This window comes from Dendrobates tinctorius, unplaced genomic scaffold (genome assembly GCF_039654945.1).
Source record: "Dendrobates tinctorius isolate UK_male_01 unplaced genomic scaffold, ASM3965494v1 ptg000030l, whole genome shotgun sequence".
NCBI classification, from domain to species: Eukaryota; Metazoa; Chordata; class Amphibia; order Anura; family Dendrobatidae; genus Dendrobates; species Dendrobates tinctorius.
This window is the reverse complement of record NW_027361698.1, coordinates 494,671-638,849: the sequence shown is the minus strand read 5'-3', so window position 1 is coordinate 638,849 and position 144,179 is coordinate 494,671. Positions and strand designations below refer to the sequence as shown.

Below are 144,179 nucleotides of genomic sequence, written 5' to 3'. Positions count from 1 at the left end.
TCAGCTATGGGAGACAAACTGAGAAAAAAAAATCCAGAAAATCATTGTCTGTTTTTTTTTTCATTTTATTTGCATATTATGGTGGAAAATAAGTATTTGGTCAGAAACAAAATTTCATCTCAATACTTTGTGATATATCCTTTGTTGGCAATGACAGAGGTCAAACGTTTTCTGTAAGTCTTCACAAGGTTGCCACACACTGTTGTTGGTATGTTGGCCCATTCCTCCATGCAGATCTCCTCTAGAGCAGTGATGTTTTTGGCTTTTCGCTTGGCAACATGGACTTTCAACTCCCTCCAAAGGTTTTCTATAGGGTTGAGATCTGGAGACTGGCTAGGCCACTCCAGGACCTTGAAATGCTTCTTACGAAGCCACTCCTTCGTTGCCCTGGCGGTGTGCTTTGGATCATTGTCATGTTGAAAGACCCAGCCACGTTTCATCTTCAATGCCCTTGCTGATGGAAGGAGGTTTGCACTCAAAATCTCACGATACATGGCCCCATTCATTCTTTCATGTACCCGGATCAGTCGTCCTGGCCCCTTTGCAGAGAAACAGCCCCAAAGCATGATGTTTCCACCACCATGCTTTACAGTAGGTATGGTGTTTGATGGATGCAACTCAGTATTCTTTTTCCTCCAAACACGACAAGTTGTGTTTCTACCAAACCGTTCCAGTTTGGTTTCATCAGACCATAGGACATTCTCCCAAAACTCCTCTGGATCATCCAAATGCTCTCTAGCAAACTTCAGACGGGCCCGGACATGTACAGGCTTAAGCAGTGGGACACGTCTGGCACTGCAGGATCTGTGTCCATAGTGGCGTAGTGTGTTACTTATGGTAGGCCTTGTTACATTGGTCCCAGTTCTCTGCAGTTCATTCACTAGGTCCCCCCGCGTGGTTCTGGGATTTTTGCTCACCGTTCTTGTGATCATTCTGACCCCACGGGGTGGGATTTTGCGTGGAGCACCAGATCGAGGGAGATTATCAGTGGTCTTGTATGACTTCCATTTTCTAATTATTGCTCCCACAGTTGATTTCTTCACTCCAAGCTGGTTGGCTATTGCAGATTCAGTCTTCCCAGCCTGGTGCAGGGCTACAATTTTGTTTCTGGTGTCCTTTGACAGCTCTTTGGTCTTCACCATAGTGGAGTTTGGAGTCAGACTGTTTGAGGGTGTGCACAGGTGTCTTTTTATACTGATAACAAGTTTAAACAGGTGCCATTACTACAGGTAATGAGTGGAGGAAAGAGGAGACTCTTAAAGAAGTTGTTACAGGTCTGTGAGAGCCAGAAATCTTGATTGCTTGTTTCTGACCAAATACTTATTTTCCACCATAATATGCAAATAAAATGAAAAAAAAACAATGTGATTTTCTGGATTTTTTTTTCTCAGTTTGTCTCCCATAGTTGAGGTCTACCTATGATGTAAATTACAGACGCCTCTCATCTTTTTAAGTGGTGGAACTTGCACTATTGCTGACTGACTAAATACTTTTTTTCCCCACTGTACAACATGCGGGCTAGAGCAGCTTTATATGACAAGGAAACGAATTGCACTGCACTGGCTCAAACTGTACCAATAATGTAAGAATTTTTTTTCAATAAAGCATACTCTCTATTGGTCATGGAGAGGGCAGTATATCTAAAAGAAAAATATGAAGTCATGGCCTCAAAAGAGCTGATGAGGACTAGCCTATGCTTACTGTGCATCCCTTAAGTGTGACTGTCTGTGTACCACTTCTAGAGTCTTTAGCAAGGAACCATGGTGCTGTCTGGTGTTAATAATGGAGTCACAGTAAATTTAAAACTGCGAGGAGGTTGGGAAATGCTCATGTGTCTGACAGTTCTTGCTTCAATGATTCTCCTGGTGTTTTGTGTATTATAACGCACAGTTTGTTATTCTCTATGTATTTTGTAAGAGAATTGGGTAGCATGACTGGGATGGGGAAAAGTGTTGGAGCAGTTTTCTTTAATGCTTTTTTTTTTTTTTCTTATGAAAAATTAATAAAAACACAAGATTTAAAAAAAAAAAAAAAAACACACAATGTTGCTTATAACAACGCTAACTCTCTTATTGAGATCTGAGCAAAGTCAGTTTTTAATAAGGCCGGTTTCACACAGCCTTGACACACTAAGTTTTGGCCTTGAAAAATGAGTGATTTTTTTTTTTTTTTTAAATGCCCCCATTTTGTATTTTGGCAGACTTAATGTTTGACTTATTTTTAAGTATTAAATCTGCTAGAATGAAAAGTAGAAAAAACATTCTAAATATTGCTCTGACTTTTCAAGGCCTAAATTGACAGTTTTTAGATCCTGATATCTGGCCTGACCCGCACTGTCTCCTAACATGAGCAAACTGCTTTATAAATGCCTATTTTAACCTATGCATTGTTTTTTCGTGAATGTGTGACAATGGCTGTAGGGTTATTCCCATCTTCAGTTATCGCTGATTCTGACCGAAACTCACTTAGTCATGTAGATAGTGGGAGCCAACTACTATTTACTATTTCTCATGAATGGTGACCACTTATTGTTTGCAGGTAATTGCTCAAGCTAAAACAAAACAAGACACCATGATGTACCTCAATACTCTGAAATCAGACTTGAATGAAAAGAGAGAAAAAAATATGGAATTGTTGCAAAGGATGCAGAAAATTGCTCCATCTGGTGATTCTAGCATGTTGGAGGAGGAAAACGCACGTTTGCGTGAAAATCTGAAAAATGTTCAGGGGGAATTAAAGGTAAAGTTTTTCTAATCACTCTTAAAGAAAAGTCTTACCTGGGCCATGCTTGTGCTAGCCTTTACTGGACAGCGTATGGGTTAAGGGCCCGTCACACTAAACTATGTCCCAGCGATCCCACCAACGATCCGACATGATGGGATCGCTGGGACATCGTTGGACAGCCCCAGCGATCAGGACCAGCGACGCTGATTTCTAATGTAAACGACGGGTATCCAGGAGCGTTGCTGATCGCTGGTCTCTCTCGCTGCCACACGCAGCGATGCGCGCTGGGCAGCGGGAGACCAGCAATAGAAAAACTGCCCAGGCCGCTCGAGCACGATCAGCTATAACCGGCAGGGGGGCCGGTCGCTGATCCCCGTCACACACAGCGATCTCGCTGGCGAGATCGCAGATGTGTCACAAAATCAGAGATCTCGCTAGCGAGATCGCTTAGTGTGACAGGGCCTTTACATATGTCATCAATGGTTAGTTTCTTCAGGTGTCCTGACCCTACAGCATAGATGGCCTCAACACTCAAGGATTGTTTAGGTGCAATCGAAATATTAGTGAACCATTATGCTAATCCATTTGTTATACAGAATAGTTGTATACTGGACATTTATTAGTCTCTCCCACCCCTAATAGAAGCTACATTTTAATTTGCTTTTTTTCTTCGGACATGCAATAATTCACAAAGGTAAAACCTAAATGATGTGGATTTTGTAGGAGCATGGAATTCTAGGTAGTAGTGCAAAAAGAAAACGCAACAGATGTCAGTGTTCTGAGCAACATCCTTTAGGGTTTGCTCACACGTTAATTTTTTTTCTTGTTTTAGCACATCTCTTCAGCATCAAGTATGAGCTCAACATGTAGGAATACATGCACTTGCATGCCTTGGCATGCTATAAATGAGGTTATTAATGGTTGTCTGAGAAATGTTATGCCAAGATCCGCTGCTGCCAGCTCCTATTGCATTGCCAACCTATGACATCCCAAATGTGCTAGATAGGGTACAAGTCCTGAGACACTGTAGGCCATGGTAGTATGATCAGGCCATTCAAGCTGCTCAAAGCAACACAAGCAACATATGGCCTGGCTTTGTCATTTTGGAAAATTTGCTGTGCCACTGGTTCCATGGTTGACCTGTTCTGTACTGCAAGTGAAATTAGACATCCTATACCAATCTTATGGCAGCAAACCATGTCTACCCGAACAATCAGGAGGCTTTTGCACGACACTGGGCTACGAGCCATAAGGCCAGCTACAGTACAGATGTTCCATTGGCCTTATGTCACTGCTCTCAAAAGCTGTCATGAAGCAGAGCAAGATGGCATTGCAGGCTGCAATGTATGTCGATCCTTCAGCGATGAGTCCTGCTTTTGCCTTGGACACAGTGAAAACCAGTGATAACCAGAAATGAGTCAAGAGACTACATGATCTATGCCATGAAGATGCAATGATTTCCACAATTCCATGACTTTACCTTCTTAGTGTTGCAATTTTAATGTTGAGTGTAGGTAGCAGGTAGTCATCCCCACATTTGAGCTGTCTGTAAAGTTACCATAATTTGTACTAAATTAGTACCAATGACACATGAAGATACTTTTCATATGGCTACTTCTATAAAGTTCCTAAGTGAGTTTCCATTGTATTCACGCTTCCCCATTCTAATGCAGATGAAGTGGTAGATCTAATTAACCGCTAATGTGATGAACTTGTATTTGTAGAACTGCATTATTATTGCAATAATCTTAATTCTGCTCACATGCCTGTATCAGGAATCATAGGGGCTTTGCATTGCGAGTGGTTCTGTTACAGTGAATAATTTAGAGGCTTTTTGAACTAAATCCTGCCTGTCAACATTTGTGGGTGCCCTAGAGATAATTGTCTTAATTGGGGTTTTACAGAAAATGCAATGCCGGATCCAGGACTTGGAAAAGCAGCTGAGTGCTGTTGAATCAGATGCAAAACAAAAAGAACAAAAGGCGTTACTGCTTGAAGACAAGCTACGTGCCAGTTTCGCCGAGTCGGAGCTTTCAGAGATGCAGGTTAAGGTGAAAGAAAAAGAGAAGCTTCTCCATGCAGCACAGAAGGAAATACAGATTCTCGAGGTAGTATCCACATTATCTTAATAGCTGCTAAATTAACCATTTCGGAATGTATCTTAATAGCTGCTTCATTAACTATTTCTTAGCTGTATTGTTTGAGGCACAAATAGTTCCAAGATTGTGCTTGTATAAAAAGCAGAATACCTAGTTTTCCTTTAGAAGTTGTCCACTACTTTAAAATTGACGACATTATCACTAGGATAGGCTATCAATGTCTGCTCAGTGGAGGTGCGACACCCATCACTGGCAGCGGCCAAAAGTACACAATTTACAAAGCTTCTCCGTCTACTGATGGTGTCCGCGGCCAGGTAGTGTACATCCACACCCTTATTCAAATCAATAGGGAGCGGAATTGCAGTACTTGGCTGCAGACACTATCAGTAGACTGAGCAGCTACCTAACTGACCGCTTCCTGGTGCTGGTGGCGCCCAGAACAGTTGATCACCGAGGGTGCTGGGTGTCGGACTCCACCATTCAGACATTGAAAACCTATCCTAAGGATAAGTCATTAGTGTTAAAGTAGTGGATAACCTCTTTAACAAAAAGAAGTCCTTGTGTGCAGCGGGTTGGCATGATATCAGCGTACACACTGTGTAGTGTAGCAAAAGGCTGCAGGGAGAATAAAATGTCATGTTATCCTTGAAGCCGCACTTCCAGTTAGACTAATGCACATTTAGAAAATGCTGTTTACCTGCAGCATATAGTGCTAATCTGCTGGTAAATACAATAGGTTGTTTTTTTCAGGTACCCTTTATTTTTGCTTCATCTGTCTTTAGATATCTGAGAAAAGTTAATTTACAATTGTGGGTGTTTTTCCATAAGGAAAAGATCTCCAAAGGTGCAGCACCATACAAAGATGAAATGGAAAACCTCAAATCCCGACTCGTATGGGTGGAGATGGACAGGGTGAAATTTTCAAAATCTGCAGAACAGCAGTAAGTAGATTGAAACATTTTGATTTGTTCTTTGTACATATTTACTTTTATTAAATACCCTTTCGCTTTCAATAACTAAATGTGTGTATGCGCCCTCTAGAATATCCTCTTTAAAAGCTTCTGTTGAAGACAAAGAAACGCGCTTACGAAAGCTGAAAGAAGAGCTTAGACGAACCCAAAAAGACACCGATTCTTCCAGTATGTAGACAGAGCTTAACGCTTATTGTGGACTTGGCTTTATAATGCCTGAAAAGAGTGCAAGACTCTAACAAATGTTTTTCCCTCAGTTTGTTCTACCAGTTCAAGTTCCCCTCAATACCCTCTGACATGTGGGGGTGGAAGTGGCATTGTGCAGAGCACGGCTATGCTTATGCTTCAGTCACAAAATGCTACATTAAAGAGAGAAATTGGACAGTACAAGAAAAAAGTCCATCAGCTTTCAAGGTATGGCTGCTATGTCTCATGCTCCTTAATCTACCTGGTAAAAGTCTGGTTGGAGTTGGGGGACAACTTCTCCAACCATAGATCAGGAGTGTGTTTCCAAAATGCAAAAAATATTTCTCCTTCGTCTCATTGGGGGACACAGAGACTGTGGGTGTGTGCTACTGCCGTTTGGAGGCTGACACTAGGCATGCAAAAAACAAGTTAGCTCCTCCTCCGCCGCATACACCCTCGCCCCGATAGTGGGCGGAAACCAGTTTTTTGCTTAGTGTCTTATGGAGGCACACGCAGTCTGGATCTCTCCAGACTAATTTTTTTCTAGTTTACCATGAAGATGTGACAGGGGCGACGGATCCTATAGAAAGGGTCCGATCTCCCCAAACCAACAACGGGCGAGCACGCGTTGAGTATCGCCTCCGCGTATCCTTTCCCGCACCGAGGGACATATCTGGGACTTTTCCCCAGACATCTATTTTTTTCCTTGTTTTTTGTTTTATGAAGATAAGACAGGGGCAACGCATCCTATTGAAAGGATCCGATTTCCCCAAACCAGCAACGGGCGACCACGTGCGATTATCCCTCCACGTTTCCTCTCCCGCGACGTGGGACATTAGGCCAGACTTAGCCCTGTCCACCCCTAGGTATTGAAACCATGGGCTTGCACAGAGGCACAAGACTAGTCTGTGCGGCCCCCATGACTCCACCAACGCATGACGGCGGTGCTGCATGGCGGCAGACGGTCCCTCTCCTTGCCCCGGCAAGGCGGTCGGAGATAGGGTGCCTGCACCATCTTAAACAGAGTACCTCAGGTATGTGCTGGAGCGAGTGGAGGGCCCTGGGCAGCATTTTCGGAAAGGCACGCTTTCCCCTCCCCCCACCCTTCCACCCTTCCCTCCGCTCCTCTAACCTGCTTCGCCTCCCTCCGGGTATTGGCGCGGCCGGGAGACTGTGGGGAGCTGAAGCCGGATGGCCGAGGTAGAGGGGTAGAGATCGGTCTGCCGGCGTGCCAGGTGGGCGGACCGGCTCTAATTTAGCCCGCGGCTTCGGCCTGGGACGCGGGCGGAAGCGCCGCACTGGGCGCATGTCTTCCCCGGCGCCGCCCCCCGTCGTCAGGCATGGGGAGGCGGGCGGCCGGGGTAGCGGTCAGGCGGACCGCTTCTAAATTTAGCCCGCGGCTTCGGCCTGGGCCGCGTGCGGAAGCGCCGCCCTGGGCGCACGTCATTTCCGGCGCCGCCCCCCGTCAGCCGGACATGGGGAGGCGGGCGGCCGGGGTAGCAGTCGGGCGGACCGCTTCTAAATTTAGCCTGCGGCTTCGGCCTGGGCCGCGGGCGGAAGCGCCGCCCTACGCGTGACTTCATTTCCGGCGCCGCCCCCCATCTCCAGGGCAGGCGCCGGATTAAATTGAGGCCACGGCGGCAGGGTAGGCCGCGATCACAGAGAAATCGCAGCCTACCAGGAGTGAGGCAACTGAAGCACCGGGAGAGACGCGCAGGAGCGGGTAAGTGCGACCCCGTCCCGGAGCCACACTAGGGCACTACACAGTACCCTTCTCCGCCTACCCCCCCCCCCCCAAACCTTTAAGGGATTTTTTGTGTGTGGGCCGACGCCAGCAGTATGTCTGGGAAAGGAAAAACGCACACGTTCCTTTATGCCGCATGCGTTTCCTGTGGGGTGATGTTCCCACGAGCGCAAACTATTAAGTTATGTGAAACCTGCGACTCCGAACGCGCCCAGGAGCCCTCCCCTGCGACAGAGCCCAGGGGTCTGGATCCCCCAGAATGGGCGTTATCACTCTCTCGGTCCATGGTTTCGCTCACGAAGGCGATTGAGACCCTTCAGGCCCCGGATAGGGGTAGAGATGACGGCTCGCCTGTTTGGGAGGGGTCACCCACCTCACGAGCCTCCGGCCTGCAGGGGCCGCACACTCTCTAGGCAGGCGCACAGGAAAAGAGCCCGTACGGCGTCTCCTGGCCCCTCCGGTGCCTCAGCATCCGTGAGTGCGGCATCTCGCTCACCGTCACCATTTTCTGGGAGCGAGCAGAGTTCAGGTGATGACTGGGAAGAGTCCTTGGACCTGGATACCCCGGGGTACCGGGAGACGGTAGACAGTCTTATTGAAGCAGTCAATCAGACTCTGGGTATTGACGATGATGTCTCCCTAACTACAGGTCATAAGGTATCCTTTAAGAAGACCAGGAGACCACATAGAGTATTTAGCACTCATCCTGAGTTCGAGGATATAGTGCAGCGGCATAGGGAACGTCCAGACAAACGTTTTTCAGGACAAAAAACGCTGGAAACGAGATATCCGTTCGCAACTTTGTAAAAAATGGGCGGAATCTCCGGTAGTGGATCCCCCAGTGTCACGCCTAGCTTCAAGGTCCTTGTTGTCAGTACCTAGCGGTTCTTCCATTAAGGACCCCACGGATCGACTCATAGAAGGTTTAGCTCGCTCGGTGTATGAAGCATCGGGATTAGCGCTCTTTCCTTCTTTTGCGGCAACATGGGTAGCCAAAGCCATGGTCAGATTCTTTAAACAAGGTCCTACAGGATAGAGATTTGCCGTCGGAAGTGGCGGAGATAGCAAGTCAGATCGCGATGGCGGGTGACTATTTAATGCATACTTGGATGCGGCTAATGGCGCGGCTGTAGCGGCAGCAAATGCAGTCGCCATTAGGAGAGCCTTGTGGTTAAGGTTATGGCGAGCTGATTCTATTTCTAAGAAGTCTTTGACTTCCCTGCCTTTTCAGGGTAATCGGCTATTTGGGGAGAAATTAGACAAGCTCATTTCAGATGCTACAGGGGGAAAAAGCAGCTTCCTTCCACAGCAAAGGATTAGGCCGCCTTTTCGTCAACCTTAAGCGCGCTTTCGAGCATTTCGCACCCCCGGGTGGATGGCAGCGGCCAGTACCTCCACCCCAGCTCGCTATAACCAAGACAAGGAGCGTCAGGTCACGTATAGAACCAACCCGCTGGGTAGGATGCGGGGCCGCCCGCCCAGATCAAGGGGGGCCAGGTCCCAGAAGCCCTCAGCGAAATGACTCGAGGCATCCAGTACCCGAGGACAGCAGAGTAGGCGGACGTCTGCGCAGGTTCTGCCGCGTCTGGGTCGCGGTGGCGCGCGACGCATGGGTGGCAGAATTAGTGTGTTCCGGGTACAAAATAGAGTTTGTCAAAGATCCGCCAAGACGATTTTTTCTTTCCCGGCTTCCCAAAACGGAATCCCGGGCAGAGGCATTGCTAGGGGCCATCGAGGTGTTGCGGCACAACGGGGTCATTGTCCCTGTACCAGAGTGCGAGAAGACCCAAGGATTTTATTCCAATCTGTTCGCAGTCCCCAAGAAGGACGGAACAGTAAGGCCGGTTCTGGACTTAAAGCTCCTGAACAGGTTTATCAGGGTCAGGCGTTTTCGCATGGAATCTCTCCGGTCGGTCATATCGTCCATGGAGCACGGAGAATATTTGGCCTCGATCGATGTCCAGGATGCCTACCTGCACATCCCTATTTTTCCCCCACATCAAAGGTTCCTTCGGTTTGCAATCGAGGGCCAGCATTTTCAGTTTGTGGCCCTACCTTTCGGGTTGGCCACGGCCCCCAGGATATTCACGAAAGTGATGGCGGTCGTCATGGCCGTTCTACATTCTCGGGGCATAGTGGTTTTGCCGTACTTAGACGACCTCTTAGTAAAGGGGCCGTCCTTTCGGGCATGCGAAGAGAATGTGAGCATCACAGTGGATACCCTATCTCGCCTAGGATGGTTGATCAATGGGAAGAAATCTTCCCTTACCCCAGCTCAGAGGATTTTATTCCTGGAGATGATTTTCGACACTTCCCGAGGGTTGGTAATTCTCCCTCAGGACAAGGCTCGGGCACTCCGGCAGGGAGTCCGAAGTCTTCAACAACCGGGCCCTCACACTATCCGGTTCGGGATGAGGGTTCTAGGAAGGATGGTGGCGGCGATGGAAGCAATTCCGTTTGCTCAATTTCATCTCCGTCCCCTGCAGCATGCTCTCTTAGCGGCTTGGGACGGGAGTTCGTTCTCCCTCGATCATCAGTGCAGGTTGCCCTCTCAGGTTCGACGGGCGCTTCAGTGGTGGACACACGACTCCTCTCTTCGTCAGGGGAAGCCTTTTCCCCCAGATCATTGGTTGGTGATCACGACCGATGCAAGTCTTTTCGGCTGGGGGGCAATCTTCCGGCATCACACGGCCCAGGGGCAATGGTCGCCTCAGGACGCTCGTCTGCCGATCAACCTGTTGGAGATTCGAGCGGTGCGGTTGGCGCTGCAGCGTTTTCAGCACTTGCTAGCAGGACGCCCAGTCCGAGTTCAGTCAGACAACGCCACGGCAGTGGCGTACGTGAATCACCAGGGAGGCACGCGCAGCAGGGCAACCATGCGCGAGATAGAGCATGTGCTCTGTTGGGCCGAGAGGCACTACTCGGTAATCTCAGCAGTTCACATACCAGGTGTGGAAAATTGGGCAGCAGATTTCCTAAGCCGACAGGGCGTCGCGGCCGGGGAATGGTCCCTTCACCCCGAGGTCTTCCAGCAGATTTGCCAACGGTGGGGGGACTCCAAACGTGGATCTGATGGCGTCCAGGGAGAACGCCAAGGTGAGCACGTTTGTCGCTCGGGCTCAGGACCCGCGAGCGATCGTGGTGGATGCGTTGGTCCTACCATGGAGCCAGTTTCGGCTCCCATACCTGTTTCCCCCACTGCCGCTTCTCCCAAGGGTCATCAGAAAGATCAAGACAGAGGGGGTCCCGGCAATTCTACTGGCCCCAGACTGGCCCCGTCGAGTATGGTACGCGGATCTATTGCAGCTCCTCGCAGACGTGCCTTGGCGTCTACCGGAGCGGCCAGACTTACTGTCTCCGGGGCCGATCTGCCACCCGAACTTAGGGGCCCTGTGTTTGACGGCATGGCCGTTGAATCTTGGATTCTGACCCAGGCGGGATTTGGGCGTGAAGTGGTTGCGACAATGGTTAGCGCCCGGAAGCCGGCCTCGGCGAAAATTTATCATAACACTTGGAAGGTTTTCTTTCATTGGTGTCGAGAACACGGGGTTGCGCCATTATCCTTTTCGATACCCAACATCCTGGCTTTTCTGCTGTCCGGCCTGGATGCAGGGTTGGCGCCAAGTTCCCTTAGGAGGCAGATTTCGGCCTTGTCGGTCCTTTTTCAGCGAAAGATTGCTACCAGGACGTTCATTCAGGGGGTCTCTCATTTGGTGCCCCCCTATATAGCACCCATAGACGCCTGGGACCTTAACCTGGTACTGGGTGTCCTACAGGAAGCCCCGTTTGAACCCTTACAGGAAATTTCATTGTCATATCTCTCCAGGAAGGTTGTATTCTTGGTAGCCCTAACTTCCATTAGGCGGGTCTCGGAGTTAGGAGCATTATCTTGCAGAGCTCCTTTTCTGACTTTTTTTTAAGGATAAAGTAGTCCTTAGACCACCGCCGCCTTTTCTGCCGAAGGTCGTGTCCTCTTTCCATATTAATGAGGACATTGTTCTGCCTTCGTTTTGTCCAGCGCCAGTACACAGAGTGGAAAGGGCGCTCCACTCTTTACATCTGGTAAGAGCTCTCAGGAGGTAAGTGTCAAGGACAGCACCTTTTCGCCAGACGGACTCGTTGTTTGTAATTCCTGAAGGGCGCAGGAAGGGTCTCGCAGCCTCACGGTCAACCATAGCCAGATGGATTCGCCTAACTATTCAGGAGGCTTACCGTATTAGAGGCGCACCGATTCCAACAGGGATAGGGGCGCACTCTACTCGGGCAGTGGGCGCCTCTTGGGCGCTTCGGCACCAGGCTTCGGCAGAGCAGGTATGCAAAGCAGCAACCTGGTCCAGCCTGCACACTTTTTGTAAGCATTACAATGTGCATACTCAGGCCTCGTCGGATGCGAGCCTGGGCAAGAAAATTCTCCAAGCAGCAGTGGCACACCTTTAGACAGGAGGGCATGCGGCTTGGATCGGTGAGTTGTCCTCCCACCCAGGGACTGCTTTAGGACGTCCCACAGTCTGTGTCCCCCAATGAGACGAAGGAGAAACATGGATTTTTGTGAGTACTCACCGTAAAATCCTTTTCTCCGAGACGCTCATTGGGGGACACAGCACCCACCCTGATAGCCAGTTGGCTCTTGTTTATTTAATTCTTATTTAATGTAGGGTGGTCCTTTTTCAGACATATGATTTTCTGCATTAAGGCTAATTTTTGGATGTTCTCCTACTGCTTTTGCACTAAACTGGTTTCCGCCCGCTATCGGGGCGAGGGTGTATGCGGCGGAGGAGGAGCTAACTTGTTTTTTGTATGCCTAGTGTCAGCCTCCAGACGGCAGTAGCACACACCCACAGTCTGTGTCCCCCAATGAGCGTCTCGGAGAAAAGGATTTTTCGGTGAGTACTTACAAAAATCCATGTTTCCTCTAAACTGTCCTTAGAACGCATTATTTACAAAGGCAGCGCCATTGAAAGAAGCACTAATATGACTGATATGGTCACACTCCTAATGTGCACTTCCTTCATTTAAACAAGTCTGAAGTTGTTGGCCTTATGTACGGTTTACAGCAAGTGATCCACTAGCTAGAAATAATATCTTCACCAGCAAGCTAGACAAATACTAGAAATTAAAACTAATCTACTTTATTCAAATCAGATTAAAAAGGACTATGTCCATTCATAAAATATGCACATGTACAAAAACACAAACATTAACAAAAAAGAAGAAACCGCTCAAAAAAACGGTAGACCAAACTACAAAAACTCTCCGGTTTACTCTGTCGTAATCCAAGTCATGCACCGACACTCCTTCAGAGTATCCGCTTAGTCTAAATTTGTTTGGAACAAGCACTCTCTTATAGTGCTGAAAATTGTCTATAACAAATCCATTGCTCTTGAATCGATGTGTTACTCCTGCATCACACACATCATCATCACTCACAATGATCTTAGACAAATTTTTGCAATAACAACCTTTTTTGCAATAGCAGCCTAAACAATACAAAATGGCATGGCATACAGTCTGAAAATTTGAAACTTAGGTGTGAATCTATACATTGCTCTTAAATCATGCAAGTTCACCACTTCCACAGACTTTTTAAGTAATATCGTTTGTCATGGAGAGATCTCACCCAAATCTTTTTCAGTAATGGGTTCCTCCATGTAACGCTCCCTTCTCCCTACGCGTTTCACCGTCCAGATCATCAGGGGAGTCTCAGAGTAAAGCTCAATGCCTACATAAGAAAAATGCCATCACTGGGCTGTTCATTTGCTTGCTTTTTATAACATGCACTCCTTAGTGTGTTCCCGCCTCATAAGGGTGGGCGGGTGTATGCCCATGACCACTTCCTGTTTCTGTGTTACTATAGTGACAGGTCCATTACTCATGTATTCCTAGTACCACTTACTGACTCGTTTGCCGTTAGCCCTACCACATATTGATAGTATATGATTGCACAAAAAACGACCTTATAGAGCATATAATCATGCGCGCTCTTTCTCCTTCATTCAGTTTATCGGGTTGCCTGGTAACGCGCTGACGTCACCCTTCTTTTACCTTTTTTTCCGGTGGACATCCCGCGCATGCGCGTTCTTCTATATCAAGTCCGAACCTCTTTACTACGTAAGCGCACATTTCCTCCCATCACTGAGTCACCACCCAGGGATATACCACGCCTGCGCACTCCATACCCAGCCGCTTCTTTACAGGCTCTAACCTCTCAATGCACGCAGTCACTTCCATCACAGGGTTATCACATGGGAGCACTTAATTATATACCCTTAATATACGCTTCTTCTAATAGTTTCTTCTCGTCTGTCAAATGATGTCAATTTTCGTATAAATAAGGTTAGCGTTATTTAACAGAACGATAATACATAGAGGCTTTGGTGTTTTTTAATATTTTTTACCCGATCAATATCGATCTATACACACATATAATTATAATTTACATTTTTTAACATAGTATGGCAAATATCCACCGTCATCTAGTGACAAGTGGCATATACATACTTCAACTTATAGTCACTAGTTCTAACAGAAGTGCTCACTCTCCAATCCTCAAAAAATATATATGGGCATAAATCTTACCCTCATATAGAATATAGGTATTAATAAGTAACAGTCATTTTGGGCATACTTCACATGTTCACCATCCAATTTTACGACCTTTAGATAATAAACTCAAGGTATTCTACTCCATTAAATATTCCTTGAATTTCTCCTTACAACTATCCCAATCGATCACCTAGGACAATGTACAGTACTTGACTCAGACTCGATACATCTACCTTCAGGAAGAAACTTCCTGTCTTCTCTTTATCTCGCTATACTTTATTTTAAAGACTTTGCTCCGCATTTTAGAGAATGAAAAATAACATATATCCTATTAATAAAGTATAACCCCTTTGGTCTCACTCCTGAGTAACCACACTACCCTTTAACCCCTATACAGGGATCTGGTTTTACGTGGGGCACAATGGAGCTCGTCCTCTGGGGCTTGAACCTCATTATATGTGGGAGGATAAATTATAGAAAAGCCGTAAAAGATAGTTGGTCGTTCAGGCCTGTTGGTTGGAGTGTCCTCAACCAGAAAATCCATTTACATTCCTTCTGGAGGATCGCTTTATCCCAATCTCCTCCTCTATGGGGGTAGGGAACTTTCTCAATCCCAGTAAATCGAATTTTACTATAATCACCTTGATGTGTCCTATTGATGTGGTTCGCTATACAGTCATATGTAAAAGTTTGGGCACCCCTATTAATGTTAACCTTTTTTCTTTATAACAATTTTGGTTTTTGCAACAGGTATTTCAGTTTCATATATCTAATAACTGATGGACTCAGTTATATTTCTGGATTCAAATGAGGTTTATTGTACTAACAGAAAATGTGCAATCTGCATTTAAACAAAATTTGACCGGTGCAAAAGTATGGGCACCCTTATCATTTTCTTGATTTGAACACTCCTAACTACTTTTTACTGACTTCCTGAAGCACTAAATTGGTTTTGTAACCTCATTGAGCTTTGAACTTCATAGCTAGGTGTATCCGTGTATCAAATCATGAGAAAAGGTATTTAAAGTGGCCACTTGCAAGTAGTTCTCCTATTTGATTCTCTTATGAAGAGTGGCATCATGGGCTCCTCAAAACAACTCTCAAATGATCTGAAAACAAAGATTATTCAACATAGCTTTTCAGGGGAAGGATACAAAAATTTGTCTCAGAGATTTATCCTGTCAGTTTCCACTGTGAGGAACATAGTAAGGAAATGGAAGAACACAGGTACAGTTCTTGTTAAGCCCAGAAGTGGCAGGCCAAGAAAAATATCAGAAAGGCAGAGAAGAAGAATGGTGAGAACAGTCAAGGACAATCCACAGACCACCTCCAAAGACCTGCAGCATCATCTTGCTGCAGATGGTGTCACAGTGCATCGGTCAACAATACAGCGCACTTTGCACAAGGAGAAGCTGTATGGGAGAGTGATGCGAAAGAAGCCGTTTCTGCAAACACGCCGCAAACAGAGTCGCCTGAGGTATGCAAAAGCACATTTGGACAAGCCAGTTACATTTTGGAAGAAGGTCCTGTGAACTGATGAAACAAAGATTGAGTTGTTTGGTCATACAAAAAGGCGTTATGCATGCGCTGTATTGTTGACCGATGCACAGTGACACCATCTGCAGCAAGATGATGCTGCAGGTCTTTGGAGGTGGTCTGTGGATTGTCCTTGACTGTTCTCACCATTCTTCTTCTCTGCCTTTCTGATATTTTTCTTGGCCTGCCACTTCTGGGCTTAACAAGAACTGTACCTGTGTTCTTCCATTTCCTTACTATGTTCCTCACAGTGGAAACTGACAGGATAAATCTCTGAGACAACTTTTTGTATCCTTCCCCTGAAAAGCTATGTTGAATAATCTTTGTTTTCAGATCATTTGAGAGTTGTTTTGAGGAGCCCATGATGCCACTCTTCATAGGAGAATCAAATAGGAGAACTACTTGCAAGTGGCCACTTGAAATACCTTTTCTCATGATTTGATACACGGATACACCTAGCTATGAAGTTCAAAGCTCAATGAGGTTACAAAACCAATTTAGTGCTTCAGGAAGTCAGTAAAAAGTAGTTAGGAGTGTTCAAATCAAGAAAATGATAAGGGTGCCCATACTTTTGCACCGGTCAAATTTTGTTTAAATGCAGATTGCACATTTTCTGTTAGTACAATAAACCTCATTTGAATCCAGAAATAACTGAGTCCATCAGTTATTAGATATATGAAACTGAAATACCTGTTGCAAAAACCAAAATTGTTATAAAGAAAAAAGGTTAACATTAATAGGGGTGCCCAAACTTTTACATATGACTGTATAGCGAACCACATCAATAGGACACATCAAGGTGATTATAGTAAAATTCAATTTACTGGGATTGAGAAAGTTCCCTACCCCCATAGAGGAGGAGATTGGGATAAAGCGATCCTCCAGAAGGAATGTAAATGGATTTTCTGGTTGAGGACACTCCAACCAACAGGCCTGAACGACCAACTATCTTTTACGGCTTTTCTATAATTTATCCTCCCACATATAATGAGGTTCAAGCCCCAGAGGACGAGCTCCATTGTGCCCCACGTAAAACCAGATCCCTGTATAGGGGTTAAAGGGTAGTGTGGTTACTCAGGAGTGAGACCAAAGGGGTTATACTTTATTAATAGGATATATGTTATTTTTCATTCTCTAAAATGCGGAGCAAAGTCTTTAAAATAAAGTATAGCGAGATAAAGAGAAGACAGGAAGTTTCTTCCTGAAGGTAGATGTATCGAGTCTGAGTCAAGTACTGTACATTGTCCTAGGTGATCGATTGGGATAGTTGTAAGGAGAAATTCAAGGAATATTTAATGGAGTAGAATACCTTGAGTTTATTATCTAAAGGTCGTAAAATTGGATGGTGAACATGTGAAGTATGCCCAAAATGACTGTTACTTATTAATACCTATATTCTATATGAGGGTAAGATTTATGCCCATATATATTTTTTGAGGATTGGAGAGTGAGCACTTCTGTTAGAACTAGTGACTATAAGTTGAAGTATGTATATGCCACTTGTCACTAGATGACGGTGGATATTTGCCATACTATGTTAAAAAATGTAAATTATAATTATATGTGTGTATAGATCGATATTGATCGGGTAAAAAATATTAAAAAACACCAAAGCCTCTATGTATTATCGTTCTGTTAAATAACGCTAACCTTATTTATACGAAAATTGACATCATTTGACAGACGAGAAGAAACTATTAGAAGAAGCGTATATTAAGGGTATATAATTAAGTGCTCCCATGTGATAACCCTGTGATGGAAGTGACTGCGTGCATTGAGAGGTTAGAGCCTGTAAAGAAGCTGCTGGGTATGGAGTGCGCAGGCGTGGTATATCCCTGGGTGGTGACTCAGTGATGGGAGGAAATGTGCGCTTACGTAGTAAAGAGGTTCGGACTTGATATAGAAGAACGCGCATGCGCGGGATGTCCACCGGAAAAAAAGGTAAAAGAAGGGTGACGTCAGCGCGTTACCAGGCAACCCGATAAACTGAATGAAGGAGAAAGAGCGCGCATGATTATATGCTCTATAAGAAGGTCGTTTTTTGTGCAATCATATACTATCAATATGTGGTAGGGCTAACGGCAAACGAGTCAGTAAGTGGTACTAGGAATACATGAGTAATGGACCTGTCACTATAGTAACACAGAAACAGGAAGTGGTCATGGGCATACACCCGCCCACCCTTATGAGGCGGGAACACACTAAGGAGTGCATGTTATAAAAAGCAAGCAAATGAACAGCCCAGTGATGGCATTTTTCTTATGTAGGCATTGAGCTTTACTCTGAGACTCCCCTGATGATCTGGACGGTGAAACGCGTAGGGAGAAGGGAGCGTTACATGGAGGAACCCATTACTGAAAAAGATTTGGGTGAGATCTCTCCATGACATACAATATTACTTAAAAAGTCTGTGGAAGTGGTGAACTTGCATGATTTAAGAGCAATGTATAGATTCACACCTAAGTTTCAAATTTTCAGACTGTATGCCATGCCATTTTGTATTGTTTAGGCTGCTATTGCAAAAAAGGTTGTTATTGCAAAAATTTGTCTAAGATCATTGTGAGTGATGATGATGTGTGTGATGCAGGAGTAACACATCGATTCAAGAGCAATGGATTTGTTATAGACAATTTTAAGCACTATAAGAGAGTGCTTGTTCCAAACAAATTTAGACTAAGCGGATACTCTGAAGGAGTGTCGGTGCATGACTTGGATTACGACACAGAGTAAAGCGGAAAGTTTTTGTAGTTTGGTCTACCGTTTTTTTGAGCGGTTTCTTCTTTTTTGTTAATGTTTGTGTTTTTGTACATGTGCATACCTTATGTACGGTATTTCAAACCCAATGATTTTGGTGGGATTGGCCGACCATCTAATATTTATGGGGTCCTCCAGACTCTCCTTGTATGGCAGTGTCTTACGCCTCTCTTCCTCCTAAATGCATGGACACCTAGCTGAGTTGTGTGGGAGATGTTGGGAGAGAGAGCCAACAATTATCCGATATTTAGACGGAACTCGCAACTTTCCCTGGCAGCAGATGTCAGTGAAGATGAGGACTGGGCATGTTGAATTTCATTTGCCCAATCCTGGCAGATGAATGGTTGTCAGAAGTTCTATAGTAAGATCAGTCTATCTTCCCTTCCTATAGGTAAACGGGGTGTTTTTAGAGTCTCTCTGCTACCAACACCTGTAATTGGACCGCTAAATGACATGCAACCATATTTCCGCAAAACATCCACTTTATTTTGCCACCACCCTGCCCAGTACTTTAAATTAGAGGAGCGAAGGTATATTAGTGTGTTCTAGAAATGGCTGACACAATCTGTTCCTCAGCAGAGCCGTATAAGTGCTGCTTATTCTGCTGCGCTTTCTCTAAAGCGAACAGCTGGGTTTATATTCCAGTATTTGTCTACAGAAAATGGTCGTAAAGTCTTCCTGTGCTCCATTTAGGATTTCTAGGAGAACTGCCAAAGAGGTTTTAAAAAGGCCCATTAATGTGAAATTGAGGTTTTATCGCTCCACCTCAGCATAAAAACAGCTGGCTGATATTTCTTGCCTTTACAACCTGTAGTCTTTAGAGTCTAATTCCGGCTTTGTAGTTAGGGCCTGGTTTTATAAAGGTTTACTCACTGAGAACAGTAGCAAGTTGCAATTTTTGTGGAAACCACAATTTAGATCTTTAAATGTTTCTTTTCTTGGCTACTCTCTCCTTTTACAGGAATATATCCTCTTATGAAGATGAAGTTAAAAAGCTGAAGGAACCATCCCCGGAGACCCCTACTACCCTCCTTAGTTCATTGCATAGTGATGATGTGTGTCATGGCGATATTGACCCTTCTAGAACAACACTAATGTCTCCTCCACGCAAGACCGAGATGCCAAGCAGTCATATAGCTTTCCAGGCCAAAACAGTGATACGAGGAGACAATCCATGTCTTCTAAGTAAGATTGATGTCCACAAACCTCAACCGATGTCTCCAAATAAGATGGAGCGACACAGTGCTCCGGCCACGTCTCCAGATAAAACCAGGTTTTACGGAAAGCGGCCTTTCTCTCCACTGAAGACTGATGGCCCCTTGCTCAGCACTTTAACTGAATCACCCAAAAAAAAACATACATTGCCAGAAAAAGTAGACTCTCCTAAAGAGAAATTCTTTGATGTGAGAACGAAATCTTTACCATACTGCCCAAGCACGTTTTTTGATAACTCCACTCTTGGCACTTTCCCAGGTAATTTGATGTCTGAGCCTGTTATGTCTTTAATCATATGGTTTTATGTACAGTATACGGTCATCTCTTTATACCACTGGGACCCATTAAATGTATTGGCAGATCTAGTCAGAAAGAAGGTTTTTAAATGTGTATAAAAAGTGGTCTGATTGGGCAGTAAGATAAGTATTGGCTTATATAGGCTTCCCTAACGTGACTACAGTGTATTCGCAGCTGACCTGACAATCCATTTTAAACTTTGTACTAAACTTTCCCCAACTTTGGGGCAGCCTAAAAGTGATCACTTTTAAGTATGCTAACTGGCTTTTGATATGGGTATATACGTGCCATATTATGGAAAACTACAGCTTCATTTGGTCACTATAGGGTAGTACAGCAGAGATTGCCTTTTAATACAAGGGAACGTTCTTCATGAAGGGGTTGTACGGTCTCAAAAGAAAAGTCTGCAATCACCCAGCCTCTCGCAATAGAGACTTGAGAGAAGCACAGGGGTCTAATCACTTGTGACCACAGGTATATAACGTGCATGTGTGCAATCACGTGACTGCCCAGCACACAGTTTTTATTTCACCTCTTTGTTGCACAGATATTTGCAAAGTATTTGACACCTAATGAGTTATCAGGTAGGGTTCTCTGTTTTAGTTTGGGGGCATGTTCTTGCACACTAAGATATTATGGGGGCGAGGTGTTTTTCTGCCAAGTTGCTGCCTACTTGTAGTTTGGCCTGTATCATAAATGGGGACAAAGTACACTCCCCAGTGAATCTATCTGATAGTTTGTTAAATGGGTTTTCCCTTGAACAAAGTTAATTTTAATCATTAGATCTTGAAATAATAAGAACTTCCACAAATGGATGTAGTTAAAAAAATGTTCCTGTGCTGAGATAATCTTATAAATGTGTCCCTGCTAATGTACTGTGTGATGGCTGTGTCTGACCGTTCAGGAACATTGTCTGATCATACCACAGCTCCTGGGCAGGGGAGGAAGCTAAGAGTATAGAGACAGGACAGCACGGGATTGCAAATTATTCTTTCTGTGAGATAAAACATTGCAGGAAATGTTTTACCTCTGAAAAAGAATAATCTGTAATCCTGTGCTCTCCTGTCTGTATACTCTTTGCTTCCTCCCCTGCCCAGTAGCTGTGGTATGATCAGACCATGTTCCTGCACGGTCAAACACAGCCATTACACAGTACATTAGCAGGGACACATTTATAAGATTATCTCAGCACAGGAACAAACACATCCAATTGTGCAACCTATTATTACTCTAAGATCTATTAATTAAAATGAACTTTTGTTCCAAGTGAGTGTTAACTCATTAGGTGCCAAATAGTTTGGTCTCTAAAATCTCCCCATTCTGCTCTGCAGTTTGTTTCCAATTCAACATAAAACATTTGGTGAATGGCCTTTCTTTTAGACTAGGGCTATAGGAATCAAAAACAAAACACAAAACAAATATCCTAAAATAAAAGAAAAAATAAATTGCAAAAATTGCATGAAGGTAGTTATAATAATAAGGGTATTTAGTTAACATACCGTATATACTTGTGTATAAGCCGATCCTTGTATAAGCCGACCCCCCCCCCCCCCCCCCTAATTTTGCCACAAAAAAACGAAAAAACTTATTGACTCGCGTAAAAGTCTAGGGTTAAATGGTGGTCCAAGAAGATGCTCCATAGATAACCCCCCCATATGCTGCTGCACAAGGGTTAATGCTGCCCCATAAGATGCTCCATAAATACCCCCCATATGCTGCTGCACAAGGGTTAATGCTGCCCCATAAGATGCTCCATAAATACCTCCCATATGCTGCTGCACAAGGGTTAATGCTGCCCCGTATGATGCTCCATAAATACCCCCATATGCTGCTGCACAAGGGTTAATGCTACTCCATAAGATGCTCCACAAATACCCCCCATATGCAGCTGCACAAGGGTTAATGCTGCCCCATATGATGCTCCATAAATACCCCCCATGTGCTGCTGCTGCTGCAATAAAAAAAAGACATACTCACCTCTGCGTCGCTGGGGGCCAGGTACCGGTGTCCTGAGGCCCTTGCAGTGGCGATATTTATCTGTCCCATCGCCATCCACCGCTGAGTGTTCCGGGTCTCTGCAGTGACAGCAGAGGGTGCACACTGACTATGTCATCGCGCCCTCTGCCGTCACAGCAGGAGGACCCGGAGACAAAGTGGTGCACGGCTTGGAACAGGGACAAGTGAATATCACTCTGCCCCATCATACTCACCCCTCCTGGCGCAAGGTCTTCTCTGCAGTGGCAGCCCCTGCTTCTCCCTCTGCCGTCTGCTTCCTGCATTCAGCTGGTCACGTGGTACCGCTCATTAAATATGCGCATATTTGAGTTTAATGAGCGGTACCACGTGACCGCTGAATGCAGGAAGCAGACGGCAGAGGGAGAAGCAGGGGCTGCAGAGAAGTGCCAGGAGAGGATGAGTATGGTCTGACACCCCCACTCCCCCACCCACCCCCCGGTATATGACTCGTGTATAAGCCGAAAGGGGGACTTTCAGCCAAAAAAATAGGCTGAAAATCTCGTCTTATACACGAGTGTATACTGTAACTTTGATCAAAGTAATGTACAAGCCATCCCGCCACGTCACAGCAACCCTTGTGGGACAGTCCTAACTCTTGTATTTAAAACCTTTCCACTTGTCAAGTGACGTAAATGTGAACAAGGACTGAACCACGAGTAATAGCATAGGCCAGACAGGATGGATTTTCCAACTCAGAAAAAGAGGGCGGTCACACCCTTATATGCACAGAATGCACACTGAACTAAATGAGAAACTAGGTCTGAGCTGAAAAAGTAAATTGTGTATGCAAAATGTAAATGCATATAAACACATGACCTTTAAAGAGAACCACAAACAAATATCCTAAAATAAAAAAGTAAAAAATAAATTGCAAAAATTGCATGAAGGTAGTAGTAATAATAATAAGGGTATTTAGTTAACATAATTTTGATCAAAATAATGTACAAGCCATCCCGCCACGTCACGGCAATCTGTGTAAAGGTCATGTGTTTATATGCATTTACATTTTGCATACACATTAGTTTACTTTTTCAGCTCAGACCCAGTTTCTCAGGGCTATAGGAATACAATTTTATAAATATAAGATGGAGTATGTATCAGATTATATTTAAAAGTGGATTTCCTGCGTCATTGACAGGTCTCTGTATGCCACCTTCAGAAAATAATTCTAGCGAAGAATCTGGTAATGGTTGTCACGTGGTTTACTTGGCACTCTGGCAAGACCTCACCCATGGTGTAACTCTAAGGCTGCATGCACACAGACCCATAGTTTTTTATCCGCATGTTTGTTTTTAAAACTGATCCCTGAGACCAATTCTCATCCGTTTTGCAGATCAGTCTGTGCCATGAAAGTCTCTGGAGATCCATTACAAATAGATGACCTCCTTCATAGTCTTTGTTTTATCCATTTTAACTGATTCTTTGCCGAGAGTCATTGTTGATGGAGAAACTAATACGGATGTGAATGTCGTCTAATAACTAGTCGCCAAATGGAGGACACTGATTAGACCTTTGTAAAAATGTATTTATTTTTTAATTGTAATACTTCTAGTTTGTATTTAACATGAGTAACTGGCTCAGAAAAAAAGGTGTAATTAGGTGTATTACTGGCATGGGTCTGAAATCTCAGTTGTGCTGTACCACCTTGTAGATGTGGATCCAGTGGTTTATGATGCCTTATTGTTTTCCATGTTGCAGAAGGTTTGGTCTTGACATAAGGCAGGTGATCCCACTGCATATTTTGGGTGTATTGTACAGATGGAGTGGCTTTTCTTACACTTTTTGAGCACATGTTACTGAAAATAGGAGCAGTTGGAATAGAGCCAACAATGAATCATTTTGCGCTTTATTGATGTCCCTCTTCTAAATCTTGTTTTGTGGTATTACCTGACGCTTTTCTCCGTCAAACTCTTCAAAATTACATGCTTGTTTCATGAAATTGGTACAAAATCAACAAAGCTCTTTAGTTTTGTTTCTAGCCAGTTTTTACAACTTTTTCAAACGGAGTCACAAATCATGAAAAATCGTTTGTTTTGTTCAAAAGTTTGCACCAAATTGAGCAGTGTCACAGAAACCTCACTCCAGGCAAACACTGAACTTATTTACTGTATGTGTCTAAAATATCTGGATAAGCAAAGCTGTCGAGAAAAATAAAAAGAAAAACTACCAAAACATAAAGCCTATAAAAAGGAACAAATTGTAAGAAAAAAAAAATTGAGCAACAACAATGATGATGAATCAGGGCCAATATCTTGCAAAATATGGAGCTTTAATCATTTTGGACGCATAAATCCATGCCCTGATTCATCAGATCCTTTCCTTTTTTGTCTTGTGGTATTGATTGCTATTTTTGCACCAAATTTGGCAAGATGGCATACTTAATTTAATGAATTCGGTGCAAAATAAAAAAAAAATTGGGCTTTTTTACGGTCTTAAGTAGCATAAAATTCACACACAATTCTTGTATATTCAAAAATGTACCAGGGGAATACTGGAGTGAAATTGAGCCAAATTCGACAAGTCGCAATTGATGAATTGGGCTGAAACATCTGGAATTGCCAGACTCTGCCCACAAAGTGGGAAACACAAAAAAAAAAAACTAGGAGAGCACACACAAAAGAGACTTCAAAAAAGGCGCAAAAATTGGGTGGGAAAAAAAGGTGCAAAATAGAGTTCAATGAAACACAGACACAAAGGTAATGATGACTCGGGGGCCCAAGTGTCTGATAACAGTTCTGTTACAAAGGCAATTGCTTCTTCTATCTGTGAGCTATCCACTACAGGACAACCCCTTAACTGTTAACATGCCCCAAATACCATTAAAAAACATTTGGGCCCCAGTTCATCAAGACCTGCAAGAGGAGATGAGCTGGAGTCAGGCGCTCTTAATTCATGTAGAGATGCATGGCTCTTAACGAATCAGGAGCGTTGGATGAGTGACGTGCAAATTGACATATGGCAACACAAGTCCTATTCCAGTCCCTGATGGTGTAAGATTAGTGGAGTAGTTATTGCCACCACTTGTCATGATTTTGAGTGGGGTCTCCATACCCCTGCTCTAGCTTCTCCTGCTTCTTCAGAGCTAAGCAAAAGTCATAAGTCAAGTTGAGCCAAAACTCTATGCAACTTTTCAGAGCTTTTAACACCAGAATATCAAAGTAATAGTTTGGATGAATCGGGCACAAACTCTCCTCCCACCTTGTGCCGTTCCAGTGATGATGGTGTTGTGTGCTGGAACGTACATCATCACTGGCACTGGAATGGCACCAGTCTGGAAATTTGTTTGGTGTTTTTGGTGTGTGTGTTTTTATTTCTTCTCATTCTGCCAACCTTTATAAGCTGACATGTGTCCCTTTTCTTTTGTAGACACAGATTTTTCTGCTGGAACTACTGCTGATAGTGCCATCAATGAATGGTGGAATAGAACTGGAAAAACTGAAAAACCAAATGACTGTAAAACATCTTGAGCTTCTTTCCAGGAGCCATACCAAGACGTTTAGCCACTGGTTACAACAGATGTTTGGTGCGGACACGTGACGTTTGTGCACCGAAACCTTAATCATGATTTTATTACTATTCATTGCAGAAATTCATAAACCACAAAAAGTAAGTATAAATTGCCAAAATTACAAATTTTATTTAATGCAAAAGCATAACATACGATATTTAATCAAACAGGAAATTGCACAGATAAAACAAGGATACTGCTATCTAAACAGGGAGCCATATTGCACAGTTGCCCAAATTAGCATAAATTAATTGGAATATTTGACAAAGTACTTATATTATACGTCATTGAAGAACATTATAAATATGCTACACTCAGATATCCATAACACCTATTAGGAATATTAAGAGTTTCCACAGTGGAAATAGGCATAGCCAATCAGTAAGTACATATAGATCTTATGCATACAAATTATGCCATTAACTATTAATAAGCGCCTAAACAATAGTGCGTTAAGACATATTCCCAATGTAAGTGTATAAACATAAGGAAATTCCCGAGAAGGGCACTTACATGATTTAAGTATATGGCGCTGGCTTCCCCGTCGCCCCAACGCGCGTTTCGCTTCTTCGTCACGCCTCCTGACGAAGCGAAACGCGCGTTGGGGCGACGGGGAAGCCAGCGCCATATACTTAAATCATGTAAGTGCCCTTCTCGGGAATTTCCTTATGTTTATACACTTACATTGGGAATATGTCTTAACGCACTATTGTTTAGGCGCTTATTAATAGTTAATGGCATAATTTGTATGCATAAGATCTATATGTACTTACTGATTGGCTATGCCTATTTCCACTGTGGAAACTCTTAATATTCCTAATAGGTGTTATGGATATCTGAGTGTAGCATATTTATAATGTTCTTCAATGACGTATAATATAAGTACTTTGTCAAATATTCCAATTAATTTATGCTAATTTGGGCAACTGTGCAATATGGCTCCCTGTTTGGATAGCAGTATCCTTGTTTTATCTGTGCAATTTCCTGTTTGATTAAATATCGTATGTTATGCTTTTGCATTAAATAAAATTTGTAATTTTGGCAATTTATACTCTTTGTTGTTTATGAATTGAATTTTGAGTTTTTGCCTAAATAATTATCTATTGGGTTTTGTTGGTTATCATTGCAGAAATTGTCTTAAATATAGGAACCTGTAAATATATTTTCCACATTGGTAAATATCTATTTTAGCTTTTGTCTGTCTCTTCTGTTGTGATATCAATGTTTAATAAAAAGCAATGTTTGAATGTGGCTCTTCTTTTATTACATTCTGCGTTACAGCACATTATATAAAAAGGAAGACTTCTGAAGAAAAGTCTGCAAGGACTGGAACACCTTTAGCCTGGCAATGTCGTGCGGGGGAACGTTGTGGTGCTCAGTGTAGCGCCATGCCATTGCCAGATGATATATATTTTTATTTTCCCTTCACCCATGACACCACCACCTGAGAGAGGGATCCGCCCCGCCAGGACAGGAACCTACTGAGACATAAGGGGCGGCACCTCTCCCCCGCTTCAGTTGGGTTCCTGTCCTGGAAGGAACCCCACTGTCGGCGGTACCTGTCATGGGCGAAGAAAAGAAGATGGACCCAGCCCCGTCCCGGCGCAGGAAGAACAGGTGTCTCACCTGCAGCGTCGGCCGTCGGGTGCTGGATGCGCAGTCCCCAGGCCCTCCGGGTTCGTGCGGGCGTCAGTGGGATCCCCGGGGTCTGCGGAAAGCCCCCGCCGCATCTCGATCCCCATAGCAGGGGAGAGACGCAGGCTTCTTCTGGCCGCTGACGTCAGTGGCGCGTTGCATGCTGGGTGCGCCGGCTGACGTCAGAGAAGGGCGACGGTATAATGGCGCCGGGTGCGACGCCGGCCGGCTTTCTGAAGCGGGCGGTCGCAGGGGGGAGGGGAGAGACACGCTCACCTGAGCGGAGGCGCGTTATTTAAAAAGAGGAGGAGGCAGCAAACGGCGATGCAACATGGAGTCAGAGCAGGAACGTTCAGCGTCCCTGCCTCCCTCTCAGCCCTCTGGCAGAAAGCATGGAAGCCATTCCAGCAGCAGTCGCCCCAGCCGCAGGTCGGCAGGTGTCTGCACTAGGGGCGCTCTACAACTGCAAATTGGCATCAAATAGGGTGGGTAGACAGATTTATTAAATCCTGCCATAGAGCTAGGCCTATCCCAATACCCCGGATAGCCCCCTGGGATTTAAACCTAGTGCTAGAAGCCCTTACAAAAGATCCGTATGAGCCATTACATCAGCTACCCCTAAAGTTTCTGACCCTAAAAACAATCCTGTTAGTGGCCCTCACGTCAGCCCGCAGGATAAGCCATTTACAGGCTCTCAGTAAATCCACCTTATACGCAAGTCTTTCAGGTTAGGGTAGTGTTAAGAATAGGCCCCGCTTACCTGCCCAAAGTAGCATCAGATTTCCATCGGGGCCAGGAAATTGTCCTTCCATCTTTCTGCGAGAACCCAAAAAATCTGGGGGAGGAAAAATTCCATAATCTGGATGTTAAGAGAGCTCTCGTAGAATAAATATCTATGACTAGCCAGTGGAGGAGGTCCCAGTCCCTATTCATAGCTTTTCAGGGTGCCAGGAAAGGCTATGGGGTTTCAAAAGGGACTATTGCTAGATGGATTAGGGAGGCCATTAGTGTAGCCTATACAGCTAGTGGTATCCCGATTCCTGACGGCATCAAGGCTCATTCCACCAGAGCCGTGGCGACCTCCTGGACCGAAAAAGCAGAGGTATTGATTGAACAGATTTGTAAGGCCGCTACCTGGGCCTCACCTTCAACCTTCTTTTAGCACTGTAGGTTGAATCTATCCTCCTCTGCTGACTTAACCTTCGGTAGAAGGGTGCTGCAAGCAGTGGTCCCTCCCTAAGGTGTTTCGAATCTCCAAAAATCTCTCAGGTGGTGCTGTCATGGGTGAAGGGAAAACCACCATGGTTACTTACCGGTAGCCGGTATTTCCGGAACCCATGACAGCACCCGTATATTCCCCCCCCCTTTTCACCATATGGGTGTGCACAATTAGTAGGGTGTTTTTTTTTTTTTTGAGTGTTGTGGTGTTGGATTAAACATGTAACTAACCGGGAAGTCCTCTCAGTGCTCTGTAACCCAACTGAAGCGGGGGAGAGGTGCCGCCCCTTATGTCTCAGTAGGTTCCTGTCCTGGCGGGGCGGATCCCTCTCTCAGGTGGTGCTGTCATGGGTTCCGGAAAAACCGGCTACCGGTAAGTAACCATGGTGGTTTTTATATACAGCACCAGCAGAAGCTATGAGATTTCAGAAATCTCATGCACACTCTTGCTTTCTATGGGTGAAATAACACTGAAAGAATTGACATTCTGCAGACTTCAAAATTGCTGCAGTTGTCCAATTCGGTCTGGTAAGGGAGAAAGAGAGAAAAAAAAAAAGCACAGCTTTTCCTGAGGTTTTTTGCTGTTTGTTTTGAATAAAACTAACTTTAATAAACCTGTACTGTGGACAAAATGTACATGTAATCCACCACAAGAAACACAGCTAAAAAATGCTGCAATGCAGCAAAACCTGCGTTTTGGACTCAGTGTTTTTATTGCGAAGAGAACATGATCTTAAAGGGAATCTGTCACCCCTTTTTTGAGATATATGATATCATTCAATTGTGTGTCACATAAGGATTCTCTTAGTACTTTTGCTTCCCCCTGACCCCGCACCTTTCATGCATAAATACCTTTTTTATATCGGTTCAGATGTATGTAAATTGCCGTGGTCTGGTCTTATTCACCTGCTCCTCCCTCCCTGTCTTTCTCTATGCATTTCTTTCTTCTTCCTGCGCTCACGTATTGTTTCAGCGCTTTACTTTGCCAAACTGTGGGCAAAGCATATAATTGTTACTGCGCATGCATCGGTGTTTTTCAGCGTGGTCTATGTTCGGCTTCCTCAGCTTCCGGGGTACGCAGGGCTTGGCAGCCGACGTCCAGGAAGTGCGTCCTGCATGTGAAGACTTCCGGGGCATAGACAGCACTGATAAATACCAGCGCATGCACAGTAACTATTTTATGCTTTGCCCACAGTTGGTGAATAAAAGGGGTGACAGATTCCCTTTAAACTGCTCTAACAGTCAGGAGAACCTATAGCAGTCCTGTGAGATGTGCCAGAGGAAAGCATGAGGCTTCTAATCTGAGGCCTGAAGACTTCATGACCTGACTCATTCAGCAGTTTTAGCCAGTCTTCTGGTGTTGGACTTCTTGAAATTTGTACTGAATGCTAATACACTATTCATCAAGAGCAGCAGACAAAACGCCAGTTTTAAAAGGCTTATCCAGTTCTCGGTCTACCCTATCTCATTGCACCAGTAAAATAACATTTATATTCACCGTCGATGCCTTTCCAGCTGTGTGCAGTAGTTCTCAGTGGACATTAGATTACACTGTGTTACAAAGGTTTTGTCCCTCGGACAATTTTGAGTGCTCCTGATAGAATTTTTCATGCTGATTTCAGAAATGACTTCAGATTTGATTTTTTTCCTATCACGTAAGGTATATTCTTGTATATAGAGGGGCAGTTTTTAGAATTATAACAAAATGTTTTGTATCATTTCTCAAAAACCTAATATAATACTTCCTCATGTACAAGAATATAACTACTGTAATAATGCTCCTATGCACAAGATTATAACTACTACAATACTGCTCCTATGTGCAAGAATATAACTAAACGGCTCATAATAGGAAAAATGTAAAAAAAACTCATACCACAAGATATGGCCTTCCCAAAACCTTGTCTGATGAACAAATGCACATGTAGCAGGATGCAGCAGGCCTCCACTAATAAAGGCAAGGAGCTGCACAGGTGCAGTCCACTGATAAAACAACCACCCCACACCTACCAGACCATGGAGGGGTAAGCTGCCTAGTAGAAAAAATGCACATAGATAAAGGCTTGCTTTGGACGCCAGTCACACAGGTAGGTGTGATGCAAAGTGTCTGGCTAGCAACCTATTAATGACGCCCATAGTATGATCAGGTGGGTTGCTCCAGCACTGTAGTATGCAAAACACAGTGACAGACGCCTCAGACCAAGCCAACAGAAAGAGGCCCGGCTACATCCTGCAAAAACTGATATGATAAGTGCAAAAAATTAATGCATACAATGAATACATTAAATGAGGTATTGGTTAATATTTTGGCCAAAATAGATAAAGCCTGCAAGCCACATCAAGGCTCCTCATAATAGTGCAGGTCCCTAACACTAATTTCAAAACAGCTCATAATAGGAATGTTTTGCATACTACAGTGCTGGAGCAACCCGCCTGATAGTACTATGGGCGTCATTAATAGGTTGCAAGCCAGACACTGCATCACACCTACCTGTGTGACTGGTGTCCAAAGCAAGCCTTTATCTATGTGCATTTTTTCTACTAGGCAGCTTACCCCTCCATGGTCTGGTAGGTGTGGGGTGGTGGTTTTATCAGTGGATTGCACCTGTGCTGCTCCTTGCCTTTATTAGTGGAGGCCGGCTGCATCAGTGGTGCTGTTAGAGAGCAGCGAGACATGCAGTTATTGCCTATCAAACAGGCAATCCCTGCATGTTTTGCTGCTGTCAAACAGCAGAGGGGACGCGAACATTGTTTTAGTGCACGCCGAAGACACTCGGTTACCATAACACCTTATCCGAGCGTGTGCTCTCATCACTATTGTTTTTGTGTATTTTTGTGTTTGTTTTTTTCCTCATGGTGAGCTGCAGTTTTTTATTTTAACCATTTTAGATTTCATGTAAAGTTTTGAATGTTTCTTTTTTGAAAATGGTAAAATCATCATTTTTTCCTTCCACATTGCTTTAGTTCCCCGAAGCACCTGAAGGGTTAATAAACTTTTTGAATGTGGTTTTGCGCACCTTGAGGGCTGCAGTTTTTAGAATGGTGTCACTTTGGGGTATTTTCTGTCATATTGACCCCCCCCAAACTCAACTTAAGTATGAAAATATGATGTGGTCCCTAAAATAAAAAATTGTTTTATAAATTTTGTTGGAAAAATTAGAAATCGCTGGTCATCTTTTAATCCTTACAACGTCTTACCAAAAATTGTTTCCAAAATTGTGCTGATGTAAAGTAGACGTGGATAATGTTAACTATTTTATGTGATATGACTCTGATTTAAGGGCACAAAAATTAAGTTTGAAAATTGAAAAATTGAAAAATTTTTGCCAATTTTCCGCTTTGTGTTTTTTTTTTTTTTTTTTTTTTTCATAAATAAACGCAAGTTAGTTACCACTAACATGAAGCACAATATGTCACGAAAAACAATCTTAGAATAAGTGGGATACGTTGAAGCGTTCCAGAATTTTAACCCCATAAAGTGACAGTGGTCAGAATTCTAAAAATTAGCTTGGTCATTAAGTACAAAATTGGCTCTGTCACTAAGGGGTTAATCAATAGATCTTGGAATAATTTTCACAGTTGGATGTGTTTAAAAATGTTTGTGCTGATGGCTATGTTTGTGATATGGTATTCGATGGGAACAATTAGGGCTCCCTCACACGAGTGAATAAATCAGACTGCACTCGGCCCAGTGTTTTGTGCACATCTGCAGTTATGGTCTCATGCCGATTCAGCATGCAAAAACAATGGCAACATGCAACAAATGGCTGCGAGAATTGGATCACACACACCCGTACAAGACTAGGAGTGTGTGAGTAACATCACACTGCATCCAAGTCCTGCGGATGCTGGCACTGGAGATGGAGAAATTAAATTCTTTGTCTCCTTCACACCTGTACTTTGATTCTCTCATGCGAGAGCATCGAAGCACAGTAGAGTGACAATCGGCTCAGGCTTGCAACTAGTGTGACTCCAGTCTCAATGTGTGATTAGTGAGGACATGGTGCAGAAATGATGTTTTTCCAAGAGTAGGAGGTGGGTCAGTGGAAGGTTTGAGGGGTGGAGGCAGAGCTGGGGGGTGGACTCTGGGCGGAGTATCAAAGGGGCCCAAAAATGTTGCCAGTATGGGACCCTGTTGTGAATTCCCTTGCTCGAAGTTCTGAGCCGAAGCTCCCTCTGGTGGTTACTGAGAGTAGTGGAGCTGGCCAGGTGGATGGAAGTTCCCCTCCTGATGACAATAATTGGGAACCTGGGATTACTGGCTGGGAGCATATAATTGAGCTGGCTGCTCTTGGAGGTTGCTGGTGATTTCATCCGTGTGCACGTGGAGTTCTTTTGTCCCCTGCCTGATCTGCATGGTTCAGCTAAGTGATTCTTTGCTAATCCTTTGCATCTAATACGGTTGTGTCTTTTTTTGCTTGCTGTTTTGCTGCTAGGGTTCAGCGTGCTCCCTGCTGGGGGCAGCGCTGGGCCCTGCTTCATATGTTGCAGCTTGTTCAGTCCCCTGTTATGTTAGTATCTTTTTGCTTTGCTGCCAGTTTATACCAGAGTGCGGATCTAGGGGGGGTGAGATCGTGTGACCTCAGGTTTTTTGTATATCAGAAGTGTTGGACTTTTTCAGGGTTTTGTGCGTGATTGCAGACAGTGCCTTTTCTGTCCTGTCCTGTCTAGACAGCTTGAGCCCCACCGTTTGCTCAGTCTGTTCTCTGCCTGTGTTTGTGTCTCATCTTGTCTCACCGACAATATATGTTTGGGGGCTGTCTATTCCTTTGGGGATCTGCTCCGGGGAAGTTTAGATTTCAAATTTCTGTCTTTAGGCTGTTAGTCCTCCGGCTGTGACGAAGCGTCTAGGGCAGGGGTGGGGAACCTCTGGCCCCAGGGCCATTTACAGCGCTCGATGACCTTTTATCAGGCCCCCAATCAGATTCTCAGGGCCTGCATTCTTAGGCAGGGAGCTGTATTTTGATTGCCACAAGCTCATTAATTTCTTCTTGCTCTGTTGGCACACACAGTATTCACTACTGAACATTGAAGGGCATGCAATGAAAGATTAAGTCATGAAACCAGTGCCAGAGTCAGGATGTACTTTGTGGGTGGAGTTTGTACAGCCTCCGAAGGATGGTATAAATATCCAAATGGCCTTTGGCAGAAAAAAGATTCCCCACCCCTGGTCTAGGGCATCGTAGTAATGCTCCATGGCTACTGCTAGTTGTGTGGATAGGATCAGGGGTCTGCAATCTGCTTAGTTACCAACCTCTCTGGTCTTCTGGTGGTGTGAAGGGTTAATACTAAAATCAGAGCTTAAGTTTCACTTCTCCATTTCTCTGTAGGTTTCGTTTCTTAACTTTTGTTGCTGTAAGATAAATTTTTATAATTGGCATGGGCTGTCATGAAACCAGACTGTTCTCATCAGGTACAAAGATAAGGGAGGCGGGAGTGTAAAACTCTGAAGAATATGCCATTATACTTTCTATTTGGATACGGACATATATGTAGTTTCCGGTTTTCTTGCAATATTATTGGCTTATAAAGTGAAATGATGCTATTGGTACTTGAGAACCTTGCATAATTAAGCAAAAGTTTATAAAAGATGTGACTAAAATAAAGGGGTTTAGTGATCTGCCTTGATCCTCCCGTACAGAGACCCCAGTCTCCGTGTGGTCATTTGAGTTGCTAGCAACACTGTGGAATAATTTGGAAATCACTGGCTCAACCGTGAAGGGTTAATTTAGCCCTCCCTAAATAGCTACCTTGACAGTGGCGCCCAACGTGGGGCCCCCGAACAGGGACGCCTCTGCCCCCGGAGGACAACAAGACAAAGGACCCTCAGAGCGGACACGGGTGCTGGAAAATTGGGACTGATCATCCACCACAACCACGGTAAGTTGGCAGTTATACTGTTCAGACTGACCATTGGTGTGGTTTTCCTGTGCTTGTTGCTGCAAAGAGGATCTGAGGTTTGTCCCCTGGTGGGGTGATTCATGGGTGGAATCATATAGAGGTGTAGTCCCGTTGGGGGCCCAGTGCTCGAACCGTACCTCATAAGGGATGGACACCCCGGATTGACCAGTGCTTGTGACTCTCTTTATAGTCAAAATATCCTGAAATTCCCGATCATTATTAGTAATTGGGCGTGGTCATGTGATCGAAGATGGGTAGGATACGTAACTCAGGTATAGATAGAGATATATATATATATATATATATTATATATATTCAAACAATGTAAAAAACATATAGCCAGCTCACCATAAAGGAGTTCCTCTTAATGCAATAGTTGGTGTTCACCTTATATTCTGCACGGATCCAGGCAGGGAGTATGCCCCAACAAATAGAAATATAAGAGAATTGGGATCCAGCAAAAAGATGAAAGTTCACCAGAATTATAAAATCTTCTTCTTTATTTATCCATTATATCATATCAAAAATATATGAGGAACTCCAAACAATTGGTAACATTCCAGCAAGGGACTACATGTTTCAGCACTATGTGCCTTCTTCACGGTCCTATTTGAACTGAGCTCCAACACTGACAATATATCCTCCTTTGTGGAACATATTCAAATGACCCTTAATTAAAAGCAGTGAAACAAACCAGTTAAAAACACCTGAGTAGATGGTTGAAACTCAGTTCAAAAATATTGCTAGAAAAATACATATATTGAACATGTTTTATACATAGACCAATGATATAAACATTTGGTAATAAATCAGCAGTGATATGGAATAACTGCCACAAAAAAAAATCTATATATTTTTTATATGATTTAATGGATAAATAAAGAAGATTTTATAATTCTGGTGAACTTTCATCTTTTTGCTGGATCCCAATTCTCTTATATTTCTCTCTCTCTCTCTCTCTCTCTCTCTCTCTCTATCTATCTATCTATCTATATATATATATATATATATATATATATATATATATAAAACCAGAGGTGTCCGGAAAGATAGTCTGAGACGCCCTCCTCCTTTCACTGAGTACCACGAATTTTGGGCAATCCCAGAGGGGGATTATTGACCCGGTGGAACAGAGACTGAAATGGCCGCCAGATCTGTGCACAATTTGTCAGGATGTTTAGCTCTAAAGGAGAGAATTATGTTTCTGTGGAAGAAAAAGAAAAGTTTGGAATTGTGTGAAGGATCAGATACTGTTAGTCTTATGATTCAAAGACGAGGAAAGAAATTTGTCAGGAATGCAGGAAAAATATTTTCGATTCTGGGATTTCCTAAGGGCAGGAGGTTGCAGCCTACGCTATGGGATGAAGGAGTTAAAATAAATAAATAAAATAAAGGGAGATTGACTGATGATGGATTACTTAAAGGCGCTGAGGAATTCCGTGGCTTGGCACATGAATTGTATAATGAAGGTTATGTGGAAGTTGAACAGCAAGTGAATTCTGGTTGTTTTTATTGCTATGTGGAAAACGGAAAATTGTCTAAGGCTAGTTTCACACTTGCTTTTTTTTGCAGCGCGTTTTTCCCGCAAAAAAACGCATTAAAAAAACGCATACAAATGCATACAAACGCTGCGTTTTTTTCCAGCATTTTAATGCGCATGCAGGAAAAAAACGCAGCGTTTTTGCGCGTTTGTATGCGTTTTTTGTGCGTTTGCGTTTTTTTACAGATTTTGGAAAAACCCCACAAAAAAGAAAAAACAACCATTCAACAACACACAAGACCAATGGGACTTCATTGTGGGTGTGGTATGTTAATATATATACACCCTGTCTACAGTATTCTTCACATTTGCTTGATTCTTCTCGTGACCATGGATCTGCGCTGGAAGAGTTTTCACTTCAACTTGGATTTGGACATCGCGATGGCTCAGGCGTATGCAGTTGCTTGCCATGAACAAAGGAAGAGAGAGAGGCAGCGAAGACGGCGGCGTATGTGGATACATCCGATTGTTGAACTCCGGGAGAGCCGTGGGGCATACCATACCCTCTACAGCGAGCTCCAGTCAAACCCGGAGAAATTTACAGATTATATCCGGATGTCCCACGAAAGTTTCATGGATTTGCTTGCTCGTGTCCAACAATCCATCCGGAGACAGGACACACAGCTCCGTCGTGCGATTCCTCCTGAGGAACGGCTACTGGTGACATTACGGTATGTTTTAAAAACAAAGGGGTGTGGTCTGATGTTTTTTTTTGTAAATTTAGTATTCAAAACCTTGGGTAATTAGTTTTCGTGAATGTACTAATATTTTTTTTATAGTTTTTAAAAATAATATACATAAATATTAATTTTACTTCTTTGTCTGTTCACAGATTCCTGGCGACTGGAGAAACCCTATCCTCACTACACTTCCAGTACCGTATTGGAATCTCTACCTTGTCTGGAATTGTTGCTGACACCTGCCGGGCTCTCTGGAATGTTCTTTGCCCAGAATTTATGCCCCTGCCCACCGCTGAAAAGTGGATGGAAATTGCTGACAAATTCTGGACAGTATGCAATTTTCCCAACTGTTTGGGAGCTGTTGATGGGAAACACATACGGATCATCAAACCCCAAAGAACGGGATCTGAGTACTATAATTACAAAAAGTACTTTTCAATAGTACTCATTGCAATTGCGGATGCCGGATGTATGTTTGTAGCAGTGGACATTGGAGCATTTGGCCGTGGTAATGACTCGCAGGCTTTTAAAAACTCAGACATGGGCCGGAGGTTGTATGGCAACCAATTTAATTTCCCTATGCCACGGCCTCTTCCTCACACCGAAGCTCCGCCACTGCCCTTTGTAATGGTTGGCGATGAGGCTTTTCAAATGTGCGGAAACTTACTGAAACCCTACTCCAGCCGAGACTTGGACCACACCAAAAAAATTTTTAATTACAGGCTGACCAGGGCCAGAAGAACTGTCGAGTGTGCTTTTGGGATTCTTGTTTCCAGATGGCGAATTCTGGGCACGGCCATTAATCTTAAACTTGAAACAGTCGATGAGGTGGTGAAGGCCTGTGTGGTTCTACATAACTTTGTGATGGCTAAAGAGCACCCGACCTTTGAACTGGACGATGATGCTCCTAACCCATTGCCTGAATTCACTCAGCACACTCTCAGGTCATCCGTTGAAGTTGGCCAAATGAGGGACAAATTTGCGGCCTACTTTATTTCTGATGTAGGACGGGTGCACTGGCAAGATGAAATGGTGTAATGTTGTTGTTTATGGTAATAAAAATCCTTATTTGATACCATTACTGAGTGCACTATATTTTTTAAACTCCGATTAATTAAAAAACTTCCCATGTATAACTGAATTTTGTTATGTTCACACACCTGGGCAGGTAAATACACATACGAGTTAAAATGCAGCATTGCTAGTCTGCGTGAAATATATTGGAATGAGCAAAGCTGCAGGCCATGAATCAGGAAACCATTTTTTTTCAAGATAAAATTGTGCAAATAGTTTAAAACAAAGTATGTGATTTTCTCAAAACACAACACTCAAAACCCAACCCCAATGAAAGTCCATGGGGAATACAAGTCAGCATTGAGTGGATGAATGTAATCTGCTCCATTAAAAGTTATTACACTAGGCCTTTGAATTGACTATACTAGGCCGTGGTATTTCAAATATGAGTATACTAGGCCTTGGGGCTAGTAGTATAGTAATATGTGAAATACCACGGCCTAGTATAGTCATACCAAGGCCTACTGTTATAACTCGATTTTTAACAACTAGCATCTTGTTTCAACAAAAACAAACTGGTGAAACTAGAAAGAAACTTATTTTTTAGACAAGTTTCAACAGTTTGTTTTTCATGAAACCAGATTCTATTTGGTAAAACTAGAGTTATTACACTAGGCCTTGGAATGACTATACTAGGCCGTGGTATTTCAAATATGAGTATACTAGGCCTTGGGGCTAGTAGTATATGTGAAATACCACGGCCTAGTATAGTCATACCAAGGCCTACTGTAATAACTCGATTTTTAACAACTAGCATCTTGTTTCACCAAAAACAAACTGGTGAAACTAGAAAGAAACTTATTTTTTAGACAAGTTTCAACAGTTTGTTTTTCATGAAACCAGATTCTATTTTGTAAAACTAGAGTTATTACACTAGGCCTTGGAATGACTATACTAGGCCGTGGTATTTCAAATATGAGTATACTAGGCCTTGGGGCTAGTAGTATATGTGAAATACCACGGCCTAGTATAGTCATACCAAGGCCTACTGTAATAACTCGATTTTTAACAACTAGCATCTTGTTTCACCAAAAACAAACTGGTGAAACTAGAAAGAAACTTATTTTTTAGACAAGTTTCAACAGTTTGTTTTTCATGAAACCAGATTCTATTTTGTAAAACTAGAGTTATTACACTAGGCCTTTGAATGACTATACTAGTCCATGTTATTTCACATATGACTATACTAGCCCTTGGGTTGGTTTTTAACATGTATTTACCCATCAGTGTTTGTGAGTGGCGCAAACAACATTAATGAAACTTATTAATGGTGAACCACAAATGTAAATTTATTTTTTATCACAAAAAAAAAATTTAAAAATTATTTTTTACGGCGTTTGGGGGCAGATGGTTTCAATTTGGGGGTGTGCAGGGAATATGCAACACTTGCAGTTGAAGACGGTGTTTGAGGGGAAGGGGCAACAAAACTTGTGGGGGAAGGTAGTCCAGTTAAGGGAATTAAACTTGGAACACTTGTAGGAGAGGAAATCTGTTCAGTTACATTAGTTGTAATGGCATGTCGCCGTAGGCTTGTGTGCCTGGACCGACTTTGGCCCAATGCCCGCCTTGATTGATTTCGCCTTGAAGTAGGGGCAAATATGGAATGTAGGTCCCCCGTCTGCTGGTATGGCTGCTGCTGCTGAGGTGGCGGCTGCTGCTGCAGAGGTTGCGGCTGCTGCTGAGGTGGCGGCTGCTGCTGAGGTGGCGGCTGCTGCTGAGGTGGCAGCTGCTGCTGAGGTGGTTGCTGCTGCTGAGGTGGTTGCTGCTGCTGCTGAGGTGGCGGCTGCTGCTGAGGTGGTTGCTGCTGCTGCTGAGGTGGCGGCTGCTGCTGAGGTGGCTGCTGCTGCTGAGGTGGCGTCTGCTGAGTTGGCTGCTGCTGCTGAGGTGGCTGATGCTGCTCTTCTTGTTCAGTGCTCGTCCTTGCAGGAGGACTGGTGGCGGCAGTGATGGCCCAGGTTTGCAGAGTGGTGGTGGCAGGGCTACTACATGTTGTTGTAGCGGCAGGGCTGTTCCATGTTTGCCTAGTGGTGGCTGAGCTCCACGCATGCATGGGATTGGCGGTGGTGCTCCAGACAGGAGCAGCGCTTGCCATGGTGGTGTCGGTGAAGTGACCAGCTGCACTCAGACTTGTGGTGGTGTAACGGTGGGTGTCCAGCCTTTGAAGAGAGGTGTCCGTGCAGTGGTATGCAGCACAAGTCGGTAGTGAGGTGAAGCGAGTCAATGGTGGCACAGGTGGAAAGGACACCACTGCCTGCTGACCGTACCGATTATGCTGCATAGCCTGCAAGAAAGCATTGTTGCAGGCCTGCAGCACATTCAGCTGTTGATCAGGACTAAGGTGTTCCGCCATGCCCTTTTCAATCTTACTAAAAAAATGGTGTGCTGGTCTGTTGAGGTCGGCCTCCAGACGGTCAAGGCGCTGTTCTACAGAATTGAAGCGGTGTTCAAAGTGGTTAAAACCACGTTCCATCAGTGCAAAACCGCTTTCAACTCTGTCGGACAGTGACTTGAGGCTGGAATTAAATGTCTCGCTCAAATGCATAAACTCGGGCAAGACATTCCTGTCCAAGGCCCTCTGCCGCTGGCGGGTAGTGCCCGCATAACCAGTGGCAGAGACCTGGGACAGGGGAACACCTGATGGCCCAGCTTCCTGGTCACCAGCTGTGTGTGTGTGGGACCTGCAAGGTGCTTCCTGGCTGTCGGATGGCTGGGACGGGTCAGAGGACGTCCGACGAAGGACCGCTCCAGGGCCAGGTTGCAGGGTGCTGCTCCAGGTGCTGTGGAAGAAAGGAAAATCATTACTACCATGCCTTTACAAGAAGCATCAGCTGTGGATTAGAAAAACACAGATTAATAAAAATAAAAACCCAAAATGTATAATACTTACGATCTTGTGGCAAGGACCGGTCTTAGGAACTGCAACGCGTGATAGTGACGGTATCTAGTTCTGGTCCTTGACGCAGATCCACTGCGAACCTGGCCCTCAGCACGAACATCACTGTTGAAGCGGTCCTTGATCGAACGCCAACGTGTTCGGACTTTGTCCACTGTTGATAAAAAAAAACAGTGCCGTCAAGTACAACAGTCACTGCTTCACAATTTAGCAATACAATACTCAAAGCAGTCACTGTACACCCCGATGACACTGTTGGGTTTCCTGCTAGAATACACCTAGCACGAAACCCAACAGTGCCGTCAAGGACAACAGTCACTGCGGCACAATGTAGCAATACAATACTCAAAGCAGTCACTGTAGACCACGATGACACTGTTGGGTTTCCTGCTAGAATACGCCTAGCACGAAACCCAACAGTGCCGTCAAGGACAACAGTCACTGCGGCACAATGTAGCAATACAATACTCAAAGCAGTCACTGTAGACCACGATGACACTGTTGGGTTTCCTGCTAGAATACGCCTAGCACGAAACCCAACAGTGCCGTCAAGGACAACAGTCACTGCGGCACAATGTAGCAATACAATACTCAAAGCAGTCACTGTAGACCACGATGACACTGTTGGGTTTCCTGCTAGAATACGCCTAGCACGAAACCCAACAGTGCCGTCAAGGACAACAGTCACTGCGGCACAATGTAGCAATACAATACTCAAAGCAGTCACTGTAGACCACGATGACACTGTTGGGTTTCCTGCTAGAATACGCCTAGCACGAAACCCAACAGTGCCGTCAAGGACAACAGTCACTGCGGCACAATGTAGCAATACAATACTCAAAGCAGTCACTGTAGACCACGATGACACTGTTGGGTTTCCTACTAGAATACGCCTAGCACGAAACCCAACAGTGCCGTCAAGGACAACAGTCACTGCGGCACAATGTAGCAATACAATACTCAAAGCAGTCACTGTAGACCACGATGACACTGTTGGGTTTCCTGCTAGAATACGCCTAGCACGAAACCCAACAGTGCCGTCAAGGACAACAGTCACTGCGGCACAATACAGAGCAGGGAAATACTCACTAAACGCCTTTTTGGCGGATGCTGTGGCGCTGTCCCAGCCATCCATCAACGCTGCGGCCACCTCATTCCATAGCCGCCGTGTCACCACATTGTCCTTGTACAGCCGGTCACGGCTGTCCCACAACGGCGAACGCTCCTGGACCAGGCTGATGAGCTGCTCATTATCCAGGTAGACGTCTTCATCCCGTTGTGGAACCTAGACAAAACACATTCATTAGAATAATCAAATTTAAATTGACTAAAAAGTTACAAAAAAAGAAAAAAAAAAAAGAGTAAAAATAGAAGATAAAAAAAAAAAAAAAACATTACAAATCATTTGATACTTACATTACGTATCACCACCGGGACTTGGCTTCGCTGCTCCTGCTGTTCGCCCTCACTATTCCCGTCCGCAGATGATGATGACGATGTCTGAAAGTTGAAAAAAACGTAAGAGATTTGGAGAAGCAGCAGATATACTTACCAGATGCACGAAAATAATCACCTCACGGTCTGCTTGCGCCAATTCCTGCCGCGATGGGGAATACTCCGATTCTGAAGACATACTGCATGTAAAAATAATAAAAATCATTAGTACATACATAATTTAAAAGGACAGGCATATAATGTAATATACTCACATTCTTCGCTGATATAATGTGTTCTTGGTTGAATGTCTGCTCTTCAATCTGTCTAGTGTAGTAGTGGCAGAGTTTTGGCAGGCACCTCCTTTATATAGCCTTTTTTTTTTGGACTTTAGAAGATTCTAACTAGGATAAAAAGTGGACACCACCCAAAAAACGCTGCGCTAAAAAAGCGCATACCTGCGCATGCCAGTGCGCACGTATGCGCATCCATAGGCTATAATGGCCATTTTTAGCGCAAAACGTGCGCATACGTGCGCATGCGATTTTTTCAAGGGCCAAAAAATGCAACATGCAGCGTCTGGAAAATACCATCGCACACCCCAAAAAAACGCAGCGCATGAAAATCGCATACATGCGCTTACAAGTGCGCAGGTATGCGCACCCATGTTAAATATAGGGGAAAAATCGCATGCGCACGTATGCGTTTTTTTCCAGCGCTAAAAAACGCAAATGTGAAACCAGCCTAACACTGTGAAAAAGACTGAAAGTGTTGTGGTACAGGAAAGAATTGACAATGTGATTGATTAAAGAAGGAACTAAGAATGATCCTAATGTGTCAGGCAGTCGAATAGTTAAAAGTGATGATTTGAAAGAAGCGTCTCCCTGCTAGATGATAATTGTACAAGGAGTCCGAGAGTCGCAGCCCCCACCTTTGCTGACTGCACCTATCATCATCCGCCGCCAGCCTTAGTCCCCGTTATTGCTAGTGGTTGAGTATCCACCCCTTCCATTTACCAGCTCCAGAGGGGGAAAAAAAAGTTTTCAGAAGACTAACCTGCTCTGTTCAGAGAGAGAAAAAAAAAAGCAAGCTAGCAGCTGCAGCTGCTTCAGTACCCCCTCCCATCTTAGCCCACACCATATCCCCCTTCGCCCCCACCGCAGCTGTGAGTACACAGCCAGTCTCTTATCAGTATCACTGGAGCACACAGCAAACTCTTGCCCCCCCTCAGACTTCAGCTACTGGGAACCCTGCTCCTCAGCCCCTCCCTGCTAATTCTGGCGCTGTGCCAGACTCGGACACTTTCAGAGAGATATACAGGCTGCAATTTTAATCTGGGTAGATGGCAGACCCAATTAATATACTTTTAGAAACCCTATTTCTGTGGGACCCTTCCCCAAGGTTACTATTCAGTTTGTGATCTCTCCCACATGTCCTGTAAATTTACTAGGGGCAGATTTATTATCACAGTTCCGCTCCAGAATACAATTCCAAGATGATGGTCAGATGGTTTGTTTTTTTTGTTATATAATCCCTATGTAGATGAAGACAGTGAGGAAATCTGTATTTTGCATGCCCTTCCTACAGTTATGATGGCCCTGATAGGCTCAGATCCACCCCCAATATTGCCTGAGGATTAATGACTCACCCCATACCTCTCAGAGATACCATCTAAACTCTGGTCAAAAGGGCCAAATGATATAGGGAAAATGCCAGTAGAACCAGTAAAAGTGTTTCTCAAACCTGGTGCCTAATCCACATACTCTTTTGTCCCAAATACCCCAGGATGCTGCTTGGTTTACAGTTATTGATCTTACCAATGCCTTCTTTAGCATTCCGTTACACCCAGACTGCCAGTTTCTATTTGCATTCACTTAGCAGGAACGACAGTTAATATGGACAGTTATGCCACAAGGGGCCCAAAACAGTCCCAATCTATTTGAAAAAATATGAGCAGGTGTCTTTTGCCATTTCTGCCACTGTTAGCCTCCTTAAAGCATCTGGCAGCACTGAACTGTCGAGTTTCGGCTCGAGACTTCAGTTCTACCTTGGTCAAGTGATATTCTTGGGTCACCGTCTCCTTCAGGGTGCCAGACACCTCGCAGAAGAAAGAAAAATAGCTGTCAGCTCCCTTCCTTTCCCAAAAGATGAAACTGAACTCCAGAGTTTTCTTGGACTATGCACTGATAGGGAAACCATGATCCTATGGGGTCCTTTCATACACTCTTAGGGTCTCATACTTCATATTCCTATAATATTAGCTGACTGCAGGAATCAACTCTCACCTTAATCTTGTTATTCTGTGCTCTTACCTCTATGACACTTATGATTCATGTAGCTTAAGGATTTATCAGTAATTCCATGTACCTCTAATGGGTACAGAGTCTTAGAACTACAGATAAAGGGGCTATGAATACTTAGTAAGCCAGGTTAATGAGGGTAATATTAGAGTATTGTATAACAACTAACCTGTATTAACCTTTTTCTGGAAATTCCCGAATGTATCTAATAATTAACGGCAGAATACAATCTGATTGGTTAACAAATATGAATATGATTGGTTGAAACCATTTATGCTTACTGTTGAATAATCAATTGTCCAATGAAACACGATGATGTAATGTAACCGCCTACTCAAATGAATATATAAGCTACCCATTAAATTGACTTTGGGTGTGACATCCTACAGATACATACCCTGTCTCTGTGTGTGTTTTTTCACCACTACTCGAGTAGGCCTCAAACCAAAATCTGGCAACCCTCCAGCATATCTATCTCCCATTGAGAGATAAAGATCAAATCACAGACTCTTCAGTTGGCGTCCCATTGGGGTGGCCTGGTCACAACAGAAGACCCCAGTATCCTGAGATCCGGCACCCGCAGACTGAGGCCTAGAGGACACACAGACCAAAATCACCGGTGAAGGTAAGAACCATTGTTTCTTACAAAATTCTGTGTCTCCCCCTTGCTACATGTTCTGAGCCGGCTGTTGGGGTACAGTATAGTCCGTCGTCTTACATACCAGCGCTAAGAACCGTAGAATATCCTTGTATCCGTATACTGGAGGGAGAAACCTAAAAGCTGCTACGTATGATTGCAACATGAATGAATGACCCAACCTTGAGGGTACTAAGAATTCTTTACTGTGTTTTTGCCCCTTGGGAGCGTCCCTCCATGATAACTGGCTTGCCAGGATTCATGTGAGGACACGTCTCTAGCGGCATATGCAGAAAAAGGCTGTGTACGTCCTCTTGGGGAATGCTAGAGGTACTATTACGGTGTTACAACGCCGGTTGAGACAGGATAGGTCCATCTACCTTCTATCCTGTCTGATACGCACAAACTGCCCCCTAATGGTGCTAAAGAATTTTGAGGTAGTAGGGATTACATTAGCCTGCATATTAATGATAGCTCTAGTCTTCTGGTTGATAAATAAGATCTCTGAGTATACAAGGTCTAGCAGGTCTAGCTGAAGGAATAGATTCTTACTGGGCTAATGAGAAAATTTGGGTCTCATTAGTCTGCCTATAGTTAATTGGATTTTGCTCTCTGGTTGATATATAGTTTTATTGAAGATACTAGGAATAACTGCAGAGAAGTGCCATCTCATACTGAGCACGTAGAGATTTAGTGTGTTAAATGACCGGGTGGGTCACGTTGGCCAGACCACTAAATAATTGAACTTCTTATCAGGATTCCTATGGATCTGATGCCTAGCAACTGACGTCACGTCAGTTTAGGACGTAAGTTCGGACACTGAGCAGGAACCCCTTATAACAGCACGCAGCCTATGCATCGAATTAGCGAAGTGCAGTCGGCATAGGTCAAGAAATTGCTAGCAAAGTGATAAGGAAGTAGGGAGGTAGGCACAAAATAACAGCACATATTAAGAGAATAGTGAATAGCAACCAGAGAAAGAGGCAGACAGAGGAAAAGAGATAGAAAGATACAGTCTAGGTGCGGCCTGTACATTGAGTTAGCGAAGTGCAGTCAGTATGGGTCCGCAAGCCACAGACATTTAGGCATTTTAGGATAGGCCAGGAGAATTTTAGCCCCAAATACAGTCAAGTATCAACCAGAAAACAAAGATAGGATTTTAAGCGAGCACCAGGAGATAGAAAGTAGGGGCTGCAGTGACTAAAGCAGAAGACAGATATAACAAGCTTAATGAGTTAAAAGTTTACTGAATCTGTGTGAAAGAATGTGAATGACCTTTGAGACTCTCTGCTGATAAAGTGAAAGTGCATGATCTTATGTGTAAAAGGAATTCTGTGTAAATGAGAGGACACTGCAGGTTCTGTCTGCAGACTGCGATTTTCAAGAGAAAATCTAATGCGAATCATGTTTTGTATGATAGATGGATATTTGCTGGGACACTCCCAGGCACGAATGTGAAGAAAGTCCACTATATACAGCAAGGAGATGATTGGTGGGCGCTGTTAGCATTAAACGCGCATATCCCTTTAAATAATGCGTTGAAGGGACACACTTTACAAGACCTGATGTTTAGCGAACAGTTTATATTGCAAAGCCCAGACAGACAAGTTTTCCACAATAGACGCTTCCGTGTCAGGAATAGACCCCTCCGTTGAGTATATTGCGGGTTGCATTATATAGGAAAGTTCTGTTTTGTGGTCTGAGCTTGCCTTGTGTGTGTGTGCGCCAAGTATTCCATGAGAAAATGTCGTGCCTTAATTGCACATTTGGGTTAATGTTGATTATATCTCCTGAAGGTTGGAGAACTGTCAAAATTATACCAGGAGGGTATATCCAACAGCTCACTGGTTTTGGATTTCTGTCAGATTTCCAGAGTATAAAGTATTCCGGCTTAATGTACATGGAATTCCTGCAATTCCCTGGGTCGATGGAATTTTGCTAAGTGACATAGGGAATTATAATCTTGTCAGATGTCCGTTAAATAACGGAGAGCAGAGCCAGAATCTTACCTGGTGGAAGCGCAGCTGGCAGCTCTCCTTACTGGATTCACACTGTAGCATAATACGTATTTGTAAAAGGTATACAGCTAGATTTTCCTCAATGTTAAGTTAAGTGTTTAGAGTGTGTAACGCATGTTGATAAGGAAGGTAGAGGCAGATGGTTCAAAGTACAACTTTGCCTTTGACTTGAAGCAGTGTCAGATATCCATGGAAAGCAATTGTTAGGTAGCAAAGATAAGGAATGCTTTTAGTATGTTTGAAAAAAAAAAAAAAAAAAGTGTTTAGTTGGAAAAAAAAAGAGGAAAAAATCCCGTTATATGTGTAATGGAAATCCACCACTCTGCCCCCTATTCGGTACTAGCATGGTGATTTCCAAAGGGGGGGGAGAAGAGAGGAGAATCCGCTATTTTTAAAATATATGCTAATCCATAAGGGTATCTCTCACTAATCTGGATGTTGAGTTTTTCTTTCCGGAAGGTCCAAGAACCTGGTTGTATGGCGATCACACAGCATGAGATAGTAGAAAGCAGAACCACTCCTCCCTCATAACTCTACAGGGGAGGTGGAGTTGACGGCACTCATAGAGGCGTTTAGGGGGCTTTAAGGTAAGCATGACACTACATATACACGTCATTGTTTTCAGGTGAACCCACAACTACGGCCCCATGTGGGGAGGAAAGGTCTTTTCTTACACCAACAGGCCCTGAAAGAGGTTGCTATAGTGAAAGTGAGGGTACATATGAAAAAGAACCCATGGAGCACCAAGCAAACAAAGTGGCTGGGAATCAGCCAGAAGACCAAGGTACTGGAAGACCCCTGAGGCGCCTCCACTGGTCATGGTGAGCATTAAAAATAACCAGTTAGACTTCAGTCTCTTCCCCGGTTGGTGACCGAGTCAGAGCCTGTAAGATACTTAAGTCTGGTCGGAAGCTGGAGCTCAGAACCGTGGATGGCGGGACAGCGGGTATGTTTGTCAAAATCCTTGCACCATGTGATGGCTCATGACTCAACGCACGTGAGTGAAGACAAAAACTATGTGCTCTGAAGAAAGATGTTGGGTCAACCTGCTTAGCTTTACATTAACATAGATTAGATGCGCACAACACAGACTAGAAAGATGCCATAAACATACATGTGCGCCTGGGCCCTCCTATCCGTTTCAATGACTGCAGATTGACTTCATACAGGCTGCCTAAGGTAAGATGTATGAAGTATGTGCTCGTGTGTGTTGATCTCTTTTCAGGGGACTGGAAGCCTTCCTGATGTCAGAAACTACCACAACTGAGGTACTCTTTTGTCCACACAGATGTTGCAACTATTTGACAACCCCTGCAGCAGGTCCGGAGTCCAAAAGGGACTCCCATTTGTGTATAAATAAGTTTTTGATTCTATTCTAGTTAATCCAGACATTGGTTGCTGACCAAAAGACACGAAGACCACTGGAGTCACTGGTTGATGGTCCCCGCTAAGCCACGTCCGTAGAGCTCAAAGGAAGACCGGTCCATACAAGCTACTATGAGGTCCTGGAGCGGAAGAATGAGGGTCCTGTCCCTGATGATGTTGGCAGCTTTACTGCAAGAAGGAGAAATGGACGAGACACCTCAAAATAACATCAGTAACCTTGTGGTTTGACACCAAGGCAGCAACAGCTACATTTAGGGTGGACTTGTGTCAGATAGTGAAGTGTCAATGGAATCTTAAATTTGGGAAAAAGAGTAGCAACCCCAATTATAAATATCTAACAGGAGCTGAAGGGGCGGTGGTATATATCTGTGTAACTAGACCTGGAAATGAGAACTGTAATTCTTGGTCAGATGCAGCTTGAAACACGGGAACTTCATGGGGGTATAAGCCAGAGGAAGCCATGACTCGTGTTAGTTCATCAGGGAAGTCTCTCCTCAAAAGGATGAACATTGCTGTACCCATTCCAAAATAGGGTTGAGATCCAGAGGTTTTGGACTGGAGATTCTCTTGCAATCCTCTCCTTATAACCCTGGATGAACCCTCTCTTGGAGATGAAGGTCTCTATGTATTGGGACTGTATATCCTAGGTAGACAGGTTCAGCAGGGAATATTTTGGTTAAAAGCTGTTCCTGCACAGGACAAAGGAACAAGAGGAGGACAAACCCCAAAGGTCAGGAGAAATGTTGGATGTTGATGGAATTGGGGAATTAGGCTATGAGGAGAAGTTAGCCGTAGAAACAGGCTACACAGAGAGGAATGAATGGTTGCTATGGATGAAGTATACTACAGAGCAAAATAACAAAACTGATTGTAGTGCATGAGCAACTGCTAGGCCCCATTTAGGGACTATTCCCCTCAGATATTCAGAACAGGACCAAGTAGATCTACAGTGTATTCTAGCTTTGTATAACGCCACATATGACCCTAGTGATAATGTTTTGTGTCAATCTCTATCAGTCCGGTGTCCAATAGCAAAAATTGATCAAGTGCCACCTAGAGTTTACGCATATCCAGGTGACTACACTTGTTTCCTGAGGACAGGACCAGGGAGATGGGTAGGAAATCTAACTTCAGAGTTTTGTCACATCACCATCCCCATAAATACAGATACAGGAGGTTTTAAAGCCAGTTGGTTTCAGAACCAAACTATAGCAAGGAGTGACATATGGTGGTTATGTGGAGATATGAAATAAAGGCCTAGGTTGCCACCAAGTTGGGTTGGCAGCTGTGCTCTAGTTCAGGTGCTCATGCCATTTAAAATAATTTCATCAGAAGAAATTAAAGGAGGTGGAATGAATCTTGAAACTCTGCACAGAAATAGAAGATCAGTACCTGCTGGGTCCTTTGATCCTAGAGTTTATATAGACAATATAGGAGTACCCAGAGGGGTACCTGATGAGTACAAGGCCAGAAACCAGATAGCAGCAGGTTTTGAATCAATTTTCTTCTGGTGGGTGACAGTTAATAAAAATGTGGATTGGATAAATTATATTTATTATAATCAGCAAAGGTTTATAAATTATACAAGGGATGCAGTAAAAGGGATAGCTGAACAATTAGGCCCAACTTCTTTAATGACACACCAGAATAGAATGGCTTTGGATATGTTGCTAGCGGAAAAGGGAGGTGTGTGTAAGATGTTTGGAACGTTTTGCTGTACGTTCATTCCCAATAATACTAGTCCAGACGGAAGTATCACAAAGGCGTTGGAGGGTCTTACATCCCTGTCCGAAGAATTGGCAGAAAATTCGGGTATCAACAATCCGTTCATGGACTGGTTGGAATCCTGATTCAGTAGATGGAGTCATCTTGTGTCCAGCCTTCTCATCTCTCTGGCAGTAGTAGCAGCAGTACTTGTGACTTGTGGATGCTGCTGCATATCATGTATCGGAGGACTACTTCAAAGATTGATGCGTCTATTACAAAAACTATGTACATTACATTGAAACCCAATAGTGATGAATATGAGCAAATGGTATGAGGTTGAGAATTAGATATGATCTCCCTTTCCATATGGGGAATTCGGCAGAAGAAGGGTTAGGAAGTCCGACACTGGCATTAGGCCTTTGAATGTACCTATATGTGAGTGGTAGAGTCATATCTGTTCTCAAAAGGGGGGATTGATAGGGAAACCATGATCCTATGGGGTCCTTTCATACACTCTTAGGGTCTCATACTTCATATTCCTATAATATTAGCTGACTGCAGAAATCAACTCTCACCTTAATCTTGTTTTTCTGTGCTCTTACCTCTATGACACTTATGATTCATGTAGCTTAAGGATTTATCAGTAATTCCACGTACCTCTAATGGGTACAGAGTCTTAGAACTACAGATAAAGGGGCTATGAATACTTAGTAAGACAGGTTAATGAGGGTAATATTAGAGTATTGTATAACAACCAACCTGTATTAACCTTTTTCTGGAAATTCCCGAATGTATCGAATAATTAACGGCCGAATACAATCGGATTGGTTAACGAATATGAATATGATTGGTTGAAACCATTTATGCTCACTGTTGAATAATCAATTGTCCAATGAAATACGATGATGTAATGTAACCGCCTACTCAAATGAATATATAAGCTACCCATTAAATTGACTTTGGGTGTGACATCCTACAGATACATACCCTGTCTCTGTGTGTTTGTTCACCACTACTCGAGTAGGCCTCAAACCAAAATCTGGCAACCCTCCAGCATATCGATCTCCCATTGAGAGATAAAGATCAAATCACAGACTCTTCAGCACTTATTTTTGTCAGTGGACACCGGATGCATCCCACATAATGCAACCCCTTTACAATGCCTTGAAAGACGGTATAATGAACTATAAGGAAAGATGGCAGTGATGAGGATTACCTCCAATATGACTGTTCCCAACTACTGACTGAAGAAACAGCTACTCCACCAAATGTCAGTGAGAATCCACTCCCAAAACCTGATCTGGTTTTATACACGGATGGTTCAAGCTATGCTGACGAGTTTGGTAGATTCCACACGGGATACGCTGTTACCACAGAAGACACTGTAGTGCACGCAGCTGTGCTCCTGCCTTCACAGTCAGCACAAGAAGCAGAACTCCAGGCTCTGTCTACTGCATGTACTTTGGCCAAGAACAGACGGGCTAGTATATACACGGACTCACGGTATGCATTTGGTATTGCTCACGATTTTGGGGCTCTATGGGCCAATCGAGGGTTTATTACTACTGCCGGAACTCCAGTGAAAAATGCTGAAGCTATTAAAACCCTCATGGACTCAATCAAATTACCTACTCAGGTGGCTATTATCAAAGTTAAGGCGCACGGTCCTAGGAACAGTCCACAGACTGTTAGCAACACATTTGTGGATATGCAAGCAAAAGCCGCCGCTCTCTTACCCGTTGAACCAACCATACCAACTATGGTGACCACACGCTCTCAGCGTAAACAGTTACAAGAAGCATTGACCCTACAAGAATCTGATGATCTGCAACAGACTGAAGTTTTCTGTCGGACCCCGCGAGACCGCTTAATGACGATGCAGAGAATGTCTCCAAAGGAAAAGGTGAAGCAATGGAAGACTGATGGGGCACGAATTGATAATGGTCTCTGGAAAAAGGACCGACTTGTGTGTCTCCCTAAGCGGATGTACCCTGCTATTGCCACATGGGCCTACACATTGAGGAAAGATTCAGGCCCTCGCACTGGTGCAAAAATTCTACTGGGCCCTGGTTCTCCAGTTGGCCGGAAGCATCCCTGTTACCAACATGGCTGCAAAGACCACTGCGAAGAAACTGGTGATGGAAGTTATATGCAGATATGGGGTTCTAGAAGTTGTTGAAAGTGATCAAGGTCCGGCCTTTTCTTATGTGTACTAAGAAGTTCTGACAATGCTTGGATCCACTGTAGCCCTCCATACTCCGTATCACCCACAATCCAGTGGGGAAGTTGAGAGGCTGAACGGCACACTGAAGGGACAATTGACCAAAATGATGCAGGAGACTACGGCTCCATGGCCAGAGCTCCTACCCATTGTACTATACCACATCCGTACTACCCCTATTGCAAAACATGGCCTGTCCCCATATGAGATATTGTTTGGTGGTAGGCCCCCAGTTGCAAATTTCCAGCCCCAGCAGTTATCAGAAGAAACTGACTGTGTTGTTCAATATGTTATTCAGCTTAGTAAAAATATTGCTAACACCTATGTTCTAGTTTTCTCTTCTTTTCCAGATTCAGTAGAAACCGACACTTGTCATAACCTGAAGCCTGGTGATTTGGTAGTCGTGAAGAGGCATGTCAGGAAGCACGGACTAGAACCCTTGTATGACGGTCCCTATCAAGTTCTCATCACCCAACAAGCCAATAGCAAATAAAGGGGCATAATGTTTTGGTTTTCCGCATTTTTCATATTTTTATTATTGGTAGAAGTTAAAAGTTAAAGTTAGAACATATTCAAAGACTCAGAGATCAATAAGATAAAGACAATGATCGTAATAAGGACAGTTGGTGGTCAGACACTTTCTCCTTTCTCAATCCAGCCAATTGATTTAAGGGAATTGGGGGCTGGATAGCTGGGATCTTACAAAGCTTGTTACACATTGCTGCCTGTATCCTTGTTGTATATGTGATACTAAAACTTGTTCTTTTGTGTATTTCTGCATGTATTAGGAAATTCTACACTAAGCCAGCTAATGATGATACCAAAGGTGTCGTTGCCCCTGTTCTTCTCTGCACCGATCTCAAAAGGCTACTTGATGAAGATGTTGAAGCCAAGCACATGCCTACCTACAAAAGATCCCCACCACCATCATCAAAAATTGTTATTCGTGAACTGCAGTATACAGGGGGGACGGGTGCGCCGCGACAGCCATGACTGATAACACGGCATCAGCCATGTGAAGACCAGTACCCCTCAAGCTGTTAGCTTGGGATAGCACCTCTGATGCTGCATATGTGTTAAAAAAAATTTATCTAGGGGGGAATGTGAAGGGTTACTACTAAAATCAGAGCTTAAGTTTCACTTCTCCATTTCTCTGTAGGTTTCGTTTCTTAACTTTTGTTGCTGTAAGATACATTTTTATAATTGGCATGGGCTGTCATGAAACCAGACTGTTCTCATCAGGTACAAAGATAAGGGAGGCGGGAGTGTAAAACTCTGAAGAATATGCCATTATACTTTCTATTTGGATACGGACATATATGTAGTTTCCGGTTTTCTTGCAATATTATTGGCTTATAAAGTGAAATGATGCTATTGGTACTTGAGAACCTTGCATAATTAAGCAAAAGATTATAAAAGATGTGACTAAAATAAAGGGGTTTAGTGATCTGCCTCGATCCTCCCGTACAGAGACCCCAGTCTCCGTGTGGTCATTTGAGTTACTAGCAACTCTGGAATAATTTGGAAATCACTGGCTCAACCGTGAAGGGTTAATTTAGCCCTCCCTAAATAGCTACCTTGACAGTGGCTTAGCCTGTTCCTGCCATCCTCCTCGGTGACCCATTCATAACAGGAACCTGAAACTCCTGGTGGCAATCTTGCATGAAAGACTCGTCTACAGCGATCACCTCTTGTGACGTTAGAATACGACTCCATATTGAAAGAGCAGATGCTACCATCACTCTGTGCTATTGCTAGCCCCATACATATCCAAAATTTCACAGTTGCATTTCTGAAGAACAGAGTGAGAGCAATTCAATGGCCAAGTCTCCTGATCTCAACCCAACCGAACACCTATGGGCAGTTCTGAAGGGAAAAGTTGAGCATCACTTGCAATTAGAGTTGAGCGAATATTTTCGGTTTCCCACTTTTTCGACAAGCTATAGCACTTGCCAAATAAGCTACAGAAGGAACCCAGCTTCCTGGATTGCAGCGGCTGAACAGCTGATTGCCACCGCATCTGCATATGTCGTGGCTGTGTCACAGTCACAGTATATGCATGGAGAGCCCAAAACCCAGGCTCTCCATACATGTGCTGGGTGAGGGAGGAGAAGATTTATTGTGTAGTTTGGTGTGGATCTTGCAGAAAAACATTCACTGCATGTGTGAATATGGCCTACAGACACAAAATAACCAGATGTCGTATAGTGAAACTACATAAAGATGAGAAAGTTCTGGTGGCTCCAACTGTGAATAAATGATCAAAAAAATAAATCCACAGGTCCCAATTAGAGATGGCGGGATGCACAGATGATGTCACACCAGCCCTGGCTAATCAAAAGCTGCGCTAGGGACACCGGAAGGTAAGAGCCTCCTGTCCAGCAGCCTGGTAGCACTGATTTGGATGCTGGACAGGAGTCCCCTGAATACAGCGAACAGTCCCGAATTTGGGTCTGCTGAATGTCCATCACTGGCAGTGGCACTCTGACAACTCCTGTCAGAGAAAAAAGAAATGGTAAATGGGCTAGGATTTGGGTGTGACCAGGGGCGTGGCCAAAATTTGCAGCCGCGCGCTATGATCTGTACCCTCCCAGTGGCGTAACTACAAAGTTATGGGCCCCAGTGCCAAAATACATGCACATATCTGCTCCGTACACCTCGTACACACACGGCTCCGCTTCATACACCTCACACACGTGGCTCCGCTTCATACACCTCATACACACATGGCTCCGCACACTTTGTAGACACGCGGCTCCGCTCCGTACACCTCGTACACACGCGGCTCCGCTCCGTACACCTCGTACACACGCGGCTCCGCTCCGTACACCTCGTACACACGCGGCTCCGCTCCGTACACCTCGTACACACGCGGCTCCGCTCCGTACACCTCGTACACACGCGGCTCCGCTCCGTACACCTCGTACACACGCGGCTCCGCTCCGTACACCTCGTACACACGCGGCTCCGCTCCGTACACCTCGTACACACGCGGCTCCGCTCCGTACACCTCGTACACACGCGGCTCCGCTCCGTACACCTCGTACACACGCGGCTCCGCTCCGTACACCTCGTACACACGCGGCTCCGCTCCGTACACCTCGTACACACGCGGCTCCGCTCCGTACACCTCGTACACACGCGGCTCCGCTCTGTACACCTCGTACACACGCGGCTCCGCTCCGTACACCTCGTACACACGCGGCTCTGCTACTTCCACACTGTAAACCCCTCCTGACCCTACACAGAAACTTTACCTCATCCAGCACCATGACAACCAGCACAGCAGAGTCCTGCAGACAATGAGGCTCCTACCCTCCTGTGACCTCATCACAGGTCCTGTGCGCACAGGAAAGGACAGCCTAGAATGTCATTGCAGGTTGTGGGGGGCTGCGCTGGGTCTATCTGGGAGGGCGAGGATGGGGGGGGCATGACGGCGCAGTGCAGGAAGAATAGACTCCTGGGTGGGACACGGGGGGAGGGTCAAAAACGGGACTGTCCCTTGAGAATTGGGACGGTTGGGAGATATTATGGTCTAACCTGCCGGGCCCCTGACTCCCCCCGGTCCGGTCTCAGTAGCGACTGCTGCGACCTTGGTAGTTATGCCCCTGACTCCCTCCTTTTATTCTTCAAAAGTTGGGTGGTGCGTAATTGTAATGTTGACGTGTTTTCTTTTTGGTTTGTTTTTTCTACTGAACGCCTCCAAAAACGGCAGAATTTTTTCTTTTCACCAAACTTGGAATCTTTTACATTTTCCAGCACAATATATGAAAACATGTCATTCAAAGCAACAAGTACGTGACTATGGTGATGCAATATTAGGATATTTATATTATATTTATTATTGTTTTAAAGTTATGACTCCTGGAGGGAAAGAAAAAGTGCAAAAATGATCCTGCCCTGATCCCTAGGGTATGTTCCCACGGTCAGTAAACACTGTGGGTTGGATGCTCCATACATCCGCAGCGTCCAACCTGCAGCATGCAGATGTTACAGCATAGTGGATGGGATTTCATGAAATCCCATTTCCACTATGCACTCAGACGCCTCTGGCTCCCCTGTGGAGACGAACATGCAGCGCGTCTTTCCAGACTGCAGCATGTATATTTATAAGTTACCCATTCACTGTCATTAGATGCAGTAAAATCACATTTATCTTCCTAGTCACATGCGGGAAAGCAGCTTACTACACATGTACTAATTTAAATAATGTTTTACCTTGTTTCAACTGGAAGTTCGCGTACACTGCAGTTCTTGTGATGAGCTGAGCTGACTGCGAGAATTGCCATGCACGTGACCGTCAGGGACTGAGTTGTCACCAGTAATCATCTACAAGCTCCACTATGTCTGAATGTCAGACTGGATGGTGGCATAATGCCACCGTTCAGCCAAAGGCATCCAAATGTAGCAGAGCTGGACTCGTCGTGGGACAGCATGTGTATCTTCTCGGCAGACAGGTAAAGATATTGTTGCTTTTTTATTTTATTTCTCTTCCAGGAGATCGAGGGCGTCGGTGGAAAAGGCGATGCAGTAAGTATGGTTTAATTAAGACTAATAAAGGAGTCTGTCATTATTTCAATTAAAGGACTTTATTCTGGCTGTGTCTTTATTTACAATATAACTATAGGATTAGTAATGGATAGGTGTCTTATAGACAATTTTCTATTACTAAGCCGTGGGCTTGATGTCACTGGACAATACAAAGGTGACATCAACCCTACAAATATTACCACAGTTGCCACCGCTACAGTGCCAGTGGGAAGAGTTGGGCAAAGTGCCACAATTGGAGCATCTTTGGATGTGCCAGTTATGGGGCGGCTGCAGGCTGCTCTTTTTAGGCTGAGTGAGGGCCAAAACCCATGGCCCTCGCCAGCCAGAGAATGCCAGGCCGCAGCTGTCTGCTTTTTCCTTGGCTGGTTAACAAAAATAGGGGGAGCTCACGCTATTTATTTTGGAGGGGATCCCACTATTTTTGCTAACCATCCAAGGTAAGGAGACCACTGCGGCCTGGTATTATCAGGCTCATAAGGTTCATGGACATTGGATCCTTACCAGCCCCAATAGTCTGCTTTACATACATAGGGGGACCCCAGGCCATTTTTTTTTTAACTATTATTTATTTATTAAAAAGGAGGGGACCTCTCTCTGTGCTTTCCTTCACTTCCTGTGTCATGTACATCCAGCTGTGTCACAAGATTCACCATTATGTAAATTAGTACACATGCATAGTAAGTGTGTTCCCGCACATAATACGCATGTGACTAGGAAGATAATGCTGCTTTACCGCAGCTAATGAAAGTGTATGTGGGTTGCCCTCCCAGGGCTGTGGGGTACTCGGTACCGGGCCGGTGTCAGGTGGAATGTGGTGTCACAGCAGCGGTGACCCGGTCCGTGGCCCTGGGCGCCCAAATCAATGGTGGTTTGTAGTTAATGAAGTGGAATAGTTCGTGACGCCACCTGTGGTGTTTGGCAAGCAAGATGTTAAGCCAACGCTGCGTGCAGATCCTCTGGGGCTGACGGTGTGTTGCAGCATAGATGGTGTAGCTCCCCACAGGCGAAGCTGTAACCCCTGGGCAGTGTATAGGTGCAGGTAGTGTGAGGAATGTTGGTACACAGATGTAGCGGTGCTGACGGCGTTGGCGCACAAGTGAATGGAAGACACCAGGGCTTGTAGTTCCAAAGCTTTACTCATAGTTTGTGGTACACACTGGTGCCTGCCTCCGAGCCGTGTCCTCCGGGGCAGAGACTCAATCAACCTCCCGGGCAAGTCAGGATTCTCCTCTCCAACACTCCGCCAACATGTACCTTTCCTGAACAACTCCTCTATTGCGCCTTAAAGCATGAAGAGCTCCAGTACCGTGGTTACTCTGATGTTCCTCCTGTCAGATGTTCCTAACAACTCTACTCGTATGGCAGACAGCTGTAGCCTCTCTCAGGACTCCCTTCTCCGGAGTCCTGGCTCTCTATTCAGTTGCTGTTGTGCCCCGAGTCTTGGATGGGAGTAATGCATTTACAGCCAACTACTCCACCGGTGTCTGCTGCAGAACCATAAGTGTCCATTAGGGTGACCGCAAAAAATCGATGTCGGAATTTTGTCCGTCTGGACCCCACAAAACGATTCCCCTTTCCAGATATTAAGATAGCCAAAATTTGAGCTCGATCAAACGACGTTAACCCGTGCAGCTCTTCGCTCAAAGTTTGAAAAAATCCAAATTGAGGTATTTTAAGATTTAGGTATTTTGCATAGTCTGTTAGACTATAAAGAATGTGACAACAACATTGCAGAAATAGCCCTGACCAAATTTTCGAACCATTTGTGGTATTTGAATGCAGAGTTGGTGGGATTATCGTTTTTTGATCCCACCATTACAGACAATGAAAAGTTGTTAATGGCTAATAAATCCCCCCCCCCCCCCCCTATGAGATCCGGTCACCCTAGTGTCCATACAACCTCGGGGACCGGGCCCCGGCCTTGCGCCGAGAACCTATGGGCAGGGTTCCTCTTCCAACCCACAACTCCTGTCTGTTCTCCTACTCCTTCGTTCTGCGCTGTTCTTTCTCTCTCTTATGGAAGCTTAGGTTGCAGTTCTACGTCTTTCTCCTTCTGTTCCTTTCCCGTGCCAGCTGGCTCAGATCACTGAGGCAGCTGCAGCACTCCTTCCTCCATCCCTTCTTCCAGGGATCCTCACTCCTGTCTGAGTGACTTCCTACATGTAATTCTAAACCTTCCCCACCTTTTATATATCTCAACTCCACCCACCTCCCAGCACATCTCATGTTACGAAGCAAGGACCCACGAAAGGTGCTCTGCTATCCTCTAAGCATGGAGCCGCAATGGGGTCCTGCTGAACTATTCTGTGCGTGGGTGCAGGTGTTGGAGTGTGGAAAGGAGCTCCCAACTTACCTAGTTGGTGGGGAACTACACCTTAGGAGAAGGTGCAGTACCTCTGTGGCGACTGAGCCTCAGGGGCGCCACATATGGGTAATTTACGCAGCAGCGTCAGAGTGTCTCCACAATATAAATAGCCGTGCTGCGGTCTGGAAAGACGCGCCACATGTCCGTCACTGTGGGTGAGCCGCGCGTATGGGTGCGCACATAGTGGGCATGGCATTTCTTGAAATCGCATGCAATGAAAAAACTCATTTGGAAAAAAACACATCAAAAACGCAGGTGACCTCAGATGCAGATTTCACCTGCGTCAAAGACTGAGCAACTACTGAGCCATTCCTGATCGTGTGCACATACCAAAGGGTTGAATACAACATTGGCGCCATATTCCCGCTGTTATTAGCAGGGGCCACGATGCACCGGGAGCAGCTTTAGGTGTGAGATTATCTGCAGTAACACACATTAAACAGAAGATGGCGCCCGAAACTGAGCGAATGTAAGGAACGCTCTGGCCGTGCTGTTTCAGCGAGGACTGGCTGCTTCGTGTCACGTGACTGCGGGCGGCAGGCTAAAGGTCGGCTGCGTGCTGGTGGTGAGGTCCTGTACAGGTCTGTGCTTCCATATATATCGCTGCTGTATACCGCTGCGCAGAGCTTTCTGACTTATGTAGGCCAGGAGTCACACAGGAGTAAACGCATGGTCTGTACTGGTCTTATAAGCGGGACAGTCCCAGACTGCGTGCATCTTAGGGGGCTGCAGGGGTTTGTACATAGGGTTAATAATGCTGACCCCCTAGTCACGTATAATTGGCTGCATCTTATTATGGAAAGCACAGAAGTGATTTAGTTTCCACAGCCCTGCTGACAGGTAGTGAGGGCGCTCCGGGGGTCTTACATGGTAATTTACCCCCATCGATGATATTACTGGTTGATCAGTGACTTTTTTATTTTAAAGGCCCCTTTACAGAAAAGAAGCCACAATCTGCGGGTGAATACGCGCCCCGTCCCTTGTTGGCCGATCACGGGGCCTGGGATCGGCATTAGAGGGGCTGTCCGTAGCATGGACGCTGTGAGATCGGTGGGAATCGGGCTCCGATAATAAGTAGTGTACATTGTTTATCCGTCGTCAGATCCCCACCGGTTTCATATTGCGGACATGTGACCGTGATAAAGTGTTTGTTTCCAGGTGACCCCTGTAAGACCCCCACATCAGCCATACCCACTCGGGCCCGTTCTGTTGGTAAAAAATTTTAAAAGCGTGACCGGTCACTAATTTCATAGGTAGCAATTTAAAATGGTTGCACCCTGTTATCAGTAGCAGAGGGAGCCGCATGCAGCTCTACCATATCCATTCTCTGTTGGAGTCCTGCACCTGGCTGTGTCCATCAGTCCGGAGAGGAAGAATAGAGCATGGTCTATCAATACCAGATTATCGAATGTATGTGATGGCCTCACTACTCGCCCCTGACGGCAGAAGACTTAGGAAAGGATTGGGCTGCTGGATTTCTACAGTAACTCTATATAGAGAATCTGTTGCCAGTTTTTTTTCTCCCTAATCTGAGAGCAGCATACTGTAGAGACAGAGGCCCTAATTCTGATCACTTATTGGGCTGCTTGCTGTCATTTTGATAACATCTCTGTTTTGTCATCAGGGTATTATCACTAACAGACTAATAAACCTGCTGCACTGATTGACAGCTTTCTGCCTATGCACAGTGTACACAGAAAGCTTCCAATTAGTGGTGTGGCTGGGGTTATATAGAGCTCAGTATTGAGAGAACTGCTAGATCTGCAGCAGATAAAGGTAATTTAATCAGAACTGCAGCAAGCAGCTCAGTAAGTGACACATAGCTGGAATCAGGGCCTCTGCCCCATCGTCATGCTACTCTCATATGGGCAGCAAAAAACCAATGATAGATTCTAGTGATGAGCAAGTATACTTGTTACTCGAGATTTCCCCCGGGCATGCTCGGGTGATCTGAGTATTTTGGCGTGCTCGGAGATTTAGTTTTTGTCACAGCTGTATGATTTGCGGCTGCTAGCCAGCCTGAATACATGTGGGCATTGCCTGTTTGTTAGGAAATCCCCACGTGTATTCAGGCCGTCTAGCAGCCGTAAATGATGGAGCTACGGCGACAGATACTAAATCTCCGAGCACTCCAAAATACTTGGAGATCATCTGAGCATGCTCGGGAAAACCCAAGCAACGAGTATACTCGCTCATCACTAATAGATTTAGCGGTTGGGTTCTCATGCCAGAGAATTAGGCCGATTGTGCTAATGTCACCTTAGTGTGATCCAATTCTGTCGCATGAGAGAATCACAGAACAGGTGAGGAGAAGAGGGAGAAATTTTCTCCCTTCTATGTCTGCAGTAATCAGACTCCACTCTGATGTCATCTGAGTGCAGGCCAATGGTTCACATCTATTTACCCCTTAAGTTAGGTCCAAGATTGGTGGCTTTGTGTCCCATGCTGATTTTTCTGTGGATTCCACTTATGCACTATAACTGTGAAGATCTGCAGAATGCTAATGTTTTTCACACTAGTGATTTCTGTTACATGTAGGTGGGATTTTCCAAAACTCCATCCACAGGCATTGTACTGTAGTTTGCTGCACATGTGTAGATTCCACACCACTCCTCGACCACTTCTTCACTCACCCTGCGGCCTCCTGATTTGAACGCGGCCGTCTCATAGGCATATAAAACGTGGAGAGCCTGTGCACTGCAGTCCGTGCTCAGACCCCGTCTCATGGAAGTCTGCAGCGTGAGCTAAGATGAGGTCAGGTAGTACTGTGGACTCAGACCAAGATTCCCGAATGTCTGCAGAAGCCCCTAGGCTGTGTTCACACAGAGGTTTTTGGCGTGGATTCACTCCAAAACTTTATATTAATTTCGAAAGTGAAATCCACTTTGCTGATCATATGAGAACGAGTTGTGCAAACAGAAGGTTCAGGAAAAAAAAAACTCTTCAAAGCCGCTTCAGAAAAAGATCGCATCCAAAAATCTCCCAAACAGGAGCGTTTCCTGAGGTGGGTTCTGACTAAAAAACTCTTGTAAAGCACGTCCGGTCAGGACATTGCGGTCCGTACTCCGATTGACCCAAGAAGATATCCTAGAGCTGTGCTGCTTAGAGGGACCCTGTTATTAGATGATGCTGCCCGAACTACAAGCGGCATGGCTCGGAGCCCGGCGGCACGATTACAGCCAAGTATGTTTTACTCTGAAATTCTGCGGGACTATAGGGAGCGGCCCCACTAGTCCGAGGCCCCCACTCGTATTCCAGCTGTCTGATATCAGTATATCGCTAGCTGGGACTATAGGGTTTTTATCTTGTGTACATGTGTAATCATTGCTCTGTGCTATTGGTTTGTTTCAGGTAGTATGGGTCGCTTAGATGGAAAAGTCATTTTGCTGTCAGCAGCGGCACAGGGGATTGGACAGGCTGCTGCCATAGTAAGTCCGCCAATTAATGTTTCTCGCCCTTTTTGATCAGTGTCAGCACTGTGCAGTCATTTACCTAGTGTGGTCACCTTTGGGACTTCATAAATAATTTTCCCATATATCCTTACTATAGGAGTTCTCATGTCCAATATTTTTTATATGTATTTTTAGCATTTTTTTTGATATCCAGACTCTATTAAAAATAAAAAATTAGAAATCTTCAATTACTCTGTCGCCTCACTGGGGGACACAGAACCATGGGTGTTATGCTGCTGTCCACTAGGAGGCGACACTATGCATAATCTGAAAAAGATTACCTTTGGCTCCTCCTCTGCAGTATACACCCCTGGACGTCGTCAGCCTTCTCCAGTTTTTGCTTAGTGTCACAAGGAGGCACACCTAAGATTTTACTTTTTTCCGACGGATTACAGATGAAGAAAAGCGGGTCTCCAGCGAGATTCCCGGCATGGCTCCTTCCTCGGCCCCCTATTATGGGGTGCCCGGTTGAAGTTGAGATGGCTATTCCCCATGTCGCTCCTTCCCCAGTCCCTCGGGTACTGGTTCGAAGAAGTCGAGACCCCCCCCCCCCCTTCCCCAATCCCTTTGGGGTCTGGGTTGAGGTCGAGGCGAGGATGAAGACCCCTGATGGTGACAGACGCACCCTCCCTAATCCCCCTCTGGGGACATTAGGTTGAGACGCCTCAGGTAGGGTCTGTTCAAGGCAGCATCAGCTTAAACAGCCAGGGACCCCAGCCCTGCTGCGGGCTCCTGTTGGGGCCGGGGGAGAGTGCAGGCAGACATGGCACATACAGAGACAGGCCTCCCTGCGCTGTCTCTGCGGCAGCATCAGCTCCATAGCGCCTCAGGGGGACCACTCACATGGCCCCGTTACCGCTGCTAGCCCCACCGCTATCCTGCCTCTCAATCCGGAGGGGTCTGGTTCAGATCCGACCCTCTCCCGGACATCCGCGCCGGCCTGGAGCCCTTCTGGGCATCAGGCTTCTAATTTAGACCGTGGCTTCGGCCTAGCTGAAGCCGCCTCCTCCTCGCCGCCCCCCAGCCCGCCCCCCGGATGACTAATATGACACTCTACAGTGTCATAGAAGGGGCGGATCGAGGCAGAAAGGGTGCGTTTTTACATAGCCCTGCGCGCTCTTTTTCAGCTCTTCGCCCCCTTCTTCCTCCTCGTCTTCTCGGCGGCCATCTTCGCTGCAGCAGACGCCGTCTGTGACATCAGCAGCAACGTCAGCAGTCTCCGGGGGGCACAGGACTGTGAATTGTCGGCGCTGGACCTAGGGCCACACTGGTGGGGTAAGATCACATCTGGGTTCTCTTTACTCGGCTGTGAATCCATATTACCTATAAGGTTCTCCTATAGTTTTCCTCTGCGTAGCCACCCTTGTAGGGTCCTGTGGTAGCCAGCCTCTGTGCACTATGCCGGGCTCAAGGAAGAGAACCAGTCAGGACTGCTTTTATGCTTTCTGCACAGCCTGCAAAACCACTCTCCCCAGTGGCAGCATGTACCCGCACTGCCGGGATTGTATCCAAAATACTGGGTCAGAGCCCCAAGAAGCTCCTACCATTGCTTCAGCGCCGGCTCCCATGCCAGAATGGGCTACTCAGATGTTGCAGTCTATGACACAGTCCATAGATAACCTCCAACAGCGATCCCCGACCACAGAAGACCTCCACCCCAGTTCGCCCACCAGGGAACGCCTTAGTGACACGCAGGAATCGGAAGGCATCTGTGACTCCGACTCAGACAACGAAACTGAGAGGTCTCTGGCCCCCCGAGCAATACGGCGCTAGTTGAGTACGTAATTTCTTCCATCCATCGGGTGCTGGACGTTTCTGATCCACCCCCGAAAGCCCCAGAACACAAAATTTGTTTTGAAAGTGTTCTGAAACCACCTAAGGTCTTCTCTAATCACCCAGAATTTCAGGCGATACTTACTAAGCAGTTTTCGCAGCCTTAGAAGAAATTCGCCAATCGCAAATATCTGGAAGCAAGGTACCCCTTTCCACAGGACACCAAGGAGTGGACAGATCCACCCGAAGTGGACCCCCCCAGTCTCTAGGCTAGCAGCACAGACCCTCCTCTCACTGCCAGATAGCTCAACCCTCAGGGACGCAGCAGACCAGCAGGTAGAACACATGGCTCGTTCAATCTTAGAAGCGGCAGGGGCCTCTCTGGCTCCCACGTTCGCTTCAGTCTGGGCGGTCAAGGCCATTCTGGCATGGGCCAAAAAATTGCAGGCTGGCCTCCAAGCCTCAAATCCTGAGCTGTCGGACCAGGCGGTTCAAATAGCGGTGGTAGCAGCTCTGGATTCCGCGAGAGGTGTAGCGGGAATAGCATCAAACGATATCACGATCTGGCGTGTCCTCTGGCTGCGGGAATGGAAAGCGGACGCGGCCTCAAAGAAGTCCCTCACGCATCTTCCGTACCTCAGTTGGCGGCTTTTCGGTGACACAATGATATCCAATGCCACTGGGGGTAAGAGTACCTCTCTCCCTCAACTAAAACCTAAACGCACGTTCAAAAGGCGTAACCAAACTCTATTCCGATCCTTTCGGAATTCTTCAAGCTGGTCCGTCTCACGCCCAGCACAAAATCGTAACCGCTCTCCGCGCAGAGGCCGTACAGGACCTGGCAGTCGAAAGCAGGCCAGGCAAAGCCCAAAGGAGGGAAACCTCAGACTTTCTCCTCTTCATGACTCACGAATTCCGGAAGACACCCCACCCGTAGGCGGACGACTGCTACTCTTTCAGCAGGTCTGGCTGCCTATTACAGAAGACAGGTGGGTCAAGGAAATAATGTCTTCCGGATACAAGATCGAGTTCACTTCCAGCCCACCGAACTGGTTCTTCCTCTCTGTTCCCCCAAAACCGCCAGACAAGGCTCGTGCCTTCCATCAAGCAGTTTCCTCCCTCCTTCAGGCAGGAGTCATAGTACCGGTTCCTGCAGAAGAGCGCTTCCGAGGGTTCTACTCCAGTCTGTTTGTAGTCCCCAAGAAGGGAGGCAGCGTTCGGTCCATACTAGAACTAAAACAACTCAACAAGTATGTTCGGGTTCGTCATTTTCGCATGGAGTCCCTTCGGTCAATCATTGCGTCCATGGAGAAGGGAGAATATCTCGCCTCCATAGACATACAAGACGCATACCTGCATATACCAATTGCACCCGCCCATCAGAGATTTCTCAGATTCGCAATCAACCAGGACCACTACCAGTTCGTGGCTCTCCCGTTCGGACTCTCCATGGCTCCCAGAACGTTTACCAAGATCATGGCAGCCACCATGGACTTTCTACACTCAAGAGGCATAGTAGTCGTTCCATACCTGGACGACCTTCTCATCAAGGCTTCCATCTTCAAGGATTGCGAGGTCAGCGTCTCAATCACTATCGAAACTGAGTCGCCTGGGCTGGTTAGTCAACTTATAAAAGTCATCAACTACCCCGTCAGTCTCTGACCTTCCTGGGGATGTTATTCGACACCTCCAGAGGTCTGGTGCTCCTTCCCAGGAACAAGGCACTGGCTCTCCGTCTAGGAGTCCGCATACTCCTCCGCAATTCCCCCCCCCGATCTCTCCGGTTTGCCATGATAGTACTCGGCAGGATGGCAGCAGCAATGGAGGCGGTACCATTTGCCCAGTTTCAACTCAGGCCTCTTCAACTAGCCATCCTCAAGTCCTGGGACAGGAACCCTTTCTCCCTCGACAGGGAGTTTTGGCTAACATTGGCAACAAGTAGGTCCCTGCACTGGTGGCTCAAGCCAACCTCACTTGCAACGGGAAAATCCTTTCTCTCAGGTCAATGGAAGGTCCTGACCACCGACGCGAGCCTGACAGGCTGGGGTGCGGTGCACCTACATCACAAGGCACAGGGCAAGTGGTCACCAGTGGAAGCGAACATGCCCATCAACATCCTGGAAATTCGGGCCATCTTCCTGGCATTGAGAGCTTTTCGCCAATTACTGGCAGCCTCTCATATCAGTACAGTCGGACAATGCCATGGCGGTGGCATATGTGAATCACAAAGGCGGGACCCGCAGTGCCCAGGCGATGAGAGAAGTGGCACATATCCTCCACTGGGCGGAAGACACAAGGTCGGTACTCTCTGCGGTCCACATTCCGGATGTGGACAACTGGGAAGCCGACTTCCTTAGCAGACAAGGAATGCACTTGGTCTCTCCATCCCCAAATTTTTCACTAGATCTGCCATCGCTGGGGGACCCTGGACGTGGACCTAATGGCATCCAATCTCAATGCAAAGGTCCCCAATTTCATGGCCAGGACACGAGATCCGCCGTCGCTCGGAGCAGATGCCCTGGTTCAGAAGTGGACTCAGTTCCAGCTTCTGTACATTTTTCCACTTCTCCCCCCGATATCCAGAGTCGTGAGAGAGATCAAACAAGAGGGAGTTCCAACCGTCCTGATCACGCCAGACTGGCCCAGACGTACATGGTACGCCGACGTCGTACGACTTACAGCAGAAGCCCCCTGGCGTCTCCCCAACCGTCCCGATCTTCTGTTACAAGGCCCGTTCTTTCACCAGAACTCAGGGGCCCTCAATTTGACGGCGTGGCCCTTGAGACCTGGGTTCTAACCCAGGCAGGGCTCTCACCGGATGTCATTAGAACCATGGTCAGGGCACGGAAGCCAGCCTCCGCCAAGATCTATTACCGTACCTGGAGAGCTTTCTTTACCTGGTGCGAATTCCGCAGCCAGATCCCACTCCCTTATTCCCTCCCAAAAGTTCTTGGTTTTCTTCAATCGGGCCTGGACACCAGGCTATCCCTGGGCTCGCTTAAGAGCCAGGTGTCAGCGCTCTCAGTGCTTTTCCAGAGACGCATTGCCAACAAGCCGCAAGTGAGGACTTTTCTCCAGGGGGTCTCCTGATTGGTTCCCCCCTACAGACATCCACTGGAGACGTGGGACCTCAACCTGGTCCTGACAGCATTGCAGACACCACCTTTCGAACCCCTTAAAGAAGTCCCACTCCGCCTTCTATCACAGAAGGTGGTCTTTCTGGTGGCAATCACCTCGCTACGCAGGGTGTCTGAACTGTCGGCACTCTCCTGCAGACTGCCTTCCTGGCCTTTCACCAGGACAAGGTGGTTCTCTGTACGGTTCCATCCTTCCTTCCGAAGGTTGTGTCCAACTTCCACCTCAATGAGGAAATTTCACTGCCATTCCTTTGCCCGGTTCCGGTTCATAGAGTGGAGAAGGCTCTGCATAAGCTTGCCCTCGTCAGGGCATTGCGTATATACGTGTCTAGGACTGCACCCTTCCGGAAGTCTGATTCCCTTTTCCTTCTTCTGGAAGGCATTCGCAAGTGTCTGCCGGCTTCCAGAGCTACCCTTGCCAGGTGGATCAAGTCCACCACACAAGACGCTTACCTCCTTAACAACTCTCCTCTTCTGGCCGGTATCACGACACATTCTACGCGGGCGGTGGGGGCTTCCTGGGCCATTTGGCACCAGGCTTCAGCACAACAAGTGTGTAAGGCGGCCACCTGCACTAGCCTACACACATTTACAAAACACTACAAAGTTCATACCCAGTCCTCAGCGGACGCGAGCCTGGGTAGACGGGTTCTGCAGGCAGCAGTTCCCCAAGTTTAGGGACCTGTCAGCACAATATTCGTCCATTGCTTCCCACCCAGGGACTGCTTTGGGACGTCCCATGGTTCTGTATCCCCCAATGAGGCGACAGAGTAAAGGAGATTTTTGTGTACTCATCTAAAATCTCTTTCTCTTAGCCTCTAATTGGGGGACACAACTCCCACTCTGTTGCCCTTACGGGCTGTTGTTGTTACGGTTGAGTTCTCATATTGTTCTTTGAGCTCGTACATAGTGGCCTTCATACAGGCATGGTTGTTATTTCTGTTATGTTCCTCCTAATGCTTTTGCACAAAACTGGAGAAGGCTGACGCCATCCAGGGGTGTATAATGCAGAGGAGGAGCCAAAGTTAATCTTTTTCAGATTATGCATAGTGTTGCCTCCTAGTGGACAGCAGCATAACACCCATAGTTCTGTGTCCCCCAATTAGAGGCTAAGAGAGATTTTACGGTGAGTACACAAAAATCTCCTTTTTCACACTGGCCACTAGGGCTTTTTTAGACTCTCAGCTTCTTGCTGTTTCAGGAAACAATACATTTACCTAGCCTTATTGAACATACCCTGACCACATCTTTTGTATTTGAAGTATCTACTGAGCGTGTGTAGAGGTAATTGTGAAGGAAGAGGGAGCAGGATCAGGAGTAAAATCACCTACAGAGATGGTGGATCCTGTTATTAGCTGTGTATAGAGGTGTTACCTATCATTGTCATCCTGCCTCTGATGATAACGAGTCTGCTGACAACTCTTTCTGAAAGGAATTATGAGTAAAAAAGCCCCAATGGCCAATCTAAAAATTGCCAGATTACAATTTTTATAATTGTTGCATACAAATGTGATTTAAACAGTGGATCATTTTCTGATGATCGCTTTCCTGTAAGGCTATGTGCACACGGTGCAGATCCGCAGCGTTTCAGGCTCTGCGGGTCCGCAGCAGATTTAGCTGCGTTGTACAGTACTATTGTTTTCAATGGTAATCTGAAAAACGCTGTGCACATGCTGCGGCTTTTTCCGCGTGGATTTGCTGCGGGTTCAAATCCGCAGCATGTCAATTCTTTGTGAGGATTCACACCTTCTTTGTAGAGGTGTGAAACCGCAGGGCTAATCCGCAGGTAAACCACAGGTATTTTGACAGGAGATTTTACCTGCAGATTTTTAGAAATCCGCTCGGAAAAATCCGCAGGAACAAAATGTGCGTGTGCACATAGCCTTAGTCCAGAGTCTTTAGAAATCAATACAGACTGCCATTTTCAGTACAGTAAGTTTTGTCTAAAAAGCTACATGCATTAAAAAAAAAAAAGTAAATATTGTCGTTATGTGATTGTCCAAAAATGTATTACTTTGCCATATATCAGACTGAGGCTATGGGCAGGGCTGTGGAGTCGGTAAGCCACAGTTGCGACTCCGACTCCTGGATTTTATCAGGCTCCGGCTCCGACTCCTTCATAAATGGCCAATTCATAACAACAAATTTACTGTTGTAAAATATTAAACATCGTGCTTATTCAGTTTCTCACCATCATATAAGTAATCGGACCACTTAGAGCAAAAACTACATTTATTAGAATACAATTAGAATATAGCAAATAACTTTTATAAACTTTTCTAATCTGTAAGTAAATATGCAATAAACACTTTTATGCAGTTAATAAAAAGAAATCTATAAATTTGTCCTCAGAAAAAGTATTGCCTCTGTCAGATCCTCCTTCATGGATGCCCTCAAATCTGATCTAATTATTTTGAGAGCAGAGAACAACCTCTCTACACTAACTTGTGTTGGTGGCAAAGCAGTAACCACTCGGGCAACATCTCTGACAATGTCAGGATACAGAGGAATCGCTTGTTGCACTGTTATTTTTGATGAACGGTCACATTTCTCAATTTCTTTTAGTGCACATGAAAAATTCTGCTGAAATGTACTGGCTGTGTTCCTTGATGGGGATGACTCTTCTTCTATGCGGGAACGCTTTGCACGGTCCTTGTGATCCAAATATTTTTTTGAAATTAAGTTCTTCATCAGTTGATGATGAGGGTGAAGATGTGGCAGGACGACCAAATTCTTCTTGTTCCTCCTGACTGTTCTGCAACCCTTTCATCCTTACTGCTATTTCAAACAGAGCTTCTTTTCCTTTACTTAGCTGTTGATCATCTAGAAGAATCCGATGCATTGGGTCTACATAAACAGCTGCCAAAAGAATGTTATTTTGTAATAGTAGCTCCTCTCTCCGTTTCATTGATGTAGCAATGCCACTTGCAATTAACCCTCCTCTTTGGGACAGGCGAAACATCAGGTTCTTCCACTCCTTTAAGAAAATACCTGGAGTTAAGTCCTCTGCTTGTAATTTTTTAGTCACTGTAAATGGGTGCTCTAGCAATTTTTCCAGCTCAGTCACCTGATTCCACTGACTTTCATTTAGCATCAGTTGAGGGTTAGCCATGTCTACAAGAAAGGTTTTCAGTTCAACCAAGTGCTGAATCATTAAGTACTGCCCCATCGTGTGGCTTGATCAATAATTGCCCCTTTTCCAGCACGTCTCTTCAAAATTGAGTCAACTTTAGGGGTTCTGGCAACAGTAGCCAATTTTCTCACCTTGCCAATCAGTGCAGCAGCATGTCCTTCTTGCAGACTGTCTCTTATAGCCAGCTGTAGCGTATGCACAACACAGCGCATGTGATGAATGAAAGAACATATTGACACAGTTTCAACAAGATCATCTAAACTATCATGTTGCTGTTCATCTGAAGCAACTTCAGTTTGCTCCTCAGTTACAATACCGTGTTCCTCTATTTCAAACATTTCTGTGTCTGTGGACCCAGAATGTTCTTCTAGCTGCTGGTCACCATCATTACTCTCATTCATTAGCTTAATAGTACTTATCATATTTGAAGCATTGTCAGTTACGACAGAAAGAACTTGCTCTTTTTTAAGTTCATAGGCTTGCAGAACCTTTTCCACCAAGACCTGGAGAAACTCACTGGTGTGATGAGCTTTGGTGTCTTTTACTGCCAATGTCTTGGTAACTATTTCATTTTTGTCACAAACAAATCGGACATTGATGGCAAAATAGTTCACTCTGTGACGTGTGCAGGCATCCATTTTAAGAAACAGAAAGTGTCCCTTGAGAGTTTTTTTAAGTTCTTCCTTTTGTTTAAAAGCTTCGATTACTAATTTTCTAATACTCTCTCTCTCCAGAGAAACACCAAGCTTGCGGGCCATTTCCCCATTCAGACACATAAAAGCTGGTCGTGAAAATAATAGGCTCACTATCCTTTACAACAAGCTCTATGATCTGTTTTTTAAATGTATCTACTGTCATTGTCACAGTAACTTTGTCACTGACAAAATATCTTGCAACTGATGGCTGCAAAGTTCTCTGCTCCTTTGGCTGGAAGAGCTGGGCACTGGTTCATTGGTTTGGATGCAGTCTTTCTCATCCACTGCTTTCAGTACTTCTGGATGAAAGCGCTGTAAATGTCTCTTTAGATTAGAAGCTCTGGTAGGAGCATTTTTATATTTGCCTGAATATGCACTCATCTTGGCTTCACAGCATTTGTTTTCGTCTGGATCATTTGTCATACACTGACAGACATAATGTTTTCTATTTTGAGTGATGGTGAAATGTTCAAATACAGCTGATTTAATGTGATGCTTCTTTGACATTCTCAGGTTTTTAATTCTGCATTCACAATCCAAATGACAATTGTTTTTCTTAAAAACAATTGTACAAAATTATTGCCAAGTCGTACAACTGATATAGTGGTCAGTAATACTGTTATTATTCCTCATGTACTCACAGTTAAATGATGCAAAGTTTGTTGAAAGGATAATACTTCTTACAGTCTTCCTCTTCTGAGTAGCAGGCAGCTGTGAGATGCTTGGAAGACGCACACCTAGTATGATCTAGTCTAGAGGAGGAGCTTTACTACTAAGAATTTGCAACACATTTTCACTTTCAGTTTCATACATTGTAAGTAGGGGGGTTGGGGCAGCATGAGGTTAACCAAGTATAAGATTAGATAAGGGCAGTGGAGAACAGTGACACACAAGAAGTAAGAAATGTCTCTATCTCCAGCAGAACTGCTTATCACTGTTGTTCATAGTTTGATAGAACATATATATTTGAGTAACATTTATAAAATTCATATGAAAGTTCAATTATGAAATATTAATACATTTTTTTTAAAACCGGAGTCGGTACATTTCTACCGACTCCGACTCCAACCAAAACTAACTCCGACTCCACGACTCCGACTCCACAGCCCTGGCTATGGGGCCCACGTTGCGTGTTAAAACGCACACTGAAAATCGGACTCCTTCCCAGAAATCTCACGTTTTTTTCTGCGCGATTCTGTTCGCGATTTTCTCAAGCACTTTCCAAGCGATTTGAAGCATCGCTTGGAAAGTGATTGACAGGTTGGTCACACTCGTCAAACATAGTGTTTGACAAGTGTGAGCAGCTTTTTACTATTGAGGCTGCCTATGCTGCATTAATAGTAAAAGATAAAATGTTAAAAATGATAAATAAAAAATCGGGGTATATTTACCTTCCGACGTCCCACGCTGCCATCCCGGGCCACAGCGTTCCCAGTAATGCCTTGCGAGACCTGTGATGACGTTGGTCTCGCGTTACTATAGCGATCTAGCGAGACTACGTCATCACAGGACCTTGCCGCAAGGCATTACTGGGAACGCTTAGGCCAGGAATGCAGCGCGGGACGTCGGAAGGTAAATATACCCCGATTTTATTTATTTATTTATTTTTTATTCTTTTTTTTTACTCCGATGCGATTCCGCTGCGGAAAAAAGCACAGTATGTGCGGAATGCCATAGGAATGCATGGGGGGCGTTCTGTACACGATTTTTAAACGTTTTCGCGCCGAAAATCGCGGCAAAAAACGCTTAAAAATCGCATCGTGGGCACACAGCCTGAAAGTAGTTTCTGCACTGTGACATACAGTTTGTATTAATTTAATTAATCATGTGGGAGGGAAACTGTCATCAGCTCATGGATTTTTAAATCATTAACCTCTTAGGGTATGTGCACATGTTGCGGATTTGCCTTTGTAAAAATCTGTTCAGATTCTGCCTCTCTTGGCACAAAATGCAGTTGAAAATCCACGAGGTTTTGATGCGGATTTTCAAGCTGTTTTCTCTGTGGTTTTGCAAGCTAAATAAATTTGTTTATTTAACAAAAACAAAAAAGAATTGTGATGTCACAAATATGTGAATGATTATGAATATATATATATATATATATATATATATATACACACACTGCTCACAAAATAAAGGGAACACTTAAACAACAGAATATAACTCCAATTAAATCAAACTTCTGTGAAATCAAACTGTCCACTTAGGAAGCAACACTGATTGACAATCAATTTCACATGCTGTTGTGCAAATGGAATAGACAACAGATGGAAATTATTGGCAATTATCAAGACAGACTCAATAAAGGCGTGGTTCTGCAGGTGGGGACCACAGACCACATCACAGTACCAATGCTTTCTGGCTGATGTTTTGGTCACTTTTGAATGTTGGTTGTGCTTTCACACAAGTGGAGGCATGAGACGGACTCTACAACCCACACAAGTGGCTCAGTTAGTGCATCTCATCCAGGCTGGAGTGTGTCAGCAATTCCTGCAAGATGAAGGCATTGAAACTATGGACTGGCCCGCCCGTTCCCCAGACCTGAATCCGATTGAGCACATCTTGGACATCATGTCTCGCTCCATCCACCAACATCATGTTGCACCACAGACTGTCCAGGAGTTGGCAGATGGGAGGAGATCCCTCAGGAAACCATCCGTCGCTTCATCATTAGCATGCCCAGGCGTAGTAGGGAGTCATATAAGCAGGTGGAGGCAACACACAATACTATAATATACACACATACAGCTCTGGCAAAAATTAAGAGACCACCATGTCAAAACCCTGTCATGGGCAGCCCATTCTCCAGACCTGAACCACATGGAAAACCTCTGGAATGTAATCAAGAGGATGATGAATAGTCACAAGCCATCAAACAAAGAAGAACTGCTTTAATTTTTGCGCCAGAAGCAATGTGAAAGACTGGTGGCAAGCTTGCCAAGACACATGAAAGCTGTGATTAAAGATCATGGTTATCCCACAAAATATTGATTTCTGAACTCTTCCTGAGGTAAAACATTAGTATTGTTGTTTCTAAATGATTATGAACTTGTTTTCTTTGCATTATTTGAGATCTGAAAGCACTGGGGGTTTTTTGTTTTTTTTTATTTTGACTATTTCTCCTTTTCAGAAAAAAAACAAACAATTTATTGCATGGAAATTCGGAGACATGTTGTCAGAAGTTTATAGACTAAAAGAACAATTTACATTTTACTCAAAAATATACCTGTGAAGAGAAAAATCAGACAAACTGAACATTTGGAAGTGGTCTCTTAATTTTTGCCAGAGCTGTATGTATGTGTCAGCTAGATACCATCATTAATAATATGGTACATAAAGAGATAAATAAAAGACACATACACACACACACACACACACACACACACACACACACACACACTTTGTGTGAAACACAGTATCTGTTTAAAAAAAACAAAAGAAAAATTGCGTGGGCACCCGTGTAATTTTCATAGCCAGCAGAGGGAAAGCTGAGGACTGGTGTTAATATTCTGGGAAGGAGCCAATAGTCATAATGGTTCCCAGGCTATTATCAGCTCACAAATGTTTGCTTAGCCTTTACTGGCTACAGGGGAACCCCAGAAAAAAATTGACATGAAGTCCTACAATAAAAATCGAACCAGCAAAGGGAAGGGGCCATGTATATTGGCACCCCCCCAGGTTAAAAACCAGCTCTCAGCTGCCCAAGAAATGGCACATCTTATAGATGCGCCAATTCTGGCACTTAGCCTCGCTCTTCCCACTTGCCCTGTAGCGGTGGCAAGTGGGGTAATATTTGTGAGGTTGATGTCACCTGTGTATTATCCGGTGACATCAAGCCCACGGATTAGTAATGGAGAGGCGTCAATAAGACCTATCCATTACTAATCCTATAGTTAAATGGTAAATAAAGACACAGCCAGAATAAAGTCCTTTATTTGAAAGAAATCACACAGACTTTTATTGAATCTTAATTAACCATACTTACTGAATGCCTAATCCCCGAATCCCTCAATCTCCTACAACAAAAATAAAATAATAAACCAGCACAAATACTCCCTGTCCGACGCAGTCCAATTACCGAGTGTGTCCCACGGCGATATAACATCAGGAGATGTCACTGCTCTACAAGGCTCCGGTGATACACTGACACGAGATGATCACTCCTGAAGTGCGTTACTGAGAGGTCACCAGAGTTCGTACTCTCACTTACAGCACTACTGCTGTGTGAATTTTCTCACACAGCAGTGCCGCAAGTGGCGGCACAAACTCCGGTGACCTCTGATGGTGGCCCACTGATACAATACGGGAGGATACCTCCTGTCAGTTTATCACCAGAGCCGTGTAGATCAGTCACGTCTCCCAATGTGACTGCTCTACACATGAGATCACTGTGGGACATTTCGTTATTAAATGGACTACGGCGGAGAGGTAAGTATATGTTGGTTTATTATTTTATTTTTGTGGCAGGGGACGCGGGCGTCGGGGATTAGATGTTTGGTGAGTATGAATGTGTTGGTTTGTTTTTGTTTTACAATTGAACAGTCGCCGGATGATGGGACAACTACTGTCCCATCAGCTCATGCTGTCACCGTATATGTGACAGCAGACATAGCCAGATGGGAATAGTAGTCCCATCAGATGATGCCTGGCTACATACAGACACCCGCAGACAAACACACACATATTCTCCGCTCACACATAGTCTTCGCCCACACACATTTTCCACCCACACACTCTTCCTCCTTCCTTTCCGCAGCATTTTTGGCACGCAAATCTGCAGATCTTTTTACAGCTGCGGTTTAGCTGCGGATTTGACTGACTTAATGTAAGTCAGTGGGTGCAGAAACGCTGCAGATCCACAAAGAATTGACATGCTGCGGAAAATAAAACGCTGAGAATCAATGCGGAATTTTCCACAGCATGTGCACACCAATTCCGTATTCCCATTGATTAACATTGCTTGAGTTACCCTTTGCTGATTAGGTGCAAATCCGCGCGGAAAAAAAAACGCTGCGGATCCGCAACGTGTGCACATAGCCTTAATGTCTCATGGCACATATTCGTCAAGGAGTGGAGCGAATTGTGTGGAACCTGCTCACGAAATGAGTCCTCTCCATACATGGCTGTTGCTAGTTTTATTATAGCCGGTATCCGCCTGAGGTGCAGATGACCGTAGCGTTTCTCATCCAAGACAATCTGGACGATTCTGCAAATTACACTGATCATAGTGTGATCTGATTATTTTGGATGTTTTCTTTTTGTCAGTTTGTGGAAATTGGACTTGCATGGCCAAATTGAATCTGAATATCTGATCAAATGCAGTCATGCAGTGATATTAGAGGAAACAGTTGGTCATGTGCACAACCCCATGGACTAAAGTTGGCCCGAGTGCGAACCTATATTTGTCGGATCGCACTCTTACAGAAAATATGATCGTCTGCTCAAGCCTTTACAGCAATGGTTAGTGCTGAGCTCCATTTGCTGTTAACCGTTTACATGCTGCTGTCAGTTACTTACAGCAACATTTTAATGGAGAAGTCGCTTGTGCTCGCTGTCTCCTGGCGATGCCTTACCTTGGCAGCTGGGACCTGTGAAGGCTTCCATGGCTGCCACCTTGTTGCTCAAGTGAAACCCAGCCTGAGCTGTATAGGAGACTGTGATTTGTACTTTTCCAGCAATAATGGGTTATTTCAGTATATAGTGATGACAGGATCACAGGTTTAAGTCCTGTAAGAGTGCTAAAAAATTAATAAGTTAGAAAAATTTGTAAATTTGGTCCACCCCATTACCAAAATAAAATTAAAAAATAGATGTTTGGTATTGGTGCTTTGTTCACATATACACATAATCTCTATTTATTGTTATCAATTTAAATAAATGCAAAAAACATACAAAAAAGCCCCATAAAAACTACAATCCAGAGTGGTATAAGACATTAGTTTAGAGAGGACAGGGCCGTCACCCTATTAGGTGACCTAGCTTTGTTCCTACCTGCCAGCGGAGATTGGCACCCTATTGGAAGCAAATAGCGCCACAAAGACTCTCCCTGTAGGTCCCTATAAGACATGTGGCCGGTCAGCTCACTCAGCTGCTCGCTCAGGTAGACACAGGAACACTTGGTATTAGGGTAGGTGCACACGTTGCTCATTCCTGTGTGGATTTTTTCGTACGGAATCCGCAGGTAAAATGACCTGCAGATTTTGTGCGGATTTTGCCTGCGTTTTTACACCTGCGGATTCCTATAATGGAGCAGGTGTAAAAACGCTGCGGAATCCGCACAAAGAATTGACATGCTGTGGAAAATAAAACGCTGCGTTTCCGCGTGGATTTTTCCGCAGCGTGTGCACAGCAGTTTTTGTTTTCCATAGGTTTACATGGTACTATACACCGCATGGAAAACTGCTGTGGATCTGCAGGGCCAAGTCCGCTGCGGTTCCGCAGCCAAATCCGCAGCGTGTGCACGTACCCTTAAAGTCTCTGGGTGGTTTATTGCTTCATAAATCACAAAGCAAAGTTATAATACAAAACAGCCTTTCTGGCACAAATGAAAATAAAGAGCCCATACAAACAATCCTTCCAAGTATGGCTCCACCCCTCTGGAACGCAACACACTTCAACTCCTGCTGGAGCTTGTGTCTGGAGACTTCCTTCCTCCAAACTTACAGAAGAAAAAAATAGTCGCTGGACTTTTAACCCCTTTACCCCGAGGGCGGTTTGCACGTTAATGATCGGGCCAATTTTTACAGTTCTGACCACTGTTCCTTTATGAGGTAATAACTCTGGAAAGCTTCCATGGATCCTGGTGATTCTGACATTTTCTCGTGACATATTGTACTTCATGTTAGTGGTAAAATTTCTTCTATAAGACTTGCGTTTATTTGTGAAAAAAAAAAAGGAAATGTGGCAAAAATTTTGAAAATTTCGCAATTTCCCAACTTTGAATTTTCATGCCCTTAAATCACAGAGATATCTCACAAAATACTTAAGTAACATTTCCCACATGTTTACTTTACATCAGCACAATTTTGGAACCAATTTTTTTTTGTTAGGAAGTTATGAGTTAAAAGTTAAACCGCAATTTCTCATTTTTACAACACCATTTTTTTAGGGACCACATGACATTTGAAGTCACTTTGAGGGGTCTATATGATAGAAAATACCCAAATGTGACACCATTCTAAAAACGTCACCCCTCAAGGTGCTCCAAACCACATTCAAGAAGTTTATTAACCCTTCAGGTGCTTCACAGGAATTTTTGGAATGTTAGAAAAATGAACATTTAACTTTTTTTCACCAAAATTTTACTTCAGATCCAACGTTTTTTTTATTTTACCAAGGGTAAAAGGAGAAATTGGACCCCAAAAGTTGTTGTGCAATTTGTCCTGAGTACGCTGCTACCCCATATGTGGGGGTAAACCACTGTTTGGGCGCATGGCAGAGCTTAGAAGGGAAGGAGCGCCGTTTGACTTTTCAGTGCAAAATTGGCAGGAATTGAAATCTGACTCCATGTCGCATTTGAAGAGCCCCTAATGTGCCTAAACAGTGGGACCCCCCACAAGTGACACCATTTTGGAAACTAGACCCCCCAAGGAACTTATCTAGATGTGTAGTGAGCACTTTGAACCCCCAAGTGCTTAACAGAAGTTTATAACGTAGAGCCGTAAAATTAAAAAATCATATTTTTTTTCCACAAAAATAATCTTTTCGCTTCCAATTTATTTTACCAAGGGTAACAGAAGAAATTGGACCCCAAAAGTTGTTGTGCAATTTTTCTTGAGTACACTGATACCCCATATGTAAGGGAATACTACTTTTGAGGCACAGTGCAAAGCTCAGAAGGGAAGAGGCGCCATATTGGAGTTCAGATTGTGCTGCACTGGTTTGAGGGTGCCATGTAACATTGGCAGAGCCCCTGAGGTGCCAGAACAACAGAAACTCCCTGTATGTGAACTCATTTTACAAACTACACTCCCCAATGAATTTATCTAAGGCTGCAGTGATCATATTGACACCACATGTGCCTCACAGAATTTTATACCACTGAGCGGTGAAGAAAGAATACATTATATTTTTACCACTAAAATGTTGATTTACCCCAAGTTTTTAATTTTTCTAAGGGCTAATAGGAAATTTTTTACAACAAACTGAGGTCCATTTTTTCCTGATTGTGCCAATACCCTACATGTGTGTGTTTAGTGTTATGGTTTGCATGTTTCACGACCCACTGGGAGAGCCCATGAGGTGCCAGAACAGCAGAATGACCCCATTTTACAAATTACACCTCTCAGTGGATTCTTCTAGGGCTGCAGTGATCATATTGACACCATGGGTGTGTCACAGAATTTTATACCACTGGGCAGTGAAGACAAAATAACTACATTTTTACCACTTTACATTTAGTTTTAGCCAAAGATTTTACATTTTCACATATGTGGTAAAAAATGGCACCAAAATTTGTCCCACAATTTCTACTGAACGTGGCAATACCCCATGTATGGCTGTACAATACTACTTAGCCATACAGAGAGACTTTGGAGGAACGGAGCGCTATTTGCCTATTCAAGTGAATGGGTCTGTGCACGTCAGTGTGTTTCCACGTGTCCGTGGGCAAAACACGCTGACGTGCATTTTTTAATGTCAGCACAGGCCACAAAACGTTCTGCACACGTGCATACTCATAACACACGTGGATGTCATCCATGTGACATGCATCGGCGCCGGGGAAGAAGCGATACAGTAAGCTCTGTTCCCTGGCATCGGTGCTGAACACGACTCTCATCATTCGCCCAGCGATCGGCGCAAGCAGGGGAGAATGATGATTGATGATAGTTACATTTAAATAATAAAAGAGACTACTGGAGCTGCTGATGGGACTATTACTCACATCAGCCTATCCCTGCTGCTGCTAATAACAGTGACAGCAGGAGTGGCTGATGTGGGTAGTCATCAGCCGCCGCCTGTGCTATAAATAAATAAAAAAAACAGCGTGGCTCCCCTGTATTTTCTATAACCAGCCAGGCAAAACTCACAGCCGTGGCTGCAGCTTCAGCAAGGCTGGTTATCAAGAATAGAGGAGTTCCCACGCTGTTTTTATAAAATTATTTTAAATAATTTGGGGTCCCCCCCATTTTTGACAACCAGCCTTGCTAAAGCTCAGAGCTGGGGGCTGGTATTCTTTGGCCGGTAAGTGGCCATGGATATTGGCCCATCCCCCCCCCAGCCACAGTTGGCCAAAAAAAGGCACATCTATTAGATGCATATTAAAAACGAAAAATGTACGGCTCACCCTTATAAAGGACTACACAAAATCCACACGTGGAGCACATGATACGGTCTCAGCCAGACGTAGATTCAATGAGGAGGAAAAACTGAAGCAATCCAGCTCTAACGAAAAATGTATGAAAAGCATTCTTTTAATAGTAAATCAATAAAAAAAAAAAACATTTGGTTACAAGGCATTGTTGTGTGTAGCTTCTAAGGAGAGAGGTGACTAATGTAACCGAACGCGTTTCAAACACAATGGGTGTTCTTAACCTCGGTATACTAAAATAACACTGCAGTGGAAAATACTTAGAGTTCATGGATTTGGTCAAATTACCTTAACAGGAAAAACCTGTGTGGACTCTAAGAAATAGAAAACATTAAATACAAAGACACCTTAAGTTAATAAAAACAATACAGAAAAAAATGAGACAAATGAAATACAAATAACAATAATAAAAATAGTGAAAAGACATAAAATTAATGTAACATAACTTCCCTTTTTAAATTCAGTCCAGCTGGAGGCATTGTATTGAGCAGATATATCCAAAAAGCCTCCCTATTTGGTAGCATGTTTTCCCTATCCCCTCTGCCTATATGTGTGTGAACCTGTTCAATTGCATATGTCTATTATAGCATTGAATGAAATGATTTGAGATATTGGAAATATTACGACCACTTGGTTTTTCTATGTAACGTGAATGTTCCCGAAATCTACTTTTTAACCCCTTCCCGACCTGTGACACAGCGTATGCGTCATGAAAGTTGGTGCCAATCCGACCCATGACGCATACCCTGTGTCATGACTTCAAAGCCCCCCTGCGGGTCGGGTGACCGGGGTCACTGAAAGGTCACCCGACCCGCAGTGACAGGAGGCTTTGTGCTTCACCCCAGGGGGAGTGGCTTAGCCCCCCCTTGCCTACGATCGCTCTGATTGGTTTCACTTTCAACAGCCAAATCAGAGCGATAGTAAAATTTCATCAATGAAAATTGATGAAATATTACAATCCAGCCAGGCCGATGCTGAAATAGCATCTGCTATGGCTGGAGACACTAATTTAACCCCCCCACACCGACTGACGGTGCAGAACGACGGCGATCGGCCGCCGCTGTCATAGTCTGCCCCCTGGCCGTCCCGGTTCATGGGCGCCGCCGTCTTGGAAAATGGCAGGCGCATGCGCAGTGCGCCCGCCGACATTTACAGGCTGCAGATTCTTTTTTTTTTTTTTTATTTTGATCACTGTGATAAACTCTCACAGTGATCAAAATTAAAAAAAAAAAGTAAATCACCGCCCCCCTTATCACCCCCCATAGGGACAAATAATAAAATAAATAAAATATTTGTATTTTTCTATTAGGGTTAGGGTTAGAAATAGGGCTAGGGTTAAGATTGGGGTTGGGATTAGGTTAAGGTTTGTGGTTAGAGTTGGGATTAGGGTGAGGGGTGTGTTGGGGATAGGGTTGTGGCTAGGGTTATGATTAGGGTAGGGATTAGGGTTAGGGGTGTGTTGGGGTTAGGGTTGAAGATAGAATTGAGGGGTTTCCACTGTTTAGGCACATCACGGGGTCTCCAAACACGACATGGCGCCACCATTTATTCCAGCCAATTTTGTGTTCAAAAAGTCGAACAGTGCTCCCTCCATTCCGAGTCCCGATGTGTGCCCAAACAGTGGTTTACCCCCACATATGGGGTATCAGCGTACTCAGGAAAAATTGCACAACAACTTTGGGGGTCTAATTTCTCCTGTTACCCTTGGAAAAATTAAAAATTGGGGGCTAAAAAAATTATTTTTGTGGGAAAAAATTATTTTTTATATTCACGGCTCTGCGTTATAAACTTCTGTGAAACACTTGGGGGTTCAACGTGCTCACCACACATCTATATTAGTTCCTTGGGTGGTCTAGTTTCCAAAATGGAGTCACTTGTGGGGGGTTTCCACTGTTTAGGTAGATCAGGGGCTCTGCAAACGTAACATGACGCCCGCAGACCATTCCATCAAAACGTCACTACTTCCCTATCGAGCCCCAACGTGTGCCCAAACAGTGGTCCCCCCCCCCCTACATATGGGGTACCAGCGTACTCAGAACAAACTGGACAACAACTTTTGGGGTCAAATTTATCCTGTTACCCTTGTGAAAATAAAAAATAGCGTGCTAAAAAAAATCATTTTATGAGGAAAATTTTTTTTTTTTTTTATTTTCACGGTTCTGCGTTATAAACTTCTGTGAAGCACTTGGGGGTTCAGAGTGCTCACGACACATCTAGATAAGCTCCTTAGGGGTTCTAGTTTCCAAAATGGGGTCATTTGTGGGGGAGCTCCAAAGTTTTGGCACACAGGGGCTCTCCAAACACGACATGGTGTCCGCTATCGATTGGAGCTATTTTTCCATTCAAAAAGTCAAATGGCGCTACTTCCCTTCTGAGCCCTGCCGTGTGCCCAAACATTGGTTTATAACCACCTGTGAGGTATCAGTGCACTCAGGAGAAATTGCCCAACAAATGTTGGGATCCATTTTATCCTGTTGCCCATGTGAAAATGAAAAAACTGAGGCTAAAAGAAAATTTTTGTGAAAAAAAAAAAAAAAAAAGTACTTTTTTTTTTTTTTTACGGACAAATTTATGAAGCACCTGGGGGTTCAAATTGCTCTTTATGCATCTAGATAAGTTCCTTAGAGGGTCTAGTTTCCAAAATGGGGTCATGTGTGGGGGAGCGCCAATGTTTAGGCACACAGGGGCTCTCCAAAAGCGACATGGCAACTGCTAAATATTCCAGCATATTTTCCTTTCAAAAAGTCAAATAGCGCTCCTTCCCTTTTGAGCCCTGCCGTGCTCCTAAGCAGTGGTTTTATGACCACATATGAGGTATCGGAGTACTCAGGAGAAATTGCCCAACAAATTTTAGGATCCGTTTTATCCTGCTACCCATGTGAAAATGAAAAAATTGATGCTAAAAGAAAATTTTTGTTGGAAAAATTAAATTGTCCATTTTTTCCTTCCACGTTGCTTTAGTTCCTGTGAAGCACCTGAAGGGTTAATAATCTTCTTGAATGTAGTTTTGAGTAGCTTGAGGGGTGCAGTTTTTAGAATGGTGTCACTTTTGGGTATTTTCTGCCATATAGACCCCTCAAAGTGATTTCAAATGCGAGGTGGTCCCTACAAAAAATGGTTTTGTAAATTTTGTTGTAAAAATGAGAAATCGCTAGTCAACTTTTAACCCTTATAACTTCCTAACAAAAAAAAAAAATTTTGTTTCCAAAATTGTGCTGATGTAAAGTAGACATGTGGGAAAGATGGATTTTTGGTTCTTACCGTAAAATCTCTTTCTTGGAGCCTTCATTGGGGGACACAGGTTAACATGGGTGTATGCTGCTGCTGCTAGGAGGCTGACACTATGCAAAACAAGAAAATTGGCTCCTCCCCGGCAGTATACACCCACCGACTGGCACCAAGCACCTCAGTTGGTGAGAAAGCAGCAGGAGAAGCGTAGAAGAAAACTGTAAACATATGTACCAACCCAACAAGGGACTCAAAGACCCAACACGGTACAACTTAAACAGGGAGAGTGCTGTGTCCCCCAATGAAGGCTCCAAGAAAGAGATTTTACGGTAAGAACCAAAAATCCATCTTTCTTTATCACCTTATTGGGGGACACAGATTACCATGGGACGTTCCAAAGCAGTCCCAAGGGTGGGAAAAGCAATAAAGAACGAAAGAACAGGAAGGGCTTAGGTTGGCCGGTGCGCCACCGCCGCCTGCAGAACCTTCCTACCAACAACTGCATCAGACGAGGAATGGGTATGAACCCTGTAGAACCTCACAAACGTGTGCAAAGACGACCAGGTCGCGGCCCTGCAAGTTTGCAAGGCCGAAGCCTGGTGTCGAACGGCCCACGAAGCTGCCACAGCCCGGGTGGAGTGAGCTCTCACTCCCGGAGGGGGCCGTTTTTCCTGAAGTCGGTACGCTTCCAGAATGGTAGAACGAATCCAGCGAGCGATCGTGGATTTGGAAGCCGGAAGCCCTTTCCGGCGACCTTCAGGGATGACCAGCAAGGAATCGGACTGATGAAGTGAAGATGTTCTGGCGAGATAGACCCGCAAGGCTCTAACGACATCCAGCTTATGGAGTGACTTCTCCAGAGGATGAGAAGGAGCAGGACAAAAAGATGGAAGAACAATGTCCTCATTGATGTGGAAAGAGGATACCACCTTTGGAAGAAGGGAGGGAACGGGCCGGAGGACGACCTTATCCTGATGAAGAACCAGGTAAGGAGAACAACATGATAAAGCCACCAACTCAGAAACTCTTCTGATGGATGTAATAGCAATCAAGAAGGTTACCTTCCATGAGAGGAGAGATAAAGAAATGTCCTGAATAGGCTTGAAGGGCGCCTTTTGGAGATCGCTAAGGACGAGATTGAGATCCCACGGGTCTATTGGCGAGTGATGAGGAGGAGCAATATGGGCGACCCCTTGGAGAAAAGTCTTAACCTGCGGTAAGATAGCGAGCTCTCTTTGGAAGAGGATAGACAGAGCAGATACTTGGCCCTTCAGGGTGCTGAGGGACAGACCCGCATCCAGACCAGACTGGAGAAACCCAAGTATGGATGGGATGGAAAAGGACATTGGAAAGACATTTTTATCCTCGCACCAACGGAAAAAAGCCTTCCAGTACCTATGGTAAATGCGGGAAGAGGCTGGCTTTCTGGCTCTGATCATAGTCTGGATCACCTGGCTGGACAGACCTGATTCCTTCAGGATCGCGGCCTCAATGGCCATGCCGTTAAACTCAGAGACTGAGAATTCTCGTGGTAAAGGAGGCCTTGCGAGAGAAGGTCTGGGCGGTCTGGAAGTCTCCAGGGAACGTCCGCGAGCATGTTCACTAGCTCCGAGTACCAAGGTCGTCTTGGCCAGTCTGGGGCCACTAGAATCACTGGGACTCCTTCCAATTTTATCTTCTTGACCACTCTTGGGATCAAGGCAAGAGGCGGAAACAGATAAGGAAGATGGAACTGGGACCACGGAATTACTAGGGCGTCGCAAGCAACGGATAGGCGATCCCTGGACCTGGCCACGAAGTACGGGACCTTGTGGTTCATCCGAGATGCCATGAGATCGACATCCGGAGAGCCCCATCGCTGGCATATCTGATCGAAGACTGAGGGATGAAGAGCCCATTTGCCTGATGCAAGGCCTTGACAGCTCAGGAAATCGGCTGCCCAATTCTCTACCCCTGGAATGTGAACGGCAGAGATTGCTGGAACGTAACGTTCTGCCCAGCGAAGTATCTTGGCCACTTCTGACATTACTTGCTTGCTGCGTGTGCCCCCCTGGTGGTTTATGTACGCCACAGCCGTGGCGTTGTCCGACTGAATGCGGACTGGTTTTCCTACGAGGAGGGGCTGCCAGCGGTGAAGGGCCAGGAAGATTGCTCTGATCTCCAGAAGATTGATGGGGAGGACCGCTTCCTGTGAATTCCAGCATCCTTGGGACGTTTTCTGATGGAAAACCGCTCCCCATCCTAGAAGGCTGGCATCGGTGGTGATGACTTGCCACTGAAGCGGAAGAAAAGACCTCCCTTGTAGAACTGACGCTGTCATTGCCTCACTCTGAGAGGGAGGAGAATAGGGCGGTCCAGAGGCAACGTGCTCTTGTCCCAAGCTGAAAAGAGGGACAGCTGGAGGGGGCAAAGGTGAAATTGTGCAAAGGGCACTGCTTCCATGGCGGCTACCATCTTCCCCAGAACCTTCATGCAGGATCGAAGTGGAATAGGTGTTGACCGTTTTAGGGCTCGGATTCCCTTGACAAGAGCCGTAAAATTTTTCCCTCGGAAGAAACACCCGAGCTAGATCCGTGTCGAATACCATGCCCAGGAAAGTCAGACGCTGAGTGGGGCTCAGAATGGACTTCTCCTTGTTGGCTATCCATCCGAGGCGGCAGAACGTGTCCAGGGTTATCTGGAGGCTTTGTAGGCAGGCTTGATGGGATGAGCCCTTGATCAAGAGATTGTCCAGGTGAGGGATGATGAGTATCCCCCTGGAGCGAAGGATGGCCATGACTGTTGCCATTACCTTCGTGAAAACACGGGGAGCGGAGGCTAGTCCGAAGGGAAGAGCCGTGAACTGATAGTGAGTTTCCTGAATCGCAAATCGAAGATATTTCTGATGTTGCACACAAACAGGAATGTGAAGATAAGCATCCCGTATGTCCACAGAGCAGAGGAATTCTCCGGGTTCCATTGAGGCTATCACCAATCGAAGAGACTCCATTTTGAAATGGAGAATCTTCACGTGGCGATTGATCAATTTGAGATCCAGGATTGGACAAAGGGAACAGTCTTTCTTCGGGACTACAAAGAGATTTAAGTAGAACCCTGAAAACCGTTCGTTTGAGGGAAAGGGAACAATCACTCCGGCGGAAAGAAGGGAGGAGATGGCCTGAAAAACCCTGGGATATGGGACCGCTGTCTTGGAGGTCGAGATGGGAAGAACCGTCTGCTCGGGAGAGATGCAAATTCGATCTTGTAACCGGATGCGATGATTTCTCTGACCCAAGCGTCGTCCACCACAGACAGCCAAGCATCTGCGAAAACGGAAAGTCTGCCTCCCATCCTGGAAAAACTGCCAGGTGGGGGTGACCCGTCACTTGGAGGAAAATCTACCGGAACTTGCGCCTGAGGACCTGGAGTATTGTCCTCTAGCTCTGCAGCGGGGGGCGGGCTTGTAAGATGGCTTTTTCTGCTCCCGCTCACCAGTGGCGGAAGACCGATCATGCTGGGTGGTTCTCTTTGTGGACGAGAAGGGCCGAAAAGGTCGGAAACGCTTTCTTTTAAAAAAGCGTTTAGGTCTAGACTGGGGCAAAGAGGTGCTTTTACCACCAGTGGCATCGGAAATTATTTGATCCAGCTTGGCTCCAAAGAGCCTAGAACCGTGGAATGGCAGGTTAGTAAGCGACTTCTTTGAAGTGGTATCCGCATTCCATGACTTTAGCCAAAGGACTCGGCCACTACGTTGCTGTTAGTCCTTGCTACGCACCCGGCCGCGTCCAAGGAGGCGGCCAAAAGGTATTTACCAGCATGATTAATCTGATCAGCCAGATCTGCCAACTCGTCTTGAGGAGCTGCCGCTAAAATGCCCTTGCGAAGCATTTCAGCCCAAGCGGAAATGACTTTCGCCACCCAGGAGGATGCGAAAATAGGACAGAGGGAGGCGCCGGATGCCTCAAAGATTGACTTAGCTAGCTAAGTCAATCTGCCTGTCGGTTAGATCTTTAAGCGATGCCCCATCTGGGAGAGAGAGAACCGTTTGAGGCTATCCTGGAAACTGGTGGATCCACCTCGGGAGCCTTGGTCCACTTTGTGAGCAGATCCGCATCAAAGGGGTACAGGACGTCTAGGTACCTGCGGCCTGAAAAACGTTGCTCAGGGTGCTCCCAGTGTTTGGACAAGGTAGTTTCAAACTCTTTGTGATTAGGAAAGGTTTGAGGAGGAGGTCTTGCTTGTTTAAATAGAACCGAGCATTCCTGAGGGATCACCTTATCCTGCTTAATTTTAAGGGTTTCGAAGATGGCCGAAATGAGGCTATCGACCATGTCCCGTGTTTTAGATGCGTTGTCTGCATCAGAACTAGAACCCGATTGGGAGTCATCGCCTGACTTAAGGTCATCTTCTGAGGAAGGCGTATGAAACCTAGGAGAGGCAGAAGGACCCTGCGAGCTGGATGACGAGCTAGACAGTGCACGCTTCCTAGAACTCCTGCTCGGTCTGTCCCTCTGAAGGTCGCGGTCAGGTGCGGACGACTCACCGTGAGAGGCGGTCGGTGCACAGGTGGCTGCAGCTAGCTGCGGTAATCGTTCTAAGACCTGGACCAGCGACTGAGAAACCTTAGTCAAGTCGGAGACCGACTGAGACATAGCTACGGCCCACTCCGGGGGAGGTGGAGTGTCCCCATTCTGGGACTCGATGTGCTCCTGAGAGGCAGACATAGTGGAAGGCCTGCAGGACGGGCAGAAGGGGGACGCCTGACCTGATGCCCACTTCTTATTACAGAGCGCACAAGCGTAGTGTGTAGCGATGGGCCTGAAAAAGAGATCCTTTGAAGGGTTGGGCATATGTAACTGCGCTGAATGGCCGCACGGAAAAGTGAGAGAACTGCGGAGGGGAGCTAATTGGAGCCTCAGAGCAGAGCCTACCGAGGTTCAGGTGAGCAGACCGAACGCTGAAGTGTCCCCCAAGCAGCGCAGGAGACGAGATGAAAACCCAGGAAATACTGTATGAGGCAGCGGCGGGCGGAGCTTAGCGGCTGAGTAGCGATTGGATAACAGCATTGGGGGGCGTGGTAAAGGAGGGGGCTGGCACAGCAAAATCGAAAGGAGCCCTGTGATGGGCTGGGAAGGGCGCGAAGAAAAGCGCGCTCTGAGGGAGGGGTTGAAAACAAAAGTGAAACTGAACAGCGCCGCAGCCCCGTGCCTGATAATTACTCAGAAGAGAAAGGAGCGCCGATATTAAAGTAATATGCCCCCAGATTCCCCTGATTTCCAGACTGAATAAAGAAAAACATTGTTCTGTGTCCCGCTGAATACAGTGAGAGAGGCGCGCGGCAGGCAGGGGAGATTCAAACAGGGAAACCTTTGTTGGTGCTGCCGATGGTTTCTTTTGACAATGCAGGGCTGAAGGGATCGCACAGGCACTTACCTGATGTCCCTGAAGAGGATGATCACAGGGGCCCACGAGTGTAAGGCAGGCCGCTGGAGAAATTCCTCTGTACCCGCTTCCTGCAGAAGACAGCGTAACCTCTTGTTGGGAAAAGAGAGAGCCTTCCTTGAAACCGCCGTCTTCCTCTCAGCCCTGTCCCGAGAGAGGGGTGAGGAGGGGGATTTGGCAAGGACCAGCCACCTGTCCACATCCCATAGCACCGAAAGTGATAAGGAAAAAGTCCTGCCTGTGGTACTGAGAGTTGCGATGTGGATGGCACCACACTGCTCGCTCAGCCGCCTGATATAGGAAAGCAGGGTGACTTACACCCTGTTTCCTGACTTGAATCTGAAAAATAAAGGAGAAATAATTAATACGTTCAAGCAGAAAACCTAAGGGAAAAAAGATAACTGCGGATCTGGGGAGATCCCGGTCCGCCTCCTACAGACACTAAGCACAAACTGAGGTGCTTGGTGCCAGTCGGTGGGTGTATACTGCCGGGGAGGAGCTAATTTTCTTGTTTTGCATAGTGTCAGCCTCCTAGCAGCAGCAGCATACACCCATGGGAATCTGTGTCCCCCAATGAGGCGATAAAGAAATGTTATTTAGTAACTATTTTATGTCACATAACTCTCTGGTTCTACAGAATAAAAATTCAAAATTTGAAAATTGCTAAATTTTCGCCAAGTTTCTGATTTTATTTTCACAAACGCAAAAATTATCTACCTAAATTTACCACTAACATGAAGCCCAATATGTCACGAAAAAACTCAGAATCGCTAGGATCCGTTGAAGCGTTCCAGAGTTATTACCTCATAAAGGCACACTGGTCAGAATTGCAAAAAATGGCCAGGTCATTAAGGTCAAAATAGGCTGGGTCATGAAGGGGTTACTTTATGGATTGTAGACCCTACATATTTTAGTTGGAAAATACCACATTCTATTATACCGGGTGAGTCATAAAGGACGGACGTTTTTAAACTAATCATAAAATCGTTAAATATAAAGGACGGATGTATTTGAAGTGGCTATAACTCACCACCAGGTGGAGGTAGAGATGTGCGGGAGGCGGGGTTATGTTTGTGAGGTGAAAGCATTGTTTTTATTTTAGTTTCAGTTTAAGCTATGGTGCCGTGGACGATAGAACATCGCGTTTTTGCGTACGACAGTTTTGTCAAGAATAATGAGTGTATCACAGCCGTTCAGCGTGAGTTTCGGCGTCATTTCAATATTCACAGAAATCAAGCTGTTCCCGCTCGTAACACTATCCTACGTTGGGTTGAAGCACTCCGTACACGAGGTACACTAATGAACAAACGACCACCGGGGGCTCCACGAACGGCACGTACCCCTGAAAATGTGGAACGCGTCAGGCAAGCCATGCTGCGTAGTCCGAGTCGATCTGCTCGGAAACATTCTTTAGAACTTGCCCTCAGTAATCGTACAGTAAGGCGTATTTTGCATTTAGACCTGCATTTCCACCCCTATAAATTGGCCATTGTGCAACAGTTGGAGCGCGGGGATTACGCAGCGCGACTGAAGTTCGCACATGAGATGGAAGCAATTATTGAGCAAAATGACAACCTTATTTTATTCATGAGTGATGAAGCTCATTTCCATGTCAATGGCATGGTTAATCAGCAGAACTGCCGTTATTGGGCCTATGAAAATCCGAAAGAATTACATGAACGACCGCTGCACAGCCCTAAGGTAACGGTGTGGTGCGCTATGGGCAAATATGGCGTGATCGGTCCGTACTTTTTCGAAGGCGATAATGGCAATACTGTTACCGTGAACTCACAACGTTATATCGCCATGATAAATAACTTCTTTGTTCCTGAGTTACGACGGCAACATATCCCCATCTCTAGTGTGTGGTTTCAACAAGATGGGGCAACAGCCCACACAGCCGGAGCAACAATGAACGTTCTTCGCCCTCTCTTCCCTGGTCGCATCATTTCCAGGTTTGGCGATATTAATTGGCCTCCTAGGTCCCCAGACCTGTCCATGTGCGATTATTACTTATGGGGTCACCTCAAATCACGTGTATACAAGCTTAAGCCTCGATCATTACAAGAACTGAAGGAAGCTATTCGAGTGGAAGTTGCCCAAATCGACAGAGTTGTGTTGGAACGTGTTGATGCCAACTTCCAAGAACGCCTTTGGAAATGCATCACTGATAATGGCCACCACATGGCAGATGTTGTTTTCCACACTTGAATTTGTCAAATGCTATTAGTATACGTAACCAAATCTGTGAATACATTTATATTTAATAAATATTTAACGATTTTATGATTAGTTTAAAAACGTCCGTCCTTTATGACTCACCCGGTATAAACCGTATAATCAGTATTAGTTTAAAAATCCTTTTATATTATATGTTTTAGAACCATTAGTACAAGAAAAATTAGAAGTTTTAATAGCATAAGAGCACAGTGCTCCATTTTTTAAATGACATTAGCATTTAGCTTTTGTTAATATCCGATTAAAAAAAAGTAAAAAAAAAACAATTCTAATGTATGTGCAAAGTTACAAAAAAATCTGTAAATATGATTTTAGAAATACACTATCAAATAAACATGGCAAAACTTACGTCTACTACTGGTTGTTGGACTGTGGGGAAGCAAGAAAGCTTCACTGGAAGTCCGACGGCTGGGATTCCCACCAGTCACTAGAGTGAAGGAGGTGGGACAGTGTGTGGAGAACTGTGGACTATTCTGAAATTTTCCCTGCACAGCAGCAATTTCCAACCAGCGCCACTCAGTTGGACAGTGCTTCTGTGTAACTGCGGAAAGAAAATCAAAGCTGAAGGGCCATTGTCGATCATAATGGCATGAACTAATGATAACTCTTCCCTGGCATGGGGAGAACCCTTATAAGGGTTAAAAGTAGCTAGGTCCTAAAAAGGCAAGACGAAGAGATGTTCACATTATGAGATTCCGCTGCCTTGTTTGTTACGATCTTGAAAATTTCAAGAAATCCTAGCAACAAAACGCAATGTGATCCCATCACGTGAACATGGCCTATTTGGTATCAAGATGATTAATGGCCAATTACTGAGAATCTGAATTGCACAAAATGGATTTTTTTTTCTGACCATTATTGGTAATTGATACTTTGGAAATGACAGTACAGTATTTCTTTTTTGTTGTTTTTAGGCATTTGCTAAAGAAGGAGCAAAGGTGATTGCAACAGACGTCAATGAAGAGAAGCTGAAGGCTCTAGAATCGTACAAAGGTTATCGCCAGTTCATTGTGAATTACCACCTCAAATTGATGTCATAGACTTTCCCCAAATGAAGGGAATGCCAAATAGTCATTTATCTAATGCTGGGGTCTGCTTTGCAATACATTGAGTTTGGTCCTGTAGATGTATCGTCAAACATTGGGGCATATTTATCAATCTAAATGTGCCAGAATCCTGAAAATGCAAATTGTTGTTTCGGATAGGAAGAGGACTTGAAATCTAGTGCCACATATTGGCCTTTAAGCCTCCTCATACTGGTATGCCAGACCTGGCATGTCACTCTCCACAAGGAGAAACCTTACCCCTTAGATCCCAGCATCCTGGAGTAATTTGTGCCAAAAAACTGTCTTATGTGACTTGCACCCATATTTGTGTTTGACATTTTTTTGACTTTCTGACCTCCCTGAAAGGGGCTTAGCTTAGTATACAACACAATGCACCAAAAAATACATCAAGATTGGGGTACACATTTCTGGCATAAAGTAAGCCAATTAATAGGTGGTGTCAACCTACACTAGACAGATTCATCAAACAGCATGAACCACTGTGATAAATCTGGTGACTTTAAGGTCCATTTACACGGACTGACCAACAGCACCCAATGCCGGCTGATCGGTAAGACGGTCTTATTAATAGCCTGTTTACACAGGCAGACCGCGGTAAGCGACGGGCACTAAATAATCTATACTAGATGATTGTTCTCGGCAGTAATAGACCCCAGCACTGATTGGGCGCCAGTGTCGCATGTCACAACAAAAGCACGGGAATCCCAGGACCATAACTGCTGACACCGTGGGAACGGCGCCAGCATGAGGAGGCGAGTATAAGCTTTATTATTTTATGGGGGCTAGGCGACAGGTATGAGAAGTTGTCCAAGTAGTGGACAACATTAATTTAGGTGCTGCGCCTTACAAAAGCTATAGTGAACTGTAGAAGGATGCACACCAGGCTTACAAACAAATCCCTGCACGTGGCTGTAAGGATTGAGATACACTAATTTTTGTTTGAGTGTCTCAGACTGTACATCTGCACTAAAAGGGGCTTTTCGCTTTGGACAATGGCTTTTTGGAAGAAGAGTCTCTCCATATTAGCTGATCACAGGGTGTCCTACTGCAGGATCCACAGTTAAAATCAATAAAGCAGGGGTATGTTGACCAGTGTCAGATTATTCGATATATAGCAAATTGGTAGAAATAATATATTAAAACGTGAATATATCTCTTTTTTTCATCTCTTTCAGGTTACATCAGGGGCTTATCTACAGCATTACAGAATGCTGTAGATAAGCCCCTGATGTCAGTGCCGGAAGCTCATATTCGAAAACAAGGGTGACAGATTCCTTTTAAGCCAAATTATACCTGATTCTAAGGAAGATATATCACTAGTTCTTCCAGTTAATGTATTGGGTGAGGTGAACAGTCAGTGCACACGTACCGGAACTCTCGCGGAAAATACCGCGAGAATTCCGGAATTCCAGTCCGCGGGAAAATCGCATTTTAAATTCCCGCGATTTTCCCGCGGAAAAACTAGCATTTTGCAAGCGTAATTAGCTTGCAAAATGCTAGCGTTCTCCAAGCGATCTGTAGCATCGCTTGGAGAACTGATTGACAGGTTGGTCACACTCGTCAAACATAGTGTTTGACGAGTGTGACCAACTTTTTACTACTGAGGCCGCCTATGCAGCATCAGTAGTAAAAAAGATAGGATGTAAAAAAAAAACAAAAAAAAAAAACGGTGTTATTCTCACCCTCCGACGTCCCGCGCATCCGTTCCCAGTAATCCTTTGCGAAAATGCCAGCGATGACGTCAGTTCTCGCGGGATCGCGACGTCTCGCGGTTATTCGCGATGACGTCGCGCGAATGACCGCGAGACTTCGCGATCCCGCGAGAACGGACGCCATCGCGGGCATTTTTGCAAAGGACTACTGGGACCGGAGCGTGAAGAGAAGCGAGAATGCTGCGCAGGACGTCGGAGGGTAAGAATAACAATATTTTTTATTTTAAATTCTATTTTTTACAGGGATATGGTACCCAAAGCCTGGAGGACAGTCTCCTCTCCTCCGGACCGTGGGTACCATCCGCAATTGTTCTGCTTACTTTCCGCATGGTGTGCACAGCCACATGCGGGAAGTAAGCGGAACAATGCATTCCTATGGGTGCGGGATCGCCGCGATTCCGCAAATTAATGAGCATGCTGCGGTTTTTACCGCGAAGCGATTCCGCCGCGGTAAAAACCGCAGCATTAGTACAGCATTGCGGAATCCCATAGGAATGCATGGGATGCTTATTTTTCGCGTTTTCGCGGCAAAATCGCGCGGTTAAAACCGCCGCGGAAACGCGAAAAAAATGCAACGTGTGAACTCAGCCTTAGCCTCAGGGTTTGGACTTGAAGAATATGAGGGCCAGAGTAGGTAGATGATGAGTCCAATATCTAGCTGTGTTTATGATGGTAGTAGTGGAAGTTGAGGTGGTAGTGGTATAATTAGGTATCTTAAGGCAAGGGCTCTGGAATTTTCCCACACTGAGGCAACATTATTATGTGATGTACACGATCAGGGAACCATATTGACTTGACATAAAAGTGATGTCATCAGACAAGGAAGGTGGTGGCGTCAGTAATAAAAAGAGTCGATGTCCAGCCAAAATATCTTCCAAGGCCACATGCGTCTTCTGAGGTCAGCTCGGGAGTAAGTGATGCTGCAGCTACTGTTAGATGAGGCTTAACAGTGTCTGAATGCTCTGTTTTATAGTCGTGGTGGTGAGTCAGGAAACAATACACTCAGTAATCCCCTTTTGTGCCAACTCAACTCCTACCTGGTCAAGTTGCTGGTGGGCCAGTAATTGCTATACAACTTCCTTTACTTCCTTCTTGAGAAAGGATGGTGTGTTCTCATTCTTGCTGTAAGATACTCAGTTCATTATTTCTCACATGTGTAATTTGCTCTCATACAAAGGAATGTGGGCCACTTTGTAGACCCAGCAGTGTTCTTAACCATGCACCACATTGGCTTATCTAGTCTTATGCTACAAGTCTGCAGTCACTCTGAGGATTCTCTAGTGCTGATGTCGTAAGAGGAGGGTGCTTGACAGCAAGTGTGCTATTTGCATACATGCGGTCACGTGCCAACTGGACTGTATCTGGCCTCACTCAAGTGTATTGCGCGAGGCCAGATAAAGTCTAATCTGAATGTCTCGGGAACTAAGGAAATCTCTTAGGGGTACCATCACATTTAGCGATGCACCAGCGATCCCGACAACGATGCACCAGCGATCCTGACCGGGTCGTATCGCTAAATGGTCGCTAGTGAGCTGCCAGACAGGCAGATCTCACCAGCGATGCAGCAGCGGTCGGCGGTCGTTACTTACCTGTCAGACGCAGCGATCCTGACGTCCTCCCGCCCGCGTCCACGCGTCGCTCGTCAGCGCCAGCAGGAAGTGGCCGACGAGAAACGGCCCAGGATGTTCTCGCGCGATAAGCGATAGCCAGCGGGGGAGCCGGTCGGAGGTAAGTATCACATGTAGCGATATCGCTGCTATGTCACAAAATCGGTGAAGCTTAAGCGATATCGCTAGCGACCTCGCTTAGTGTGACGGGGCCTTTAGTTGCTGTCAAATTATCACTTAGTGCCAGCATTGGAGAATCCTCACAGCGCGCAGTGTGCACGCTATGAGGATTAAAAAATCTACAGTCACATAACGTGACTGCAGACTTGTAGTCGAAGTCCGGACAACTTCTTTAACATATAGAGAAGCAATTATATATAGGGATAGTAAATGTTGTTTACGGCCCACTGGGTCAAGGTTTTAAGTTGCAATTATGCACTACCACCACTACCAGTCTGGTTCCAATGCCGTTCAGCACTTATCAACTTCATCCTACACCTCCTCTGCATTATCCTCAATGTATATGGCCCCATCCCCAAGAACAACAGGGCAGATTGTTGCATCCCCTTTCATTTTGTTTTCTTTCTTGTAAGCTTAAGCACTGCCAAGCTGTTTTGTAGTGCAAGGCTCTGTGGACACGTAAGCCGAATTTTCCTGAGCAAAACCTGATTCCTTCCCAGAAAATCCGCATTTTTATTTTTCGCGGGTTTTTTTGTGTTTTTTTTCGCATTTTTTTTTCCGGAGGATGCACATTCTCATTGAATATAGTTGGAAATGTGGATTTTTCCGCAAAATTAATGAACATGCTGCGTTCTTTTCCGCAATGCGTTTTTTTTGCGGAAAAAAAACGTCACCGTGCACAAAAATTGTGGAATGCATTATAAGAATGGGATGCTTAATGTATGCGTTTTTTTAAGCGTTTTTGCAGGGGAAAAAATGCTTAAAAAGCACAAAAAAAGCTAATGTGTGCACACAGCCTAAGAGCATGGGCACAAATCTATGCAGAGGACGGGTTGCTCCTCTGCATCAAGGAGCAAATCTCGTCCTTGATGACTCCTCTTCAACTGTAACTGGGCATTCTTGTAAGCGACAAAGTGATAGAATTCAACACTGCATATGCTGGAGCATCTGTACAACAGCGTAACGCTGTTACTGATTATAACATGCAGCAGGCAAACTGAAGCAGGAATTACTTTGAAATCTGCTATTGGCAGCTGAAGAGGGACTTGTCGGCTACTGAGGCTCTTCAAAGAGGCAATTAAGGCTAGTTTCACACTAGCGTTTGGTAGAGCTGCGGAGGGCTGCGTAGTTCCTTCGTGAAGCTCCACCTACTGCCGCACCTCCGGATAACTCCTGCTACATCTGCATGAGGCCTGCGTATCTATCTTTAACATTAACATTGGGTTCGCAGGCCGTGCGGATGTATGCGGATTCGTCCGCATGCGTCGGTTTGACGATGCGGCGACCGCAACAAAATGCAACGTGTTGCGTTCTACTCAGGTCGCCACAGCGTGAAAACGACGCATACGGAGACATCCGCACGGCCTGCGTACCCAATGTTAAAGATAGGTACGTAGGCCGCATGCAGACGTAGGCAAAGCTGAATGGAGGAGGCGTGGCAGTGGGAGGAGCTTCACGGAGGAACTATGCAGCCCTCTGCAGCTCTGCTGAACGCAAAGGTGAAGCTGGCCTAAACTTGTCAGTATAGAGAACTATATAGACAAAAATAGTTAAAGTGACACCTCAAAGAACAGCTATGCGCACACTCAAATACATAAAATACATCAGCTTTCTTGTACTTTTTATCTAAGGACTAAGATTACAAACACTTAAAGGGAATCTGTCACACTTTTTTTTTTTTTTTTTTTACTATTAGCTGCCGGCATTGACATCAGTGGCTTATCTACAGCATTCTGTAATGCTGTAGATAAGCCCCCGATGTAACCTGAAAGATAAGAAAAACACGTTCGATTATACTCACCGGAGGGGGCGGTCCAGTCCGATGCCTCCCATCTTCATACGATGCCGTCCTCTTTTTCCCTTCCTGTAGTGGCTCCAGCGCAGGCGCACTGCTTTGCCCTGTTGAGGGCAGAGCAGAATACTGCAGTGCGCAGGCGCCAGACCTCTCCCGACTCCTGCGTACTACAGGACTCTGCTTTGTCCTCAACAGGGCAGAGGAGTGCTCCGGAGCCACTACAGGAAGGGAAAAAGAGGATGGCATCGTATGAAGATGGGAGGCGCCGGACCAGACCGCGACACCCACCGGACCGGACCGCCCCCCTAGTCCGGCCGTATAATCTAACGTGTTTTTCTTATCTTTCAGGTTTCAACGGGGGCTTATCTACAGCATTACAGAATGCTGTAGATAAGCCCCTGATGTCAATGCCGGCAGCTGATAGTCAAAAAACAGAAACTTTTACTGTATGTTCACTGCTGTCCTAGGGCTGTTATGGACCCTCAGTGACAATGTTATATTCAGCAATATGAGGAAGAGCAGCAGCTGTTGATTGGGGACTTAAAGATATATCCTGTAGCTGACAATGCTGACAGAGTGAAATTGATGACGATGACAGTGGCTATGATGACCAATTTTCACGGGGGAGGTGAAAAGTGATTGCTCAGGGACTTCATAAGTCACAAGCTGCATGTTCAACTGATTGTGGGATGACAAGCAAAGTGGTGACGATAGGATAGCCATGCTTTTAGACTCTCTGTAATAGAAAAAAAGGGGTCATTTTTCTTAAGCTTCTTAAAAAAAAAAAAAGAGTCAAAATTGACGTATTACCAGGATAAGCTGTGTTATAAACCATACAAATTTACAATCACCGTAATTGTTCTGACCTGGCTAATCATATTACTTTGTGATTTTTACAATATAATAAACATCCTAAAAAATGGCACGCAAAAAAAATTGCAGAATTGCTTTTTTTTACCATTCCATCCAATTTAGATTTTTTTTTTTTACGCTGCGTAATAGACGGAATGATGTTATTCAAACATTCAACTCCTCCCACAAAAAAATAATTCAGCTATATCGATGGAAAAGTAAAAAAGCTTTGCAAGAAGGGATGGAAAATAGGTAAATTCAAAAGCAGAAATTGGATATGACGCAAAGGGGTTATTGATGTCAGATGACTTGAGGCCAACCAATGACTTTAATTTTCATAAAACTTCTTTTCCGTTATAGCCAACATATCTGTGATTGGGAATATAATAGTATAGCAATATTATAGGGGTTGAAAAAGTTTGCAGTCTTTTTGTGACTTCATATTGCCAAAGACAGTGTACAAGTCACACATTATCACTATTGTCAGCCCTCAATTTCCTGTGCATGTGAGCGGTCACTGACCACATGGATGCAGTTTGCATATTTATGGTCACATACCGACTAGATTCATCTATCTTCTCTCAATAGAAGAGAATTGAAAGAAGCTGGCCGAGTCTAGTTGGCATGGGACTGCGTGTGTGTGCAAATCTTATTTATGTGGTCATGTGACTGCCCACCCACACATGAAATACAGGAAAATCGTGAGTGTTATGATTTAGCACTCTGCAGTCATATAATATGATTGTTGACTTTTCATTTTAGCCTGGAAAGCCCCTTTAAGAATTTTGTATTTTACATGTATTTTACAATTTTTTTTTTTTTGTCTATTCAGCAGAAAACTTTAGAAATAAGTAGCTGCTCTTTCTAAATCACTAAATAGGATTTGTATACAATTACCTCTAGGTATTCAGACAAGAGTGTTGGATGTCACTAAGAAGGAGCAGATTGAAAAACTGTGCCTGGAAATTGATAGAATTGATGTTCTGTTCAATGTAGCTGGGTAAGTAAATTGGACCCTCTATATGTCTATCATCCTTTATCTCCTCATGTACTGTATCTCCTGTAAAGCATTGACCCATATATAAATCATTCACAGTGTAGGCCTTCATGTGTGAAGTTGCCAAATATTCCAAACTACAATTCCTGAATGTAACCCTGTAGGCTTTCAAAAAGTCGGCTTGGGACAGCTCATAGAATCCCACGGTTTGCAGTATCACCTCTATGCCGATGACACGCAGATCTACCTATCTGGACCCGACCTCGCCTCCTTACTGACTGAAATCTCACAATGTCTGTCTGCTATCTCAGCCTTCTTCTCTGCTCGCTTTCTCAAACTGAACATGGACAAAACAGAATTCATCATCTTTCCCCCATCTCACTCTACCCCTCCACCAGACCTATCCATCAATGTCAATGGCTGCTCTTTCCCCAGTCCCGCAGGCTCGGTGCCTTGGGGTGATCCTCGACTCTGCGCTCTCTTTCAAACCACATATCCAAGCCCTCGCCTCCTCCTGCCGCCTCAAACTCAAAAATATTTCCCAGATCCGCTCATTCTTCAACCACGAAACCACAAAAACACTAGTGCATGCTCTTATCTCCCGCCTCGACTACTGCAACCTCCTACGCTCTGGTCTCCCCTCTAGCACTCTGGCACCGCTCCAGTCCATCCTACACTCTGCTGCCCGACTAATCCACCTGTCTCCCTGCTATTCCCCAGCCTCCCCCCTATGCTAGGCCCTTCACTGGCTTCCTATTGCCCAGAGGCTCCAATTCAAAACCCTAACCTTGACATTCAAAGCCATTCACAACCTGTCTCCTCCATACATTTGTGACATGGTCTCTAGGTACCTACCCGCACGCAACCTTCGATCATCTCAAGATCTCCTTCTCTACTCCCCCCTTATCTCTTCTTCCCACAACCGCATACAAGACTTCTCCCGTGCTTCCCCCATACTCTGGAACTCTCTGCCGCAACACATCAAACTCTCACCATTAACGGAAACCTTCAAGAAGAACCTGAAGACCCACCTGTTCCGACAAGCCTACAGCCTGCAATGACCCTAAGTCTACTAAACCAACGCACGACCTGCTCTACCCTCTCCCACTGTATCCTCACCCATCCCTGTAGACTGTGAGCCCTCGCGGGCAGGGTCCCCTCTCCTTATGTACTTGGGTGTTCCTTGTCTTACACATGTTTATTATACTTGTCTATATTTCCCCTTTTCATATGTAAAGCGCCATGGAATAAATGGCGCTATATAAATGCATAATAATAATAATATATCTGCCAATAATCATTTGTCCACTGGATGGGTGGTAATAATTATATCACTCCTATTTTCTCCATCTGGCCTGGAGTAGTTAATTGGAGCGCAACTCAATCACTCGGCTATCTTTGAAATGACTGGGAAGGTACTCAACTGGATATTCATACAACTTCTCCTGTCCACATTCTGGCAGCTCGGGACAGTCCAGGGCCACAAATTCTGGGTATCAGTTGAAGTCTGCATGGTGGAATCTAGCATTTATCCAGTGGATAAGTAAAAATTGGGTATAGCCAGAATATGCCTTTAAAAGGAGTGTTCTAAATTTATCTCCTCTGCCTCCCTTCTTTTTAGTTGCGCTCCTCAGTTCAGACTAGTGGCATTTTTCGCCGCTGGACAGAATTGAGCTGTGTTCCATGATGCTTGCAGAGATAGCTTTGCCATGAAAATTACTTTAAAGTTCTCACACTTTGGCATCTTATACCTGGAAGACTTAGGCTGGGTTCACACGTAGCGGAACTCACGCGGAAGTTACCGCAAGAATTCCAGAATTCCATTCCACGGGAAAATCGCATTACTCTTGTCGCCTCATTGGGGGACACAGAACCATGGGTGTTATGCTGCTGTCCGCTAGGAGGCGACACTATGCATAATCTGAAAAAGATTAACTATGGCTCCTCCTCTGCAGTATACACCCCTGGACAGCGTTAGCCTTCTCCAGTTTTTGCTTAGTGTCGCATAGGAGGCACACCTAAAAAAAATTTTTTTCATTTTTTTCCTTTTTTCCCGACAGGATTACGGATGAAGAAAAGTGGGTCTCCTGTGAGACTCCCGGCATGGCTCCTTCCTCGGTCCTCTGTCATGGGGTGCCTGGTTGAAGTAGAGATGGCTATCCCCCATGTCGCTCCTTCCCCAGTCCCTCGGGTACTGGTTCGAAGTCGAGATCCCCCTCCTTCCCCAATTCCTTTTGGTTTTGGGTTGAGGTCGAGGCGAGGATAAAGCCCCCTGATCATGCACCCTCCCTAATCCCCCTAGGTTGAGACTCCTCAGGTAGGGTCTGTACAGGCAGTACTCGGCAGCTCCCAGCAGCATAGGCCAGCACACTGTGGCTGCATCCAGGGACCCCAGACCAGCTGCGGGCTCCTGTCGGGGCCGGGGGGAGTGCAGACAGGCATGGCACATTAGAGACACAGGGCTCCCTGCGCCCCTGTCTCTCCGGCAGCACCAGCCCTATAGTGCTCAGGGGGACCCCTCTCATGGCCCCCCTTCCGCTTGTGCCCCAACCGCTATCCTGCCTTTAGATCCGGGGGAGTCCGGTTTACATCCGACCCCCGGACTTCCGCGCCGGCCTGGAGCCCTTCTGGGCATCAGGAATCTAATTTAGACCTCGGCTTCGGCCTAGCTGAAGTCGCTGCCCCCGCTCCGCCCCCCGGATGACAAATATGACACTCTACAGTGTCATAGAGGGGGCGGATCGAGACAGAAAGGGCACGTTTTCACACAGCTCTGCCGTGCTTTTTCAGCTCTCCGTCCCCTTCTTCCCCTTCACCTTCTTCTCGGCAGCCATTTCTGCTGCAGGACTTCAGCAGGTCCAGGCCAGCCAGTCTCTGGGGGCACAGGACTGTGGATCTTCGGCGCTGGACCTAGGAGCAAACTGGTGGGGTAAGATCACAGCTGGGTTTTTTTACTCGGCTCTGAACCCATATTCCTTATAAGGCTCCCATATAGGTTCCTCTGCATAGCCACCCCTGTAGGGTCCTCTGCATAGCCAGCCCTTCTGCACTCTGTGCACTATGCCGGGCTCAAGGTACAAGGGAACCAGGCAGGACTGCTTTTATGCATTCTGCACAGCCTGCAAAACCACTCTCCCCAGTGGTAGCAAGTACCCGCACTGCCGGGACTGTATCCAGTCTACTGGGTCAGAACCCCAAGAAACCCCTACCAACGCTTCGGTGTCCGCTACCACACCTGAATGGGCTACTCAGATGTCGCAATCTATGACGCAGTCCATAGATAACCTGACCTCCACATTGCCTCAGGCTCTGCAGGGTCATGCCTCGGCTATGACCATTACCCAGCAAAGAGAGAGCTCGGCCCAGGGACATGCCGTCCCGGGCACATCCAGACGGACCCACAGGTCGCGTTCATCTGTGTCATCCCATAGTACACGGTCATCCCCCTCTAGGGAGAGACACCGTAATTCCTGGTCACCGAGACCGTCTCCTACCAGAGACAGACAAAGCAGATCTCCACAGCGGTCCCCGACCACAGTAGGCCTCCACCCCAGTTCACCCACCAGGGGACGCCTCAGCGATACTCAAGATTTGGAAGGCATCTGTGACTCCGCCTCAGACAACGAACCGGAGGGGTCACTGATCCCAATTCCCCCTACCAATGCAGCGTTAGTTGAAGACGTAATCTCTTCCATCTATCGGGTGCTGGATATTTCTGATCTGCCCCCGGAGGCCCCAGAGCACAAGATTTCCTTTGAAGGTGTTCTGACACCGCCTAAAGTCTTCTCTAATCACCCAGAATTTAAGGCGATCCTTAACAAGCAGTTCTCACAGCCTGAGAGAAAATTCATCAATCACAAATATTTGGAGGCAAGGTACCCCTTCCCACAGAAGGACACCAAGGAATGGACAGATCCACCCGAAGTGGACCCCCCAGTCTCTAGGCTAGCAGCACAGATCCTCCTCTCACTGCCAGATAGCTCAACCCTCAGGGACGCAGCAGACCGGCAGGTAGAACGCATGGCTCGTTCAATTTTCGAGGCAGCAGGGGCCTCCCTGGCTCCCGCTTTCGCTTCAGTCTGGGCGGCCAAGGCCATCCTGGCTAGGGCCAAAAAATTACAAGCTGGCCTCCAAGCATCAACCCCTGAGCTGTCGGACCAAGCGGTTCAAATAGCAGTTGTAGCGGATTACATGCTTCATGCAGCTCTGGATTCAGCAAGGGGTGTAGGGGGATAGCAGCAAACGCCATCACGATTCGGCGTATCCTCTGGCTGCGCGAATGGAAAGCGGACGCGGCCTCAAAGAAGTCCCTCACGCGCCTCCCGTACCTCAGTGGGCGGCTTTTCGGTGAAAAGTTGGACACAATGATATCCAACGCCACCCCGTTGGTACCTCTTTACCTCAACTAAAACCTAAACGCACTTACAAACAGCGTAACCAAGCACGGTTTTGATCCTTTCGGAATTCTTCGGGCTGGTCCGTCTCGCGTCCAGCACAAAATCGTATTCGCTCCCCACGCAGGGACAATCCACGGTCGACGCAAAGGCCGGACAAGACCTGGCAGCCAAAAGCAGGCCAGCCAAAGCCCAGAGGAGGAAAACCTCAGACTTTCTCCTCATCATGACTCACGAACTCCGGAAGACACCCCACCCGTAGGCGGACGACTTTTGCTCTTTCAGCAAGTCTGGCTGCCTATTACAGAAGACAGGTGGGTCAGGGAAATAGTGGCTTCCGGGATACAAGATAGAGTTCACGTCCAACCCACCGAACCGTTTCTTCCTCTCTGTTCCCCCAAAACCGCCAAACAAGGCTCGCGCCTTCCACCAAGCGGTTTCCTCACTTCTTCAAGCAGGGGTCATAGTACCGGTTTCCGAGGCCGAGCGCTTCCGAGGGTTCTACTCCAATCTATTCGTAGTCCCCAAGAAAGGAGGCAGCATATACGGCCATATTGGACCTAAAACAACTTAACAAATATGTACAGGTTCGTCATTTTCGCATGGAGTCCCTTCGGTCCATGGAGCAGGGAGAATATCTCACCTCCATAGACATACAAGACGCATACCTGCATATACCGATTGCTCCCGCCCATCAGAGATTTCTCAGGTTCGCAATCAATCAGTACCACTACCAATTCATGGCTCTCCCGTTCGGACTCGCCACGGCTCCCAGAACGTTTACTATGCCTCTGGAGTGTAACACGTCCATGGTGGCTGCCATGATCTTGGTAGTCGTTCCATACCTGGACGATCTCATCATCAAAGCTTCCACCTTCAAGGACTGCGAGCTCAGCGTCTCAATCACAATCGACACTCTCAGTCGCCTGGGCTGGTTAGTCAACCTACAAAAGTCATCGACTACCCCGAGTCCGTCTCTGACCTTCCTGGGGATGCTATTCGACACCTCCAGGGGTCTGGTGCTCCTTCCCAAGGACAAGGCACTGGCTCTCCGTCTAGAAGTTCGCATCCTCCTCCGCAACCTCCCCCCATCTCTCCAATTTGCCATGAGAGTCCTCGGCAGGATGGCGGCAGCAATGGAGGCGGTTCCATTTGCCCAGTTTCACCTCAGGCCTCTTCAACTAGCCATTCTCAAGTCCTGGGACAGGAATCCTTTTTCCCTCGACAAGGAGTTCCAGCTAACATCGTCAACCAGGAGGTCCCTGCTCTGGTGGCCCAAGCCAACCTCGCTCGTGACTGGGAAATCCTTTCTCACAGGTCAGTGGAAGGTCCTGACCACCGACGAGAGTCTGACTGGTTGGGGTGCGGTGCACTTACATCACAGGGCAAGTGGTCACCAGTGGAGGCGAACAGGCCCATCAACATCCTGGAAATTCGTGCCTTCCTCCTGGCGTTGAGAGCCTTTTGCCACTTACTGGCAGCCTCTCATATCAGAGTACAGTCGAACAATGCCACGGCTGTGGCATAGGTGAACCACCAAGGCGGGACACGCAGTACCCAGGCGATGAGAGAAGTGACACATCCTCCACTGGGCGGAAGACACGGGGTCGGTACTCTCTGCGGTCCACATTCCGGGTGTGGACAACTGAAAAGCCGACTTCCTCAGCAGACAAGGAATGGATTCGGGAGAGTGGTCTCTCCATCCCGAAATTTTTTGCCAGATCTGCCATCGCTGGCGGACCCCGGACGTGGACCTAATGGCATCCCATTTCAATGCCAAGGTCTCCAACTTCATGGCCAGAACACACGATCCGCGGTCACTCGGAGCGGATGCCCTAGTTCAGGACTGGACCCAGTTCCAGCTTCTGTACATCTTTCCACCTCTCCCCCTGATATCCAGAGTGGTGAGGAAGATCAAACAAGGAGTTCCAACCATCCTAATCGCGCCAGACTGGCCCAGACGTACATGGTACGCCGACATCGTACAACTTACAGCAGACGCCCCCTGGTGTCTCTCCGACCGTCCCGATCTTCTGTCATAAGGCCCATTCTTCCACCAGGACTCAGGGGCTCTCAATTTGACTGTGTGGCCCATGAGACCTGGGTTCTAACCCAAGCAGGGCTCTCACCGGACGTCATAGAAACCATGATCAGGGCACGGAAGCCAGCCTCTGCCAAGATTTATTACCGTACCTGGAGAGCATTCTTTACCTGGTGCAAATCTCGCGGCCAGATCCCACTCCCTTATTCTCTCCCTAAAGTACTTGGTTTTCTCCAATCGGGTCTGGAGGCCAGACTGTCCCTGGGCTCTCTTAAAAGCCAGGTGTCAGCGCTCTCAGTGCTTTTTCAAAAACGCATTGCTAACAAGCCGCAAGTAAGGACTTTTCTTCAGGGGGTTTCCTGATTGGTTCCCCCCCCCCCCCTACAGACGGCCACTAGAAACGTGGGACCTTAACCTGGTGCTGACAGCATTACAGGGTCCTCCCTTCAAACCTCTTAGGGAAGTTCCACTTCGCCTTCTAACCCAGAAGGTGGTCTTTCTGGTGGCAATCACTTCGCTACGCAGGGTGTCTGAACTGTCGGCACTCTCCTGCAGACGGCCCTTCCTGGCTTTTCACCAGGACAAAGTGGTTCTCTGTACTGTCCCATCCTTCCTCCCGAAGGTTGTGTCCAACTTCCACCTCAATGAGGAAATTTCACTGCCATCTCTTTGCCTGGTTCTGGTTCATAGAGTGGAGAAGGCTCTGCATACGCTTGACCTCGTCAGGGCTTTGCGTATATACGTGTCTAGGACTGCGCCCTTCCGGAAGTCCGATTCCCTCTTCCTTTTTCTGGAAGGCGTCCGCCAGGGTCTGCCGGCTTCCAAAGCTACCCTTGCCAGGTGGATCAAACTCACCATACAAGAGGCTTACCGCCTTAAAAATTCTCCTCTTCCGGCCGCTATTACGGCACATTCTACACGGGCGGTAGGGGCCTCCTGGGCCTTTCGACACCAGACTTTGGCTCAACAAGTGTGTAAGGCGGCCACTTGGACTAGCCTACACACGTTTACCAAGCACTACAGAGTACATACCCAGTCCTCAGCGGAAGCGAGCCTGGGTAGACGGGTTCTGCAGGTGGCGGTGCCCCAAGTTTAGGGTCCTGTCTGCACATTATTAGTCCATTGCTTCCCACCCAGGGACTGCTTTGGGATGTCCCATGGTTCTGTGTCCCCCAATGAGGCGACAGAGTAAAGGAGATTTTTGTGTACTCACCGTAAAATCTCTTTCTCTTAGCCTCTAATTGGGGGACACAGCTCCCACCCTGTTGCCCTTACGGGCAATTGTTACGGTTAAGTTCTCATATTGTTCTTTGAGCTCGTACGTAGTGGCCTTCTTACAGGCATGGTTATGTTTTCTGCTATATTCCTCCTAATGCTTTTGCACAAAACTGGAGAAGGCTAACGCCGTCCAGGTGGGTATACTGCAGAGGAGCCATAGTTAATCTTTTTCATATTATGCATAGTGTCGCCTCCTAGTGGACAGCAGCATAACACCCATGGTTCTGTGTCCCCCAATTAGAGGCTAAGAGAGAGATTTTACAGTGAGTACACAAAAATCTCCTTTTTAAATTCCTGCAGAAAAACTAGCGATTTGCAAGCGTAATTAGCTTGCAGAATGCTAGCGTTTTCCAAGCGATCTGTAGCATCGCTTGGAGAACTGATTGACAGGTTGGTCACACTCGTCAAACATAGTGTTTGACTATTGTGACCAACTTTTTACTATTGAGGCTGCCTATGCAGCATCAGTAGTAAAAAGATCTAATGTTAAAAATAATAAAAAATAAAAAATCGGGTTATATTCACCTTCCGACGTCCCTCGCAGCGTCCCCAGGCCCCCGCGATGCTCCGGCAGGTCCTGTTCCCAGTGATGCATTGCGGCAATGACCTTTGATGACGTCGCGGTCTCGCGAGACCGCTACAGTTTTGCAAGACAGCGACGTCAGCAAAGGTCATTATCGCAATGCATTACTGGGAACGGGACATGCCGCGTGTATCGCTGAGGCCTGGGGATACTGCGCGGGACATCGGAAGGTGAATATAACCCAATTTTTTTATTTTAATTCTATTTTTTACAAGGATATGGTACCCATGGACCGTGGGTACCATCCGCAAATGTCTGCTTACTTTTCACATGGTGGGCCACATGCGGAAAGTAAGCAGAACAATGCATTCCTATGTGGGTGGAATTGCCGTGATTCCGCAAAATAATGAGCATGCTGCGGATTTTTCTGCAATGCGATTCTGCCGCGGGAAAATCCGCAGCATTAGCACAGCATTGCGGAATCCCGTAGGATTGCATGGGATGCTGTTTTTTTTTGCGTTTTCGTGACAAAATCGCTCGTTAAACGCCGCGATAAAACTGCGACGTGTGAACGCAGCCTTAAAAAAGCCTTTCCAGATTACTCATATCTTTTTTGGAGTGAATGTAGGCAAAAAGGCAGTATTAACAGACCCCACAAGACTGCTTTAAAAAATAAAACGGATACCATAGGTGTATGCTGCTGCCACTAGGAGGTTGACACTGTGCAAAAAAAAAAAAGTTAGCTCCTCATCATCAGTGTACACCGAAGGTATAAACAATTAGGGTATGTTCCCACAGTTAGTAAACGCTGCGGGTTGGACACTACGTACCTCTGCAGCGGCCAGATGGTACTACATAGTGGATGGGATTTCATGAAATCCCATTTCCACTATGCGTCCTGAGACGCCTCCGGCTTCCCTGCAGAGACGGACATGCCACATGTCTTTCCTGACCGTAGCATGTCAATTTATGTAGCAGAGACTCTCAGTCTCCTCTGCATGAATTACCCATTCACTATCATTAGATGCAGTAAAACTGCATTATCTTCTTAGTCACGTGCAGGAACGTAGGTTACTACACGTGTACTAATTTAAATGTCTTACCTTTTTTTGAACTGGAAGTTCGCATACTGCAGTTCTTGCGATGCGATGAGCTGAGCTGACCGCAAGAACTGCCATGCACGTGACCGCCGGGGACGGGGTTATCTCCGGTCACTAGCCAAGCTCTCACGGTCAACTGACCGCGAGAACTGCAGTGCACGTGATCGCTGGCGACCGAGCTTTCTCCGGTCATCAGCTTAAAACTCCGCTGTGTCTAGATGTCAGGCTGAGTGGTGGCATAATGCCACCGTTTAGCCAAAGGCATCCAGATGTAGCAGAGCTGGGCTCGTCATGGGACAGGATGTATATCTTCTCGGTGGACAGGTAAGGTATACTGTTGCTTTTTTATTTTATTTCTCTTCCAGGAGATCGCGGGTGTCGGTGGAATAGGCGTTGCAGTAAGTATGGTTTAATTAAGATCTATTAAAGGAGTCTGTGTCATTTCAATTAACGGACTTTATTCTGGCTGTGTCATTATTTAGCATGTAACTATAGGATTAGTAATGGATAGGTGTCTTATAGACGATTCTCCATTACTAAGGCCTGTTTCACACATCTGTTTTTTGTGTCCGCCATTTTTTTTAAAACGGATCCGTTTTTTGACGGATCCGCGGTAACCGCTAATGGAAGTCTATGGGACAAAAAACGGATCCTCCAAAAAAAATGGCGGATCCGTTTTTTGACGGAAACCGACGGATTTGAAAAAACGGAAGTGTGATCCAGGCCTAAGCCGTGGGTTTGATGTCACCTGACAATACCAAGGTGACATCAACCTCACAAATATTACTCCACTTGCCACCACTACAGGGCCAGTGGGAAGAGCCGGGGAAAGTGCCACAATTGGTGCATCTTTGGATGTGTCAAATGTGGGGTGACTGTTGGGTTGCTATTTTTAGGCTGGTGAAGGCCAAAATCCATGGGCCTCGCCAGTCTGAGAATACCAGGCTGCAGCTGTCTGCTTTTTCCTTGGCTGGTGAAGAAAAATAGAGGGACCCCACGCTATTTATTTTGGAGGAAATCCCACTATTTTTGCTAACCATCCAAGGTAAGCAGACTGCTGCGACCTGGTATTAGGCTGGTAAGGTTCACGGATATTGGATCCCTACCAGCCTGAAGTACCAGCCCCAGTAGTCTGCTTCACTCTGGCTGGTTTAAGACAGTAACCAGCATTGTTGTAAAAGGCCGGTATGTGTTGCAGAGGAGAAGGTCATCCTCGCTGTAAGCCGGAAATGTTGCTCTGGGACCTGTAGTTCCACGAGCCTTGTTTTTGTTTATAAAGGGAGGCTTACAGGGATAGCCGGAGAGCTAGGCGGGACTGGCTAACCACGCACACCTCCCACAATGTGGGTAAATGTATAATGCTACATAAATTGACATTCTGCGGTCTGGAAAGACGTGCCGCAGTTCCGTCTCTGCGGGTGAGACACGGACATCAGTGCACACATAGTGGGCTTGGGATTTCTTGAAATCCCATCCACTATGCTGGAGCAGCTGGATGCTGCAGGTTGGACATTGCAGATATACACACAGTATCCAACCCACAGCGTTTACTGACCATGGGAACATACCCCAATATATCTGCAAACAGGAAATCACTTTTTGTTTCCTTCCCAGAAGCCAACTTTCAATTAGCTTTATTTCAAGTGACAAAAAAAAACTCATGCAATGACAAAAAAACGCATCAAAAACTCAGGTCACCTGCCAGTGACCTCAGATGCGGATTTTTTGCAGATTTCGCCTGCGTCAAATACTGAGCCATTCCTGATCGTGTGCACATACCCTTACAGAAACCAATGGCACCATATTCAAAGTATCCACCAGAAGGGTAAAACAAACTTATTAACAGATTTCCATGTAAAGCATCTGAAAAGTTGATGATGGGAATACTTTTGTAAAATACATCCTTTATTTCCGTTTTCTAGACATTCGTTGCTGAATGTTTGTGCAAATGAGGGTGCAAAGTGCAGGGAGCATGGCCAGCATTTACGCATCTCTAGCTGCTTCTTCCTCTTTCTCCTCCTGCCGCCGGCCTCCTGTTGTGACTTAACATGTCACTTATCTCTGTGACCTGCTCCCCTATAAGAGTTGTCACTTGGCGCACGCACAAATCGATAATCCGGCTCTTGCAACGTCCCTGCCTCTGGGAATGATAGCACCTTGATGAGATCTTGGGCGAGGGAACAGGTCACAGAACAGAGTGAACTGTCAGTAACAGACAGGAGGCTGGTAGCACAGGGAGAGAGGCCTAAGAGCTGTAAGCCAAGGTTCATGCACTTGCAAGCTCATTTGCACAAACTTTCACTGATTGCATTCTAGAAAACTGAAAAATAGTCTTCTAATAAAAAGGTATGGACGTCATGAACATTTCAGATGCGTTACATAGATGATGTTAGTCTAGACTTGTTAAACCTGCTAATAGAATGCTTCATAAGTTGCATTTGATTCTACATTAGTTACCTGTGGAGAGGACAACAGCACGGCAAACCGCACAAGCACCTCTGTGCACATTTCACTACATCGTCAGGAGTTATGTTTATGAATTTGGGATTTCTTGTACATGTATTAATTGAGTGCATCATTTTTTACATTGTGGTTAATTCTGTTAAAGCTCCTTCCCAGTTTTATGTGTAGTGCAGGGTCTAAGGACTAAGTGTATGGCACAGGGCTTTACTTTTTGAGGCTATGTGCACACGTTGCGGATTCTGCCGCGGATCCGCAGCGTTTTTGGCCCTGCGGGTCCGCAGCAGATTCTGCTGCGCTGTACAGTACCATTAAAGTCCATGGAATTTGAAAAACGCTATGCACATGCTGCGGAAAAATGTGCGCGGATTAGCTGCGGGTTCATTTCCGCAGCATGTCAATTCTTTGTGCGGATCTGCAGTGTTTCTGCACCCATTGACTTGCATTGATCCGCAGCAAAACCGCAGGTCTCAAAAAGATCTGCGGCTTTGCTGCAGATCAAACGCTGTAGATCGGGAGGGAGGAAGAGAGGGTGGAGTGTGTGCCGGTATGGTGTGTGGGTGCGGGCTGTGTTTGTGTGCGGGGGTCTGCGGGTCTCATCAGGCTGTCCGGGGGTGTGTGTGTGTGGGGTTACCGGGGCTCATCGGGTTGTCCGGGGGTCTGTGCAGTGCCTGTGCCGGGGTCATCGGGCTGTCAGGGGTCTGTGCAGGGCCTGTGCCGGGGTCATCGGACTGTCGGGGGTCTGTGCAGGGCTCATAGTGCTGTCCGGGGTTTGGCGGGGGCTGCGGGGCTGTCCGTTAGTCATCGGTCTGTCCGCTGGGGGGGGCTGCGGTGCTGTGTGTGTGTATGCAGGCATCGTCCGATGGGACTACAAGTCCCATCGGGCTATGCCTGCTACCCTGACAGTGATTGACACATTAGCCAATGATGGGACAGTAGTAGTCCCATCATCCGGCTAATGTGTTGAATGTAAAAGAAAAAAAAAAAAACATACAGAGCATATAACATATAGAACATATAACATACAGAACATACATAAAACATACAAAACATAACATAGAGTACGTACTCACTGCACACACCTAATTCCCCGAAGCCATCAATCTCCTGTAATAAACATAAATTAGTAAACCAACCTATACTCACCTCTCTGCTGTAGTTCAGATAATAACGAGGGTCCCACAACGATCTCCCGTGGAGAACAGCCGCATCAGCTGATGCAACCGCTCTCCAGGGGCTCCAGCACTGAAATGACAGGAGGAGGTAATCCTCTGCTGTGTATCCCTCCGTCGGGAAAGAGGTCCCGTAACCCTAGCCCTAACCCTAATTCTCACGCAGCAGTGCTGTAAAGTGAGACTCTGAACTCAGGTAACCTCAGAGATGGACTGCAGGAGGCATTGTCTCCTGTCAGTTCATCACTGGGAGGCCCCATAAAGCAGTGACATCACCTGATGTCACTGTTCTATAGGGGAGATCGTCGTGGGACCCTCGTTATTAATTGGACTGCGTCTGACATGGAGTATACGGGTGGTTTATTATTTTTTGTTTTTTTCTAGGAGACGAGGGCGTTGCTTGGATCTGGGAGTTAAATAAAAAGATAAAAACCATGTTGTGTTTTATTTAATTAAAATACTTTATTCTTATGTGTGGGATTTTTTTTTAACTCTTTCTTATTGACGCCTCTCCATTATTAACCGGGCTTAATGTCACCTTCCAAGAGGAAGGTGACATTAACCCCTTATATTACCCCATATCCCACCGCTACACGGGAGTGGGAAGAGAGGGGCTAAGTGCCAGAATTGGCGCATCTTAGAGATGTGACATTTCTGGGGTGGCTGCAGGCTGGTATTTGTAGCCAGGGGGGGTCCAATATCCATGGCCCCTTCCTAGGCTATGAATATCAGACCGCAGCGGTCTGCGTAGCCTTTCTGGCTATAAAATATAGGGGGACCCCATGTCATTTTTTTTTTTTTGGGGGGGGGGGCGCCCTATTTTAATAGCCAGAATATTCCCAGATATTCATAGCCTGGGAAGGGTCCATGGGTATTACCCCCTTCCCGGGCTACAAATATTGGCCCCCTGGTCGTCGGCTTTCATTCTCTGGCGCAGAAAATTGCACGGGAGCCCATGACTTTTTTTCCCTTTAAATATACACTCACTGGCCACTTTATTAGGTACACCATGCTAGTAAGGGGTTGGACCCCCTTTTGCCTTCAGAACTGCCTCAATTCTTCGTGGCAGAGATTCAACAAGGTGCTGGAAGCATTCCTCAGAGATTTTGGACCATATTGACATGATGGCATCACACAGTTGGCGCAGATTTGTCGGCTGCACATCCCTGATGCGAATCTCCCGTTCCACCACATCCCAAAGATGCTCTATTGGATTGAGATCTGGTGACTGAGGAGGCCATTTGAGTACAGTAAACTCATTGTCATGTTCAAGAAACCAATCTGAGATGATTCAAGCTTTATGACATGGCGCATTATCCTGCTGAAAGTAGCCATCAGATGTTGGGTACATTGTGGTCATAAAGGGATGGACATGGTCAGCAACAATACTCAGGTAGGCTGTGGCGTTGCAACGATGCTCAATTGGTACCAAGGGGCCCAAAGAGTGCCCAGAAAAAATTCCCCACACCATGACACCACCACCACCAGCCTGAACCGTTGATACAAGGCAGGATGGATCCATGCTTTCATGTTGTTTACGCCAAATTCTGACCCTACCATCCGAATGTCGCAGCAGAAATCGAGACTCATCAGACCAGGCAACGTTTTTCCAATCTTCTACTGTCCAATTTCGATGAGCTTGTGCAAATTGTAGCCTCAGTTTCCTGTTCTTAGCTGAGAGGAGTGGTACCCAGTGTGGTCTTCTGCTGCTGTAGCCCATCTGCCTCAAAGTTCGACGCACTGTGCGTTCAGAGACGCTCTTCTGCCTACCTTGGTTGTAACGGGTGGCAATTTGAGTCACTGTTGCCTTTCTATCAGCTCGAACCAGTCTGCCCATTCTCCTCTGACCTCTGGCATCAACATGGCATTTCCGGCCACAGAACTGCCGCTCACTGGATTTTTTTTCTTTTTCGGACCATTCTCTGTAAACCCTAGAGATGGTTGTGCGTGAAAATCCCAGTAGATCAGCAGTTTCTGAAATTCTCAGACCAGCCCTTCTGGCACCAACAATCATGCCACGTTCAAAGGCACTCAAATCACCTTTCTTCCCCATACTGATGCTCGGTTTGAACTGCAGGAGATTGTCTTGACCATGTCTACATGCCTAAATGCACTGAGTTGCCGCCATGTGATTGGCTGATTAGAAATTAAGTCTTAACACACAGTTGGACAGGTGTACCTAATAAAGTGGCCAGTGAGTGTATATGGCTATATATCTATGTATATGTCAATAGATATATCTATGGATAGATCCATATATCTATCTAAATATCTCATATTTATCTATTTATCCCATATTTATCTATCCTTCTATCTGTGTGTGTAATGGAGTGTGGGTTGGACAAATGTAAAAGAGGAGGTTGGACAGAAATAACATCACAAATTTTTTTTTTTTTTTATGTTAAATAACCTATCTTTTATTTAGCTTACAAAAATGCATACAAATCCGCAGGCAAAACCGCACTGAAAAACCGCATCAAATCCGCCGCAAAAAGGCACCTGCGTTTTTTGTGCGGAAAAATCCGTGGGAGACGCCACAACGTGTGCACATTAGGGTGACCGGATCTCATAGGGGGGGGAAAAAATGTCAGAATCTTGTTCGTCTGGACCCCACAAAACGATTCCCCTTTCCAGATATTGAGAGAGCCAAAATTTGAGCTCGATCAAACGACGTTAACCCGTGCCGCTCGTCGCTCAAAGTTTGAAAAAATCCAAATTGAGGTATTTTAAGATTTAGGTATTTTGCATAGTCTGTTAGACTATAAAGAATGTGACAACAACATTGCAGAAATAGCCCTGACCAAATTTTCGAACCATTTGTGGTATTTGAATGCAGAGTTGGTGGGATTATCGTTTTTTGATCCCACCATTACAGACAATGAAAAGTTGTTAATGGCTAATAAATTGCTCAGTAGCACAGATGAACCATCAGAGCACGCTAACCTACATGAGTTGATAATTTTACATAGTTATCTAATCTATTCTAGAGCTTTTGTTAAAGTAGTTTTTGAAACGTCAGAATATAATGCTCGGCATTTGCTTACAACTTGCAGGACATATTGCTTTTGTTCTTCATCTTTTGTCAGAAGGTCGTTAAAGTCGGTTACTTCCTACCTCTTTTAATTTTTCTTTCCTAACTTTTGGATTTACAACCCTAGCATGCTCTGATGGTTCATCTGTGCTACTGAGCAATTTATTAGCCATTAACAACTTTTCATTGTCTGTAATGGTGGGATCAAAAAACGATAATCCCACCAACTCTGCATTCAAATACCACAAATGGTTCGAAAATTTGGTCAGGGCTATTTCTGCAATGTTGTTGTCACATTCTTTATAGTCTAACAGACTATGCAAAATACCTAAATCTTAAAATACCTCAATTTGGATTTTTTCAAACTTTGAGCGACCAGCGGCACGGGTTAACGTCGTTTGATCGAGCTCAAATTTTGGCTATCTCAATATCTGGAAAGGGGAATCGTTTTGTGGGGTCCAGACGGACAAAATTCCGACATCGATTTTTTTGTGGTCACCCTAGTGCACATAGCCTTATAGTTCTGAATAACTGTGCCATACACACAGGCATTGAATGTGGCATAACGCTATATTATGGCTGTAGGGTTTCTTTAATAGCCATGACCTTTACTAGATGTGCCTATTGTGATACTTCTTTACTGGATTTTTTTTGGTTTAAAGTGGTGTACTGTTATTAATCCTAAATCATTTTTCTATACATTGTAATCTGTTGTATATGTGTTACAGTTTTGTTCACCACGGATCCATATTGGATTGTGAGGAGGCAGATTGGGATTTCACTATGAATCTCAACGTGCGCAGCATGTATCTCATGATCAAAACATTCCTGCCAAAAGTAAGGGCGTTCTCATTCATCGATGACATATGTGTTGTTTATTGCTTAGATCTGTAGTAGTTACTATACAGCTCTGGCAAAAATTAAGAGACCACCACATGAAAACCCTGTCATGGGCAGCCCATTCTCTAGACCTGAACCCCATTGAAAACCTCTGAAATGTAATCAAGAGAAAGATGGATAGTCACAAGCCATCAAACAAAGAAGAACTGCTTACATTTTTGCACCAGAGCAGTGTGAAAGACTGGTGGCAAGCATGCCAAGACTCTCATGAAAGCTGTGATTAAAAGTCATGGTTATTATAATTCCACAAAATATTGATTTCTGAACTCTTCCTGAGTTAAAACATATTAGTATTGTTGTTTCTTTTTCAAATAACTTTATTGAAAATTTTTATGTCAATATAACAGAATAGATGGGGTAGGGGAGGATGGAGTAGAAAGAAGCTGCTGTACAGGCTTACGGGAACAGTACAGTGGAAAGCATTGGGGGAAAGGGGATAACTAAACACTTAGGCTGTGTTCACACACAGCGGGTTTTTTTTCGTGTTTTTCCAGCGGATTTACCAAAAAATCCGCGGGAAAAACGCGAAAAAGAAGCTTCCCATTCATTTTAATGCATTTGCACTTTTTGTGCAAATTGATGCGCAGCATGCTTATTAATTTCGCGGTAAATTCCGCATTTCTGGCTATTTTCTATGTGTCTGGGGACACGCTGAAAAAACGCGCAAAAATCATGGCAAAAACGAGCGTATTCTAAGAAGGAGTCCTGTTTTTATGCAGAAATTTTCTGCATACGTGTGCATATAGCCTTAACAGTAGTGTTTATAACCTATAATGCAATTAATAGTTACTGTTGTTTTTTAAAGACAAATATAACGTATCCTGAGTAGCTGTAAATAGCTATAAATTGAGGAGAGACATCTTTAGCACATGTTCAGGGAGCAAAGCATGTTCTAGGATTCCCATCTCTAGTATTGTTGTATCTAAATGATTATGAACTTGTTTTCTTTGCATTATTTGAGGTCTGAAAGCACTGTTTTTGTTTTGTTTTTTTTATAATTTTGACCATTTTTCTTTGTCAGAAAAAAAAAAACTACAAAATTTATTGCTTGGAAATTCAGAGGCGTGTTGTCGTAAATTGTTCTTTCAGTCTACAGATTTCTATTTTAATCCAAAATACAACCCCAGGCAAAAATTATGGAATCACCGGCCTTGGAGGATATTCATTCAGTTGTTTAATTTTGTAGAAGAAAGCAGATCACAGACATGGCACAAAACTAAAGTCAATTCAAATGGCAACTTTTTGGCTTTAAGAAACACTAAAAGAAATCAAGAACAAAAAATGCGGTAGTCAGTAATGGTTACTTTTTTAAACCAAGCAGAAGGGAAAAATTATGGAATCACTCAATTCTGAGGAAAAAATTATGGAATCATGAAAAACAAACCAACAAAAAACACTCCCAACACATCACTAGTATTTTGTTGCACCACCTCTAGCTTTTATAAAAAAAACCCTTAATTTTAAGTTTGGGGACCGAACCACACAGAAGACTAGTGGGACAGGCAGTTCCCCAGCAGATTCTCCCCATCAGCTGCTAGTGACTGACAGGTCTCTCTTTATACACTCACACATGGAGAGATCTGTCAGTCAGTGGCAGCCGGCGAGGAGAATCCACTGGGTGGTTATCTGTCCGACTAGTCTCCCTTGCAACTCGGTGCCTGAAGGCTTTTAAAGTCTGTTTTTCTCTGAAACGCCTCAGAGTCAGATATACCTGGCTGAAATCATACAGCCAGCGCCTGTTACGCACTGCCTGTGGATTGGGAAGCATTTATCAGTTGTCAGATTCCCTTTAGTTTGGTCTTATTGTATTCTTGACCTTTTGTTCTAATTATTGAAAATTGTCTACAGCTTCTATGCCAACCTATGTGTTTCCATGGTAACAGACTACAAATAATCCTTCTATAGTCAGATTTAGTAGTCATACACCTCTGTTTCTGTCCCCACTTCTGGTATCCTACAGGATGGCAGTAGGGGACACAAAGAAATTAGTTTGATTACAAGATCATTCCACAAATAGTATTTGTGGTCTGTTACTATGGAGACACACAGATTTGAAGAGGAGCTGTAGTCTCAGAATGGTAGTAAATCGGTATTAGTATCTTTTTACAAATAAAAGAAACCATATTTATGAATCAGAGGAGATGGCTGCTTTTTTCCAGACTTAGGGTAACATCTGTCTACAGATGCGTGATATGGCAGCTCTGCTTTGTTCACTTTAGGAAAGCTTAGCTGCAATATTAGACACCAGTCTTGTGCACGTATTGGGCTGTTTTCTGGAAGAAACCTGCCATGTTTTGCTAAACTTGTATAATTTCTATTCGTAAGAGCCTTGGACATTAGTGTCACTTTAATTCCTAATGTTTTCCAGATGCTTGCTCAAAAATCAGGCAACATTATCAACATGTCTTCAGTAGCTTCCAGCATTAAAGGTATGTATTACTAATAGACCTTAAAGGAGATCTTACCAATCAGATAATATTCTGCACATGCTGCAGTTTGTTAAACTTACAAATGAACCGCGCTGTACTCATCTGCTCCGGGTTCACTGATGAGTCTCTACCACAACTCCTGATATCTGCCATTGGATGTGACTCTGACGTCACAACAAGATGCGGCAGCCAATCAGCTCAGCAACTGTGAAGGGGGAGGTCTGTATAATTTGGCAGAGCCGCTTAGCTCACTGATTGGGTGCCACGCTCTTGACGTGATGTCAGCGCTTTAATCAATGTCCAACACTGAGAGCAGCGGTCATTCGTCTGTGGACCAGGGCAGGTAAGGCCTCTTTCTCCTACGCCTCATTGGGGGACACAGAGACCGTGGGTGTTATGCTGCTTGCCACTAGGAGGACACTAAGTAAACACAGAAAAAAGTTAACTCCTCACCTGCAGTATACACCCTCTCGCTGGCTGGGAATTCCCCAGTTCTTGCTTAGTGTCTGTAGGAGGCACTTGGGTCTGGTTTCAGACCCCACCGTTTTTATTTTAGTTTTGAATTTTCTGTAAATTTTTATTTTTTAATTAACAGAGTGAAGGGGGCGACGGTTCCTTTCTACGGCCCGCTTTCCCCCGAACCAACAACAGGCAAGCACATGGAGTAACCCTTCATGTACCTTTCCTGCGACGAACGGGGCTGATTCCTCTGACAATGGTTCCCATGATGGTCGAACGGATACGAGGGCAAGCGCAACAAGATCGCACAGGAGTGCATGGAGAGGACCTGAACAGTGCTTTTTCGGATGTCCTGAATCCGCCCCAGAGCTCTCAGTCCCCCTACCCAGAGGGAGGACCGATTGAGCATACCTCTTTAAGTTCTCCGTCTCCCTGCCCAGAGGGAGGACCGATCGAGCATCCCCCCCATTCAAGAACTCCTCCAGCTCTGCTACATCAGCCCAGGAGGATAAGAAGAATGGACTTCGGCGCTGACTTAGGCACTGGAGTTGAGGTATGGGGTCGGGTCCTGCCCCCGGGAGAAGCGCCCCATCGCAGCCCCCTGCGCGCTCAGCATTTTCTGATGGCCCCAGAAACTTAATCCCCAGCTTTCCCGGTCTGCTAGGCCGCAATTTCAATAGCGCCCTCCACTAGCGCCGCCCCGCCCCCGGTGCCTACCGCGGGTAGGCCAAAAATTGAGCCCCCTGCTTTTCTGGCCTACTAGGCCGCAATTTGAATAACGCCGCCCACGGTATTGCTGCCGCCCCCCTCCTCTTGGCGCCTCCCGCTCCTAACGAGATGAGCAATTTTAATCTCGGGGGCCATGGCTGTTACCTCTGCTGCAGTTAACCCTTGCACGAGCAGCCGAATACCGGGCGACGCCACAGGACCACAGTTTTTCCTCCCGGGGGACATGACACCGGACCGAGGGTAAGCTGCATCTGTCCTCAGATTAAAGCTTAACCACTTTCCGGCACATTCTCTGCAGCTGCAGTCAGTCTCTGCCGTTAACCCTTTCTGGAGCGCTATGCATCTCTTAAACGAGACTAAACGGGCTGTTAAGAAATACATTACGTTTTTAACCGTGTGTACCACTTGCAAGTCTGCCCTACCCAGTGCACAATCTAATCCGTTATGCACGGCCTGTGCCCAAACTGCCCCCCGACTTGCGCTCCAACGCCCCTCGCAGCGACTGCTGACGGGCTTCCTGCGCCTTGTACCCCTGAGTGGACTGCGCCCTGTCACGGTCAGTGGAGTCTCTGAGTCTCTGACCCAGGCTATTCTCCCTCCGGGAGAACTATTTAAGTCAGGAGCCATACTCGTCCAAGGGATGGTCAGGTCTTTGAAAAAGTGGAAACATGGCGCGTTCCCCAGTCACGTTCGCGCTTCAGCATCAGCGACTCCTGTCTCTCACCTCTCCTGAGGTTTACATCGAGCATGCCTCTGAATTTGTATCAGACACGTCAGCCCCTCAAAATCCCCCAACTGATCAAGAGTCACTTGATTCTCTTATAGAATCAGTCAACAGGATTCTGTAGTTGGACGAGGAAATTATTCCCGCTCCAACACTCCGTCTCATCTATGGAACAAGTGTGTGCGCTGTTATTTACCAGCGTCCAGTAACAGGGATTGGCCACATAAGTGGCTCACTGGACAAAAGTACAGTCATGGCCAAAAGTTTTGAGAATGACACAAATATTAATTTTTACAAAGTCTACTGCTTCATTTTTTCTAATGGCAATTTGCATATACTCCAGAATGTTATAAAGAGTGATCAGCTTAACAGCAATTACTTGCAAAGTCAATATTTGCCTAGAAAATGAACTTTATCCCCCAAAACACATTTCAACATCATTGCAGCCCACCCTTAAAAGGACCAGCTAACATCGTTTCAGTGATTGCTCCATTAACACAGGTGTGGGTGTTGATGAGGACAGGGCTTGTGATCAATCTGTCATGATTAAGAATGACACCACTGGACACTTTAAAAGGAGGCTGGTGCTTGGCATCATTGTTTCTCTTTTGTTAACCATGGTTATCTCTAAAGAAACACGTGCAGTCATCATTGCACTGCACAAAAATGGCCTAACAGGGAAGAGTATCGCAGCTAGAAAGATTGCACCTCAGTCAACAATCTGTCGCATCATCAAGAACTTCAAGGAGAGAGGTTCCCTTGTTGCCAAAAAGGCTCCAGGGTGCCCAAGAAAGACCAGCAAGCGCCAGGACCGTCTCTTAAAAGTGTTTCAGCTGCGGGATCGGGCTACCAGCAGTGCAGAGCTTGCTCAGGAATGGCAGCAGGCAGGTGTGAGTGCATCTGCACGCACTGTGAGGCGGAGACTCTTGGAGCAAGGCCTGGTCTCAAGGAGGGCAGCAAAGAAGCCACTTCTCTCCAGGAAAAACTTCATGGACAGACTGATATTCTGCAAGAGGTACAGGGAGTGGACTGCTGAGGACTGATTCTCTAATGAATCCCCTTTTCGATTGTTTTGGACATCTGGAAAACGGCTTATTCGAAGAAGACCAGGTGAGCGCTACCACCAGTCTTGTCTCATGCCAACTGTCAAGCATCCTGAAACCATTCATGTGTGGGGTTGCTTCTCAGCCAAGGGAATGGGCTCTCTCTCAGTCTTGCCTAAAAACACAGCCATGAATAAAGAATGGTACCAGAATGTCCTCCAAGAGCAACTTCTCCCAACCGTCCAAGAGCAGTTTGGTGATCAACCATGCCTTTTTCAACATGATGGAGAAACTTGCCATAAAGCAAAGGTGATAATTAAATGGCTCAGGGAACAAAACAGAGATTTTGGGACCATGGCCTGGAAACTCCCCAGATCTTAATCCCATTGAGAACTTGTGGTCAATCATCAAGAGACGGGTGGACAAACAAAAACCTTCAAATTCAGACAAAATAAAAGCATTGATTTTGCAAGAATGGACTGCTATCAGTCAGGATTTGATCCAAAAGTTGATTGAGAGCATGCCAGGGAGAATTGCTGAGGTCCTGAAGAAGGGTCAACACTGCAAATATTGACTTGCTGCATTAACTCATTCTAACTGTCAATATAACCTTTTGCTACTCATAATATGATTGCAATTATATTTCTGTATGTGATAAAAACATCTGACAAACACACATAAAAACCAGAGGCCAGCAGGTCATGTGAAAATATAATATATATATGTGGACGGCACGGTGGCTCAGTGGTTAGCGCTGCAGCCTTGCAGCGCTGAGGTCCTGGGTTCAAATCCCACCAAGGACAACATCTGCAAGGAGTTTGTATGTTCTCCCCGTGTTTGCGTGGGTTTCCTCCGGGTACTCCGGTTTCCTCCCACATTCTAAAGACATACTGATAGGGAATTTAGATTGTGAGCCCCATCGGGGACAGTGATGATAATGTGTGCATACTGTAAAGCGCTGCGGAATATGTTAGCGCTATATAAAAATAAAGATTATTATTTAATAAAGATTATTTAATATTTGTGTCATTCTCAAAACTTTTGGCCATGACTGTATACTCTGGCTAAATACTCCAGACCTATTGAAAGATTGATTACAGTTCCCTCCGGTGAACCTTCCTGTACCGCGTCTTGCTTCTACAACGCTCCTATCTGTTTTCTGAGGGTGCCTCAGTCAGAAACCCCTCTGATCGTCAAAATTGACTACCTGCCGTTCGATATTTGGAAGCTTCAGGAGCGGCTCTTTCTCCGTCCTTCGTGGCAGGTTAGGTCACCAAGGCAAAGTCCTGATTATTTAATTCCTGGGCAATCTTCTCCGCAGGCAACCCCTGTCGCCAGCCAGATGATTCACGCAGCGGTCTTTGTAATAGACGCTTCTTTTGATACCGCCAATTACGCGGCTCAAGCTGCCGCTAATGCGATCTCCATTAGAAGAGCCCCAGGGCTCCGCGGCTGGTGGGCGCATGCCACATCGAAAAGTTCGTTGACTTCTCCCCCCCCCTTTCAAAAGGGTCGTCCTTTGAAGAGAGACTAGACCAGCTCATTTCTGATTTTACCAGGGGGAAGAAAGTAAATTCCTTCCTCAGTAAAAGGGGCTGTTCGCCTGTTTCGCAACCAACAGCCGACACGTTTTCAATCTTTCGCATCATACGGACCTAACCGTTCTTGGAAACCCAGGCCTAGGGATTCTGGATCTGGGGGAGCCAGATCTCATAGATCTACCCAATGACGGCAATTGGGTCAGGAGGCTGGTGTTCTTCGTATACAATATAGAATTTCTTCTCCCCCTTCAACCTGGGGGTTTTACTTTCCTTTTCCCCCAAGAGAAAGACAAGAGTCTTCCTTCGGGCTGTTCAGGCTCTGCTAAAGGACGGAGTCATCATTCCGGTCCCCCTTCACGAAAGGTTTAGGATTTTTTATTCAGACCTTTTTTTGTGGTTCCAAAAGAGGACGGGATGATGCGACCCATTCTGGATCTGAAATTCTTAGATCAGTTTCTCAAAGTACGGTGATTCCGAATGGAAGCTCTCCCATCAGTTGTCGCTTCTATGGGAAAGGGGAGAGTTCCTAGCATCCACCGACATCAAGGACGCTTACCTTCACGTTCCGATCTGCCCGTCCCTTCAGGAGTTCCTGCGTTTTGCAACTCACGAGAAACACTTCCCGTTCTTGGCTTGTCCTTCAGACTTGCAACCGCTCCCAGGGTTTTTACCAAGGTCATGGCGGCTGTCATGGCCAGTCCTCACTATCCAAGAGTGGTAGTGTTACCGTATCTGGACACCCTGCTCATCAAGGGTCCGTCCCTTCCAGCCCGTGAGGAATCTGTGGATAACAGTAGATACACTTTCACACCTAAGTTGGAAGACTGTGAAAGGTCTTTCCCAGGACCGGCTCACACTTCCCGTGAGTTCACCACCCTCCCTCAGGAGAGACCCAAGCCTTACATCAAGCAGTGTGGTCTCTTTTTCGACCAGTTTCTCACTCCTTCTGTTTCACCATGGGAGTTCTCGGAAGGATGGTGACAGAGATAGAAGCAGTTCCGTTTTCAGTGGTACATGAGGTATTAGCACAAATATGCTCCCCACCCAGGGACTGCTTTAGGACGTCCCACGGTCTGTGTCCCCCAATGAGGCGTAGGAGAAATAGGGATTTGTGTACTCACCTTAAAATCCTTTTCTCCGAGCCAATCATTGGGGGACACAGCACCCACCCTGTTTGGCCTATTGGCTCACTGTAGCATTTTTAGGTTTTGACAGAGTTATGATTGTCATTCGTTTAATATTCCTACTACTTTTTTCACCGAACTGGGGAATTCCCAGCCAGCGAGAGGGTGTATAATGCAGGTGAGGAGTTAACTTTTTTCTGTGTTTACTTAGTGTCCTCCTAGTGGCAAGCAGCATGACACCCACGGTCTCTGTGTCCCCCAGTGATTGGCTCTGAGAAAAGGATTTTACGGTGAGTACACAAAAATCCCTATTTCACACATCAGTTATTTGCCATCAGTCGCAATCCGTCGTTTTGTGAAAAAAAAACAGATCCAGCAACTAATACTGCTGGATCCGTTTTATTTTTCTCATATACTTGTATTAGCGATGGATGGCCTCACGTTTCATCCGTCGTTTGACGGATCTGTCCGAAATTTTGTGTCCGTCGGCCGGATACAATGGACATAGGAACATTTTTTGTCTACGTTGAAAAGTCGGACAGCGACGGATCCAGCACCATCCGTCGCTGGCTATAATGGAAGCCTATGGGTGCAGGATCTGTCGCTGTCCGTCAAAAGACGGATCCGTCGCCGGATTCCTTTTCTTGCAACTGAGCGTGCCCAGAATCATTTCTATTCCTTTAATTAAACCCTGAAAGCCATTCTGGCACATAACCAATCAATCTCTCTTTCTCTCAGCACAACGGACAAAGTTTACCTCAGGCTACAGCTGCTGCAACGGATCCGTCAAAAAAAACAAACTGATCCGTCGCATCAGTTTTTCACAATCTGCGGCCAACATGGATCAGAGCCTGACTGCATGTTTGCAGCTAGGTATAATTTGTTTTTTTCTGAACACTCTGGTGTTTCATAGAAAACATAGTTTGGCTATCTGGCCAGGGATTGTAGGATGAAGCCTGATAAGTCCAGCACCGTTCCCCTGCTGGCTTTTCACCACTTCCTCCAGTTCACTGACAGGTCTATGCCTATTTACAAACATCGGAGAGACCAGAGAGAGAGAGAGAATCCTGTCCGAGCCAGCACAGGCATGTAGGAGCCAGCGTAGGCATGTAGGAGCCAGCGTAGGCATGTCCGAGCCAGTGTAGGCATATCGGAGCGTCTCACGTTTTCTAACAACTGATCGGAGAGGGTGCCCGTGGTTTTGACTGTCACTTATCCTGTGGAAAATCCATCAGTTTTAAGAGACAGTATATCCCTTTAGCAGCCACAGTGTAGTCTCAATTGATGCCCAATGCATTGATGGGTTGCAATAACACAATATAACATTTCTCATACTTGTGACTAATCTGATTCTCCACTTTCCTTGTGTTTCATTGTCTCATGTCAATGTTAGAGTGATGTTCACTAGCTCCCATACACATTAGACTGTTGGTCGAACCATTCGATAGCTGCTAGTTCAGCCAACGTTGGCCTAATGTAAAATTCTTGTATCCTTTGTTTTGTGAAATATCTGAATGTTTGGCTGAAATTATTGATCACTTCCTTTTTATATTAATGCTGTGGTTTCATACAATGCTGCACATTGCCCAGCTGCAGGCTGACATTCGGAATACTGATCTGCTGGGTAATCCATAGACAGGAGTTCATTCACTAGCATTGTGCTCTCTGTATACTGGAGGTTACACTGTGCCTAAGACAGTTATGTTTCTTTTTTTTTTCCCTTCCAGGAGTTGTAAACAGATGTGTATATAGCACATCAAAGGCGGCAGTCATTGGTCTAACCAAGTCTGTCGCTGCAGATTTTATTGAGCAAGGAATCCGGTGTAACTGCATATGTCCAGGTAAGTGAATTTGTGTGAAATATAAAGGGTTAACAATAGCATATCTCTTTCAATTCATCTCTCTGCATTATCTCCCTTTCCCATGTGGTGTACTGAAGCCTGAGTTGTAGGATCAGCCTTAATGTCTTGCATCAAAAAACGCATTGTAATGTCTGGACTGTTTGTTTCCTTGCTGCCATGACCTACAATGGCTGTGCAAAGATCCAAAACCTAACTATGGGTTAATGAAATTTCTGCAACTTTCTAATATGCTTTGTGAATGAATTCACCTTTTTCAAGATCTTTGCTTGATGTCTGTAACTGTAAATTGAAGTTCGATTTATTAATACAGCCTAATATTTGTATGGTATGAATTTAAACTAGACCGTCTTAAAATATGCAAAATTGTTCATAGCGGCTCATACTGGGTGATTGCCCTGGCACTGGCTCATACTGGATGTTTGCCCTGGCTCATATTGGGTGTTTGCCCTGGCACTGGCTCATACTGGGTGTTTGCCCTGGCACTGGCTTATGCTGGGTGATTGCACTGGCTCATACTGGGTGATTGCCCTGGCACTGTCTCATGCTGGGTGTTTGTCCTGTCTCATATTGGGTGTTTGCCCTGGCACTGGCTCATACTGGGTGTTTGTACTGGTACTGGCTTATACTGGGCGATTGCCCTGGCACTGGCTCATACTGGGTGTTTGCCCTGGCTTTGGCTCAAACTGGGTGATTGTTCTGGCACTGGCTCATACTGGGTGATTGCCCTGGCACTGGGTCATAGTGGGTATTTTCCTGGCTCATACTGGGTGTTTGCCCTGGCACTGGCTCATACTGGGTGTTTGTCCTGGCTCATATTGGGTGTTTGCCCTGGCATTGGCTCATACTGGGTGATTGCCCTGGCACTGGCTCATACTGGGTGTTTGCCCTGGCTTTGGCTCAAACTGGGTGATTGTTCTGGCACTGGCTCATACTGGGTGATTGCCCTGGCACTGGGTCATACTGGGTATTTTCCTGGCTCATACTGGGTGTTTGCCCTGTCACTGGCTCATACTGGGTGTTTGCACTGGCTTATAAAGGGTGATTGCACTAGCTCATACTGGGTGATTGCCCTGGCACTGGATCATGCTGGGTGATTGTTCTGGCACTGGCTCATACTGGATGTTTTCCCTGGCACTGGCTCATACTGGGTGTATGTCCTGGCTCATACTGGGTGTTTGCCTTGGCACTGGCTTATTCTGGGTGATTGCACTGGCTCCTACTGGGTGATTGCCCTGACACTGCCTCATACTGGGTGTTTGTCCTGGCTCATATTGGGTGTTTGCCCTGGCACTGGCTCATACTGGGTGTTTGCCCTGGCATTGGCTCATACTTAATGATTGCCCTGGCACTGGCTCATACAGGGTGTTTGCCCTGGCATTGGCTCATACTGGGTGATTGTTCTGGCACTGGCTCATACTGTGTGTTTTCCCTGGCATTGGCTCATGCTGGGTGATTGTTCTGGCACTGGCTCATACTGGGTGATTGTTCTGGCACTGGCTCATACTGGGTGATTGCCCTGGCTCATATTGGGTGTTTGCCCTGGCTTTGGCTTATACTGGATGATTGCACTGGCTCATACTGGGTGATTGCCCTGGCATTGGCTCATACTGGATGATTGTTCTGGCATTGGCTCATACTGGATGATTGTTCTGGCATTGGCTCATACTGGATGATTGTTCTGGCATTGGCTTATACTCAGTGTTTGCCCTGGCACATCACTAGACACTGTTAAGTTCATACCACCTATTGGTTGACTGCAAGGAGTTTACGTTCTCCTCGTGTTTTCGTGGGTTTCCTCTGGGTTCTCCAGTTTCCTACCATAACCTTAAGACACATCTAGAATGTGAGCCCCAGAAGGGTCAGTGATGATCATGGCTTTAAAGTGCTGTGGAGTTAATGGTGTTATATAAATGAATAAAATAAATTAAAGATTTAGAACTCCCATAGCAGATAATGGAGAGAGACTGAGCATCCGACATCTTTCCACTCGCCAGTGACCGGATTTCGTCTGGAACAGAGGTTTGGAGGACCCCCATTTTGGAGATGTACCTATTAGACATAATCAGCATAATCTATAGCTTGTCCATAAATATATTTCTTGAGACAATTATGTTTTATATACATAACGCTGATGAATGTCTAGAAAAGGCATTTAGTGTGTACAAATTGGGCAGCCCCAATATTTCCTGTTTTGAAATAAAAAGCTCTGTTTTCACTTATTTGTGGGGGCAAATATGAGCCGTGTACATCCCCTGAAGCGTCTACAGAAAAATCCACCAATCACTTTGAGCTAGTACTTATTGTTTAGCTTCCATGGATTATTTCACTTTATAGAGTTGCTACAGATTACTGTAAGATAATTTAAGCTAATCACACCTAATATCATGGTGGTATACTTGTTATTTCTCTTGCCTACATTACATTGACATGGTTCAAACATGCTGTAAAATCTAAGCTATATTTAGGAACTGTGGATACCCCATCATTGAGAGAGAGGATCCAAGCCAGGCCAAACCCTGAACAGGTACGAATGTGAAATATGCTATTATTTCTCATTGAATTGATTGTATTTGTAGATATTTTACCATTTTCCTGTGATTTGTCTAGGCTTTAAAGGACTTCCTTGCAAGACAAAAGACTGGCAGAATGGCCACAGCAGAAGAAGTTGCCCATCTGTGTGTGTACCTGGCATCTGATGAAGTAAGTTGTCTAGTGAGGGTTCCAAACCTACACAGTTGTGTCATATCATCAAGAAAAGCAATTGAAATCCCCTTATTCCTATGGCCTCATCTGCCCAACCTCTTTCAATAAATGTTTGGAGGTGACCTAAAGTGATTTCCTGCTTGTGTCCAAAATGGGTTGTAGGAGAAGTGGGGCGTACCAGTCTCTAGCACTGTGAATACTGGGCTACATCTCTCAATTGCATCTGTGTCCTGCAGTACTTTGCTGGTTTTGAGGGACATAGAAAGTTACGGATCACACAGGAGATGGGGATGTCGACTTCACTCACCTCTGGGAAGGGGAGAGAAGGATCAAGCAAGGATCGGCACTCTGGCGCCATTACTCTCCCCAGGTCAGTCAGGGAACTGCACCGAGGGCAAATAGTTGCCAGAAAGGCTTCCCTCATAAGTACGAATTATTGAGGCGCTCTCAGTGAGGGGGATATACATCACCAGTCCAGGCTGGGGATATATATATATATATAAACCTCCCGGCTGTCACTATCAGGGCTCCTCACTAACACAGTACTGTATGCTGCCACCAGTTCCTCGTTCGATATAAGCCCCGTCCGACAGCAGGCTTATATCAGGTCAGAAACCAACCTGGGTAGCGTATAATAACCAACGGAGCATGCGGACATGGGGATTCGTGTATCGAAATAAAAGAGCAGCCCAATATTAATTTTATATTTAATTGCTAAAAGGCGCACTAGAAATATACAGGTTTATATTTACAAGGACAGATATGCAAGTGTATAGTCAAGATTGTAGAACAAGGGTAGGCTATAGATAGATTGCAATTACCGAGTTATATAGCATGTGACCACAGCGAGGCACTGATGGATCACAGGTCCAAATTTTAGTTACCTGATTCCCCTGGCCGCGTCAGGTAACAGGCCTCCGGCCAGTAGAAGATCCCGGTTTAAAATGAGCTGCTTAATATTCTCTAGGCTGCTCCCTCCTACACTCTGCACCTGGGCTTGGCACCCTCCCTCCTCCCCTTATCTGAGTATGGTTTTCCAGGCAGAACCGTGGATGGCCCATAACTTTTTGCCCAAAGGTCCAAATAAGACGGTAGTAATGCCACTGTATTCTGCTAGATTTTATCTGTGCAGGGAGACCAAATACGGCTACCATATTTAATTCCTGGTAGCTATGCTTTATAACTCCATAACGCAGGGTTCCGGAGGTGGTTCAATGGTATGGGCTTGTGGGGAAAAGAATGCCGATTCTGATTATGTGCTTAGCTAGGCGCAGAGATATTAAATTCTTTTATTCTAGGTCATTTTCTAGATTCCATATCTCAGAGCCTTGCAGTGGTTAGCCTGGGATCTGTTGTGCCACGATGGCAGCCAGAGTCAAACAAAGGAAGCCAGTTGGCTTGTAGCTGTGTGGGGAGGAGGACTCCCAGACAGTGACCGGGCCGGTACCCAGGGGACCGCCATCAGGGTTCCTGAGGGAACAATACTGGGAGAACAGTAAAGGGAGAGACATGACCGAAGTTGTCAGGGAAACAGGGGGCGGGGCGAGGATAAAAGGAGCAGGGGGTGCGCTGAGTTGGCAGTTGGGAGCGAGTGTGACAGGAGGCAGGAAGCCGGGTGACTGGAGGGGACACCAACAGGAGCCTGTGAGGAGGAGACTGCGCACTCACCAACAAGTGAGATGTGAGGGACTTGTACCGGATGCCGCTTCCCGCCCACTTTCTCAGAGAACCACGCCCGCCGCTCCTCTCCCTGGTGGAAGAGATTCTGTACCTCAGGTCGCAGCTGTGACGACACATAAAACGGCCACAGAGGCCTGGACACTTCCCCCGGCCTTCTCCCACCGCAGCGACCCCGTCATCACCGGCCTCAGGGGACACTGTTTTGCCTTAGGTGATGTTAGAGGCGCATGTCCCGGTTACGGAGGGACCTTTAGCGGAGGACAGCCATCGGCCATTTGGAGGAACTGCGTCATTACCGCGCCCCACCAGCATCGCTTTCTTCAGGGCCTGTTGCGCCCCACCGGCATCGCTTTCTTCAGGGCCTGTTGCGCCCCACCGGCATCACTTCTTCAGGGCCTGTTGCGCCCCACCGGCATCGTTTCTTCAGGGCCTGTTGCGCCCACCGGCATCACTTCTTCAGGGCCTGTTGCGCCCCACCGGCATCGTTTCTTCAGGGCCTGCTGTGCCCCACCGGCATCGTTTCTTCAGGGCCTGTCGAGCCTAAACCTTCCCGGAATATCGAGGCGTCAAGGCCGCCACATCAACGTACTCTAAGCGGCCGCATCTGCGATCCCGAGTGACGCATGGAGGGATAAGTGGACTATAGCAATAGGTACCATAGTTTGGCCATATTCCGGCCTTCGACACCTGGACTAGCCGGGTTACTTCCAGTTACTGAGAAAAGTATTGTTTATTTTATTGAGTCCCTGCGAAGACAGAGTTGTGTTACTCCTTTTTGCCTGTTCGGCATAGCCCTAGTGGCTCCAGTTTATAAAAGTTTAATTTACAAGTCATACCCTGTCTCGTGTCTCGTCACTGCATCCTGAGGACCTGCTCGACCCTACACTTGGCGTAGTCGGCAGGATGCAGTCTCCAAGCGCGAACAGTGGTGCCCCCGACCCAGGCGGAGCAGTTGGCTCTACAAATAATGAGGGTCCCCACTCCAGCATTTCATTTGGGGCCATGCTGAACAACCTGCCTAGATTTTCCGGCTCCAGTACTATGTTATGGAGCTGGACAGAGCGGATGCGGGGGCTCTTTCGGATGCACCCAATGACCCCTTATCTGGAAGCCGAGGTGGCCCTCATGGCACTGGACGGGGAGGTGCGGAGGTCAGTGATGTTGAAACCTCCGGGGCACCGCAACACTTTTGAAAAAGTGTTACAGATAGTAGAGCAGACCCATGGGGACCCTACTAATGTGGGAGAGTTAAGAACCCGTTTGGTTAGTCGGATGCAAGTAGAGGGGGAGACGATCACAGAGTATATGAATGTCCTCCAAGAATTGCATACGGCTATTGAAAGAAAGGACGGGGTAGGGGTAGGACCTGTCGACATTACCCTACGTGACCTATTGGTGACTGGTTTGTGGGATCCGTTAGTCAAACAGGCACTGCGGGAGCAGATCAGAATGAATCCACGAATAGACTTTTCAGAGGTGGGAAGTCAGGCACGTGCTTCAGAGCAGGAGCAGGGGATGGCGGTCTCCGTGGGGAAAATCCGAGGTGTGGAGGCCTCCGCGAATGCAGTCGAGGAGCCTCAGTGGGTGGAGGAGATGAAGCAAGAGCTGAAAAATATTAAGGGCGAGTTGGCTGAAGTAAAACGAAGAACCGGGACTAGACGACCTAGCTTTAATCCTAACTCCTGGGGATCCCGCTCCCCGCGGGGTGGTCAGCCTACACAGGCTCGGTGTTTTGAATGTGAAGAACCGGGCCACTTCGCCCGAGAGTGTCCGCGGCGTGGGAGATACCCACCCCGGCGGCCATTAAACTAAAGGGCTCCGGGCTGGGGGGACGCCGCTCGGAGCTAAAAACCACAACTAGGGGTGGTGGAAGTCCCGAAGATTTGGTAGCAAAGTGTCCGGTGGAGGGCCGGGCCGTCCAGTGTCTGGTAGATACGGGGTCACAAGTGACCACCATGCCTGCCACGTACTTTCAACAAAACTTCGCGGAGGCAGCAAGACCTCAGTGGGGGCCCATGATTAGATTAATAGCCGCCAATCAATTGCCGGTTGCCGGGGTGGTGTGGGTGCAGGTGACATGCGGTAAATCCCTTGGTCGCAGAGGGGTGGTGCTAACTCAAGGAGAAGCTGATCAACGGCACCCCGTCACCCTAGGCATGAACATTTTACGAGAGTTCGGCAACTTACTACTAAATTATCCCACACAGAAGATTCTGAAGCAGTGGGGTTCTCGCACAGCCCAGGGACAGGTATTCCAGCAGCTGATGCGAGGTGCGCGGGTGCAACAGGACTGTCAGGAGGACGAGGCTCTAGGCAAGGTCATCGCGTCAGCAGCTCCCCTGCTTGTGCTACCTCCTGGACAGACAGTGGTGGCCCTGCCGATTCGGGCCCAGGTACCTTTGGAGGGCGTGGAGTTGCAGGTGGAGCCGTGTCCCACAGAGCGCTTACCCCCTGGCATACTGGTGGCCCGTTCCCTCGCTACGGTGCAAAAAGGAACCGTCCTGGTTCGCTGAGTTAACCTTGAAGACCGAGACACCGTTCTGAAAGCACTGACTGTACTGGCCAAACTAGAAGAGGTGCTGCCAGCTCCTGCGGTTCAATTACGAGTACACCCCGAGGATCCTTGGGAAGTAACAATACGAACCTTACAGGCCCACGAAGTCTCGGCAGAAGAAAAGGGCCAAAATATTTTGGAGCAGATGCGGGCTGAGCTTTCTGGATTAACTGCAGCCCAACTCTCACAGATAAAAACATTGGACAGTACCAAAAAGTATTTGCTAGCCATGAGGACGATTTTGGGTGTACCACCGCCATCACTCATGAAATCCCCACAGCAGGAGCGGCCCCTATCCAGGAACGATATCGACAGATTCCGCCACAACTCTATCAGGAGGTGAAAACTTTGCTGGCCCAAATGCTGCGAAAAGGGGTAATACAGGAAAGTCAAAGCCCCTGGGCGGCCCCAATCGTGTTGGTCCTGAAGAAAGATGGTACACTACGATTCTGTGTGGATTATCGTAAACTGAATGCTTGCACTATTAAAGATTCATACCCACTACCCCGCATAGAAGAATCCCTGTCTGCCTTGGGGAAGGCAACATATTTCTCAGCCCTGGACTTGGCCAGTGGGTAATGGCAGGTGCCCATATCAGAAGAAGATAGAGCCAAGACGGTGTTTATATTGCCCATGGGACTGTTTGAGTTTAATCGGATGCCGTTTGGGCTGGCCAACGCTCCCGGGACCTTTCAGCGATTGATGGAGCGGTGTCTGGGAGATCTCAATTTTGAGGCCACGTTGATCTATCTGGACGACATCATCGTCTATGCCGCCACCTTCAAGGACCACCTGAAGCGGTTGGGACAGTTACTCAGCCGGTTGCAAAAGTACGGGTTGAAGGTGAAGCCTCAGAAGTGTCACCTATTTCACTCTCAGATTGAGTATCTGGGTCATGTCGTTTCGGCAGAAGGTGTGAGGCCATCCTGGGAGAAGGTTGCTGCTATCTAGGAATGGCCTACCCCCGAGACGGTGAAAGATGTGCGGGCATTTCTGGGGTTAGCCGTATATTACCGTCGTTTCGTGAAGAATTTTGCATGTCGAGCTCGAGCCCTGCACGACCTGCTAAAGGGGGCTCCCGCTGGGGCCAATGGGCGAAAAATCCAGTGGCAACACCCTCAGGAAGAGGCCTTCCGAGACCTCAAGGCTGCGCTCTCGGATGCCCCAGTGTTGATTTACGCGGATTTCTCACAATCGTTCATCTTGCACACTGACGGGAGTCTTCACGGGTTGGGGGCTGTATTGTCACAGGTTCAAGATGGCCGGGAGAGGGTGATCGCATATGGAAGCCGCTCACTCCATGACTCCAAGCGTAACCCTGACAATTGCAGCTCCTTTAAACTTGAGCTCCTCGCAATGGTGTGGGCCATGACGGAGAGATTCGCAGAGTACCTAGCGGGCTCCGAGGTGGTGGTGCGAACTGACAACAATCCGCTGGCTCATTTGGAAATCGCTAAACTGGGGGCTCTGGAACAGCGATGGCTGGCCCGGATGGCGAAGTACAATTATAAGATTATCTGCAAAAGAGGGGCCGAGAATGTCCATGCAGACGCCCTCTCCAGGATTCGACATACAACTCCAGGACGGAATTGAGACGAAGAATTAGAAGGAGAGGAAAAACCGTTCGCTCTCACTGCTGCCGTGCTCACAACGGACAATTAAAAAAAAAAAATCTTGCTCTGAGACCCCAAAGGGCATACTGGAACAATCCCGGGATAAGTGGATACAACAGCAACAAGAAGACGAAGACGTTGGCCTCCTCAGAGCGTGGGTCGCCGCTGGGCAATTACCCACTGACCCTCAATGACAAAACTTGACTCAAGACCTGTTGCTTATGCTGCGACAATGGGAGAGGTTGGTTATCCGAAAGGGACTATTGTATCATAAAATAACATCACAAACAACCTCAATGACGGTTTGGCAGGTGGTTACACCAGGAGCCCAACTTCACGTATCTGCTTGGGAGGCTCACGAAAAAGGGGCCCACTTCGGGAAAAAAAAAACTCTGCAATGGTTGCAACAGAAAGCTTACCACACGCGCTTGCCAGCTGTTGTGGACGAAATTTGCCGGACCTGCCGCTTATGCGAGTTAGCCAAACCACCCGCTCAGCGAGCCGCAACACAGACTATTGTGACTTCAGTGCCCCTTGAGCTCCTGACGGTGGATTATCTGACCATTGGGCCCACATTTCAGGGATACGAACACTGTCTCATCATGGTAGATCATTTCACCAAGTTCGCTGTGGTCACCCCCACTCGGGATCAGACCGCAGAGTCAGCCGCCTCCGCAAATTGTAGAAACTTTATACAAGTATACGGCTGTCCTCAACGAATACATTCTGATCAGGGAGCATGTTTTTTGGGAAAAGTCATGGAAGAACTACACCACCTCTATGGAATTGAAAAATCCCGGACCACACCGTATCTCCCGCAAGGGAATGGGGCTTGTGAACTATTTAATCGGACACTGATTCAGATGTTGCGCACTCTGGAGAGTGACAAGAAAGCCCGTTGGCCCGAATATGTTTCTGAATTAGTTTGGGTCTATAACAATAGGGTACATCGAGTGACTGGCTATACCCCTTACTCCCTGTTGTTCGGACGAGAAGGTAAAGGGATCACGAAGGTGGAGTTGGACCCCGAAGAGCCTCAGCCCTGGACTGGAGTGTTGTCTTGGGTCCGAAATCATCGCCACCGGCTGCAAACTCTTCACCGAATTGTACACACAAAGCTCCGAGACTGGGAGCACCCAGGGAAGAATGCAACCCCACCTCCTCACCTTCAAAGTGGGGACCGGGTGAGGTACTAGATCAACGCCCCCAGAACAAACTAGAGCCGCGTTGGGAAGAAAGTCCTTACCGGTCTTACGCCGTGTCCATCCAGACGGACCGGTGTACGAAATATGACCCGAGGATGAAACACTGCCCACTCGTATTGTGCATCGTAACCTGTTACGCCCGTGAACTTCCTCCGACCCGAGGCAACCGGAGTCTGCCCCGTCGACATCCGAACCGTCTTCTGTATGTTGGGACCCGGACGACGACGACGAGGATTGTCTTCCAGGACACAGAGGCCCTCCACTCAGTAATGGGTCATCTGACACAATTAGCCTGCCCGCACCAATCAGCCCACCGGTGTCCACCACCCCAGACGACTCTACCCCAGTTGAACTTAGACGCTTCGAGCGGTCAACAGCCGGCAAACCCCCTGAACGATATGAACAAGATCAATTCATATGGCAACAAACATTGAAACCCCTACAGACTGATCTCAATAAACTAAGGCCCTCGCCCGAGGACTGACGAGCTTACAGGGTGGGGGAATGTGGGGAGGAGGACTCCCAGACAGTGACCGGGCCGGTACCCAGGGGACCGCCATCAGGGTTCCTGAGGGAAAAAGACTGGGAGAACAGTAAAGGGAGAGACATGACTGAAGTTGTCAGGGAAACAGGGGGCGGGGCGAGGATAAAAGGCGCAGGGGGCGCGCTGAGTTGGGAGCGAGTGTGACAGGAGGCAGGAAGCCGGGTGACTGGAGGGGACACCGACAGGAGCCTGTGAGGAGGAGACTGCGCACTCACCGACAAGTGAGACGTGAGGGACTTGTACCGGAGGCCGCTTCCCGCCCACTTTCTCAGAGAACCTTCCCCGCCCTGGTGGAAGAGATCCTGTACCTCAGGTTGCAGCTGTGACGACACATAAAACGGCCACAGAGGCCTGGACACTCCCCCCCAACCCCCCCCCCCCGCCCGGCCTTCTCCCACCGCGGCGACCCCGTCATCACCGGCCTCAGGGGATGCTGCTTTGCCTTAAGCGATGTTAGAGGCGCATGTCCCGGTTATGGAGAGACCCTTAGCGGAGGACAGCCACCGGCCATTTGGGGGAACTGCGTCATTACGTGCCCCACCAGCATCGTTTCTTCAGGGCCTGTTGTGACCCAACAGCATCGTTTCTTCAGGGCCTGTTGCGCCCCACCGGCATCGTTTCTTCAGGGCCTGTTGCGCCACACCGGCATAGTTTCTTCAGGGCCTGTTGCGCCACACCGGCATAGTTTCTTCAGGGCCTGTTGCGCCACACCGGCATAGTTTCTTCAGGGCCTGTTGCGCCCCACCGGCATCACTTCTTCAGGGCCTGTTGCGCCCCACCGGTATCACTTCTTCAGGGCCTGCTGTGCCCCACCGGCATCGTTTCTTCAGGGCCTGTAGCACCCCACCGACATCGTTTCTTCAGGGCCTGTCGAGCTTAAACCTTCCCGGAATATCGAGGCGGCAAGGCCGCCGCATCAACGTACTCTAAGCGGCCGCATCTGCGATCCCGAGTGACGCATGGAGGAATAAGTGGACTATAGCAATAGGTACCATAGTTTGGCCATATTCCGGCCTTCGACACCTGGACTAGCCGGGTTACTTCCAGTTACTGAGAAAAGTATTGTTTATTTTATTGAGTCCCTGCGAGGACAGAGTTGTGTTACTCCTTTTTGCCTGTTCGGCATAGCCCTAGTGGCTCCAGTTTATAAAAGTTTAATTTACAAGTCATACCCTGTCTCGTGTCTCGTCACTGCTTCCTGAGGACCTGCTCGACCCTACAGCTGCACAAGAGTTCACATCCCTGTGATAGTTGCTGGACACAGGGTCTATGTCCCCTCTGGAGAGAATTTCAAAAGCCTGGTTGCTTGGGCTAATTAAAGAAAAACAATGAATGGTCTTGTGGAATCCCAAGGGTGGGGGTTGAATTTGGCAGCCCACATTCTGGGCTAAAATGTATCTGACAAGCCTTCCATCAGATATCAAAATGATATCAATTAGATATCATTTTCCATATATCTCACATAGAAACAGCTGTTTTTTGGGGAAAGCATGGCTCTGCCCTAATATTGGAGGGGCAATGGACTACTCTTTCTGGGGATATTGGAGCCATGTTGTTACTACTCTTTCTGGGGGTATTGGAGCCATGTTGTTTTAGGGCAGTATGTGAATGCATCACTGGATTGTATGTTATGTACGTACAGTTGAGTGTATTCTGATCCTTGACTTGATCACCAGAATTCCGTATTTTTAAGTAGCGCTGTAAAAAATATTGATATTTATGTTTTGTATTCTTTCGTTATATAATTCTTCGTATCTAATTTTTTTTCTCCTTGTCTTTTCTAGTCTGCTTATGTTACTGGTAACGCACACATCATCGATGGCGGTTGGAGTCTGTAAATCAAGTGACTTAAATTTTCTGACAGATGAACCATTTCACCAAAAATCAATGGAAATCAAGCACAACAGTTGATGTTGTACAGGGTCACTTTTCATGAGCCCAAATAGTTTTGATGTCTTTGTTTCACAAGTGATGATGTTTGGGTTTTGTTTTTTTTACTTGGATTAGCTTGTACAGTCTTGCTGAAAAGCTCCAATGCATTATAAATCTGAATATGAGCAATGAGGTGACATTTTTTGCAGGTATATAAAGGACCTGAATCCTTGGACTAAAGCTGTTTTCACATAGCGTTTGCTACTACGTTCAGTGGCTTTGTTGGGGCTTACGTCTGAACACACATTGTGTAATTGTCTAGAATGATGCAGACTAAGTCACTATGTACTCTGTCATGCGACATAGTTGACTATGTCTTGTTGCCCACCTCAACCAGGCGTATACAGCCGAAAAAGATGCACGACCAAGTACATAGTGACTCCGTCTGTATCATTCTAGTCAATGGCCACGCTGGCGTATATGTCCAAATCCTGTTTTGCGGGGTTCTGAAAGGGGTAATTGAACGTCGTTGCGAACATTACGTGAACCCAGTCTTACACATGTGTCTTCCCATAGAACACTTACTGCTAATATCTCATTTCTGAATAAATGTAGAATTGGCAAACAGAGCACACAATAGGGTGAGGCACTATGGAGGGGGAATAGGAGAGTTCTGGTTGCGTCCACCTGGAGGAGTGGTGACAGACACAACTCCTACGCCGGCTTCAAGAAAAACATCTGCTGCCCCATGACGGGTGGATAAGTCCTCCAGGAGATGTTCGATCCAACACGTGAGGTGGGCTGCGCTGCTGAAGTTAATTAATTCTTCAAGAATGATTTATTCACAATGCATTTCAACGGCGTACTGGCTTCTTTATCAAGTGAAAAAAATATCATTTTGTACTAAAAAGTTGACATTTTATTGATAAGGTCATTTGGAAATTTAGTCAATATTATTTTACAAAAATAATGTAACAAGACCATGTAATGTAATGTGATTAGAGACAAAATAAAACAATTACTTTTACCTTAGACTCTCTTTAAGGAGAAGGAAAGAAATCAGTCAGCCCAAACAGACCGGTGAGTAAAACACACAACCTTGCACGGGATGTAGCTCCAACAAAAATCACATTTTTAGTGATCTAATATCTGCCTTTGTTGGGGAGAAACTGAAGTCTATTAAAATGTGTTGATTAGGGGTCTGGCAGCACCCTTGGTGGGGCCAAGAGGCTCAGTGCACCATTTTTCCCACTGGTTTTACATGCCGCTGCCTCCTTCCCTTTCAGTTTGGGCCAACAGACTTCCCAATTAAAGAGCACTTATTGTGTTACAATGTTTCCCATGATGTAATAATATACTGAAGAAACTTTGTAATCTCTTATTCTGTCCTATAATTGAGTGATGTCGTCAGTGTAAGATACCAGGGCAAGGTTATGGAACAGAGTGACTGAAAAGTGGAGTGTTATCTGTCTAAACATCCCCGCCCCTGTACCTTGTACTGATGGTCTCTCAGTTATAGTTTAAAATCTAAATACACAAGTCCCTACTGAGAGATCAGGTTACATTCTGCAACCCATGAAGGTCTATGGCCTGGAGAGGGAGAGCTTGTAGAGGGAGACAGAGATGTGGCTGCAGCTTCTAGTGAGTGTTGTATGTCACCCCAAAGCTTACAAAAGTTTCCAACAGCACCAGGAGTAGTGTATATATACTGATTAACAGCCAAAAGGTCCAGGTTCCTCTCAAGAGGTAAAATGAAGTTTGCCAGCTATTTCAAGCTTCTCTGTGTATACCATTTTTGGAGATGCTAATTATTTTCTCTCCCCAGACCCATATTGACAGCTACACTAGTACAGTGATATAAAGTCCTCCATGCTACAGTGCCTTGCAAAAGTATTCATCCCCCTGAAACTTTTCAACCTTTTCCCACATATCATGCTTCAAACATAAAGATACCAAATGTAAATTTTTGGTGAAGAATCAACAACAAGTGGGACACAATTGTGAAGTTGAACGAAATTTATTGGTTATTTTAAGTTTTTGTGGAAAGTCAAAAACTGAAAAGTGGGGCATGCAATATTATTCGGCCTTTTTAACTTAATACATTGTTGCACCACCTTTTGCTGCGATTACAGCTGCAAGTCGCTTGGGGTATGTCGCTATCAGTTTTGTACATCGAGTGACTGAAATTCTTGCCCATTCTTCCTTGGCAAACAGCTCGAGCTCATTGAGGTTTGATGGAGATTGTTTGTGAACAGCAGTTTTCAGCTCTTTCCACAGATTCTCGATTGGTTTCAGGTCTGGACTTTGACTTGGCCATTCTAACACCTGGATAGGTTTATTTGTGAACCATTCCATTGTAGATTTTGCTTTATGTTTGGGATCATTGTGTTGTTGGAAGACAAATCTCCGTCCCAGTCTCAGGTCTTTTGCAGACTCCCAACAGGTTTTCTTCAAGAATGGTCCTGTATTTTACTCCATCCATCTTCCCATCAATTTTAACCATCTTCCCTGTCCCTGCTGAAGAAAAGCAGGCCCAAACCATGATGCTGCCACCACCATGTTTTACAGTGGGGATGGTGTGTTCAGGGTCATGAGCGGTGTTGCCTTGCCTTTACACCAAACATATCGTTTGGCATTGTATATGAGAGTGGGCTACAGAGAGAGGTGTAAGATCTTCTCTTATTTGTGCAATGTATTGGAGAAATCATAGGAGCTCTACTCACTTTGTCAATGAGCTCAGGGAAAACTGACAGTAATAAAGTCTACCAAAATAGTGCTATTACTTACCGTATATACACATGACTATCTCATAACATAATATTAAATATCTTGCTTGTCTCATCTCAGAAGATAAGCTATCCAGTGCAGCATGGATTTCTATAAAAATCTACAGCATGCCCTCAAGATCACAGAGGAAAAGTCAGTTGAATTTAATTGGGAGCACCCCCATTGTACTTTGGAATCCATGCTCAAAATGCAAATCTGAATTTGACTTTTGAGTGCTGCATTTTAACAAGCTAAATAATTTGTGGGGGAACAGCATACTAAATGGGGGCTGTGAGGCAACATCATACTATATGGGGGCTGTGAAGGATCATCATACTGTTTTGGGGCTGCGGGGGATCATCATAATGTGTGGGTGAACCATCATATTATATGGGGGTCTTTTGGTGGACCATAATGTATGAAAGTCTGTGAGGGGACCATCATGCTGTATTGGGGCTGTGAGGGACCATCATACTGTATGGAGGAGGGCTGTGGTGGGACCATCATGTTATTGGGGTGACAATGTGCAGGGAGCCGTTATACTGTATGAGAGTCTGTGGGTGGACCATCATACTGTATTTGGGCTGTGGAGGACTATCATACTATGCGGTGTGACCATTGTACTATATGAGAGTCTGTGTGGGGAACCATGTTTCTATATTGAAGGTTTTGGGGCTGTTGCGGGACCATTAGAATCCTAGAGTTGGAAGGATTTTCCAGTGTTTTCAAGTCCAACCCCCTGCTCAATGCAGGATTCATTAAACCATCTCAGATGTCTGTCCAGCCTCTGAAGACTTCCATTGAAGGAGAACTCACCACCTCTCGTGGCAGCCTTTTCCACTCATTGTTCACCCTCACTGTGAATTTTTTTTTTAAACATCTAATCTGTATCTTCTCCCTTTCAGTTTCATTCCATTGCGTCTCTTGTTTCCATTTGTAAATGATAATGAGGATGATCCCTCTACACTGTGACATCCCTTCAGATATTTGTAGACAGTTACTAATTCTCCTCTTGGCTTCCTTCTTTGTAAGTTAAACATTCCAAATCCTTTAATAGTTTCTCGTAGGATATAGTTTGCAGTCCGTTCACCATCCTGGTAGCTCTTCTCTGACCTTGCTCCAGTTTTTCGATGTCTTTTTTTTTTTTTTACAGTATTGGAGCTGGGGTGCCCATCATCCTATATAGAGAAGTGATGACCATCATACTGCGTGGTGAGCAGTTGTTGCCGTCTTACTGTGTGCAGTCTGTGGGATCATCATGCTGTGTAGGTAGAGGAATGTAGGAACATCATTCTGTATGGGAGCATTTTTGGGGCATCATACTCTATGGGGGGCCATGGAAGGGGTAGTGGATGAGAACACTAAGGGGCTTCAGTAGAGGCAAAATAACTAATTCCAGCAATACATATCCCTCTCCTTGTATTAAAAAGTTAGGAGGTATGGCCTTTTATGACTGTGGAGTGATAAAACTTATGCTATAGGGCCCCAGGATTTCTATATATATTCTCTACTTGGGGACATTACAAGAAAGAGACAATGAGGGTCATTATTATAAAGAGGGACAATGAAGAAAAATCATTATAGGTTAAGCGCAAGAGGCATTATTACAAATGGTCAAGGGGAGATATAATGAGTGACAGAGAGACGCTTTCTATAGGGTGCTAGGTAACGAGGAGGCAGAAGGTAACAATATTACGGTACTATAACAACGTGCAGAGGGAACAACTGTAGGGTCACTGAGAGGGCACTTGTTATGTAGGATACAGTAGGAGCGTACTAGAATATAGGGCACAGAAGGGTTATTAGTTATAGCTTTTGTGGTATACAGTGGGGAAAAAAAGTATTTAGTCAGTCAGCAATAGTGCAAGTTCCACCACTTAAAAAGATGAGAGGCGTCTGTAATTTACATCATAGGTAGACCTCAACTATGGGAGACAAACTGAGAAAAAAAAATCCAGAAAATCACATTGTCTGTTTTTTTTTTCATTTTATTTGCATATTATGGTGGAAAATAAGTATTTGGTCAGAAACAAGCAATCAAGATTTCTGGCTCTCACAGACCTGTAACTTCTTCTTTAAGAGTCTCCTCTTTCCTCCACTCATTACCTGTAGTAATGGCACCTGTTTAAACTTGTTATCAGTATAAAAAGACACCTGTGCACACCCTCAAACAGTCTGACTCCAAACTCCACTATGGTAAAGACCAAAGAGCTGTCAAAGGACACCAGAAACAAAATTATAGCCCTGCACCAGGCTGGGAAGACTGAATCTGCAATAGCCAACCAGCTTGGAGTGAAGAAATCAACTGTGGGAGCAATAATTAGAAAATGGAAGACATACAAGACCACTGATAATCTCCCTCGATCTGGTGCTCCACGCAAAATCCCACCCCGTGGGGTCAGAAGGATCACAAGAACGGTGAGCAAAAATCCCAGAACCACGCGGGGGGACCTAGTGAATGAACTGCAGAGAGCTGGGACCAATGTAACAAGGCCTACCATAAGTAACACACTATGCCACCATGGACTCAGATCCTGCAGTGCCAGACGTGTCCCACTGCTTAAGCCTGTACATGTCTGGGCCCGTCTGAAGTTTGCTAGAGAGCATTTGGATGATCCAGAGGAGTTTTGGGAGAATGTCCTATGGTCTGATGAAACCAAACTGGAACTGTTTGGTAGAAAC

At 45.8% G+C, this 144,179-nt stretch overlaps 2 protein-coding genes across 13 annotated transcripts in view; both read left to right on the top strand.

Annotated features, from left to right (window-relative positions):
- CENPE (centromere protein E) overlaps positions 1–25,738 on the top strand; it is a 205,722-nt gene extending 179,984 nt beyond the window's left edge. For 7 of the 10 annotated variants that reach the window (XM_073571801.1, XM_073571795.1, XM_073571800.1 and 4 more), the window contains 8 exons: positions 2,539–2,739; positions 4,629–4,832; positions 5,652–5,764; positions 5,865–5,962; positions 6,052–6,208; positions 19,519–20,030; positions 23,224–23,268; positions 25,452–25,738. In XM_073571801.1, the coding sequence (XP_073427902.1) occupies positions 2,539–2,739; positions 4,629–4,832; positions 5,652–5,764; positions 5,865–5,962; positions 6,052–6,208; positions 19,519–20,030; positions 23,224–23,268; positions 25,452–25,552 (1,431 nt within the window). In that variant the 3' untranslated portion in view covers positions 25,553–25,738. Of the gene's footprint in view, positions 1–2,538; positions 2,740–4,628; positions 4,833–5,651; positions 5,765–5,864; positions 5,963–6,051; positions 6,209–19,518; positions 20,031–23,223; positions 23,269–23,783; positions 23,805–25,451 lie in introns of all 10 variants that reach the window. The other 3 variants (XM_073571802.1, XM_073571794.1, XM_073571798.1) reach the window with 2 other exon arrangements.
- Positions 25,739–59,579: 33,841 nt separating this feature from the next.
- On the top strand, positions 59,580–139,758 carry BDH2 (3-hydroxybutyrate dehydrogenase 2). 3 transcript variants are annotated; one of them, XM_073571790.1, is made up of 10 exons: positions 59,580–59,734; positions 62,505–62,581; positions 92,455–92,533; positions 99,657–99,753; positions 116,478–116,586; positions 119,018–119,078; positions 126,426–126,539; positions 129,026–129,084; positions 129,168–129,260; positions 138,644–139,758. In XM_073571790.1, exons 2-10 carry the CDS (start codon positions 62,510–62,512, stop codon positions 138,695–138,697), a joined length of 738 nt encoding a protein of 245 aa, XP_073427891.1. In that variant the 5' UTR covers positions 59,580–59,734; positions 62,505–62,509; the 3' UTR covers positions 138,698–139,758. The 3 variants fall into 3 exon arrangements, with proteins under 3 accessions (XP_073427891.1, XP_073427892.1, XP_073427890.1); XM_073571791.1 differs by lacking the exon at positions 59,580–59,734 and adding an exon at positions 59,747–59,825; XM_073571789.1 differs by lacking the exon at positions 59,580–59,734 and adding an exon at positions 60,521–60,563.
- Positions 139,759–144,179: the final 4,421 nt, after the last annotated feature.

What these genes read in the sequence shown, in the direction of transcription:
- BDH2 (XM_073571789.1), top strand. Translation starts at nt 60,536, where the DNA reads ATGGTCTATCAATACCAGATTATCGAAT. An exon ending in GTTCTGTTCAATGTAGCTGG is followed by an intron (nt 99,754 to 116,477) that starts GTAAGTAAATTG and finishes TATGTGTTACAG; the next exon opens with TTTTGTTCACCACGGATCCA. An exon ending in CCAGGCCAAACCCTGAACAG is followed by an intron (nt 129,085 to 129,167) that starts GTACGAATGTGA and finishes TGATTTGTCTAG; the next exon opens with GCTTTAAAGGACTTCCTTGC.